The sequence below is a fragment of the Camelus dromedarius genome, chromosome 11 (assembly GCF_036321535.1).
Source record: "Camelus dromedarius isolate mCamDro1 chromosome 11, mCamDro1.pat, whole genome shotgun sequence".
Taxonomy (NCBI): domain Eukaryota; kingdom Metazoa; phylum Chordata; class Mammalia; order Artiodactyla; family Camelidae; genus Camelus; species Camelus dromedarius.
The window spans coordinates 52,214,324-52,355,080 of NC_087446.1; the positions used below are offsets into that span (position 1 = coordinate 52,214,324).

General features: G+C 52.4%; 3 protein-coding genes across 9 annotated transcripts; 1 reads left to right on the forward strand and 2 right to left on the reverse strand.

Moving 5' to 3' along the window:
• Nucleotides 1-1,092: 1,092 nt before the first annotated feature.
• Nucleotides 1,093-8,677, forward strand: SLC48A1 (solute carrier family 48 member 1). Its single transcript, XM_031462701.2, has 3 exons — nucleotides 1,093-1,351; nucleotides 6,685-6,852; nucleotides 7,457-8,677. Exons 1-3 carry the CDS (start codon nucleotides 1,216-1,218, stop codon nucleotides 7,591-7,593), a joined length of 441 nt encoding a protein of 146 aa, XP_031318561.1. The 5' UTR covers nucleotides 1,093-1,215; the 3' UTR covers nucleotides 7,594-8,677.
• An 883-nt stretch (nucleotides 8,678-9,560) lies between these two features.
• Nucleotides 9,561-44,399, reverse strand: HDAC7 (histone deacetylase 7). 7 transcript variants are annotated; one of them, XM_064490913.1, is made up of 27 exons: nucleotides 44,274-44,323; nucleotides 36,170-36,225; nucleotides 28,801-28,851; nucleotides 25,352-25,539; nucleotides 25,126-25,216; nucleotides 24,712-24,823; nucleotides 23,993-24,108; nucleotides 23,620-23,760; nucleotides 23,185-23,276; nucleotides 22,899-22,994; nucleotides 22,580-22,760; nucleotides 22,166-22,362; nucleotides 21,748-21,921; nucleotides 20,367-20,586; nucleotides 19,164-19,297; nucleotides 18,878-18,998; nucleotides 18,619-18,668; nucleotides 17,236-17,343; nucleotides 16,312-16,367; nucleotides 16,084-16,171; nucleotides 15,121-15,240; nucleotides 14,805-14,902; nucleotides 13,484-13,602; nucleotides 12,680-12,813; nucleotides 12,297-12,381; nucleotides 10,937-11,075; nucleotides 9,561-10,765 (listed from the first exon to the last, which is right to left on the reverse strand). In XM_064490913.1, exons 1-27 carry the CDS (start codon nucleotides 44,306-44,308, stop codon nucleotides 10,720-10,722), a joined length of 3,048 nt encoding a protein of 1,015 aa, XP_064346983.1. In that variant the 5' UTR covers nucleotides 44,309-44,323; the 3' UTR covers nucleotides 9,561-10,719. The 7 variants fall into 7 exon arrangements, with proteins under 7 accessions (XP_064346983.1, XP_064346986.1, XP_031318552.2 ...); XM_064490916.1 differs by lacking the exons at nucleotides 36,170-36,225; nucleotides 44,274-44,323 and adding an exon at nucleotides 44,383-44,399; XM_031462692.2 differs by lacking the exons at nucleotides 36,170-36,225; nucleotides 44,274-44,323 and adding an exon at nucleotides 43,793-43,994.
• A 20,276-nt stretch (nucleotides 44,400-64,675) lies between these two features.
• Nucleotides 64,676-119,484, reverse strand: VDR (vitamin D receptor). The gene is made up of 10 exons (XM_031462685.2): nucleotides 119,416-119,484; nucleotides 99,847-99,929; nucleotides 96,806-96,953; nucleotides 85,176-85,306; nucleotides 78,189-78,373; nucleotides 77,808-77,928; nucleotides 75,064-75,235; nucleotides 69,018-69,169; nucleotides 68,711-68,827; nucleotides 64,676-67,412 (listed from the first exon to the last, which is right to left on the reverse strand). The coding sequence occupies exons 3-10, from the start codon at nucleotides 96,949-96,951 to the stop codon at nucleotides 67,153-67,155; spliced, it is 1,284 nt and encodes a 427-aa protein (XP_031318545.1). The 5' UTR covers nucleotides 96,952-96,953; nucleotides 99,847-99,929; nucleotides 119,416-119,484; the 3' UTR covers nucleotides 64,676-67,152.
• Between the last annotated feature and the right edge of the window lie 21,273 nt (nucleotides 119,485-140,757).

Here is a 140,757-nt window from a genome sequence, read left to right on the forward strand (position 1 = left end):
TGTTTAAGGGCTCATTATGTTATGTTTGGATTTTCCCGGCAGGTTCCCAGCAAGATTCCCGGTCCACGGTGGGAGCGCAATGGACACCTGCTGTAGATTCGGGGCTATCAGTCGAGTATCAATATCACAGTCTCTACTCTGTCCAGTTTCTACTCTCTAGTCTACGCTATCAGAATTGTCTCATTCTGATGGGAGTGATGTTTGGTAGCTTTAGGGTGGGAGGATGAGGCTTGTGGAGGTGAAGGGAGAGGGGAGCTGTCCCTAAAGGTGAGGTGTTTGAGGTTAGGAGATGATGGGGCAGGGGTTCTCAAATTCCTGTGAGAAGACTCTTACGAGAATCGCTTAATGCCTGAGAGGGGGAACCTGGTGGATCCTGGCGGAAGGACTCATACTCACCAGCTACTTTCATATTTCATTTTTTAAAATTTATTTTTTATTATTATTTTTAAATTGAGGTACAGTCAGTTACTATGTGTCAATTTCTGATGTACAGCACAATGTTCCAGTCATGCATATACATACATATATATATATTTCTTAATTTTGGGGTGGGGGTTTTGAGGAGGAGGGAAGGTAATTAGGTTTGTATTTATTCATTTGTTTGTTTGGTTGGTTGGTTGGTTGGTCGGTTTTTTATTAATGAAGGTACTGGGGACTGAACCCAGGACCTCGTGCATGCTAAGCATGCGCTCTACCACTGAACTATATCCTCCCCTCCGTATTTCTTAATTTTTATAAACTTATTTTTTAACGAGAAAGTTAAGAGACATTTAAATCTTAAATTTTAAACGAGAACGTGCCTCCTATTTGGAAGTTAAATTTTAAAAGTAATCACCGCAGCTGGCTTGTAGGAATGCGTATTTCCGGGTCCCTCCGAGGTCGAAATACCCTGCTACGGTAGCGCAGAGGACGAGGCCCGGAACCTGCCTAAATTTTAGGCGGCATCCCCAAGTGATCAGAGGCCCAAGGACTCACTCCCCAAAGCCCAGGACGCGCTGGAGTCTGTGGTTCCAGGCGCGGGCGGCCTCCGGCCGGAGAGGGCGCTGTGCGGGCGGCGCGGGGGGCGGGCCGGGGGCGGAGCGCGGGGCTGCCGGCGGCTCCGGCTCGGCTCCCGGCTCCCGGCTCCCGGCTCCCGGCTCCCGGCTCCCGGCTCCCGGCTCCCGGCTCCCGGCCCTGCACCTGTGATTGTCGGCCTCGCCCGGCGTCTGCAGCCCCATGGCCCCGTCCCGCCTGCAGCTCGGCCTCCGCGCCGCCTATTCGGGCCTCAGCTCCGTGGCCGGCTTCTCCATCTTCCTCGTCTGGACGGTGGTCTACCGACAGCCGGGGACCGCGGCCATGGGGGGGCTTGCAGGTACCCCGGGGGCGCGGTGGGGGGCACTGGGTCCCGGCTCCGGCGGCGCGGGCACGGGGCGCGGGCGCGCGGCTTCAGGGAGGTTCCTTGCGGGCGGCGCTTCCCCGGGGAGCAGGTGGGGTGTTTACCCCAAACTGCCCGTGGGCAGCGCAGGCCCCGCGCGGTCCCGGGCTCCTGGGGATCCTCCGGGGGCCTCGGGGACTCCACGCCCGCTCAAGGCCCGGGGCGCCAACGTCCTGTGTCTGCCGTTGGCACCAGTCTGCCTCGCCGGCCCCGCCGCCCCCGGGTGAGCTCGGCCACCCTCCACCCTGTGCCCCGTGACAGCGTCCTCCCTGCGCGCCCGCTGCTCTCGCTACCCGCTTCGCGCGACCAGGTGTGAAGACCCCCCTCAAACACACACACACATTCCGGGGGATTCCCGCCCCAGCAGCGCCCCTCCCCTGGGCAGAGAAGGTGTAAGTGGAAAGGAGGGCTGGGGGTTCCCGGGGAAGCCTATCTGCCTCCTTCCAGTGTGGAAACCACCCGCAGCAGAGTCCTCAGCGGGGGTCTAGACAACCACGCTAGGGATCTAATGGGAACTGGACGGTTTTCTTTCCACCACGTTGGTGTCTCTTTGCCACCCTTCTGCTGTGGCTCCTGGGCCAAGGTCTGCTAAACCCCGCCGACCGCCCTTTCTGTGCCTCCAGGAGGGCAGGGGAGGCCTGTACCAAAGTTGAGAATATCAGTGCACCAGTGGAGGTCCGGTGCTCGCCCGCGCTCTGTGCTCGCTGTGTACCTTTGGGCGTGTTTTTAACGTCTCTGTGTTGCAGAATTGGTGTGAAGACAAAACATATTATTTCTACTTGCTGACATTTTTTTTAATGCTTTCTCTATGTCAGGCACTGTGCCCATTTTACAGGTTAGGCTTTAACTGAGGCTTAGTGTAAATAAGCAGCTTACCTAGGGTTGCATTGCTACATGAAATAATATGTGTGGGCAAAGCACTTCGGAAAAGAATACATGTAAGGCTAATACTTTCACATCGGGAGATCTTATTCCATTACTAAACTCTTCTGCCAAAAGCGCCCTAGATGGACTAACTAAAAATAACTAGATTTGGTCACTGGCCTGGAGCTTACTGAGTGCCTTCCCTGGGTACCCTGGGTAGAGAAGGAACGAGAGGCGGGGTTTCTGCCTTATAAGAGGGGCACAGGTAACCACAACCCAAGCAGTGCCAAGCAGAGCACAGCACTGGGGATCTCCAAGGAGGGGTGGGTGAGTGCCCAGCTGGGCTGCTCTCATGCCTCCCTAGAGGCCCCACCACCTGTGGATTCCTGTCCTCCCTGGCGGAGCCTGCCCACCTCTGCTCAGTTATCTGCAGACCCCTGGCTCCTTTCCCCTCTGCACCCCACTGCCCCCGCTGTTCCTCATGGCTCTCTTCTCCTTGCTGTATTTTCCTGTTTCTTGTCAGCCCTGCTGCTTTCCCTCCCCAGGAACGTGGGGTGACTCTTCAGGTGAGGCCTAGTGATGAGACTGGAGATGAAGGGGCTGGCTGTGGGTGAGGAGGGAGGGCCGTCCCCGGGATCAGAGCTGGGTAGTTTGGAGGTTGGCCTGGTGAGCCCCACAGAGCCCTGTGACAGTGGGCACATTGATGCCTCCTGGGCCTCAGCTTCCTTGTCTGTAAGAAATGGGGGGGAGGTACCACTGACAGGGGTGATGTTTGAGACCCCCATTCAGGTCCTGAATTTTGCAATTGCGTCCTCCCCGAATCATCCATCTTACAGCTGCCTGATGGAGGGCTGTGGCAAAGGCCCTCTGGCTTGTGCTCCAGGGAGTCCCAAGGTTTCCCTCTGACCCGAACCCTGCCCTTTCTTCCTCCCCAAAGACTTCCCTCTGCCTCTGAGGCAGGCGGGCTGTGGAGTTGCCTGCTGGGAGAGGGGCTAGGGAGCAGTCCTGGCACTCCCTGACAACCTTGACAGCCTTTGACAACGATGACAAAGCCAGAGCTGCCCAGTGACCCTGATGGTGACCGTGGTGGTGGTAGCAGTGTGGCAGGTGGGAAGAGGGATGTCCAGGCCAGGGCCACGTGCCCTCTCCACCCCGAGTGGGTCCCTGCAACCAGTCAGCCTCTTCCTCTTTGGTGGGGATGAGGCATTAGCAGTTTACTGACTTGTGAGCACCCTCACTTCTGACTTGGCATTTTCCAGAAACTGCCGAGTCACGAGAGGTCAGCCCCAGCATGCTTCTTCCCCTATGTGCCAGGAGGGAGCTGCTGGGGGTGCTGGTCCCGGGGCAGGGTCCCCCCTGGAGCTCTGAGAAGAATATTCATGGGTGGAGACCCATTCTCTCCCATCCTGGCAGGTGTTTGGGAAGGAGGGGCTTGGAGGAAAGGCAGCAGAAATGGTTTTGTTGCAGGAACCCTGGGGAAACAGACTGGCTTTAGGTCTAGTAGACAAAGGAAAGAGAATAAGAATAGAAAAGTTGCCTCAGGAGTCTCACGGGCTCTGTGTTCTTCCCGGTGAGCAGGGAGCAGAGCAAGAAGAGCAGGGGTGGAGGGCAGGGGTGTGAGAACAGAGTGCGGCCTGGGCCCAATGTCCCGCTCATCTGCATTGTCCTGTGGGCTCCCCTGGGCTCCTCCTGGCTCCTCACCTCCAACCCAGCTGCTGGGGATACGTCCCCTGCTCAGCCGTGCGCCGCCCCTGCCCTGGGCCCATCAGCTCTGAGCCTCGAGTGGAGCCGGGCCCTGCTCCCTGAAGCAGGTGGGGTGGAGCGAGGGGTGAGGTGTGGCGTGGATGTGAGCCGGGTAGGCCTGGGGAACTATCCGTTCGGCCTTGAATTGTGCAGACCAGGCTTCCTGGAGTCCAGACTGTTGTAGGGAAGGGAGCAGGGCTGAGGTGTGGGAGGGGACCAGTGAGGGCTCCTGCTCCTTCACTGAGCACCCGGGTGGAGTCGGGGGAGATCCCTCTTGCAAGGACAGTGGCGGAAGGCAGGGTGGGTGAGAAGGGGCATGCTTCCAGATGCAGCTTGTGTTTATCTGGAGGCAAGGCCTGTGTGCAGAGGAAGTGAGAGGTGGGACACATTGTGCCTGCCTATTAACAAAGAGCTGGGACCTGGCACACCCAAAATGGTCGCTCTCCTTTTCCTCCTGCTAGCCCTTTCTGGTGCGTGGGTGTATGTGAGGGCGGGTGTTTGGAGCGTGGCCAGTGGACTAAGAAAGGGCATCTCCACAGGCCCCTATTTCAGCATTTCTTAACCCCAAAATTGCTGAGTCATGGGGGAATTGCTCTGACCTTATTTGTCTCCTAAGCTGGCTTCCAGAATCTTTGAGGGGTAAAGGATCTGAGAGCCATCTATTTCAGCCCCTCTGTGGTACAGTGAGAAGACACGGCAGGTGGAGCGGTCACAAGGGGCCCACCTGACTGTTCCTTGATGGGCCCGGTGACCATCAGCTTCCTTCCTGGGGCCCTTTAAGAAAACAAACAGCTCCCCTGGTGAACACTTAGGATGCACGTGAGAGGCTTAGGAAAGACTTCTGGGAAGGGTGGCTGGCACACCATCCATCCAGATCACGGAAGACATAAGCTGAAGCCGTGGGATGGTCATTCTGTTCACCTCTGGCCTGCTCCCGCTTCCTGCAGGGGCAGGGATAGAGACATGCTGTCCCGGCTCAGCCTGATCTCAGGGCTGGAGGGACTCACATTCCAGGCCCACAACCCCCGAGGAAGGTTGGGGGTGGGCAGGGCAGAGCAAGGACAGCGTGAGTCAGACAGCCCGGGAGGGGAAGCTGCAGGCATTGGCGGGGCTGAGTCTTCACTGGGGGGAACCCTGGGGTCCCCAACTTTCTAGGCTGGTGGGACTTTGGGCCCCCCTGCTTTCCGATGTGGAAACCCTGAGGCTCTCAGAGTCACGAGAGCAGTGCCCGTCCCCAGGCTTCCTGGCTCGTGGCCTCGTGGTTTTCTGTCCCTGGCCAGGCTGCCTGAATTGTGACAGCCTCTGAGCTGGTAACCAGAGCAGAGCTCTGTGAATATGCTCCCCCCTTTTTTTTTCCCCCCAAACTTAAAAAAATAATGATGAAATATTTCAGGCACGTAAAAAAGGATAGACAATGTAACAGACTCCCTTATGCCTACCACTCAGCCTAAGAAATGAACGATCGTAGATTCAGTCAAAGCACTCTCCCACCCCAACCGCCCTGCCAGCGGCCCTTCCTTCCCTTCCTTGCCAGAGCTGACCACTCTCCCCAACCAGGCGCCCCTCCTTCCTGTGCACGTGGGCCACTCTGCATGCACGTGTGCGGCTCCCTTTTTGAAAGGCCCTCTGACTCCCCGGATCCAGCAGCCTACGCACAGGTGGCGAGCTTGTAGCTGGCTCTACCTCGTTCCTCATTCCTCCCTGGTTGGGACCCTGCAGCCCTGCCCCAGACCCTGGCCAGCAGAACTGATATTTGCTCCTCTCTTTGGGCTGCGGCGGCAGGCACAGCCTGGCACAGAAGACACTCATTGTATTGGCTGGGTGGCAGCTGGCATCATAGGGGGAGTGCCCGGCCAGGCCCAGAGGGCAGGCCCAGGACCAGCTAGGGGCATCTGGCCTGCCCTTTCAGCAAACAAGTAGTGACATGGAGTCTGGCCAAGAGCAAGAAGAACCCTGGGCACTGGTGGCCCTGGTGATTTTACCACTGCACCTCCTCATCCCATAAAACCAATACATGGCGTTTGGGAGGAACCCCACCACCCAAGAACTCAACCACCAGCCTTGCCACGTTGAGGCAGTGGCCTCTGAAGGCCAGGTGGAGTGGGAGCATCAGGTGGGAGGGCTGCTCCCCACATGTGTGGTCCCCAGGGCAGGTAGCAGGGAGTCCCGGGAAACCAGGCTGGGCTATGGTAGTCCTCAAACTTTCTGACTGCAGGACCCCTTTACAGTCTTGAAAAGTAGTGAAACCCCAAGGAGATTTTGTTTCCATGGGTTATATTTATGTCCTGTACTAAAAATTAAAACAGAACGTTTTTAGTTTTAAAGTAATATTAAAAATAACATTGTTAACATAAGTAACATTTTTTGTGTGTGTAAGAAGTACTCAGATTTCCCAAAACAAAAAAATGTAGGGAGGAGAACTGCATAGTTTTCTAGTTTTGCAAATCCCTTTAACGTCTGGCTTAGCGGAAGGCAGCTAGATTCTCTTAGCTGCTTTTCCATTCAGGCCCTCGTGATATCCCAGCCCACGTAGCCTGCGAAGAAGTCCACTCTGCAGGGACACTGAAAAGGCCACCGTGATCTTCGTGTTAGTGCGCGAGCAGTCTGCTCTGGGGAGCTTCAGGGAGGAGGAGGGGCGCTGCCTGAGCCGTCTGTCCCGGCAGGTGTGCTGGCGCTGTGGGTCCTGGTGACGCACGTGATGTACATGCAGGATTACTGGCGGACGTGGCTCAAGGGGCTGCGCGGCTTCTTCTTCGTGGGCGTCCTCTTCTCGGCCGTCTCCGTCGCCACCTTCTGCACCTTCCTGGTGCTGGCCATCACCGGGCACCAGAGTAAGGGCCTGGGCCGGGGGAGGGCGGGGCAGGGCTGGTGGGTGGGGCGCTCAGGGGGAAACCCCAAATTCTGGTCCTGGGTTCCAAGCTTATGTCCAAGGGACTGGACAGATCACTTAACCTCCCTGTGCCCGAGTTTTCTCATGTAAAAGGTGGGGAGAACGGGCCTACACGTCCTTAGGTTGGAAAGGGTCTGTGAAATAACGCACTGCAGTTAGCTCGCAGGTGTGTGGTTAACGCTAGGGCCTTTGGCCCAGCTCTGGGGTGGGCGCGCCCCCTGGTGGCTGCGCCCCCTGGTGGCTGCAACCAGCAAATAGCCAAAGGCCCTTCTGATGCTGAAGCCGATTAGAAGTGGCCCAGAGTAAATGTCACAAAAGCAGACTAGATGTTACAGACCTGTGATTATTCGGACTTTCCCTCATCCACTGCCTCCTGCCTGCAAACTCTGAATGCACTTAAACCTCTATCACACTAAATATCCCCTTTAGATTGGGTCAGCCTCTGTTGGAGGTTGTAGGGAAGGGTGGTCCTGGGCTTGTGGCATGGTGGCTAGGGTCAAGGGCAAGGTCTTCTGGAGTCACAGTTGGATTCCTCTCCCCTGCAGGCCTCACAGACCCCAACAGCTACTACCTCTCCTCTGTCTGGAGCTTCATTTCCTTCAAGTGGGCCTTCCTGCTCAGCCTCTACTCCCACCGCTACCGAGCTGACTTTGCCGACATCAGCATCCTCAGTGATTTCTGACCCAAGGGATGAGGTCTTTGTGCCCTGGCGGTCCCCAGGACCTGGACTCAGTCTCTGAGACATCGGGTGGGCCTGTCCCCCACCTTGGAACCCCAGAACCATGGCAGAAAACACAGCAGGAAGCTGGCGGTCTCCCTGGGAGCTGTCCTGTCCCTATTCTCGGAGCCCTGGGTGCTGTGGAAAGGGGTCCTGCCATGTTGCTCATCAGCCTGGCTGGAGGGGAGCTTTAGACCTTTTCAAATGGATCTATTTTCTTAGCACTCAGTGGGCAGTCTTTGTAAGCAGGGCCAGAGCAACAAAGGGTAGGGCAGTGAGGCTCTGACCTGGGCTTGGGGGCAAGGGGCATGTGGTTTGGTCCGTGCTGCCCCATGCATTCTCCTCACCAGGCTGAGAACCTGGGGAGGTCAGGTCAAGGAAGGGATCTCTGGTAGAGACTTCTCAACCCCCATCCCAGCACCCACCTCCTGTTTTCCCTCGAGGGTCAGGCAGCTGAACTCCTTGGTCCCAGGGATGGTGACATTTGGCTCTTGTTTCCTAAGGCCCGGGGACTTGCAGGGAGACGTCCCTCTTTCCACCCTGTTCCACGCAGAGCTGGTTCCCACGAGTGTGCTAGAACTATCCTCCCCTTCACATGCCCCAGAGTAGGAGGCCCCAAACGAGCCAGATTAAGGATCTTAGGGCAAGTGCTTCTGCCCCTGGAAGGGCTTTGGGGAAGGGGGCAGCATGGGGTGGGCGAACCTGCGCCCGGCGCCTCCAGCCCTACGTTTCCACTGACTTCTCCCGCCCGCCCCTTGCCGTGCCCAGATCACCCCCGCCCGTGAGACGCCTCCCCTGCCCCTGCCCACCACCTAGAGCTTTCATCTTGAAAAATCTCCCTTCCGAAGGACGGAATTCACTTTACTGCCTATACACTGGCCCAAGGGCTTACCTAACTCGGGAGGGAAGGGGCTATGTACGTCTTTTCCTCTTAGGTTGCCATTTTGCACGGTCTACCCCTTTCCCGCCTGATGTGTCCTGCCCCTCAGCTCTTTGCCTTATCTGTGTCACTGTCACTTTAGCAGAAATACAGCAGCCATTTGTATCAGCCAGCCTCTGGTGGTTTCTTGTGGGGTGGACCGTGGGAGCAGTGGGCAGGAAAGGTGGTGATGGTGGGTCTCTGGTCCCGCTTGGCATGGGAGAACCCACAGCTCAGCTCTCCTCCTCCAGCTCCCTCAGCACACCCCCAGCGGGGCGAGGACACCCTCAGGCACAGCCTCGGCAATGGCTGTGGGATGGAGCACCTGTCGCCCAAGGGGCCAGGACAGATGGGCAGGCTGTGAACCAGCTTGCCCCCATATTCTCCAGGCTGTGAGGGCTTGGGGCAGGTGGGAGGTATTGAGGCTCCGGCTCCTGCTGGCTGAAGGAGCCTGGCCACCTCAGAACCATAAAGACAAGTGCTGGCAGCCGGGCACCATCCTCTCTGCTTAGACTGGATGAGCGTGCCCAGGCCCGCTGCCCCACCCAGTCTCTCTTCTAGGCTCAGTAGATGCTTAAGAAGTCATGGTGCACTAGAGCAGGAAGGAACCAGTGTCTATTTCTGGAACCTTTAACTGATACACAGAGGCCCCAGGAGGTGACTGACCTGAACCCAGATGAGTCAGATTCACAACTCTAGGGAAGCCTTGGTGAGCTGGGTCTGCAGGTGACTCCGCCCCCCCACCCCCTCACCTGCCTTCTGCCTACAGACTCAGCCCAGAGCGGCCGCCTCTTTATTACCTGGAGCTGGGGCAGGTGAGGGCAGCTAGGGTGTGTTCAGAATGGATCCTTCCTGTGGGCAGCTGTCACAGAAGGCCAAGGAGCTGGAGGGGTGCTGCCTCCCAGCCCATCCTGGTCCCTGCTCCTCCACACTGAATCAGGCACAGGCTGTGCTGTGTGGCTGTGTGCCCGCTGCCCACCCCTCAGCCCCAGGAGGCCCTTTCACATGCACCTTTAAAGCAAATAAAACATTTATTCTTCAGATTTTTTTCCTTTTTTTTTTCTTTTTCCTTTTTTACAAAAACATGCATACCTACAAAGGGTATGGTGGTCCTGGGGAAGACGTGCACGCGTGCACACACACTCCCTCACACTCGCGCGCGCACACACACACACACACACACACACCAATACTTTCCTTCTTGGCCCCAGGCCTGGACCCCAGAAGCCTTTAAGACTTTGCCAGGGCAGCCTCCCTCCCCCATGTCTTACATCCACTCTCCCGCCCCTTTCCCCCTCAGTCAGGCTAGTCCTATGTAGGGCAGGAGTCAGCTGGGGTGGGGGAGACCCCAGAAACAGAGAAGGCTCATGGAGGGGGCAGTGACTGGGGGGTCCCTGGGGGTCATGCTGTGCTTCTGAGGGGAGATGAAGGGTTTGGCACCATTGGATCGGGAAGCACAGAACTCCAAGAGCACCTGTCTGCTCCACCAGGGCACTGAGATGGTCAACGCAGAGTGGCCTCTGGCAGGGGGCAGGGGACCAGATGGGAGGCCTGCCGATGACCGCTCTCAGAGGGAGCTTTGTCTCACTGCCCAGTGCTGGGGAGGAGGCTTCCAGAGGCATCTGAGGAAGCAGGTGAGAGGGGACCTCCCCCTGCACTCAGAGATATGGGGCCCCTGGGCTCCTCCTACTCTCCCTTACTCCCCCAATTCCAGCCCCCAGAGCCTCAGAAGGGCCACTCTGGCTGAGGCCAAGTTCACATTTCTGTGTGGAGCCTGGGGCTGTGTGCAAAGTCTGGGGTCTACAGAGCCAAGAATAGTGGTTATGGGTGGGCCCGGCTGAGCCAGTCCTCATCTGTGCAGTCCTGAGGAACGGGGGCCCAGCCCGGGGCCTGGACCCCAGGGGATAGACTCTGCTTCCGGTAGAGCCCTACTGGGGCCTGGCTGGCTACCCAGCCTGCATCCTCCCAGGGTCCTCTTTGGTCCCTATCCTAGACCCAGGGGCCTTCTCAGGCTCCTTGGGGTGACTGTTCAGGGGCTGTTCTTTGGCCCCGACTACCTGCCCAAAGGATCTCTGAAGACCCCGGGAACAGGTACTGTTGCCAGAGGTTTGAAGAGAACCAGGTCCGAAGGGCAGGGTGGGCGGGGCGGGCAGCAGATCTGCTCTGAAGCCTTAGAGAGTCATAGGTTCTTCCTCCTCCACCAGCTGCTCTGAGGTCCTGGGGGAGGGACAGGGGTGGGGATGCTGGAGGGCCAGGGGCTGCGGGAAGGGCCTTAGCCCAGCTTCCCAGGAAGCCCGAGGAGGCTGAAGTGGCTGTGCCAGGATCTGGGGTCCTCGGGTTGGGAGGGTCTGGGCGGGGAGGGGCTGTCAGCCAGGGGTCTGGCATTACCGCTCTTCCGCCAGGATGCCCACGGAGAGGGATGCCAGTGCGGTCACCGCCTCTACTTCCTCTGTGTCGGCCCCTGGCACCCTGGGCACCCAGGAGTCCGGACAGGAGGCCAGGCGCTGCATGCAACTCCAGTATTCACCTGGACAAGAAGCTGAGTCAGAGAAGGGTGGGGGACACCAGCCCTATACCTGCCACGCCACGCCTCGCAGACTGACAACGAGGCTGCATGTCTCAGGCCAAGGGCCTGAGAGTAGCAGGCATGTCCTCAGTGCCAGCTCTCACCTGCCTCTACCCTCAACATGGCACCTTCCCCGACTTCATCCCCGCAACCATGATGGGGTGAGTAGAGCAGATCCAACGTGGCTGTGAGGAGTGCTTGCAGGGGCCCAAGGCATTCACCCACCCCTTGGCTGAAAGGCCACCACTGACCCATTCCCATGGGTGTGGGGATCCTGAGGGCACCAGTAGGGTCCCTTGCCCTTAGATGGGGCTGTGTCACAGTGACCTGATAGAGCCCCAGGTCCTGGCCTCCTGGAGCCCAGGGTCCCACTCACCCCCAGCCTCCAGCAAGGCTCAGCCCAGCACACAGGACAGGGTGTGGGCGGTGGGAAGGACACAGTGCCAGCAGAGTGGACCATGGCCGCTCTGTGTGGCCGTTGGCAAGCCACTTACCTGCCCTGGGCTCCCCACCCCATCTAGACCACAGACGTGACCATCCTGCCTACTGCTGTGAGCAGGAATGTCCATGGAGCATGGCCCGCCCAGCCCTGGCCCGGGGTAGGGCTCTGTACGTAGTGCCAGCAGCATCCTCACTGTCACGTGTGCCCCTGCTGAGCCCAGATGTGGGGAAATAAATTTTGTCCATGTCTGTATCCCTAGCATATGTCATGGGTCTTTACATAAAGCACTCCACAGATACTAAGGTGAAGTTGAAAACTTAAAGTGCTTTACAAATGTGGGGTTATTCTAAGACCCACCCCCCAAAGCAGGCAGAGCTCCTGAAAGCCTGTGGCCAGGATTCAGGGTCAAGAGGGAAACCAGCAAACTTCCAGCAAACAAGGCCTGAGTGTTGTTGCGGGTGAGGCCCCAGCCTAGGGCTGTAGCTGGAGATGGGAGGCCAGTCCTGCCTGGAGGAGGCCACTATCTGCCTGTCCCCACTGGGTCCATCTGGAGAGCTCTAGGGGTATCCACTCATGGGTAGGGGGCGGCCCCATCATTCCCCCGGGGCACTTTATTGGAGCAGCAGCAGAGCTCCTGGCCTGGCTGGCACTGGAAGCCCTGAGGCCCTGGTCACTGGGGGCAGCAGACCCGTGAGGTTCTCCCAAGTCTGGGGTCAGCAGTGTCCTCTCCCCCCACTCACTGTGCACCCGGATGACAGCTTCCAGAGAGCGGATGGCGTTGAGGTTGGGTTTCTGTTTCCAGCCTTCTTCTGAGAGGGGATCCACCTACAGAAGACAACAGTACATCAGTCACCCATCTCTCAGGGCCCCACAGGCCCAGATCGCTCCCACCCCAGGGCCCTGGCTTTCCAGGCACCACGGGCATGTGCTCCTGGCTCTGCCTAGGGCAAGAGACACTGGCCCAAGGTCTGACCTGGGGAAGAGGTGCCCACCCTATTCCCCTCATTCCAGGCCTGGCCACCCCACCCCACCTCATCGGTGAGCCCTTGGGGAGGCCCCCCTGTCTATGTGCTCCTCAGGGCGGTCCTGGGAGAGCTAGACTCCCTGCCCACATGCACCTCACCTTGTTGCCTAGAAGAGCAGCCACACAGGCCTCGGAGGCGTCACAGATGGCTGTGAGGTCGTGGCCACCCTCCAGGGCCAGCACCACCGCCCCTCCCGCCAGGCTCATCAGCTGCTGCGTCATGTACCCAAAACCTGGAGGTTGGTGGAGGGGGGTGAGTGGAGGAGAGGTGGACCCTCTCGACCTCTGTTATTTCCCTGCTTGACCCCTCCCTTATAAAGAGTGACTCAGATGTGTAAATCTCTATTTTCCTGAGTGCTTTCATGTGGAATCCCCTGTAAATCTTATTAGTATGCCTCACTGAAGGCTCAGAGAGGTAAAGGGCAGCCAGTAAGTGGAGGGCTAGGACTTGAACCCAGGGCATGGACACCAGCCTGTGTCTTTTTCACTAAGACACACCATACTCGTCTCTGTCCTCCAGGCCCCATGGCCCCGCAGGTGGAGTGGGCTCCCCCCAACCTGAGAACACAGCTCCTTCACACCCTCCCAGAGAAGCTGCCGGCCCAGCCTGGGAAGGACACAGTTGGGATGGGGAGGGGGGGCATCCTGTGGCTGAACTTCCTATCTATGGGACTTCAGTCCCCAGGGTGTGACTTAGGCCTTCCTGGGGCCTAAGTCTGTGCTGGGGCCCTGGGCTGTGCTAGGGCCAGGAGAGCTCAGCGAATTCCCGGCCAGCTGCAAATCCCAATCCTCACACTCCCAGCCCTGGGTGGGCCACTGCCACCTCCCCCGGGACTTGGGCAGTGCTAGCCCTCCCGCCTAGCCTTCATTCCCCGCACCTCCCCTGGGCTGGGTCCTCCTTACATTTGGCGGAGACGCGGTAGCCACCCAGTGGGGGCGGGTGACCCTCGGCAGCATCAAACCCGGCTGACACCAGAACCAGGTCCGGAGAGAACTCTCGGGCGATGGGCATCACGACTCTCCTGAGTGACAGAGGGTGTGAGGAGAAGGGGGCTCACCACAGAGGCCGGGGGCCCTGCCTGGTGCCAGTCCTCTCCCAACTCTCCTGTGGGGCACCCTGCTCTTAGGAGTCCCAGACACCCAGTCTCCCAGCAAGATGAGGGGATCCCTCTGACTTCCTTGACCTTGCCTGCCCACCCATGTCCCTGGCACAGCCTAAGGACTCAGCCTCCCAGGGGTCTTAAGGGCCAAGAGGCTGGAAGGAGCCAAGGATGGGGCACCGAGGGGATGAAAGAGGAGTGTGGGGGGGGGGGTGCAGTGGGCAGGACTATATGGAAGGGACAGGTCATTAAGCCTCAGGGACTGCAGACACTCAGCACTTAGCTGCTACGCTCTCAGGACTGAGTTGGCCACACTTCACCACTTGCCACTTGAGAGTTAACCTGTGGGGAGACCCTCGGAGGTCCTGGGCCACCAGATCCACACTCGTCCTCTTCCCCTGCTGGCCCCTCACAGCTGCCTCCCTCCATCCCTCACCCAACTCTGGGGTCCATTTTGATGTCTTTCAGGTCCCTGGTCTCTGGGCACACAGATGCCAGGGACCCCAGCCCAGGGCTCCTACAGAATTAAGTCTCATGGAGAATACCTCAGAAAGATATTTGAAGGCCTATTTCCAGGGTTCTCTGTTTTCCAACTAGAGTCCAGGGACCCCAGAGGGAAAGATACAAGGGCACCTGAGCCCAAAGCCCCCTTTTCTAGAATGGCTTTTCTTAAGCAACTCCCCCAATAAGGACTCCATCTGTCTGCTTTCCATCTTTCTCTACAATTTAAGTTTCTCATCTCGTGCACAAAGCCCACCTCCTCCAGGCAGCCTTCTTTGACTGAATGTAGTGGCTCTGTTCACTCCACCCTGCCTGTCTCCTCGTGCTCAGTTCACATTGGCTCCTGGTAACATGTGAATTATAAAGCACCCTTTGACCTTTTCATTCTCTTTCCTGTCTTCCCACAGGGACTGGTGGCCCCAAGAGGCCAGTGTAATGGTACCTTTCCCTTTGTTTGTCTCAGTCCATAGGCCCACTCTGAGGTTGGTTTATAATGCCTAGTAACTGGATGAGGACAAGCTGATAAGCCTCCTGGTCACCTCCAACCTGGTGCTATTGGGAAAAGGGGTAGGAGAGGGTGGTCTTCTTGGGTTGGGCATCCTCTGGGCCCCCGGAGCACTTACCTGAAGGCAGCCAGGTACTCAGGATCCCCCATTGGGGGGTCGAGACCTCCAGCCCAGGCCACGTTGACATTGAAGCCCTCACCGCTGCCAGCTCCCACCTGGAAAACAGGAGGCACGAGAGACGTGAGGAGAGCAGAGTCCCATGAGAGAAACCCCAGGGTATCACTGCTACTCCACCAGCTCGTCCAGCCTGTTCACTTCCAGGTGGAGAAACTGAGGATCAGAGAGGCTAAACAGTCTGCCCAGGATCACACAGCTAGTTGTGACAGAGGCAGAGTAAGGGCCACAAGGGAGAGTCGGTGGAAGGTGTGGTTACCTCATCCACAGCCCCACTGCCCGGGAAGAAGTTGCCGTCATCATGGCGATGAAGGGAGATGTAGAGCACACTGGGGTCCTGGTAGAAGGTCTGCTGGGTGCCGTTGCCGTGGTGAACGTCCTGTGCAGGGAGATGGGCAGTGGATTAGGGCAGGTCTGAAAGCAGACAGATGGAGACTGGGGCAGGTTGGAAAGGTTTCGAGATCAGTGACCATCCTCAGAGTCAGGAGTCCAAAATGGTGGTGAGGACATGTTGGGAACCCATGCCACTGCATCTTGTCCAAGGTCACAAGAGTGATGCAGGTGATCAGAAACCATGCTCCATTACAGAGGGGCAGGACCAGGAGAGCCATGGTAGCTCACAGGACCGTGCATGGGTGCAAGTGTGGAAAGTTCCTCCACCCTCCTCCATTCTGTGCAGATGTCTGGGCAGAGTGGTTAGTTAGACGCAGGTCTTCTAGAGGTAACAGGCCTCGGTTCAAATCGTGGTCTCTGGCTTCCGAGGTGTGCGGCTGTGTGCAGGTTACCTAACATCTCTGTGCTCACTCTCCTATCTGTAAACCGGTCATAGACAGGATGAAACAAATGATGCATGAAACCGGCAGTGTCTAGATGTGATTAGTGGTATGCCGATGTTATCTGCTTTTATTCTTACTGTCCCTACCTGTAGGGGAAACGCAGAGATGATCAGATCTGCAGAAAGAAGCCAAGAGGCCAAAAGACAGCATTCAAATGGCTCCTTGTGGGAGCTGGTTATGGCTGAGGCCTTCCCACACAGCCTCCTCCAGGCCCCACAGTGGCCCCGTGAAGTGGGCATTTCCCTCGCCTGCATTTTACACAGGGGGACACTGAGGCTCAGGGAGGCTACGTAGAACTAGGACGTGGAGCCACGTCTTCTGACGCCCGGCACAGCGCTCTTTCCACAGGGCTCTCCGACCCACAGGGGCCAGGAGCCGGGACCTACCCAGTCCACGATGAGGATCTTCCCGGCCTTGCCGTGTTGTTGCAGCTGCCGGCAGGCAATGGCCACTGAGTTGAAGAAGCAGAAGCCCCTGGGAGGAGACGAGAGCGGTGGTGCCAGCCCATTCCCACTCCAGCCTCCTCTCTCCACCTGCCCCTGGCCCGGCCTGATAGGAAGGCCCTGGGGGCCTGCCCCCCACCTCAGCCCACCCCAGCCTCCCTGGGGCCTTACATGGCTGTGGAATGGTCTGCATGGTGTCCTGGGGGCCGAACCACCGCAAAACCGTTCTGGAAACAGAAGGAATGCTTGTCAACCAAACGGCCAGCCCCCAACCCACATCTCCATGAAAGGACCACATGGCAAACAGCTGCTTGCATGACTGACCGGGGACTGAAAGTGCCCTGCCCTCCCCTGTCCTCGGCCCCAGACCGTGAACACATAGCCTCCCACCCCAGTGGGTCCTGGCTGTTAATACTTTGTAATAACCACAGCTTTTTTCTTGGGCAAAATCTCTGTGCCTGGCACTGTGCTCAGCCCTGGATTTCATCCTCACAACGGCTCTGAGGTAAACGTTACCTAATCCTCATAACACCTCGGTAAGATAAACATTATTATTATCTCTAGTTTGCAGACAGAAGAAACCTGGTGCTGAGGCAGGTTAAACAACACATGTGAAGTTGCCTGGTTGTGGTAGAGCCAGGACTCGGCTATGAGCTCCTGAACAGCAGGGGGTGTGGACCTCAGCACAGGCCCCCGTGAGGTGCCCGGCCCAGAGCAAATGAGCACGGAGGCTAACCCAGTCTGTAAAACCCCAGCACCGCAGAGAACTAATCTGCCAACACACGGGGCTCCCGAGAGGCTCTGCAACTCGCCCGCGGTCACACAGTGGGTCTGTGTCAACCGATCCTGGATGCTCATGACCCTGTGTCTCTTAGAGACCACAGGGCCAGGGTCACAGTAGCTTGAGTGTCCATCGAGGAACATGAGCCTAGGGTTCAGATCTCATCGTGGTCCCCTGAGCTCTCAATTTCCCTTCTAAAACCCTACAGTGATGTCCAAGAGGGGTGTGACATCTGGGGTGTTGGGTCCTTCCCGCTGCCCCATCCTGCGCCTCCCTCCTCCGTGGCTGGCCCACCCTCCACTTGAACCTCCCACCTTTAGCTCGCGGGAGGCCACTTTGAAGGCGAGGTCAGTGACACTGCCGGCAGCCCAGCGGGCCGCGTTGGAGGAGTGCAGCTCGTTCCAGATGGTGTCAGTGTCCACCTGCGGGGGCCAGAGTCAGGGCCCGCATCATCCAAGGCTTCCCACAAGAGCCAGGGCCCGTGGGGCAGTGCCCACCCCATGGCCAGGACCCCAGGGCAGGGAGCTGGGCAGACAGCGCTGCCTCCCCAGGGCCCCACCGCCCAAAGGCAAGGCCTCCTGTGTCCCCCAATCCCAGAATGGCTTCTCCTTCCCAGCTTTAGACCATATCACCAGCCCGCATCTGGCCAGCACTCTGCCGGCAACATGGCGCCTGCCTCCCCAGTCAGAGAAGGGGGCATGGCGTTACCTGGGCGGGACTTGGGGTTTGGGCCTGGAGAGGGTTTTAAGCCCCAGCTGACTCTGCTCAGGCCCTCGGGACGGTCGGAGCTCGAGGGGCCGTCTGCACCACTGTCTTCCACTCGGGGCCCCTAGCCCAGGCTGGGAGGCCCCCCAAACCCAGTCCCTGGGCCTCAAGGCTAGGGAGGGGCCGGGGGGCGTGATGGGGAGATGGGGAGGGCGAGGCGGACCGAGAGAGGCGAGGAAGGCAGAGAGAGTCGCAAGAGGCTGGAGAAAGAGAGAGAGACAGAGACAGAGAGGGAGAGGAGGGAGGAGAAAACAGAAGTAACAACAGTTGGAAAAATCAGAAAGTGGCAAGAAATGGGAAGTTGTGAACAGGGCGCTGACTGGCTCCCAAACAGCCCCCCAGCTACAGCTCCCACGTCCCTCCAGAACTGGGCTTCCATCCCCTGCCTCCACGCACCCGGCCGGGGAAACCATCGCAGGGACCATTCTAGGAGAGGAGAGCACTGCCAGAGGGGCCGAAGTCTGCAGGCAGGTAAGAGGGAGTGGGGAAAGCTGGGGCATGGGAGGTATGTGCTTGGGTCGCAAAGGACGCTGAAGGCACCCCCACCCCCCAGGCCAGACACCCCGGACTCTGCCTGGAGGCCCACTCCAGGGAGGCAAATTGGCCAGGAGGCCGGTGCAGAGTGGCCCATCCTGACTACCGGGGTCTCGTGAAGGGAGACAACCCCAAACCCCAGGCTGGGCCCCGCTCTTTGAGCCTCTTTGACATTTACTCGAGGCCTTCTAAGTGCAAGGCATGGGCTCCACGCTCAGGAGGACAGCCCCACCACCAGGAGCTTCCAGCTGGCAGAGGGACAGTGGGGGAAAGCCCCCGGCCCGCTGGGTCAGGCAGAACCACAGGAACAAGCAGGCAGGGGCTGGGCCTGGGAGAACAGAAGGGAGGAGACTGAGAGCCCGTGGCCTTGCGCACGCACGAGAGCCCGGCACACTTACCCCAACCCCGCCACAGGGCAGCATCACGAACATCCTCTGAGCCAGGAGCCCTGCGGGGAGAGGCCCAGGGCAGGGGCTGAGAGGAGGGCAGGCAGGGCTCGCGGTGGGGCGTGCAGGTGGGCAGCAGAGGGACAAGGGGTGGCCTGGGACGTCCAGGATGCTGGAGGGGCAGACTGGGCAGAGCGAGTCCAGAGCACAGGGGAGACGTGGGCTGGGTGAGCCAGGGGAGTCGGGGGCCCCAGCACCGTCAGGCCCCTACCTGCCAGCTTCCCATTGTCCAGTTTGAGGCGGCTGAGCGGGTTGGTGCCATAGAGTAGCACGTGCCGCTCGGAGTGCACCGACTGCAGCTCCTCCAGGGAGGCCTTCCGGCCCCGGAGAGACTGAGGAGGGACCCACAGAGCTCCTGAGTCCCTGCTCAGCCCCTCCCCTGCGGTTCCCACCACCCTGCCGGCCCCTCATTTCACCCCAGCTCCAGGGCCTCCCAGCCCCTTGCCTTCCAGGACCCGCACCTCTTCCTATCCCGCAGCCCCCACCTGCCTCCTCACCTCACACTGGCTGCGGAGCCCCCGCTCCAGCAGCCGGGACCAGATGCTCTGGATCCGGCCCGCGTGCTCTGGGTGCCTGCTGTTGTCCCCACAGGAGCACTGGTGCTTCAGCATGACCGAGTCATAGACCAGCCCTGGGGGGAGCCGGGGTCAGGGCCAGGACCCCAGGGAGTCCCCGCCGCCACCCACACCCCGACCCCGGTGAGGGCAGATGGCACCCACTTGGAGCCAGGCCAGGCACACGCCACACACCCACACAGTCCCTCCTGCACCATCCTGGGAGCTGGGAAGCCCATGGTGACACTGGGCCGTGTGACAAGACAGATGCAGTTCTGGGGAAGTGACCATTCCAGCCTGACTAGCCAGATGCTCAGAGGGCCCTGCACACCGCCAGTGCGAAGTCACTTTCCGCACATCTCAGGACATCAGTGATCGTCAGAATGCTCACACCACTTGACCCAGGGACGCCACTCCTGGAGAGCGACCCTCAGTGACAAGCCCAGGGATGAGGGAAGACTTATGTTCAAGGAAATTCAAGTGAGGAAAAATGAGTAGCCACCTAACTGCCCAACCAATAAAAAACACTTAAACAAAAATAAAATACTGTGATGACATACTATAAAATACTATTTTTAAAGATTATTTCACAGTGTTCATAACGTATAAACTGAATAAAGCGGGGTATAAAACGTAGCCACAATGAACAGTATATATGATATGCATTATACATGTGGCCAAAGACTGGCCTGAAATATGGCCACGTTTATGGGGGGGAGCGGTTGCCCCTGGGTGGTGAGATACTGGTTGGTGATTTTTATTCTACTCTTATGCTTTTTCTGTTTTTCAAAGTCTCTAAAATGCTTTTGAGTTCTTTTCACGGGCAAAGCAACAATAATAAATATAATTTTTGAAAGGCCTGAACTAGTTGTCAGGAGGCCCGAATTCTTAGCCTGGCCAGGTTGCCAGCTTGCTTGTGACCACGAGCCTGTCCCCGTCACTTTCCTGAGCCTGGGTCTCCTCAGTTGTCAAATAAGAACAGCCACCTGATCCATCTGCTCCATGGGACGCTGGGTGGATCTCCCAAGACTAAGAACGTGGCCTCAAAAAATGTCTTGAGTGAACCATGACACAGACGTGGACTCATGCCCCAAACCCCTGTGTGCCCCTAGCCCCTTCCTCCTGCCCCTCTAATCCGGGCCTCACCTGTGGTGAAGGGCAGGGTCCTGGTGGGGGTCTCTGAGCTGGGCAGGACACGGGCCTGGCTGGCGGGCTCCGGGGTAGGCAGTGAGGCGGGCGCGGCTGGGGATGACTGAGCCCTGGACAGGGGCCGGTGACCGCCCTGGGCCAGGGGAAGCAGCATAGAGTCCCCAGTGCCTCCCCGGGGGAGCCGCCCGGCCAGTCGCTGCTGCTCCCAGAGGAACACCTGAGGGACACAGGGGGCCTCAGTCTCCCGGGTCTCAGGGTCCTGCTCCATCTGCCTTTGCCTATGGCCTTGGAAACCTCCAGGCAGGCTTCTTTTTTGGATAATCCTCTGACTCTGCCTCCCACTGGGCTCTGGCCTTTGACTCTCTCAGCTCCCTGCCCCCATTAACCCCCATAAAGATCAGCACCCTATTCCACCAGAGCTCCCTGGGCCCTCAGGACTCCAAAGCCAAAATGGGTGAGAGGCCTTGGGCCCAGCCCTGTCCAGGATCTCCTTGTCTCCAAGGACTGCCAACAACCCAAGGACTCGGGGCCCTGCGTGACCACACACGTGTGTGTACTGTTACCTCGTGTTACGGGCTGAGCGGCGTCCCCCTCCCACCTCATATTTATGAAGGAACTCCTAACCCCCAGTACCTCAGAATGTGACCTGATTTGGAAAAAGGGTCTTTATAGAGGTAATCAAGTTACAATGAAGTCATTAGGGTGAGCTCCAATAGGACTCCTGTCCTTATGCAAGGGGAAGCTGGACACAGACATGGACAGAAGGGAGCCCATATGAAGACACAGGAGAAGACAGCCATCTACAGACCAAGGAGAGAGGCCCGAACACCTTCCCTCACAGCCCTCAGAAGGAACCCGCCCTGTCAACACCTGTATTTCAGATCTCTAGCGTCTGGAATTGTGGGAAAATAAACTTCTGTTGTTTAAGTCACTTGGTTTGTAGTGCTTGTTACAACAGCCCCAGCAAACAAATATCCTGGCTCGACTCGCATGGTGAGAACCCTCTGGATGGAGTGCCCCGGGCCCCGCTGTACCCCACTTCCTGCCCTAGCACCTTCCTGGAAACGGTACTGCAGGTCGCAGGAGAGAAGTCCTAGGGCAGGAATGTGTAGGGCTCTGTGAAAGGCCAGTCTCGCTGCTGGACAAGGGACATGGCTTTACCCGGAGACTGGAAGGCTGCTGGGTGGTGCACGCATGTGTATGTGTACGTGGTTGCACATATGTGTCTGTCTGCCTGTACATCAGTGTGGATTTGGCAGAGCCACTGTGGCTCCCAGAGCTGCTGCCTGCACGGATATCCTATGTCCCTCCCTTCCATCATCACTAGGCCCCAGTCTCCTGACTACACCTTCCAAGGGGCACCTGGGCACTACCATACCTGCTGGTGCTGCTGGAGAGAAACAGGGCCTCTGGCCTCATGCTGCCCATGGCTGGACTCCCTGTGGTCCAGGCCGTCATCCCCCACCGGCCCCACTGCCCCACTGTCCGTCTCGAGGTCCTCAGCTGAGGGTATCTGCCGCAGTCGGGGCTTCTCACTCGGCTTGGCTGGCCTCTGGGGAGGGGAGATGCCTGCTGAGGAACGTGCTGGGGCGCAGAGTGCAGGGCGGGACGTGGTGGGCTGGGCGAGGCAGCCCCTCATCTTGCTGGGACTCCAGTGGCCACACAACTCTGGGCCACCAGGAGCGACATGCCCCCTCTGGCCCTCAGGTCTCTGCCCTCCTAAGTGTCCCTTCTTTCAGCCCCCAGGGGCCCACTTAAGCAACCCCTCACCACTTCCCCTACCCAGTTCCCCTCACCTTGATCAGCTGGACGTGAGGTTTGAGCCGCTCCAGGCGGGGCTGCAGGGGGCCCAGCGGTGGAGGGGCGGTGGCGCTTGGGGGCAGGGGCTCTGAGCGGGTCCGGCTCAGAGGCCGGTGGAGGCCTGACCCAGAGAGCCGCTCGGTGGTCAGTAAGGACTGGGCAAAGTGGAAGGGCAGGGGCCCAAGCCCGGGCACTGGAAAGAACGGGGTAGGGGGCATAAGGAGGGAACCAACTGCAGGGAGGAAGGGAAAGAAGCAAGGGCAGAGGGTTGGGGGGAAGGGACTCCGCAGGGAGATGCACAGGAGGATGGGGGGCTGCCAAGGGGGCAGGAGGATGGGACCCTTCCCATGCTTGGCCCTTAGAAGGGTGCAGGGATCCAGGCCCTCTCCTGGAGAAGCCGTGGGACTCACCAGTCAGTAGAGGGGTGTGAGAGACTGAGGGATCCAGGAGGAGAATGGGCTGCAGGCGAGAGGGCAGGGGGCCCCCAGCATCCGACTCCAAGGCATGGGGCAAGAAGAGGGGAGCATGGGGGCTCCCCAGGACCGGCCCCCGAGGGCCCATAGTAGGATGGGTCCTGCGGTCACCATCAGTCTGGGGGAGAGAGAAGGCGCAGTCACAGGGGAGAAGATTCCCACAGGGAGAACAGTGAAGGCCATCGGGTGAGGAGCAGGAGAAGGGAGTGAGCGACCTCGGGAGCGTGGAATGGGGGAGGGCGCCTCAGCCACTCACCCTGGCAGGGGCGGGCAGCCCCAGCGTGATTGTGGGCAGCAAGGCGAACGGGGCCAGAGAGGTCTCCTGCAGCCGCAGCCGCTGGCCCAAGAGCGCCTGCCATGGGGAGCAGGGCAGGGGTCACTGGTCCCAGACCTCTACCCCGGGGTACGCCTTCCCCGACACCCCGGAGGCTCAGGTCGGGGCTGCCCAGACGCTGCGGCCCCAGCCTGGTCGGGCCGCTTGCTGACAGGACGGCTGAGCCTCAGAACTGCCCCCAAGGGAGCCCAGCCGGGCAAGGCCTTACCTCAGAGCCCAGGACCGGGTTGGGGCCGTGCTCGCTGTCATTGGGGGAGCTGCACCCTGAGGCTGGCGTGCTGCTACTACTGGGGGAGGAGTCTGAGGGTCGGGGAGGGGAAGAAATCGTCAGGGGCGTGGCCAGGGGCGTGGTCAGGAGGGTGGGCCAGGAACAAACCCCTTCCCCAGTGGGCGAGCTCTGCTTCTTGCTTTCTTCCCAAAAGGGCAGGAAGAAGGCAGGTCCCCGCGGGTCTCCAGGGGGACACGTTATTTTTAAGGTGGCCCTTCCAGGCGGACTTCAGCGTAGCCAACAAAGCAAGGGCTGGCGTTCAGCCCCAACTCCCCTCTGGCGAGTGTGGAGGACACACCCTCCAACAACCACCCACCGCAGCCCCGAGGAGGGCACCCCTGCCTGGGCGGGGCCTGACCCCTGCCAGCAGCCTACCCTGCTGGGCCTCACCCCCTAGGGTCTCTGCCGGCCGACGGCGGAGGCTGGGCGGGGCGCTCTCCTTCCGGAGCAGCGGGTTCTTCCTCCGCTCCAGGGACTTCTTGGGCTTGTAGCGCAGCTTCAGGTTGGGCTCAGAGACTGCGAGGGCAGCGGCGTTACTTAGCCCCAAGCCTACCCTCCCCGTCTCTGCCCCTCCTTACCCCTTCCCAGTCATCTCTGAGTCAGGCAAGAGAAGACAGTGCCAGAGAGACCTCCGTGTGCAGAACCCCCCACCCCCCGCCCAGCCAGGTCCCCTCCCCGCCACACTCCTGACCAGCGTCCAAGGTCCACCCCCTTGCTCCCCTGGAGGGTCCCGGCCTGTGCTACACACCTGTCTTGCGCAGAGGGAAGTGTTCTGGGGGGTCACTGGGAAGGCTGGGAACAGGAGGCAGAAAGCTGCTGAGCACAGAACGGGCAGCTCCTTCCGTCTCCAAGGGCTCGAGAGTTCTGTGAAGTGAGCGCCAAGGCTGCCTCAGAGGAGCAGGGATGCCTAGAGGCCTGGCAGCCACCTCATTCCACCATTTGGGACCTGCTAGGGCAGGCAGCGGCCAGCAGGGCTGGGCAATGCGTGGCCGGCAGGAACAAGGGCCACCTCCAGGGGGCAGCACTGGGCCACCCATCCTACCAGCGGTCCCCTGGTAATGCCGACCTCCAATCTAGGCATAGGAGCCAGAGTCGCAGGGCTTGGGTGAGGGCCAAACTCAATGGGAGGAACCTGCTCTAGGAATCCGGATAATTTTGTGCTCAAGGGAAGACATAAAGAGAGAAGAAAGCCAGTATGGTGTGCGTGTGTGTGGCGGTGGCGGTGGTGGTGGAGGGGTACCTTGCAGATAGGCAGGGCCTCAGGTTGGGTAGGGAGAGGTAATTACAGGACACAAGAGGGCAGGTGTCAGTAGGAGAGGGGTTCTGGAGAGGCATGATTAGGGGTGAGGATCAGGTGACAGGCAGCCCAAGGAGGAAGGGGCAAGTATGTGTGTGCTCACAGGCTGACATACGGGGAGGCATGGCCAGGCAGGGACACAGGGAGCAGGTGGGAGAGGGAGGGAGTACCTGTAAGGAATGCTGGGGCTATTGGGGTGGACTGTTCTCTCTAAGGCTGCCTGCTGTTTCTTCAGAATCACCTCTGCCAGCTTCTGCTTGACCACACTGCTGGCTACGGCACCTGCAGGGGCAGAAGTCATGAGTGGGCTGGAGGTGAGTGGACAGGTGGCCTCCCTGGAACATTCTCTGCCCATTGCCCCATCCACACCCCCAGGATGAGGTGCCCCAGGGACTCCTGAGGTAAGAGCCAAGCCTGAGGCCCCACCCCTTCTGTGAAGTCTCCAGACTCTCCCCTCACCCCCACCCATATTCACAGGCAGAGCCAGGCAAGCAAAGGGAGACCAGGGCTGGAGTGGCTCCAGACCCCCCCACGCCCACACAGCGGGGGCATTGACACTGAGCTGGGGCAGCCTCCGTCCTTACTTCGCTTGCTCTTGTCCTTATTGAGGAGCTGCCGCAGCTCTTGCTCCTGCTGCCCCACCTGCAGCTCAGGCATCGGCGTGTCCATTGAGAGCTGTGGGGGCAGGGCGCCCGGGAAGGGGCAAAGATTGAGGACAGAGACAAGGTCTGGGGAGGCGGAAGGGAGGGAGGGGGGCTGGGTCTGAGCTCGAGGACAGGCCGCAGCGGGTATGGGGCACTGTGTCTTTACCCTCATGGGCTCCACTGAGTGCTGGGGCTGCAGGCCTGCCAGGAAGAGGTGGTGGTGCAGGCGCTGGGGGTGCTGCAGGGCCAGCAGCGTGGGCTCCGGCGGGGGCTCCACCGGGGGCCGCTGGCCCACCCGCAGGTCCATGGGCTGGGGCTGGGGGCCTGGTGTGTCTGCACGGGGTCCGGGGCAGCCTGAGGACACAGAGAGAGGGCGGGGTCAGCCGGAAAGGTTGTCTGTAGGTGCACGGTTACCTAATCAGCCTCCTTCAGATTCACTTGACGTTGGCAAAACACCCTCCAGGGGCCTTTGCCTCACCGCATCCTCACCACGGTCCTGCAAGGTAGGTATTTTCAATTCCATTTCACCCATGAGAAAGGAGGTCACATAAACTACACAGTCCACCGCTGGTGGCATTTCAGTGGAGCCTTCTGACTCCAAGCACAGTGCTTTTCCACCAAATAGGTTGCCTCTCCAGGCCAGTGTTGGGGGCTGTGAGGATTTCGAGATCAGCTGAGGGCCCTTTGGTGGTACCTTCTGGGCCCTGCCCTCTTCTTCCCTTCTTCTGCCCTGGAAAGAGGATTTGGCCCAGCTGCCCCCTGATGAGCTGTGCCCAGATACACAGCGATGGGACAGACAATCCCCTTTGTTCAGCCTCCAACCCCAAAGGGCATCATAGGCCCTACAATCGCCACCCTCCCTACTCCATCCCAGGCCACACGGTAAAGAAGTTCCTCAAACCTGCAGCCAGCCCTAGTCCGCACCGTGGGCCCGCACGGCCCCCATGCCCTAGGGGCCTGCTCCTGGGCACCCTCACACCAGCTCTGGGCCTGGCATGCTGAGGACGGCAGGCTCAGCTGCCTCTTCTCCAGTGTCCCCTGCACCCACGCCAGGAGCACCCTGCCAAGCCTGTGGATGCAGGGGCTATTTATAACTAGCTGCCAGACCAGGTTCTCTGCCAGCACTGCCAGCTGGGCCAGGCCGGGCTCAGCAGCCAGAGACATCCCGAGGTGCTCAGAGGTGGAGCTGCTGCAGGAAACGGGGAGCCGGTGGGGCTGGGAGCAAGTGCCCTCGGACAGAGCACACAAGCAGGGAAAGCTTTCTGGAGAGGCTCCCTTCAGCTGGTCCAACACTGCGCGTCCCCCATCGGGGCAGCTACAGGCTGTCCCCTGGGCCTGAGTGGAGGGGGGACTGGAAGGCACTGCGGCAAAGCACCCTCCAGGATGTCAGGAACCAGCCTCCAGACCCAACTCAACCATTATCTCAACAGCCATAGCACACGTGCACACGCGCTGCAAATCCCTTTCACCTCATCACTCCTGTAGGCCCTGGGAGGTAGTTATTACAGTTCCCAAACGAGGAAACTGAGGCTCCAATGAAGGGACCGGGCTAAGGCCATCCAGCTTGGGTGGAGGGAGCTCAGGTTCCGATCCTGCTGAGGCCAGCGCTCCGGCTCCATTTTCCCATTGACTTTCAGGAAGTCGCCTCCCCGTCCTGGGGAGTTTCTCACTGGGCAAAGGAAGAGGGGCTTGCAGTGGGTTGTCACTAAAGCAGTATCTGCTCTAACGTTCTGACCATGAGATGGAGGCAAGAGAGGAGTAGAGCAGGGAGGTACCCGCACAACTCTCTGGATGTCAAGAGACCAGAGGAGGTGCTGGGCACCCAGATGCGCCAACAGCAGGCAATGAGCTGCTTTGATGCCCCCACCCCTTGTTCATGTGTCCACCTAGGGACCCCAAATTCTCGTTCTGGTTGAGTCTGGGCCTCTGATGTCACTGCCCTCCAGCCCCAGGACGGGTCTCATCACTACCACATCAGGTATCCTGGCTTCCTGGGTGACACATCCCCCCAGCCACCGATGATGTGAGAGGGCCCCCAGGGCCCCCAGGGCAAGCTACCTGGACTTGCAGCTTCAGCCACACAAACTGCGGGCGGCCCCATCCCTCTCTCCCAGCACTGCCATGGCCTCCAAACAGAAGGCTGCTGGGAACGTGGGGGGGGCTCTGCCTGCCACCCTGGGAAGCCCTCTCGGGGTGATTTAACATTTGGGGGTCTGCACAATCTGATGCTAACCTACTTTCTCTCAGCTTTGTCTTCTGCATCTGAACCCGGACCTTCCACCTCACCCATCACCATCAGCTCCTGTCCCATCATAGCCCACATACTTTCTCTTCACAACATTCCCCTCCTGGTGCCATCCTCACCCCTCGATTCTACTTTTTCAGATCCAGCCCTTACTTCCAGGCCCAGCTGGAGTCTTGCCTCTTGCCAGACCCAGCGTAGCGCCCTGCATCCCCCCCTCCTCTGGGTCTCCATCATGCTGGTGAGTCTGGGCCCTGTCAGCACCGCTGAGGTAGGTACCACGACTGAGTTAAGCTCCAAGGGCAGGGCCTCGGCTTTACCTATTGCTCGCTATCCAGCACATGAGAGGCAATAAACGCTGAACCGATGCATAAATCTCTATATCCTCTGTGCCCCGGAACACAGATGGGGTTCATTAATGTTTCTTTTCCTTTTTCCAATTTCTGTCTTTAAGTTTTAGAAAATTATACACCCAGGAGGACTCAGTGACAGTAGGTGGTGAACTTGATGTTTCTTGAATGGATGAAGAAACTCCTTCATCGGTTACCTCCTCCTTCGGCACTGGTCACATATTGCCTTCTGTTATTATTTCCCTTTTTACTTGTGTACCCTGTCTCCCCACCTGTCTGTAAGCTTTTGACAGCTAGGACTGAAGCAGAGAGGATACAGGCCTTCCTTTCTCCCTGCCATAGCTAACTGTTACGCATCAGGTGTACTTTGCACCCCATAGGCCCTCAGTGCATCTGATTGAAGTTAAGGAGAGGGCAGCCCTCATCCAGTCCAGCCCCAGCCCTGACCCCACAAGCACGTCCTAAACTGAGGAAGTCCACTCCCTCCTCGCCCAGCACAGCCCAACAGCAGAGGAGATAAGGAAGGATGAGAGAACCACAGAGGGGTCTGCCCCCTCCCACCTGAGCAGCACGAGGCATCTCGCCATCCTGCAAGGGCTGCCGTGCCCACCCCACAGGGCCGGTGTGAGGACCGCAGGACTTATACATGAGAACATGTCACCGTGCCCAGAGCCTGATGTAGGGCCGGGGTCTGAGTGTAAATATCAGCTTCCTACTTGCCTTCCTGTTTCCCTGTGCTGAGCAAGGACAAGAAGAGCATCCTGCCTGTCCTTTTCCTGCTGTGCTTCCCAGCTCTGGGGCCAGCCTGGATCTAGAGTTGCCTCTCTCACCACTCGCTCCCCTCCTCACCCCTTCCCCATAAAACCTCAACTTCACCCCCTTCCCCCGAACCTCAGCCTCTCAACTCTCTGGATGATCAGCCAGCTATCCTGCTGAACCACCCTCTTCAGCTCCTCGTCCCCCTTCTGTCCCATCTAGCCTCATCTTCCACTCCCCCCCTCTTTCCCTCAGACCTGCTCTTACCTGTGCCAGGGGGGCTGAGACAGTGGGCACCCGGGCTCACCTGGGTCCCATCTGTAGAGAGAAGAGAGATGGAGTGAAGGGGCTGCCAGGAGGAGGGAAGGAGAGAGGACCACCCGAGGAGGCCCCACTCCAGCCCGAGCGCTCCAAATCTGGCACCTCTGCTGCAGGCTAACCAAAAAGACAAGACCCCACCCCATTCCTTTCCTCAGACTACGATGCTGGTTGAGAGCAATCCCCAGCTCCGTCTTTCTCATCAGATCTATCAAGCGGCTCAGATATCTCGCTCTGTTGGAGCTCAGTGCACAGCAAGAAACTAAGGAGGCCCAGGTTTACCCAACAGTGCCCTCAACCCTCCCTGATGTGTTCAGATACAATCTTCCCTGGGTGGCCAAGCCAGGCTCCCACAGCCCGAAGGGAAAGAAGAGGGCTGGAGGTGAGGTGGGAGAGCATGGCTGGCGAGACTGTGCTAAGGATGCCAGGAGGGAGATGATGGGGGAGCAGGCCTGGAAGGGGAGTGGGCACCTGCTCAGAGGCTTCCACAGTTGGGGGAGGGACTGGGTCATGGCTTGGAGATCAAGTCAGATCTGGTGGGAGCTTCGAAGTGGCAGGTCTAGAACACATAGGTCAAGGACCCCACTGTAGGAACCCCTTTTCTCCTACTGCCCCATTCAGGTCCTGCAGCTTCTATGCCCCCAAAGAGAACCATGCAGCCTTTTTTATGGATAACCCGAAAAAGAAGTCTTTCCTTCTGGAAATGGCCATGGTTCCCAGGATCCTAGGCTCAGCCAGGGCCCCCTTCATCACTTCAGAAACCATGGAACCCCACAGTAGGGCCTGCGCCGGTCAGCAGGAGAGAGGCCCAGAGGCTGGCAGGTGGAAAGACAGAGGTGAGTCCTGAAGCTACCTTCCTTCCTGCTATCGCAGCTCAGGGCCAAGGGAACAGGAGCCAGGAGACTGGGGGGCCTCCTGGAGGGACATGTGGTGGACACACAGAGGCCCTCTTCAGGCCAGACGTGGGGCAGAAGGGGTCTTTTCTGACGGACAACTGGCAGGTACTGCTCTGTTGGGTCTATGCCTAAGGGACAGCCCCAGTTCCTCTTCCAGAAGCTGGAAAGGGAGAACTGCCTGCAGGCAGGCGCTTCCGTGGGAGGGGGCAACTCTCGGCACAGAGAGACTCCCACCAACTGCCCTCACACCCTAGTGCCCGCGCTTTGGATGACAACATTTGGTAGGGAAATGCTGATCTACCTATTAAAATGCTGCCCATCTGCTGAAGTCCAGCCCAGGCCCATCTCCTCATGAAGCACACCCTGACCTCCCACAGCACCCATTCTGTGTCCACCCCCTCGACAGTCCATCACGGTCTCTGTGGGGTCACTGGTCAGCCAGGAGCATCTGCACCTAACACCTTGCTGGGCACACAGCAAGCTCTGTGAGGAACTGGGGAATCGAACACAGTGATGCTCTCCTGGGCCCTGAGAACACGGCATGAATATTTCTCAAGGTTCGTAAGCCCCAAGAACAGTAGTGTGGGAGGCAGCCTCCCCTCCCCAGGATGTGGTAGCCCCCAACCCGGGCTCTCTTAGGCCCTCCTCTTTCTTCTGCAGCATCTATTCCTCCAGAAGAGGTTTCTGAACTCAGCTTCTAGGTGCGCTCCCAGAGACCATGTCCAGCCTAGAGTCCCAAGCTTCTAGTCCCGGCCTGCTGGGACTGCTCCCTACCTCCCTTGGACCCCGCCTGCGGGCTGGTCAGCAGCATTCAGGCATGGGAGCAGAACTAGGTTCTCTGCACCCTGCTCCCCTGGTAACCACCAGTTCTGGACACCATGCACCCTCCAGAGGGGCTAAAACCTAATGGCCCTGAACTCTGTAGTGCTTATTACAGGGCCCCAAAGGGATGTTCTGTGATGATGATCTATGATATAAACTCTGTTCAGAAAAGCTGTGTGTGTGTGTGTGTGTGTGTGTGTGTGTGTGTGTGTGTGTGTGTATTGCTGACAGGGGCAGCTTCCAAAAGCCATGCCTGGGAAAATGTTCTGCTTCTCCTCCACCCACCTGGGCTCGTGCTGAGAGCCTTTGGGTTCATAAGAACCTAGAGCAACAGAGATAAGACCTGGGGAACAGCTCTCCTGTGTCCCAGAGAGAGGAAGCTACCTAAAGGCACCCAGTCAGTGGCTGAACTGAAGCCAGAAATTGACCATCCGGCATCCCAGACATTGGCATGAATTTGGTGACCTTTCTTCCCATAAGCCCCTCTCCGAGTGCTGTTACCACTCATTTGGGGTCAGACTGAAATAAAATCAGGAGTGAATGGATCCTGGGGACAGAGAACACGGCATAGGGCTGGACCATTTTCCACACAGCTTGCGGCCGGGGTAGAGAGCTCTCCTTTCTGGAATCCTGGCTACCCCCTATTTCTACCTTCTTTGGAAGCAACTGCAGTCAGGCTGAAGAGGCAGTTTACCTGGTGCTGATGTCCCATGGCCTACCAGGTTACCTTCCCTAGCCAGACACCTGATCTTGCCCAGAAAGCCTGCCCCCAGCGGATTCACCCCAGCCCGCAGCAACCTCCAGGGCAGACACAATCGCCACTTTTCTGTCCCCTAAGGACCTGTACAAGCTGCCTGCCTCCATCACCCCACTCCGCCCTTGTTGCCCCAGGCCCTCACCTGCCCAGCAGATGTGACTGGAAACCCGAGCCTGGCCTGACCACCTGCTCTCCGGGCGCTGTGGGCCCTGCGTCGGAGGGTAGGGATTTCCTAGGAGCACCGCCACCAAGCCCCCTCCCAACGCCTCCAACATCTTTGTGGAGGCTGTGTCCCCCTCCCTGGTCTCCTGAGTAGCTGGTAAAAGAGAAGCAGGCAGACGAAAGCAGGCCGGGGTGCGGCCAAGCCCCGGGTCCAGGGCTGACTCCCTCCACGCCCCCGTCCACTCGGGTCTGCTTCCCTTGATGCATGTGGGACAAAGCTGGATTCTGAGTAGGGGCGGGCAGAGAAGACGAAAGCTGGGGGTGAAAGGGCTTCAGGAAGGTCCAAGAACAAACAAGCACAAGAGAGAACAGTGTGGTTGCGTGGCCTCTCTGACACAGAGTGAGGACTGAGCAGTGGAAAGTGCTTCTCAAAGACGTTCGGGTCACAGCACCCGAATTCACTCACTAGGAGCTGATGGGGCTTTAGAGAGACTGTGTGGGCCAACACTGTCACTTCGCAGGGAGGGAAACAGAGAGGGCAAGGGGCTAGGTCACGGTCACCCAGCAGGTCGCTACGGCCAGGCCAGGCCAGGCCAGACCAGTGCAGGGGAACCCCAAGGGCTCAGTCCCGAAAGCAGATACTCCATGCCTCCGTGTGAGGTTACTGGTCCAGGGCTTGAAGAGATGGAAACCTGGTTATCACTTTAGGGAGTTTAAGGTACAGCCTACAGTGTTTTTTTAAAGCTGAAAAGTCTATTACTTGCAGACACTAAAAAAATTCAAAGAGCCCCCAAAAGTATAAAACCAGAAGTTTCTCACTCTTCCAACTCCCTAGAACTTCCCTAGACTCAGTCCCTTTCAACAGTTTCTCGTGTCCCTCTTCCAGAAATTCTCTTGCTATTTGTTAATTCTGTTGCTCATTATGTTGGCACCAAGCTGTTTATTACTCAGATTTATCCGGAACCCAGTGGGCTGCAAGCTGGCTGGAAATCCCCGCCATGAGACATGATAGGAGTGAGGGTCCATGGCATAGAGGACATTGGCTTTGAGGTCAGATGGACCTGGATTCAAACTGTGACTCCCTCAGTGAGTGGCAGGGAGAGCCAGGGACACGCTGCAGCCTGATCAAGAATTGGCTGTGCCACCTGTAATAAGAGGATAAGAAGATCGACTTGGAAGAGGTCATCTGAGATTAGCAGCACTGTGTGTGAGGCACCTATCACCCATTATAGAGATCAGTCAACTGAGGCCCAGCAATATTAAATAACTTGTCTGAAGTCACATAACATGGAAGTGGCTGAGCTGGGACTTGAGCCAGGCAATTGGGCTCCAGAATCCATGCTTTCAAACAGTACTCTTCACTGCACCTCCCTAGCAATTCCACTCCCCACAGGCCAGTGGGTGGAGAGCAAAAGCAGGACCTGGCTGGGCAGAGGGGAAGACTGAAAAAATCACATAGTCCCCCAGAGGCCTGTGCTAGTGGTAAACTCCAACCCTCATGCGAGTTAGAAGGCAGAAGTTGCCTCTTCCGTCTCTGGGCCCCCAGGGCAGACAATCCCCCAAATCACTTGTAGATAGGGACTGTTGGCTTTGCAGTTTCCAAGCAATGATTTTGAAGTATATGTGGGAACAGGGGCTGGAGACTAACAGGATGAGGTCTTAGAGGAGCATCGGCTTCATCATCCAGGCTCTCAGGGGCCCTGCTATATCCTTTCTTCAGACGCTCCCGAGTCCCTCTGAGGCTCTCTCATTAGTGTCCCAAAGCAAGCGCCACTGGATGGGCAGAGGGGCCAGCTGCCCGCAGGGGCAGGGGCTCAGCTCCCAGGTGAGTGGCCCGGGATGCGGGCCGGCCCTGACAAAGGCCTCCGGTCAGTCCAAGGCAGGGGGCTGATGCTCTGCCCGCTCAGCAGCTGTGCACCGAGCAGGAGGCTGGATGTGAGGGCTGCAAGGCCGGCCCTCCCGCCTCCCGCCTCCCGCCTCCCGCCTCCCGCCTCCCGCCTCCCGCCTCCGCAGCAAGCATGCCCCTTTCCCCGCGCCTGGGGCCCTGGGGCAGCTATTTTTAGCTCTTGACACCTGGGTATTTTGCAGCCGCAGGATGTCCGGTTTGGAGTCTCTTTCTGGGAATCCCACACGCGGCTGTTGTAAACAGCCCCACGCAGCGGTGGCCCAAGCTGGGAGCCGGCACCCCCCTTTCGACTGTTTGAGATGAATCAAACAGGAAGCAGACGTAACCATGGCAGTGGCAACTTGAGGTCCCTGGGGGTGGGAAAGCATCGTCCCTGGCTCCTTTCCCCTGGCCCCAGGTCCATCTACTCCATGGCGTCTCCTCCCAGCCTCTCCTCCCAGATGGAGACCCACTGGACCCTGAAGCAGGGGCAGCTGGGCCATTCTGAGTTGTGAGCGGCTGTCGGTTCCTGGGACTGGTGCTTTCTGGAGAGCCTCACTGCAAAGGAAAACAAGTCTGGCCAGCTCCCAGGGCCTCTCAGACCACCCCTCAGCCTTCCCTGGCTGCCCTGTGTGAAGGCAGGAAGGCGAGGGCACATACATTTGTTCAGGGTGGCTGGCTGGCCCACTTAAAGCATCCCTGAGGAGGCAGACCCAGCCCCGGGTCCAGGCTGCTCTAGGGTTTCTCAGGTCCTGAGAGGTATCACAAACCTAAGTTCTCCCTTACCCTCACTCCCCTGCTCCAGGAGCACCAATCCCTGAGATAGGAAGTTCACCATGATGTCCAACCACCGTCTTTCCTACCATAGGCAAAACAGCCTGAGCAGTCAAGATGGGGGCCCCATCGGTAATGTGGTGAGAAGAGCTGCGTTTCTATCAGTTTCTGCCTTTGTCTCTCCCCCTCCCCCACCCCCTGGTGCCCCACTTAGACCAGCTGCTCCCTCTTAGCCGCCAGCCCCAGCCCGTCTTTCTCAAGGGCCAGCACTTGCCCCAACAGGAAGCACGGTCACCGCCCTGGGGCTGTCTCTCAGAGCCACTCCTTTCTCCCCTCTGAGCTCTCACGTTCATTCCCTCGCCCTCCTTGTCGCTCCCTCAGCTTCTGGGCCTGCCTTGGCCAGACTCTGCCTCCCTGTGCGCTCCACTCCCCTGCCCACTGGTCCTGCCTCTCCCAGACGTGCCGCCCACTCAGCCCCCTCCAGAGACTGCCAGGGAAAAGCTTAAGTCATAATATCAGTGACGGTAATGTTCCTATGATAATCATTAATCAGTAATATTAGTAATGACCAACCACCATGTACTGAATGCTTACTGGGTACTGCGCTATCTCATTTGGTCCCCACAACAACCCTATATGGTCCATACTGTTACTATCCTCACTTTACAAAGGGGGAAACTGAGGCTCAGAGAGGTAAAGACACTTGCAGAGGTCACACAGATGGTAAGTGGGGCTTCTGGGACTCCGGAACCTAAGCTCATAATCACTACGCTGATGTGTTCTAGTCCCACCCACCTCTCCTCAGGGGGTGAGGCGAGGTCCCCGAGGGGCCACAGGACACAGTGTGGTCCCAGCATCTGAAGGCCTGGGCGTGACTCCCAGCACCGGCATGTTCCCAGTGTGCCGGTACTCCATCCAGAAAACATCAACAACAAAAATAAAAACAGGATAATCTCTGCCTGTGTCCCTCACTTGCTTCTTGTGTCCAGAAGGCACTCCCCGACCCCATCTTCACTTCCTTCTTCATCTTACATTTTCCCTGCTTTTTAAATGTACATGTTACCATTTTATCATTTCCTGTAAGCGGCTCCCAGCAGCGTATAACTAAACAAGCAACCCCCCGCCCAGGGCTGCGCCGTGTGAAAGCACTCTGGAAGCTGTCAGGCCTTGTCTAAAATGCAGGTTGCATAACCAAAGCAAGACATCCACCGTGTGGCTACTTGGGAGTGAATCCCCCGGGGAAGGGGGGGGGGCTCTCGGGCAAGCGTGCGCACTCTCTCTCTCTCTCTCTCCCTCTCTCTCTCCTGCCCAGGTCTCACACACTCGGGCAGGCTGTGGGCAGGAATGGAGGCCCCACAGGTGCAGGATGGAGCACCCGCCTTCCAGCAGGCTCCCAGAGACGAAGAACACAACCATGGGCCATGGGCACCCTTGGACCTGGGGCAGGGGAAGGCAGAGGCCACAGCGGAGACCCCAGCCTGGGGCATCACGGGTATGAGTCCGTGAATAGCAACAAGCTATGAATGCTGGCACTCACGGGGAATGCCGCATTAATATTCATGACAGTGAACAGCGCATCCCCATCCCAGTTGTACCCTGGTATCCCTCTCACTTTGCCTGTTATTTTTGCAAGATGGCAGAGCCCTGTCGGGTAGATACTCCAGGTGACATGAGCCCCTTTTGCGGCCAGGGCTGCCCTTGAGACTTGCTAGGCTGGGGTTTTTCCAGACCACGGATCCAGCCAGGGTGCATACACAGCTTTCAGGGAACTCAAAAGCCAGATGTATGGTCCTGGGTACTGATTTGGACAAACCAGCTGTGAAGGACAGTTTCTAGCCAACTGAGAATTCGATGAGATGAAAATTTACTGTAGTGGAGGGTGGGAGATCAATGAAAAAATGCCATGCACGGTGTGGTCTCATTTTGGTAGAATAGTATGACATACGAAGGCATTATCAGGAAATGGGGAGGTACACACTGAGGTACTGAGGCAGTGAGCTCCGCTTGCTGGGACTGGGATACCTCTTATTCTTTCATATTTTGCTCGTCTTCTTATCAACGATGCACGCAAACTGCCTCTGCAATAATAGAACAGAATCTATATGTATGTGCACATATACAATATAAAGATGGCCCAGCCAATGGGCAGCAGCCAGGATGTGACCTCTGGTTCCCGTGAGAACTAGGACCCAGGGCCTTCACTGATTCCCTGTATTATATTCTTGGACCCCATATCCTCTGGGGTTCTGCGTTATCTACATCCCTGCATCCTTGGCCTCTTCCGAATCACGCAGAGGGCCCAGCTCGGGGCTGGGCACAAAGTCAGGACTGACTTAATGAATGCCTGTAGGCTGAATAATGATCATTTCCTGAAAGAAATGCCTCCTGCCTCTTCCAGGGCCGCTGTGCTGGGAATACTCACTGCTGACATCATTGACCTTCTCACCCCTCCTCTGCCTCATGCTCCTCTTAAAAGCTGCCAGGGAGGGGCTAAAATAAAGGTCACCCCAGCAGATGCTGGCAAGGTACTTCACAACAGGGCCATCAGGGGCGGTCCCATCCCAGACACCCCCCCCCCCCCATGCCAGCTGGCTGTGAGGCCCTCAGGTCCCCGCATCTTGCCTCACTGGGAGAGGGCGGGGGTGGGAGAGTGAAAGAGAGAAGGGGTCCACCCTGTGACTTCTGGCTACAGACTCCTGCTGTTCCAGGCCCTTATGGGTGGAGGAATCTGGAACAGTGAATTTGGCCTGGTTTTCCCTGTGAACTGGGGCTGAGCCCAGTTTCTGTTCTTCATGTCTTTGACATTCCCTATCCCTGACCTTCAAAAATATGAACAATAACATTAACAATAGTGATAATATTCTGTGTGCACCAGCTTCATACGAGGCATGGTGCTAACCTTACTTACTTTAATCTCTATAGTGACTCCAGGAGCTCGAAACTATTATTCTTTTCATATTGCAGAGACAGGGAAACTGAGTCACAGAGAGCCCTGTGCCCAAGGTTGTACTTGGTTGTTTGCCAGGGAAATAGGGAGGCTGTCAAGGTCATCCTATTCCTCCCTCTGTGTCCTCACTGAAGGCCCTTCTGCCCAGCTTTGCAGCAGGCACAGCAGAGTCAAAGGTGATCATTCACCTCTGCAGGGCGCACTAGAACCCACCAGGTGTTCACACATGCATGAGAAAACCCCCACTTGAACGACTAGGAAACAGGGTCTCAGGGCCCTTGGCAGACTTGCATGAGGTTCCCCCAGCCATTCGACTGGGATTCAAACCCAGGTCTTCTGGTCTCAGAATGGTGCGTTTCTTCCCCTCTATGGCACAATCCCCTTGGCCCAGCTCTCAGGACGGCTCTGCAGGCCTGGAAGGGAGATGCACCCCCTCCAGAACCACAGCGATGAAGCCTGCGCCCAGCTCCTCACCCGGTGGGGGTGGGGGTGCTGTGCCAGCACCTCATCAGCGGCTCTGCCGTGACTCACTCCTGGGACCCAGGGGAAACACAGCCCTGAGCTGCGGGCAAACACGGCCTGCCGCCTGCCCCGCCTCCAGCTCCCCGCCTCCACATTTGCTAACCGAAACCGGGCTGCTGCTATTTTTAACCCTCCAGCTCCCCCTTGCCTGGGGCTCCCCCCTTCACCCCACCCCCACCCCCTGCCCCAACCGGGTGCCACCCGCCTGTCATTCTGAGAGCCGTTCCACAACCTGAGCACCCAGGAGGGCGCAGCGGATGCCCGTGCAGGTTTGTGGGGCAAGCAAAACAAGACGGTTACAGCCCCGGTTGCCGAATTCCCCCACCCCGACTCTTTCCGAACCTGTGGCTCCCAGCCTGCCCTGCTGCTCCCTGTCATCCTAGGGGCGGGGGAGGGAAGAATGGGACTTCAAGTGCTGGGGGTGACTGCAGGAGACAGGCTAGTCTCCTTGGGATGGGAGGGAGCTGAGCCGGACTCCAGAAGGGGAATGGGATCCCCGCCCTTCCCTCCAGGGCACCAGGCTCCCGGAAGGCCCAGGGTCTCTGACCACCAGGGTTTCCAATCCCTGCCGGAGGTGGCGACATGGGAAAAAAAGGAAGTGGCTGGTGACAGGGTGGGGATGGTGAGTGTAGCCCAGTGCCCTCCTCATGAGTAGTCCCCTCCCCATCCTGGGCAGAAGGCCCAGGAGACACAGGAGTCCAGGGATACACAGGAGTCCAGGGGGCGAGTGCACAGAGCAGCCTAAAGAAGGCCAGGGGCGGGGGGTGGAATGACAGCCAGGCAAGGGGTGGAGGAGTGAGGGGCTCGGCCTCTTCTCTTACATGAGGGATCCTGATACTTAGCTCTCTGACGAAAGGGCCCTACCTTCCTGCAGCCCACAGCTCTGGGTCCCGAGGGAAGACCTACCAGAAGTTGGAGGTGAGAGGGTCTGAAGGCTGCTTGCTGATGTTAAAGTTAACCTCCGGAGAAGGGGGTGAAGGGGTGACACTGCAGGGGGATGGGGGGGCACCACCTTCTAGCTATTGTTTGCTGCCCCAGCCCCACCCCCCAGGCTCCCCTTCACGGGCCCAGAGGCTCACCCAGCTTGAGGAGCAGATTCCAAGGGCCCAGGAGAGGCTCTGGAGCGCCCAGCCAAAGGTCTCCTGCTCTCCCTCTCCCTTGCCTGGCTCCCTGCTCAGCCACCCTCTGCCCTCACTTTGCCCTGTCCTCTCTGGTCCCTGCCCCAGACCTTCTTTCTGGTGTGTCCTCTCTTCCAGGGCCCAGGTCCTCTCTAAGCCTTGATCCCCTCTCTCAGTGAGTCCTGAGCCAGGTAAAGAAATCCCAGTGGCCACAGAGGCAGCCAGGCTAGACCAAGAGGGGAGGGACTTGGCATGAGAGTTCCAGGGTGGGGAGATGGCGAGGAAGGGAATGAGGTGGGAGGAAGGTGAGGCGGGAGGGTCAGGAATGGGGTGGCACTTGAGAGAGGTTGCCGCCTTCCCAACACTCACGTCCAGGGCGCTGGACTCAGCCCCATGAAGGCAAAGAGGCTGCTCCTCCAAGCAGTGAAGCAGCCTGGAGTTCAGCCTTGCGCAGCTCCCCCACCTCCTCTCCCCTTCTGCCAGCTTCTGGGGACTACCTGAGGAGCCGAGACCCTGCTGCCTTCCATGCGGGCAAAAGGCTGGCAGCCGGGCTCCAATCCTGGGCCAGCACTCAGCCCAGGTCCCCCACCTGGATCCAGGCAGATGCCAAGCATGGCTCAGAAGCTCTGAGGGCTCACTTCTCGTCTGGCGAGGCAGGAGCAGGCATCGATGTCACTTCTCGGGCAGGCCTCCCCTGGCTGCCTGATCTAAGGAAGTCCCACCTTGTTATTCTCTATTGCTGCACCCGGTTCATTTCCTTCTTAGGGCACATCACAATGTGTAACTAGATATATATACTCATTTCTTTACTTGCTTACTTGTTACTGTCTGTCTCCTTCACTAGAGTGGAAGTTCCCTGTAGCCAGACGCTCTGCCTATGTGTTCACGGGCCTGGCCCAGAGCAAGGCTCAGTAAGCATCCAGTCAGTGGATAAATAGCTGAGTGCCTGGTTCAGTAAAGGGGGCCTTCTGCTTCCCAACATCACCTTTAGGGTTGACCAACAAGAGTTCCAGGATGTCCCCAGGGAGGAAGAAGCAGGATGTAAAGGAAGAGCCAGGTCAGGAACCCCAGGGAAAAGGTCAAGGCCCAGTAAGCGTCCACACCAGCCCCACCTGGTCCACAACATCACACTGAGCGTGGACACGTACACACAAGCACACACAGGGGAATGCATGGGTAAGTCTCGGACTGGTCTTGAAAGGCTTGAATTTTGTCCTGGTTCTTTCCCTTAATATCCCTGTGTTCTTGGACAAACCATGTAACTTCTATGGGTCTCAGTGTCCTCAGAAGAAAAACTAAAGAGGTTGGCCCAGATTATTGGTCCTCAGACATGGCTTTGCACCAAATTACCTGAAGCACGTGTCAAAATACAGACTCCCAGGCCCCACCCTTGCAGATTCTGAGTCTGTCTGGAATGGGGCCGAGGATCTTTATTTTTAACACACTTTCAGGTGACTCTACAGCAAATGGTACAGGAACTGGCATTTGAGGAGGGATGAGGGTGCTTTCTAGCAAATACCTGGACTTCTGTTGAAAAAGCCACTTCTGCACAGGCATACATCTCCCCAGAACGTGTCCATATACCCCACACAGAGCCATTAACTGCAAAGGTGCACAACTCGACAGGCGACACAGGTCTGGACCACACATGTGCATACACCACAGACACCCAACAAAGAGCCATCACATGGGTTACAAACTGCGGGACTACCACCTCTACGTACACAGCCCAGGGGCACACACACAGGCCCCCCACCACACACCCAGTGAGCACACACACCCATCACATGTTGACCCACACTAAACAGACACTATCTTGAATTTATTTTGCCTCTGGGAACTGGTCCAGGACCAAAGGAGCTATGCTCTGCTGATGAAAACATCCCTCCTGCCTCGGCCACCGCCCCCCTTGCCCCAGGCAACATGCTGTCCACCTCCTTCTTGTAGAGGGAGGGCTGCTGGAGGAGGACAGTGGAGAGATGAGATGAGGGGAGGAACAGAGCCCTCCCCAAAGCCCAGCAGGCCCTCTCTTCCCCTCCCCGAACCCAGGAGATGCAAAAGGGCCTCCACCCAGTGCCACCCCCTCCCCAGTGCTTGCTCAGCTGGCTGGCCTAGACTCCCAAGCACTGGTTCCAGGGAGCCAAAATGGTAAGGGAGGTGGCCAGATTTAGGGACTCCTCCTAATACTCAGGCCTCTAAGGAAAGGGCTGTCTGGGGGCACTTTCCTGCAGCCCGAAGGCCTGGGTTCCCCGGGGAAGGTTGCCACAGAAACAGGGGGAAATATCACAGGGAAACACAATACCCGGCAGGGTCACCTGCTGACCAGGCTTCCTGCTGCATTGCCCACCACCACCCCCACCTCCCCATCTCACTGCCCTCTCGGCCTCCTTCTCTGGCCTTAGCCTGGGCCTCCTCACCCATGCTCTCCTTCCTGCCTCCCCTGGGTTAGGGGAAGCAGCCTTATGCAGAAACCCTGCCCCTTTTGGTTCCAAACAACAACATCAGGGATGGCCCAGAGCTGAGCCCCCCACTCCTAATCCTACCAGCGCCCCCACCACAGGAAATCAAAGCTTCCTGCCCCAGAGGAAGTGCCCCATCTAGTGAACAAATCCAACACACAAAAGCAGTCCTGGAGCTGTGGGGAGGACACAGGCCCTCCCTGCCGGCTCCCACGCCTCAACTCTGGCCCTGCTTCCAGCAATACCCCACATCCCACCACAGGTCCCAGCCTCGAATCTGACTGAGGACAGGTCAGGGCCAAGGTGGGATGGGGGTGTGGGCAGGATCTGAGTCAGGCGAGGGGAGGAGGAGGCCAGGAGAATGGGCAGTGGTCTGGTCCAGGCCCCGCTCAGAATGCCATTCCCTGGCTGGGTGACCCTGGGCCTTACATTAGCTCATCTTCTCTCAGGCCCCTGACAACTCTGAAAGTATCACTTCTTTATGAAAGGCCAGGAGAAAGAAGACAAAAAGATGGTGGGGTCCCGCAGGCTTCTGCCTTCTGGGCCCCTGGGCAAGCACCTGCAGCTATGGGAGGGTCCCGCTCCCCACCCCATCACACAGGAGTTTCTCACTTCCAAGGGTTTTATATCCGGATTGAGGAGGGGATGGAGGAAGAGAAAGTTCCAGCTACCATTTTCAGACAAGGATAAATGCTGGAGTCCATTATCCCTGAAGGAAGTCAGGGGGGTAATAACTGCTACACTGGACAGCGATCCATCTCCTTACGGTCAGCCTCTCCTCTGTGGTCATTTTGTTCATAGGGAAACTGAGCTTCAGGGTCAAAGCAAAGTGACCCACTTAGATGCTTGGAACAGTCGGTGCCAAGACCTGATGCAGCCTTCCCAGCCTCAGGATCACAGCTTGAGACTTGGTGGACACCCCTGGGCTCAAGCTCAGGAACAGAGACCTCAGGAGAACACTGCCCTGGGGCCATTCCAGATGGAACACCAAGAGAAGTAACTCTGAGCCTGCTTTTGAGCCTGGCCATGCTGGGGATGAAAAACATCAGGGGACTAAAGGCAGGGAAGGGGTCTCAGACCTGGTTCCAGCCCAGGTTCCCAGGGTACAACAGAGTGAGACTGCTTTGTGCCTTAGTTTCCCCCAGAAATGACTGCAGAGAAGAGGAAGATTACTTATTGATTCAGGTGGGCAGAGGGAACAGAGAGCGGAGAACAGGAAGAATGATATGTTGAGCAATGAGGAGCTAAGAGATGTCTTGCAGAAGCCGTTGAAGTAGCTTCCAAGAGGATTGGTGTGAGCAGTGTGTGTGGCAGCCTAAGCCTTGGAAGACCTGGCCTATGGGGTCCTGTTGGGGAGAAATGGGCCACCAAGGTGGTGCATTAGGGGGTAGGGAACAGAGTCACATTCTCCTTTCTTTCAGCCCAATGTCTAGGCAGGGGTCTTGAGGAAGGTCCCCATGGGTCCAGGTGCAAGTCCAGAAACAGACTGATGAGTCCAGATGTTGAGTCCCCAGCAGGGCCACTGAAACTGGCAGGCAGAGCTGGGCCTCAAGCAGATGTTGAATGGGGATGTGGGGAGGGATGGGCAGCAGGAAGACAGTGTCCAGATGCAGGGGGAGGCCTCTGGGGTATGCAGGACAGCCATCAGGGACAAGGGAATGGCCTGGACTTGGTGGGAGGAGCACTGAAGGCTGGGGAGGTCAGAATGGGCAGCCTGGACAGCCAGAGGGAAGGAAATGGGGGTGAGGGTAGCTGGGTGGCCTGCAAGCCCCAGAGGGCTGTCTCCCAATCCACAGGCCTAGAAACTCTGGGCCCAGTTACAGCCCAGCTGAGCTGCCAGATTTGCCCCCTGCTTGCACTTCCCAGCACCAAGAGACCCCAGGCCTGGGGGGCGCTCATCCTGTCCCCTACCACTCACTACACAGCCCGCGGTCCCTGTCTTCCCGCGCCCCGCCAGCACCTCCGCAGCTCACTCGGGCACAGGTGTCTCTTCACCCTGATGGGTGAGCAAGGGTGGGGGGCGGTGCTCAGAGAAAGCTCGCTGTCAGAGACCCTCCCTCCCAGGGATCACTTTCCTCAGCGCAGGAGTCGGAGGACGGTTCGGCCGGGATCCGCGGGATGGGGGCGCTGATGTCCAGCGCCAAGAGCCCGGCCCCAACTCAGTGGGTCCTGCCCTTTGCCCTCGCGCTTCCAAATCTTCCGCCCCGGAGCACCGCCCCCTCCCGGGGCCACGGCGGCCGTCCCTCCCTCCCGGGTCCCCCGGTTCGTCCTCCCCACGAATGGGGGTGATGCGACCCCGGGCCCGAGCACTGGCGGCCCGGGGCCTCCAACTCCCTCCCTCGGGCCTGTCGCTGCCCCAGGGCGAGCGGATGTGGGCGCCCCGCGGGAGGCCCGAGCCCTCCGGCCCCGGAACCAGCCCCGGCCCGGAGCCTGCCAGAGCCCCGCGGAGCCGGGTGGAGCGGGCACGGTCGGGGGGACGCACGCCGGGCCGGGCCCGCGGGGCCGCCCGGAGCTCGAGCCGGAGCTGGAGCCGGAGCCCGAGCCCGGGCGGGCGGCGCTGGTTGCCGCGCGCAGGGCGGGGCGGGAGCCCAGTACTCACCAGCGCCGGGGCTGTGCATCCAGGGGCCGGGGCCCTCAGAGCGGGGGGCTCATGGCGGGGCGGGGGGCTGGGGCGCCGGCCTCACATCCCCCCGGTCGCCGGAGGCTGCGGAGCGACTGTGAGACGGCGAGAGGAAGGGAGGGGGCCGGGAGGGGGAGGGCCCTGGCAGCCCGGCCGGCCGGGTAGGATGACAATGGAAGGAAATGCTTTATCTGAGTCTGAGAGCGGGCCAAGGGGGAGGGGAGGGAGGAGGCAGGCGCTCGCGGCCCTGGGACACACCACCCCGCAGACACGGCGCGGCGCCCGGGCGGGCGGCGGACACCCAGCGCGGCTGGATCGCGGGGAGGCAGCGCCGAATTCTGAACGCGGGACGCGGCCCCGACCCGCGCGCGGCCGCCGCGCTGCCGCCCAGTCCCGGCCGCCGCGCGGCGCCGCGACCCGCGCACAATTCCCGGAAACCCAGATACCTGAGCGCACGCACCCTCGCAGACACCACGTACGCGAGCACACATCCATGTTTACCACGGGCAGAGTCGTTTACACAGACACGCTTCAGGGAAGGGCCCCCGCGCTCACAAGCACACACGTACGGTCCCCTGGCAAGCAGTTGCACGGTGGGACAGCGGGACACGCGTGGAGTCCCCGGTCCCGGCGAGGAATCCCAGACGGAAACCCCTGCCCCCAGCCCAGAGCGCGACTTGCCTGAGGAAAGTTCCAGGATCTGATTTGAATCACTGCCCAGCCCTCCCCCTCTGCCACTCCCCCCCCCCCACGCCTGCTGAGGGGGAATCGAAGGGTCCAGCCTGTTCCTATTAAAAGAAAAAGGGGTGGGGGTGGTGCGGATTTTGAAAGTTTTCTTTTTTTAAAGAAATTTCTCAAGGGATTTCCTTCCCTCCTCTCCTCTTCCTCTCTTCCTCTCAATCCTCTCCCCCTACCACCCCCCCTACTTTCCCCCTCCCGGTCCCTATGAGTCAAACTTCAGCAATGTGCCCAGTGTCTCCCAGTGCATTACAGCGGATCACAGAAATGTTCCAGTCTGTGAGTCGGAATGCAGCCGCCTCCAGCCCTCCCTCAGCTAATAAACTCAGCTCCGGGCTGGCTTTGCGCAGCGGCCCTCCCTGCCCGCCTCCCTTTAAGCGGACGGGAAGGTCAGAGTCAGGGGTCGGGGCTGAGGACCTCGCCATTGTGCTTCCGGGCCTGGCCTATCAGCCCTGTCGCCTCAGGCAATCTGCTGGGTCAGAGACACAGCGGCTCCCGGGAAGGGGAGAGGTCTGCACCCGGAAACACTAGGCTTTCCTGTAGTGTGAGGCTCACCACCCAAAGGCAGAGCACAGTTTTCCTCTGACCCGATCTTATCCTCCTCAATCCTGGGAACCCCAGAGTCCCAGCATTCTGCAGAAGAAGACATTGAGGCTGCGCCAGAGGCAGAGCCATGTCAGATCTGAAGTAAGCATCCACAGTGGCCTGGAAGGGCTTGGCCATGCGGAGGTCCAGCTCCTGACCGTAGACTCCTTGTTCTTGCAAGCACAGCTCTGGCCTCACCACCTGTTGCTACTGCTTCCTACTTGGGGCCTTTTCCTTGTCCCAGCACTTACTCAGCAGGCAGAGCCAACCCCTCTGGACTTGTTAATTTATCCTCACAAACTCCTTTCCTGGCAATCAAGCCCTCCTCCAACAAGGCACCAGGCTACACACATCTCTCTTCTCCCCTCTGCCTCGTGCCTTTCTGCCTCCTGGTACTTAGTGCTCACTGATGTTAGTTGCTGTTATTATTTTTTTTTTTTTTTTCAGCCAAACTGGGCTGCTGGCTGCTCCTCGCCATGTCTTCATGCTCTCTCCCTTGGCTCATCATGTTCCCTCCAAAAATGAATGTCCTCTCAGCCCCTTCCTCCTCCTGTTGAAATCTTTCCAATCCTGAAGGTCTATGCCACCTTCTCCAGGAGACTTCCCCTGATTCCTATAGCCAGAGAGATTCTTTCCTTCTTTCCAAGGACCCCAGTCCAGCACATTGTCAGTCTTCCTCTGGACTTTGACCTTCATCCACTTGTCTACTTGTCTCAACTCTCTCTTCCTTCCCAAGAATATTCAAGAGTGGACACTCTCTGAGCCCAGCTACTTGTCTTCGTTACGAGTGCATTTCTCTGAGTGTCTGGCTAAGTTCCTTGCATAAAATTCAAGCTCCCTATGGGTTATTTGTTGAATTGCAACAGATGTTCATGGCCTTCAAGGACCATCCCTCAGATGGACACCCCCACATACCCTTTTTCCCTAGGACTCCTCATACTGACTCTGAAAAACACAAAGACACATGCTCTCCCCCCTCAGGTGTGTTTTCCCAGCCCTCCCTTGCCAATCAGACCACCCTCCTTCCAAATCCCTCTCCGTGCCCTAAGCCTCCAGAAAACTTGCTTGGTTGCTTCAAACTCCCAGCCTCTCCCCTGCTGTCTTTCTCCTTGAGCCCCAGGACATCCCCTCCTGATACCCATCCCCCAGGACTCCCGGAGTTATTTCTGGACTGAAATCAGGCCCTTGTTTGCTCATTTCTACCATGTGCATCATTCATGGATTTGTTTGTGAGCTTTCTTTTTTCTTTTTGACCTAATCACTGAGTTCTAAGAGATTGAGCCAAAGGGTATCTCCCCCTACCTTTGCCTGTCCCCACAGCACCCAGCACGTGGCTTTCTACCCACACCAGGACACACGGCCCACCCCAGCCCCCACCCCCGAGGTCTAGGCAGAGAGAAAGAGCAGCCCTCTGCAGGTGAGCCCTGCATCAGGGAAGCTGGACTGGGCCTTTCCCTCTCTTTCCTGCTTTATTTCCCATCAGCCCACCCCCACCCCATGGTTGAGTCTTAAGCCAGTTTCTAAGTCACACGTCCCTTGCTGGGATATGTTAGAGAGCCTCCAGGAACCCTAAGAGACATGAGGCAGAAAAGTGCAGGCTGCCTCTCTGTCCTCCACCCTGTTTACCATGGGAAGTTTTGTTTTGTTTTGTTTTGTTTTGTTTTGTTTTAAGGCTCTTGAGTCCAGGCCTATCGCAGACTGCTCAGCTAAGCACCTTGCAGAAGAGATTAGCCCCATAGGACCTGCCTTGGCAACTTCGAGTTTTTCTGGGGTCTCTGGCTCAAGCCTGAGGGCCCCCACCTTCTGCTTTCTTTGGGATTCTGGGCCTACTTGACCTCTTCTTTCTCTTTCTCCTCTCTTCTCCTTACTCAACTAGCTTTTACTATTTGCCATGTAGCAGCCCTCTGGCATCCCCCTGGTAGACATTAGATCATTTATTATTTTTTTAAATTTATTTTTGTATTATTTAATTGTTTTATTTTGGCGGGATGGGGGAATTAGGTTTATTTATTTTCAGAGGAGGTACTGGGGATTGAACCCAGGACTTTCTGCACACTAAGCATGTGTTCTATGACTTGAACTATACCCTCCTCCCAGATCATTTATTCTTAACAGTGATACCTGCTATGCTTGTGATTAAAGTATGGCTCAAAAAGGTTACACACCTAGTACGTGATGAGGCCATTCAGGCATTCAACACGTGTTACTGGGAGCCCACCTTGTGCCAGGGTTCAAAGCTCCATCCAAAGTCATCTGGTCTAAACCTCAGGCTTCTGAGACCACTCCTGACCCAGCTTTCTAGATGTGGTAGCTGAAGCCACAGTCCCTCCCCTAACCCGCACTTCCCCCACACTCTCCACAAGCTAATCAGAAAGTGCTCATCCCCATCCTGGGTGAGATCTCGGAGGGACAGCTTCATTGGGTGAGCTGGGTCTTGCAGTCCAGCTTCTGAACCTGCAATCAGATGCCAATGCACAGGGTTTGGACTTGGATACAAATAGGGAAGGTAGATCCCAGTCTCTAAATAAAGGGTTTCATGGGGCCAAGTATAACAAGTGGAAGGAATGAAGGAATGAAGGAAGGGAGGGAGGGAGGGAAGGTAATTTGTTTTCATTGAGCATCTCCTTTGTATTATGTGCTGTTCAAGGCCTTTTCACTTGTATCTCGCTATTATCCCCATTGTTTTAATTAGCAAACTGAAGCTCAGAAAGACAGAATGATTTGCCCAAGGCTGTAGAGCCAGTAAGTGACTTCATCTCAAACGTGCCTGATTCAGAGCTGTGCAGACTCTTCTAGCAGGTCAGAACAATGCAGAAGCTGCAACCAGGACTCCCGTCCCAGTGCAGCCTGGTTACTCAAGGTCCTCGCTGATCTTCGCGTGACATTCGACATGCCAAGTTTCCCTCCTTGTTGACCCCAGCTGTGGCCTCTCATCCCTGGGTCCCACCTTTGTCTGTTGCATTGCACAGGTGGGATCAGAGGAGCTATGTAAGTATTCTGGCTAGGGTTGGGGGTGTGGCTTTGGGGTGCATCTGGGCAGACCCCCATCCAGGATTTCAGGATCTGAGAGAAGAGGCGATACATCCTCCTGGGCCACAATTGAATGGATAAATCAAGAAGAAGCTGGGGCATGGCTACCAGTCCAGATGGCCTGGGTTGGGAGGTGAGATGACTGTGGGGACAGAGGCAGGTGGAGAGAACTAAGCAAGTTCCTTCCCCGTCCCCCTACCTCCCTCCAGTGTCAACAAAGGTGATGTGGTTTCCCCTGTGGTCTGTTGCCCTAGACACCTGCAGTTGTGAGTATATGTGTATGTGTCTAGGTGCCAACCATGCCGTGGCAGGACACAAGGAGAAAGCAGTGGGACAGGATGGGGAGGGGCAGGAAGCCAAAGATAAGGTCTCCTCAACCCCAAGATGAAGAAGTCACAAATGAGTGAGAAAAGATGGCAGAGGCCACCCCCTTGACTCTTCCAGGAACCTCAGGAGGATGCTCCAAGAGGGGTGTCGTGGGTGTCAGGGCCCTGGGCTGGGGCTGGGAGTCAGGGATCTTGAGTGCTAGGCCCAGTTCTGCCGTTAACTTCCTGGGCCACACCTTTCTAAGTCTCAGTTTCTTGCTCTGTAAACGAGCAGTGCCTCAGTTACCTGCCTCACAGGGCTGGTCTGAGGTCATATGAATAATATACGCAAAAGTTTGGACCATTGTGAGTTTTTGAACTATTACAGTTGCTCTCTCACACACATATACTCCACAGTGGCGATAAAGAACAAAAACAAAAATAAAAACAAAAACACAGCCTCTACCCTCATATTGATCACAAGGTGTTCAGTAGGAAATAGAACAAATACGTAAAATACTTGAAAGCCTCTTGTGAAGCCAACTATTTAAAAAACCTCCCTGCTGTGTGATCTCGGCCAAGTTGAGACCTCTCTGGGCCTCAGGTGTCTCACCTGTTAAATGAGAGCTGGTTTAGGTCATCTCTCCTTATTTTTCTGAGTCCAGAGCAGTTTTCTGATTCTGTTGTTTCAAGTGCCTGATTCAGGCACTTGAGGACCTGGCAAAGAGGAAAGACCCGGGCAGATCACAGCCTAAATGAAGCCGGCGGGTTTTAAGCTGGGTTTCGGAGAAGCCCAGAAATGTCAGTCAGTTGAGGTGGGGAGAGGGGGTGACATTCCAGGTAGAGAGAATGGCATGTGCAAGGGTGAGGCAAAGAAGCAGAGGGTGGCGAACAGATTAGTGAGGCTTAGGAATGAGGCTGGTGAGCACTGGGGGATCCTGGGGAGGAAGTCGGGACCTGAGGAGAAGAAAGGGGCAGTCCCCAGGGCTGAGGCCGCTGAGACTGAAAGTAGGAGGATGGGAAGACACTCTCTCAGCTCCAGAGGCGGGTGCCAAAGCCCAGCCAGCCAAACTCCACCCAGGAGAGAGAGAAAGATAGGTCCCCTTGCCAAGAGGCCCCACCTATGGGTCTGGCCCATTCCTCCCTTCCTTTCTCCACAGCCCTGCTCCAGCCTCGAGGTAAGCGAGGGCCCCCGAAGCCAGAGCCTTGTTAGTGAGGGAAACAAACGGATGGCACTGCCCTGTCCCTCCGACCCTCCGTGACAATAATGCCAGTGGCGAAATAATAACAGTAATGATGCTGATTGAAATGTTGAAAATTGGGAAAGTTGTGTAACAGGAACTAACAGAGTGTCGTAGGTCAATTATAATTCAAAAGCAAACAGGCAAACAAACTCCTAGAAAAAGAGATCAGATGTGTGGGGGGAGGGGGAATTGGAGGAAGTCAGTCAAAAGGTACAAACTTCCAGTAATGAGATAAGTAAGTACTGAGATGTAATGAGAATGTCCATGATAAATATAATGAGCACTGCTGTATGTTGTAAACGAAATTGTTAAGTGAATGAATCCTGAGTTCTTATCGCAGGAAAAAATTTTTTTTCTATTTCTTTAATTTCCTGTCTATATGGGATGAAGCAAGTTCACTAAACTTGTGACAATCATTTCATGACGTAAATCAAATCATTACGCCACACATCTTCTACAGTGCTGTGTGTCAACTACACCTCAATAAAACTGGGAAAAAATAGTAACTGATGATGATGATGAAATAAACTACGCATCACTTTTGCCCTCTGATCAAAGCCCACAGCACCAAAATCTCTTGTTGTGGCCCTTCCACTTACTAGAATCTTTGCTCCTAAGAGCTGCAAGTGATCTACAAGATTATCTAGTCTGTTGGATCCCCTAAACCTGACATTATATCAAAGTCATGTAGCAGAACCTGTGAAAAACAGACTCCTGGGCCCTCTCACAGTCCCCGTCAGACACTTCGGGGTGTGAGGGGTGGGGATACCCAGCAATCTGCAGCTCCCCAGGTAATTCTAAGGTGTGGTTAGGTTTGGGACGCTCGGCTCTAATCAAACCACTCCTTCTACAGATGAGGAGAGTGAGGACCCAGTCTCCCCGCCGGAGGGAGATGTCATGGTTAATCTGTGACCCGGTGCAGGCAGAGAACTCAGGCGTCCCAGCTTCTAGGTCAGCGCTCCTTCCACAGCCCGCACTGCCCACCCCAGAGATGCCTGTGCCAGCAGAGATTACGGTCAGGGAGGCAGCCACTGGGCCATACTCTAATCATGAGTGAGAAGAAATTCGTCTGAGTTGCAAAAATGCCTTTCTGCAGCCAGCTCGCAATTACTCGCTCCAGTGGCCCCTGCAGGGACTCTGTGGCCTGCCCACTGGTGGGCTCGGGGGAGTTCAGCCTTGATACATGCCCCCAGCAAGACCCCGGTAGCCCCAGCTGCTGTAGTGGCTGGAGGGCAGGATCTCACCTGCTTACCAATCTTAATGGTTCCTCTTTGGAGGCACTTACCTCTCTGGCCCAGGATTCTCCAAGGAAGACCTTGAGGAAGTCGTGGCCTAAGGACACTGACCTCTCTTCCCAGGAGTGTCTTTTAGGATGAGTTCGGACTATGCCCCTCTGTGCAGCAAAGCTGCTACAAGCTGAGGTGAGGGTGAAATGGGGTGAGGGTAGCTTCACAGAGGATGAGTGGGAAGTAGCCACCCACATGCAGGCACCGCTGTACTCTTTTTCATTGAATATAATTTCTTATTTATTGAGCATCTACTCTGTGCTAGGTTCGTGGGCACAGAGGCAAAGGAAGCCACAGTCTCTGTCCTTGAGAGGCTCACCACCTGGAGAGCAGCATACAGCCAAAGAAAAGAGCCTGGAGTGGAGAAAACAGTCAGATGAGGGACTCCAGCACCAGTGCCACAAAACCGACGCTGGGTCCAGAGAGTCACAGAAGCTCCACCCTGGAAGGGACCTGCTGGACCATAGGGTCCTTGTGGGCGAGAGCAGGGGTCCTGCTCTGACCTGCCCCACTTCTGTGCCAGGAACGGCGGTTTTAGAAGTCTCTGCCATGTCCTTGCAACCCTCACTCCAACTTGGCCTGAGTGGGGAGGGGCAGGAGGGCACACAGGCAGGGAGACAGATAGCCGCTCTCCCCTTGGGCAGACCCTGAGGCTGGCTGCAGGCTGCTCTGCACGGAGCTTTCAAGGAACCATGTCAAACCCCTCGAGGACTGGCTGGCGGGAGGCTGTGTTGTCCTATGGCTAAAAGCAAGAATCTGGAGTCAGGCTGCTTGGGCTGGCATTGGTCTCTCTGACTATTTGATCTTAAGCTTGTTATTTGGCCTCTCGGAGGCTCGATTTCCTCATCTGCAAACTGGGATGTGAAATGCCTGCCCCATGAGGGTTGTTGTGAGGACTGACAAGGTCGGAACGTGAAGTGCTTAGCGCAGAGCCTGCTGTCCACTGGGCTGTGCCAGGCGTGGGGCTCAATGCTAGCATTCGTGATGGAAGACAGAGTCCTATCACTTCTGTCCCTCTAAACCAAGTTGTCCCTGACAACTTCAGTCTCAACAAGTACTGACCTAATTTATGCAAAGAAACCCAGTCGGGTCTATAGCTTGAGCTGTCCCCTCCTGGAGCCCAGCAATGGGAGTGGGGAAAACATGTGGGACCTTTTCTGATGCCCCCTGTTCCCCCCAGGTACTCAGGTGTTCTCTCAGAGCTGACTCAGAGTTGAGGGGAGCCTGAACCGGGCTGCAGGGAATGCCCAAGCCAACTAAGAAAAGGCCTTGCCTGCTCTCCGGAATCCTGGCACTGCACATCTGGAGTGATCTGCACATCTGGCGGCATCCCTGGGGCAATGGCCACAGCTGCTGACATTTGAGGGAGGAGAGCTCTAGCTCCTCAGTCAGGGCCTGGGGGGCTATAAATAACTAGCTAAGAGGACCAGGGGGACGAGGTTGACCTTTGAGGGGGCGGGACCGGCTGGCGACTTCCCCCACCCCCTTGGGTCCAGCGCCAAAGTTTTAGCAAAACAGGAAGAGGCAGCAGCAGCTGCTGGGAAAGTAGGAGTGGCTCCCCTTCCCCCATTCGCCTGGGGCCTTCGGATCCCAGCCAGGACCTGGGAGAGGTGGAGGCCTCTAAGCTGGGGGGAAGGGAGGGGCATACCCACACGGACTGGCCCCAAGGCTCCTGGTGCCCTCCTATGGCTCCGCTGGGGCCTAGGCAAGGGGGGATAAGACAGAGGGCAGCCCAGTGGGTTATGCTCCCCGCACCCCCACCTCTTCCCGTTCTGTGCCCCTATCAGAGGGACAACAAGAAGGACAGACCTAGAAATGGAGCATAAAATAGATATGCAGCCCAGCCTGTACACCCAGAGGCCCATCTTCCACTCTCATCCCCCACCAGCCCACAGGTGGGCTGAGCCTAAGCCCCAGTGGATGGATGGGAGAGAGGGCCCTAGACAGGAGGAAGGATGCCTCTGGGCTTCTGCAGAGGGGCCCAGGGCTGGCCCATGGAATGATGGAGAACTTCCCCCATGAACTATTGAGGGAGGAGATCCAAAGCTCTGGGTGGCTCTGGGGGACTCTTTTCCAGGAGTACCTTGTTCACAGGAACAAGCTCCGCAGAGCCACGTGCTAGTTCAGAGGGCCTCATGGAGTCCAGGATGAAAGGGGCTGTCCAGAGAGTGTTGCTTTGCTTTGCCTTGGCTGGGGGATGCTGGCCACTGAGCGTCTGCCCTGTGCTGTCTGGTAGTTGGTGACGTCTGGTTGGAACTTTGGCTGGTGCATATCTACAGTGGGTCTATATCTGTATCTCCATCACTGGAGCCTCTCACCCTGGAGCTGGGAGGGGCTGGACCAGCACCACCCGAGAGAAACAGAATGTGCGCCATGTATGTCACTTTAAATTTCCTAAAAAAAAAGGTAAAACTAAATAGGTGAATTTCACTGTAAGAGTATATTTATTTAACCTAATATATGTAAAACATCCTTCCAGCATGCAATCAAAACAAAAAATTGTTAATGAGACATTTTACATCCTGTTTTCATACTAAGTCTTTGACATCCAGTGTGTCTTTTACACTCGTGGTGCAATTCAGTCCTGACTAGCCACGTTTCAGGTGCTCCACAGCACCTGTGTGAACAGCACAGGTTTAGAGGACTGTAGCTTAACCTCCTCTTCAGCCCATCTAGTGCCAGCTGGAGGAGGAGGCCAGTGAGGTCAATGTCAAGGGCTTATTTGCTCTAGGAGGAAGGCCACCCACTTTGGCTTTCAAGCATCTGTCTCTAGACCTGGAACCAGTCCTAGTATCTAGACAAGCAGGGAAACTGAGTCACATCTCCCTATACAACTGGCCTCCTCCTTCTCTTCCCAGCCCTCATCCCCTGAGCTGAAAGATGGTAGCATCTCATTTCCTTCTCAGGTGTGCTAGCCTCTGCGCTCCTCTCTCTCCTTCCAAACACCACTCCAAACCCAGAGGTCCTCAGGCAGCAGGGTTAGGGACTATGGGAGGAGACGCAAAGTTGGAGGGAAATAGAGTCAAGCTGTGGACACGTGGAGTTGAAGTGCTGGTGGGACATTGGGTTGTTGAGTGGACACTTGCTCTCTGGAGCTCAGAAGAGGAGGAAAGGACAAATAAAGAGCTGGGACCATCGGTGAGACATGGAGTTGCTAGTAGGAGTGCATGAGACCACAAGAGCAGGAGAGAAGAGAGGAGAAAGGGGAAGAGGAGGAAACTAGGACGATGGCTAAATACACTTGAGAGAACAAAGGTTTTGAGTGGGCAGAGGGGTGGCCGCGGTGAAGGGAGCTGAGAGGGAGCAGTCCAGAGGTTTAAATGAAGCAAGAGGAAGTGCCACCTCAGAATCCAAGGTGGGGAGAACGTCATGAAGGAGAGATTTGCACTCGATTGCAACTGATGATGTTTTAAAGCCCGTCTTATAGGTAAGAGCTTACACAAACTGGTAGCAAACACTGAAACAGCAGTGAAATAAAGTTCAAAGCCCAGAAACGACTCTTCAGGGAAAGAGGAAAACAGCCAGCAAGCAAAGGTAGAGGAATGTTCGACCTGATCGTCGTCCAAGTAATACCAGTTAAAACAAGATGAAGGCGGCATAGTTTTCAAACATTAGGGAGAATGTGGTGACGTGTATGTGTTGTTTTTGGTGGTGTCACCTTTTTTGAGGTCAACTTGGCAATATATAGTAAGAGCTAGAAAATGTTTTTACCCTTTGGCTGAATAACCCCACCCAATGTACCCTCAACTAGAATTCGGTAATCAAAATTCAAGGAACGGGAGTGGAATATATGTGTAATAATATTCACCACCACGTTCTTTACCATATGGAAAATTAGAAATAATTTGAACACCTACAATTGGAAAATTGTGAAGCAAATTATCTTTCCACTGAATAGAAAATTATGAAACTGTTAAAAATGTTTATGAATGCATCATAGGAGAATAAAGATTGGTGCATGCTCTTTGATGGCAACTGTATTTTTTAAAAAAAACAAAACAACCTAAGCAGAGAGGAAATACGTGTAACAGGTAATGATTGTGTCCAGTGCTGTGAGTATACACGTTTTTTCAGTCGTTTAATATAACTGTCAACATCGTGAAGAGCGAGTGAGGATGAGGGTTGACCAGAAGTCTAGACAGGGCTGCAGGGAGGGCACTGGCGGAGGTATGGAGTTCATTCCTCCAGCAGGTGTATTTCCTGGGCGCCTTCCATGTGCCAGGCCATAGCAGGTATTAGCTTAGCACTCTCCAGATGGAAAAAGCCCAGATTCCCTGTCTGGGTTCCAGGGGGCTCTGTCCACTGGAGGCTCCTGGAGCTCCATTGGCTCCCGTGCCCTGGGCTGGGCCTGGAGGGCCAGCACCCCCGCCCCGCCCCACCCCCGAGGACCGGAGTCAAGAGCAGGCACCGGGGAAAGGGAGCGGCGTGTGTGGGGAGCGGTGGCCCCCGTGGGGTTAGGGGAGGGCTGAGGGGGTCACAGCAGAGCTTAGAGTGTGTGAGTGCAGCTCTGCCCCAGGGGGAGGGGTTGGCAGGCTGTGGTCGGCCACCTGCTGTTTCACAGAGCCCTGAAGGCGACAAGAGATGTGAGTGGGCCATCACCTCCACTGCCCCCCACAGGAACTCTACCTGGGCCCCCACCTACAAGCACCATCCGGCCTGGGCAGCCTCCTGCTCCTCCCCTCAGCTCTGCCGCAACACCGACACACTAGGGCCTTGAAATAACACATCTTTATTTATGCCATCATTTCCACATAATTTGCCTATGATTCATCTGTTGTTAAGAGGCATTAAAGCCTCCAGCCTCAGTTCCCAGGCGCCCACCAGTCCCTGTCCCACCCCTCCCCTTCCCACAGCCTCTTGCCCAGCTCTCACCCCCACCCTGGCACCCCCCAGTCCCAGGGCCTCTTCCTCCACAAGCCCCCCCACCCCTGGTTCCTCCCTATTTGGCAGTTTCTGAGGGAGACAGGGGCTAAGATGGCCCACCTACATCCCCAGCCCAGACCCTGGCCTGATGCCAGCCCTGCTGAGACCCCAGATGACCTCACACCCCAGGAAGAGGGAAGAAGCTTCCTGTAGAAGCAGGAAGCTATGGAACCCCTCTCTGCGACCCCCACCCCCCACTTCCTCAGGCTGGATTTTCCTCATACGTTGAGGGTCCCTCCCTCCCCCTCATTCTGTTTCCGACAGGGCCTAGGTGTAGAGTTTCCACCATGCTGTGTGTGTGTGTGTGTGTGTGTGTGTGTGCGTGTGTTCTCATACCCTCATTACCCAGTTTTGGGGACCCCTCCCCCAGCCCCCCACCCCAGGAAATCTAGGTAAGTGGGGGAGCTACAAGGCCGGGGAGGAAGAGGGCGAGGGGCTAGGAGGGGGCTGCTGGGCACCGGGCTGGGGTGGGGGAGCTGCTGTGGTCGGGTTATCTGATGTGAGGAGCCAGGTGTGCTCTGGGGGTGGGGGAAGAGCCGCCTGAGTGAGGCAGAAACTGCAGACGCGGCCAGAGATGCAGAGAGGCCGAAACAAGAAAGACACGGTGGCACTGAATCAAGAGGAAGACTGAGGGGGCCTTGGAGAACTCTCCCCGTCAGACACCAGCTTGCTTCTCCAGCTCTGGAGGCAGTCTGGGGTGGGGGACAGTGTCCTCCTGGCCACCCCATCCTTGGTCTCCCAGCTCCCCCGCTCCCAGAGAAGCAGGCAGGCTTCCATCCACCACAGGACAGAAGTGGGGTGGCCAGGGGTGTGTGGAGTGGGTGAGGGTCCAGCCTCATCCGAATCAGGGCAGTTGGAGACAGTTGAGGGTCTGTAATCTCGGTTGGGGATTGACGGGTGGAGGCTGCTTTGCAAGAGGAGATAATGGGGCAGAGCAGAGCCCTGGCCTGGAACAGGGTGCTGCGGGGCCAGCCTTCCCCCTCCAACTCCCCCTGCTTTGGGTGGCTTGAGCAGGCCTGTGAGCACCTTTGGGGCACCAGCCGGGTCCTTCCTATGAGGTATCCACCATGAGTTCCAACGTCCACCTCCTCCCGTCCTGACCTGGGATGTGTGTATGTTGAGGGGAGGGTGACTGGTGAGACGGGAGGATTCCCCCAGAGGGTGATGAGAGTGATAATGATGAGGCTAGTAGTTGTCAAGCACTTGCTGCATGCCCAGCACGAGTCTAAATGCTGCCTGCTAACTTAGTTTTCACAGCATCTGTGACATCAGTACCACTGCGGTCTTTGCCTTACGGAAGAGAGACAGAACCAGGACAGATCGCCAGCAGCCCCGCAGCTGGTTTGGATCCCGCTGCCCCTCCGTGCTGCTTCGGCTGTTCCCTCCTGCCGCCAGAGATGGGGCCCTGCCTGCGCAGTGCTGCAGGCCTGCCTTTGTGCTGTCATCACGAAGACTCTGTGTCCCATTCGTGGGCGGGGAAACCCAGGCCCAGAGGGCTCAAGTCATTCCCTCAAGGTCACAGATTGTGGAGACACCCAGCATCCAGGACAATGTGCTCCCCTTCACTGCCTTGCCTGCTCCCCTCCAGGTTGGGGGCGGCATGGGTTGTGGGGAGCACCTGGGCGGCCCGTGCCTTTGTGGCTCCCACAGCCTAGCCCCTGCTGGCTGGCATCTGAATGAACTGACAACCAAATAGACCAACAACGAACTGAACGGTCATCTTCCCAGGCCACTGATATCCTGCCCACCGACCGTCCTCCCTCCCCACCCACCCACTCCTCCACCACCCCAAGGCCTTCCTGTCAACACAGCAGAGGCAGGAGCCCCTTGGGGCGGGGTCCCTATCAGAGAGGAAGTGGGGCTAGCTTCTCTCCCACCCCTTTATCACTTGTTCCCATCCCCGCTTTATCACCCAGGGCTGTTCCACCACCCTCTGCCTGCCACTCGTTGGGGCTCCGGGGTGGAGAGGGGAAGAAATATAAATCAGTGGGAGCTGAGGTGGGGCTGGGGGAAACTGAGGGGATGGCAGGAAGGGGTTTCCCTGGCACTCCGTACCCCTGCCTTGCTGGCCAAGCTTTTTCTGATGGGCTGCTTGCCCTACCTGCCCGTCCTGGTAGGCAGATGGAGAAACAGGAGCCAGGGGCAGGCATGGCTACGGCCCCTGCCCTTGCCTCGCTTCGCCTCACCCTTGCCCTATACTGGCTGCCAGAGGTGTTCCCAGGGCTTGAAATTAGATGGGGTTGGGTCAGGGTAGCACAGGCCTTTCCAGACGCCCTGCATGATTCTGCGTGCAAGTGAAGAGGGCCGTGGGGAGGCCCCTCAGAGCTGAATAAGTTCTCCCAGGCTGGGCTGCAGGTGACTTCTCCGTCCCTCACCAAAGTGCGGATGCCTAAGGAGAGTTCTGCCCCTGCCTTTCACTCTCAGCAACCAGAATCTAGGAGAGTATGCCTTTCTTCCCTGAGTCCAACGCAGAATTTGCAGAACAGTCCAGCTCGGAATTTGATACTTGAGACACCCCTTCCTACATCCCCTATGTTAGATATCCCTGGATCCCTGAGCCTTGGCTCAGATCTGGTCAAATTCTTTAAGAATCTGTTCAGACTTGGGGTGAGACTGTTGGGTCCCGGGGAGAGCGTAGCTGTGGAAGCATTGACAAGTCCCCCAAATTCCTGTGGATGCCGGGTCTTTCCAACCACTCCCATCCCAGATACTCACTCTCATTACCCACCCCTGCCCTTGCTCCCGGTGAGGTCAGGTCGTGAACAATAGAACCAAAGTACTCTGGTCAGTGCGCTAATGTCAGCCTGCAGGAAGGCATTGTTTTGACTCTGCACATGGTCTGCAGACCTAAATTTTGGGAGCTGCAAGGTCAGGAAGGATGGTCAGAATGTTGGGGAGCAAAACGAGGACTCAAAAGATTTGAGCAGGCTAAGATGTGGGAGAAATCAAATCAGATAAACATGAATAGGGATAAATGTTAAATTCTGCATTTTGGTCCAAAAACCCAACCGTCCACATACAGAATGAGGGAGATGTGGCAGATGCTTTAGGGAGAGGTAGTTAGCATGTGGGTTCTGAAGCCACAGGAACTTAAATTCTCAGTTTCCAAAGTTCAAAGGAAGGTGTTGAAATTTGCATAAGTCTGTTTGCGTTTCACCTTCCAGCCGGGACCGAGCAGAACTTTTTTTAGCTGGACATCTATTGTGAAGATCGGCTCTTTTAGATGCTAACAGAAGTGGGCAGCACATTGCCTGGTACTTGTTCGTTCATTCATGCGTTTATTCAGCTGCATTTGTGGAACCCCTCCTTTGTTCCCATCTACCAGGGAACCCCAAAGGCAAAACAGAAATTTAAAATACACCATAATGTTCACATCGTTCTACAACAGAGTAGGTGCACCGTTCCACCCAGATGGGACAAGGGAGGGTACAGCCTGGTGAAGTTCAGGGGAAGAATTTGTGCATGACGTGAAGCCTGAGCTGGAAACTGAAGGAGCAGTAGGAGTTTGCAGGGTGGGACAGATCAGGCCGAGGAAACAAGGCCTAGAAAGGTGTGTAGTGTGGGTCTTAGAGTGTTGGCTGGGGACCCCTGTGGGTCCCTGAGCCCCAGTTAGGGGCTCTGCAAGGTTGAAACTACTCTCATAATAATACTAAGACACTGGCTGCCTTTTTAACCCTCATTCTCTCACTTGGGCACAGAAGCGTCTTTCCAAGTTTCCAGGGTGTGTGATACCCTCACAGACGGAGCGCAGGACCAGTTGTGAGAATCTAGCTGCCTTCTATGAAGCCAGGCATGAAAGAAATTTGCCAAGCTGCCAGACAATACCCTCTCATCAGGAAATTTGTTTTGTTATTTTTAATAAAAGTTGTTATTTATGTTAACTTACAATAGGTTCATGATTGCTACTTTTTAAATTCAAGGATTTTAAAAATTTCTGAGTTTAAATTGCTAACGGGGGGAGGTGCCAAGATGGCAGAGTAGAGAGACTCCCAGCTCACCCTCTCCCACAAATACCCCAAGAATTACATCTACAAACCCACTGAATCGCACAACACACCTACTGAACTCTGGCAGAGTGCCTCTCACTTCAAAATACAGGAGGATTCTCACAAAATCTGATAGACAACAAGTTCATACTGTATAGCACAGGGAACTATATTCAATATCTTGTAGTAACTTATGGTGAAAAAGAATATAAAAACGAATACATGTATGTTCATGTATGACTGAAGCATCATGCTGTACACCAGAAATGGACACAACATTGTAAACTGACTATACTTCAACTAAAAATGTATATATATACACACATAAAATAAATTTCTAACATAGTAAATATTGATGGATATAACCCACATAAACAAAAGCTCTTTGTAGGAGGGTGTATTTATTTTGAATGGTGTTAACGGGTCCAAAGGCCAGCACATTTGGGAACGGCTGGCGTGGAGGAAGGTGGCCAAGAGCACCATCAGAGCTGCAAGCGGTCGGACACAGCGTGGCTTGAGTCCCACAGTCTGGACAGTGACACGCAATCCCGGAGAGGCCGACAGGCCGCATCGTGGTCGGTTTTGTACCTCGCCAAGGGAGGACGGGTCCAGTAAACGCTGGGGCAAATGAACAGAAACCACAATACAACACATACATGGAGCAAACCTGCTTCTTGCCACTCATGTTGATTTCTGCCTCTCTGGACAGGAGCCACTTCCTTCCAGAGAATACTGACTTTAATTACGGGTCAGTAATCTGTGTGCCATGATGGTGGTGGTGGTGGTCATTGGGGAAGCGAAATTGACAGAGAACGACCATAACTGGAAGAAGCTGAGGACAATTTTAACTAGAGTTCCACGTGTTTCAGATTTCTGTGATTGCCTTCCCATCTCTTTCCCACACTTTTGATTCCAGCGGCCTTTCAACTGGGGCCTTTTTGGCTTATTAAGTTGCACACCTGCCCCCTGGTGGCCGCATGGCACAATGACACCTTGGACCTGCTCCAGCAGCTACTCATGGAGCAGGAGCCTAGCTCCACCGTATGAGATCTGGGCCAGAGAGATCACCCTGGAGCCAGTCCCAAGAGCCCAGCAAGGATCAGCGGTCAGAGGATGAGAGCGGTGTCAAGTTCCAATGAAAATTTACTTGACCATTCCTCCACTCTGTAACCTAATAATGATGCTGGCCAGCATTTATGAGTCATGGCTACGTCCAGGTACTGCAGTAAGGGCTTTGCACGGATTATATCACAACACACCTAGAAGCAGGCACTAGTATTGTTGCCATTGTACAGATGAAGATTCTGAGGCTCAAAAACATTAAATCACTTGCCTAAGGTTATGCAGGTAGCAAGCGGCAGAGCCAGGACAGGGACCCACCTCTTCTACTTTGTGGCTTCCACTTGTGCTGCTTGGTGATGATCTGTCTGCAAGTCTGTCTTCTCCCACTGGTCTGTGTCTTCCTTGGGGTTAGTGACTGTCCTAGTCATCACTGCGTCCTCAGTCCTGAGCCCAGTGTTTGTGCTTGGAGACACTACAAGGACTGTACAATCAGGCTGGACCTCAGAGGGAACCTGGGTCCACATGGAAGATGCTCAGAGGCCCCAGGCACAGTGGCTCAGCCATGGGGACCTTTGGCTAAGGTGTGAGTGTCAGATTCTCCCCTGGCTGTGACTCCAGAGGCAGCGGAAAGCCAGAGGGCAGATTCCTCTCCATCCTTTTGGGTCCCTGGCATCAGGAGAGATCATCACCACCAGGTGCCTGCAGTAGCAGGGACTCAGCCTTGCAGGACCCTGGGCACCTCCAGAGAGACAGGGAAAGGCAGGAGTGGGAGATGGAGGGAGAGGGGGAGAGAGCCGCCAGGCAACTAGCTCAAACCAGTCCCTGTGGGGCAGTAGCACCACCTAGTGGTGAAGCTCAGGATGATTTTGGAAAGAAAACATCAGATAGTCCATAGCTGGGGAGAGGCTGGAATACTGCACCCCGGGTGTTAGGGTATTTCCCCCTCCTTTGAGTCAAAGAGAAGGGCCTGGAAGCCTCTGGTCCCTCCCGAAGGGGTCAAGTTGTACAAGATGTGAAGAAACACCCCTAGTCCTACCTGCCCTTGGCCGTCACACTCTTTTCCTGGTGACAGCCTGCATCCAATGACTAGCTGATGCAGGGATGGAAAAGCTGGCTGCTCCGCCTCAGCTTTGCAGCCCAGATTCTCCCTCTACCCAATCCCACTTTCTTCCCTGCCGCCAAAGCTGGTGATCTCGAGACCTCTCCCCAGTAAACTCCCTGCACTTCAATCTACGTTTCAGATTTGGCTTCCCCCCGAACCGGACTTGCAACACTATCTTCTGTATCATGTGTGCCAGTCTGAGTGCTGAGATTCAGGGCAGCTGTCTGCAGCAGCGCCCACCCCCCCAGCCCCCTGCCCCCGCCCCCAGCCCCCGCTCCACACGCTGCTGTGCTTCCTGGTCAGCTGGAGCACAGACCCGGCCAGGAGCCTCACGGCTTCTTGCCCACAGTGAGGGCTAGCTGGCATGAAGAGGCATCCCCTTGGCCATACTGGGAGTGCCAGATGTCACTCATCACTCTTGTCCCCTGCAGGGCCATGGGGCAGGTGGACAGACCCAAGGTTCCTAGATAACCTCCAGGGATCCCCAGTAGAAGCTGGAGACCCTGACCTGAGGGCTCTGGCCGCTCCAGGCAGGCCCTGTCTGCTTGTCCCAGGGCTGGAGGAGTCAGTTATTTCCCAGCACAGTGCCGACCTGTTTATACCACATAAAGCTCTGGGCCTGTCAACCCCGTGACCCGGGAGATGTTTCTTCTGTATGCCTCTGTTGGGAAGCAGACCTGTTCACAGCAGTTGGCTGCAACATTACTTGATGTAAAAGGGAGGATGTTCCCTGAATATCTTCTATATGATGTCAAACGCTCAGCGGCTGTCTACCCAATACAGCAACAGACGTGCATCGTCCACGATTAGTGCCAGGTGGGAACACATGGTGTAGACCGACACTGTCCAACAACACTTTCTGCAGTGAGGGGAATGTTCCCAAACCGTCCATTACTGTAGCCCCTGGGATGGTGAGCACTGAAAATGTGGCTCGTGCAGCTGAAGAGCGAAATACTTACTTTCGTTTAATTTTAATGAATTGTAATTGAAATCCACATCCAGCTACCTTATTGAACAGCCCAGATGTAGACCCAAGGCTTGGAACGTGAAAACTCAAAATCACTTTCTTCTGACTGTGTGCATTCCTCTCTGTTTACCTGGAAATGTGTATTGTCACACACAGCCTTGGAGATGCGTTGTTCCTCCGGATCATCTGTAAAAATGCTAAGCAAGAGTTTCTAATTCTCCTGCCAGAGACATGCCCGTTGAGTTCCTTTCTCTAAGTCCATTAATTTTCCTTGACAAAATAGCCCTCAAGCCCCATCCCCAATTCTTCTGTTCCCATCCCATCCCCCAGTGACACATTTGGTTTGAAATCTTTTCAGATGCTTCTGGAAATTAAAAGTAAATCCCATCCAGAGGTTCCTGGACCAATTTATCCTAAGTTACTACACTAGATAGGTTTTCCCTGAGTGATTTCCCTTACAGATGACCGTGTTGTGTCTTTAGTTAGTTATTTTTGCTTGTGTGTTTAGCGAAGCTGCTTTTTGCCATAAATCCCATTTCTTTGGGAAATGGAGCAGGTACGTAGACTCCTCTGGGCCATTTGGGAGTCCTGTATATCCACAGAAGTGATTTGTAATTCTCCAAGTCATGGGCACAGCATTTCAAAATACAAGACACATTTCTGTCAGTGGTTACCTGGTCTCTATTCTTGAGCTTCTCTGGAAAGAGCCACCATGAATTGGACCCCACATGTGTGACTGAATGCTTCCTGAGAGAAGAGCACTGTTGAATCTAGCACGTCCAATCTCTCTGTCCCCAAGGCCTCCTTTCAGAATGGAATCTCCCTTGCATCCCCTTTAATAGGGAGCTGGCATGATTATCTGCAGGGAGTGGTGTCGTGTAGCAATTAACTAATGGCTTCTGCAGCCAGCTGCCCAGGGTTCAAACCCCATCTCTCACTTACCAGCAGTGTGGCTTTGGGCAAGCTCTCCCCTCTGTTAAATGGGGGTAATAGTAGTCCATCTCCCCTCGGGTCCTCATAAGGCTAAGGCAGTTGGTTTGCATAAAGCATTTATTTACAGCAGTACGTGCCACAAAGTAAGTGCTGTGTAAGTGGGAGCCATCTTTATTACCATCAGCAAAGCTTTCTTCATTGGTTTATTTGACAAATTTCTGGCAAACGTTTTTTCTCTTTGGAAATCACTCAGGAGGCACTCTTCAAAGCCGTCTTGGCTGTTTTATCCCCAGCTTTCACCAGCTCTGTTGTGTGTTCTAAGCCTCCCCGTTGGCCCCACTTGGATTCTCTTACTGGCTCCAGTTAGCCAGAGAAGGGCTTCCTAGCTCCTGGAATCTTGTTTCTTTGGCCTTTGGGTGCACGCTTTCCTGGGTTTCCAATAATATACTTCAAAAGTTTGGGATTTATAAAAGTCCACTTTCATATTCCCTTATTCTAAAGCAGAATAGATGGTAACATTTTCTCCCAGTTCAGCCCCATGAAACCTCACTTTTTCTCTTTTCTCTTCCTCCCAGCTTCTAGACTTCCTTTTGGGACTGGACTGGGCTGTTGTGGGCCCCAGGGCTGAGGAACTGGTATTCTCAGGGGTTCTCTCGGGTTCCCTGGAGAAGGCGGGGCCAGAGGAGAGCCAGGGAGGAGGAGACGTTACAAAGACAGATGCACTTTATTGGTAAGGCAACAGCATTATACAGGGCTGAGGCAGAGAGCCCGTCCAGCCAGGGCCACATCGGGGTGGGGGTCTAATTCACATTGAGACACGGGCTGAGGTGTCCTTTCTCCTCCTCCTGATGGGTCAGTGGTGTGACAACTCAGGGAAGCAAGGCAGGGGTCTGGGATCTAGACCTGCTCTGTCTAACACCCAGGGTTTCCCCCAAGGGACGAGGTCAGCCCCCAGGGGAACGGGACGTGGGGTCTGAGCTCAAGCATGGTGTAGTGAAAAGAACACTGGACTGTAGGTCCGAAGTCCAGCCCAGTCCTGGTGCTGCTTCTGACTCATTACACGAGCTTGGGGGGGGGTCACACCCTCCTCTCAGCATCAGTTTTCTTTAATGAGGGAGTTGAACTAGGCTAGCAATTTTCAAGCCTTTTCTTCTGCTGACTAGCAGCTGGACCAGCATGTTCTGCAGCCAGTCAAGTCACAAAGGACTCTCCCTCATTTGCAAAACAACTACAATTAATGTGTAGAATTTCACCATGGAAGTTCCCCCTCCCATAAATATCTCTTAATCAGTGGTGCTTATTACCCGCTATGTTAGAATGTGGTACCAAACAGAGTCTGATTCTGAAGACGACTCCTGTGTAAGAGACGTAAGCCGGAGTCTGAGGACGGTGTTCTGCCACAGGGAACGCAGCTGTCAGTGTCTGTCCCCAGAAGAAACACTGGCCAGGCAGACACTGGCTGCAGGGGTAAGTCGGTTTGCTGCCGGGTTTTCAGAGAACAGCAGGTGCAGGTGGAGGGGTGCCTACTGACATCAGCTCCTCCCTGCTGAGACAGCACATGTGGCCGTGCTCCCCTGACTCTAGTCACAATCTGAAGGACCCTCTGTGACTCCTGGAAGAACCAGCTCTCCTCTGCTCCCACATGCCTGCAACTCACCCCTCCAAGGAACCCCAGCTGGGTAAATGGGCCATGAGTCTCCACCTCCTGAGATGCTCTGGATACAGGGAGAATATGGAGTTTGAAGCTCTGTGCTCCCACCCTGCTCTGCCTCCCAGGCCCTTTCTGTCGTCTCGCTGACTAGTCACCAGGCCAACCCACTCCCTCCACTCACTCCCAAGGTGCTGGGGCACTGGCTCCTGCTTCCCTCGGGGGACAGCAGTCTTGGAAGCAGACTGAGGTGAGCAGGGAGGGCGTGGCTTGGGCTGCTGGAGTCTGGAAATTCCTCTCCCCCATCCCACCCTACCCGATGGGAAAGATGAGGCCCCTGCTGGTAAGCAGAGCAACACTGCTTTTCCAGACAGTTGTGGGGGGTGGGGGGTGGGACAGGGGGCTGATCTCTGGGTCACCATCCATGGCCATCCCAGGGTGAGGCCTCTCCAGTGCCCACAGCCTCTGCACAAGGACACGGGCTCTGGAGCCTGCAGCTGGTTCCCTCTTAGGGGTTGGAGGTAAGGCACTGGCAGGGTGAGGATGAGGATGGTGCCTGGGATTCTCTGAAACCTGGGGGCCATTCAATCGTGCTACATGGATGATTGGAGGTCGGTCAACCCCTTTAATCCAGGCTGAGGAGCCACAGGCTTGGTGACAGGTCAGGTGTGGCCTCCATCTGCTACTCTGCTGTGAAGCTCTGGGTTTTCCTGTCCCCCTACTGCCTGGGCCTTGACTTCTTCCCCCCTCAGCTTCTCAATGGCTGGGTTCTGGCCAGTGGCCCCAGCCATGGGGAGAAAGCCCATCTTACCATAGCTACTTCCGGGGAGAATGTTACCATGGTGATGGGATGAAGATGGGCACCAAGTGCCTTTTGGCCAGCAGAGGTGGATGAGGGGGAGTTGTGACCTGAGTCACCTTGGTTTTGGTCACCCTTGGCAGTGACAGTCCTAGACAGGCCAGGGCAGGGAGGCAGAGCGAGAAGGCCCGCCCCATCGTGGCACACTGACCCAGGACAGAGCAGCACGGACCGGCAGCAGAGTCAGATAGGGGTTGCGGGTCAGTATTCAACGTGGGTGGGGTGGAGGAAGGGCGAGCCCACCAGGTTCCAGACATGTGGGCCTGGAGCAGAGGGGAGGTACAGGTATCTCTGTCCCTGAGGAATGGGTATGTTTCTCCTGCCTGCCTGTTCCCTCAGCACCAGCCAGCGGCCACTTCTGGAGTGGTGGGGGCATCCCTGGGCAAGGACCCGCCTTCAGCCTCTGCCCTCTGCTCCCACTTGAGTTTCTTTGTCAAATAAACAGCAACTCATCAGGACTGAGGTCTCAAGGGACTGGGAGCAGCCTGTGGCCTGCAGGTACGGGGGACCTGGTGTTAGGTCGGGCAGGAGAGAGGATGGGCCGGGCGGGGAGGGGAGTCTGGAGAGGAGGGGCTGAGCTCCAGAAGGGGTGGGAGGGGCTGCTGGCCCAGGCCTGGGCACGCAGCACTGGAGAGGCAGCCCCACCCAGGCGTCACTGCGGGCTACCCTAGTCAAGAGATCTCGTTCCCGAACACCTCGAGCACAAGGGGCGTGAGCTTCATGCTGGACTCAGGCTGGAAGGAGAGGCAGCGGTACTGCTTGGAGTGCTCCTCGTTCAGGCTGCGCAGGTCAGCTAGCTTCTGGATCATCTTGGCATAGAGCAGGTGGCTGCCCGGGGGCGGGTGGCGGCAGCGGATGTAGGTCTGCAGCGTATTCGATAGGCGGTCCTGGATGGCCTCGACCAGTGCAGCATCCTGCACCCCGGGACGGTCTGTAGGCAGAGAGGCGGGGGAAGGAGGCACAGGAGCTTGGAGCCAGGTCCCTTCCTGTCCAACCGTCCAATCTCCCCTGACCTCTTGGACCACACACACAGACACCCAGCATTAGCATCCTCCTAGGTCACCCCTGGACAGCTGCTGACCCATGACACCACAGTCCTCCCCAACCCCTCAGCCACTTCCCATTGCATTTAGGAGCTAGTCTCAGTCCACTCTCGGGCCATCTGGCCCTGTTCCCCCTCGTCTCCTTCCATCTCTATGCACCATCTTTCATCAGGGTCCCAGTGACCCATGCCCTCTGGCCTTCACAGTTGTGTTCCCTCTGCCCAGAACTCAGCTCTTCCACTCTTACTTGTCTCTTACTGAGCCTTTGGGTAACAGCTTAAAGGACCTTCCTCAAGACGACCACTCCTGATGCCCGTACCTCCATGCCCCAGACCACATCAGGGTCCTAGTGTCTGTTTCACCCTCTGTAGCCTCACGTGCTTCTTTATTTTTAAAACTCTCATCACACTAGGAGTTGGTTGTTAAATAGCATGTGTTTAATGTCTCCTTCTACACTTGTTGGGGGAGAAGTCTGTCCTGCTTGCTGCTCAGTCTCTATGCCCAGCACAGGGCCTGGGACCTGCCAGGAGCCCAATAAATCACTGACGAGTGAATGAGTGAGTGAATGCCCACTGCGCAGTGGGAGGGGTGCCCATGTGCTTTCGCTGGGCCCCCAGCTCAAGAAAGTATCCCTGGATAGAGGCCACTGGTACCACCCTCTTTGAGACTCATCAGCAATCTCACATCCCCAAGGACTGCAAGAACTTCCTCCTCAGCCTCTCTCCCTCTTCCCACCCCAAATAGACAGCAGAGCTTAAGGGTCACAGCACCCTGGCTCCAGAATCACTCAGCTAAACTGTCTAGCAGGCCAGATGTCAGGCCACAGAACCATGTCAGGCCCCAGGGTTTTGTGCCCTGTCCCCAGGGAATCTCAAATGTCAGGAGAGGTCAGTCCAGCTCACATAAGAGCAGAGCCTGAGTATCAGGATCGGGCCAGGCACGCTGGGAGGAGGGGTAATGCCGGTGGTGGCCACACTTGTGGCCTGGGAAACCCCACTCATCTGCTTTCTCAGAATTCCACCCAGGAATCACCAAGGGTCTCGCCAGGACAAGGCCAAGGGCAGTGAGGGAACCCTCAACATCCACACACCGCACAGGCGGTGCAGACCCAGCAAGGTGGGTGTTTCCCCGCTGGCCCTCTGGGGCTTCACCCTTCCTGGTCCCCAAGCTCCTCACTGCTAGGTACCTGGGGAGACAATGCAGATGGCCATGAGCAGGACGTGCTCCTCCTCGTGCAAGTTCAGCTTCTTCAGCCCCACCTGGAACTTGATGAGGGGCTCGATCAGCTCCAGGCTGTGTCCAGCTGTGGGAAGGAATGGCCAGCTGCTGAGGGCAGGACCGAGGAGCCACCCATCCCACCCCACGTCCAGCCCGACCCTCGCCCGCCTGCCCGTCTGTCCCTGTTGCTGCTTGGCTCCCTCTGATGTGCCCTACGGGGCTGTGACCCCAGGAGGGGTGGAGCTGGGGCGGATAGGGGCAGAGAGCAGACGTACCCCTTGTCACGTCACTGACGTGGTACTTGTAGTCTTGGCTGCCGCAGGTCCAGGTCATGTCGTCCATGGTGAAGGACTGGTTGGAGCGCAGCATGATGACCTCAATGGCACTTGACTTCAGCAGCACGATCTGGTCCTCGGGGGTGAGGTCTCTGTCAGAGAGGGAAGGGGCAGAGGTCAGGTGACTGGTCAAGACCGTCATGCCGTGCAAGTCAGTGCAGTGTTTTGACAGGGATGCACCTGCCAGGGGACCAGCATGTGCCCTGAGTCCTCCTCCTCCGAGGAGCTAGCAGCCTGGTTGGAAAGAACCAGAGTGTTTCTGGAGGGAGAACAACTTGACAACTCAGGACTGACCAAATGCCAACTGGAGTAGCTCAGCTCCTAAGACAGGGAAAACCCAGTGACTTGCCAGGGTCTCCCAGGTCTAAGAAGCCATGGCTCTTCTAGGGTCAGGAAAACAAAGCCTGAGGAAGCTTGCAGGGTCAAGGCATGAGTATGGCTGTCTGCAAAAGGCATGGCCAGGGTCATCCTCAATGGCCCCCCTGCTTTCTTTCCCTCTCCCTCCTCCTGTCCTCCAGTCCTTTCCGGTGGTGGAGCTCAGCCAGCTGTCTCTCCGGGACATCTCTGAACCCCATCTCCCCTCCCACCGGGCTGCTCTGGTTCAGAGCATCCATTTCAGGTGCCTCTCACTAGAACCCCAGAGTCAAGTCTCTCAGGTCTCTCTTTCACCTTTCTTACTGCTGCTGCAGGGAAGTGTCATTCCTGTGATGGGAAATCCTTACTGACTATCCAACATCCCAGGCTCAAGCCCAGCCTCCATAACTTGGCCCCAGCCCGTCCATCCGGCCGCCTCTCCATCGCAGACTCCACCCACCCTCCCTTGTAACACTCTGCAGTCAGATGCTGTGTGTTCTCACGCCTGCCTGCCTTTGAACAGGGGACAGCTCCAACTTAGAGCACCCACCTTCTTCTGCCCCACTTCGTCTTTCTGGTCCTGAATCCAGTGACGTCTCCCTGGGATCCCTCCACCCTCAGATTCTCTTCCTAGACTTGGAGCCAGTCCTTGACGACCTGCGGCACATTGCTTGTGCTCCTATCTGGCCCTGTCCCCTTCACCTCTGTCCTTTATATGCTTGTCTCTGGCCCTTAACTGTAAGCTGCTCAAGGGCCAGCACCACCCCTTAAGTACTTTAGTGTCACCCTCACACTGATCATTGAGCCCTGAGCACGAGAAGAGGGCCACTAATTATGTGCTGATTAGTCAAGAGGCTAATGCCTAGTTCCACTATTCTGAGTCACGAGCTGGGCTTGTCTGAACAATGACAAGGGAAAAGCAGGGCTCACAGAACAAATTGCTCCCAGGTTTTCCTCCCTTTCTCTTTCTGACTGTATGCACATTTCCTCCTGGATATCCTGTCGATGGGCTATCATCCTCTCTGGCTATACTTTGGGGGTTTTTTTGTTTGTTTTCTTTAAAAAAAATTTTTTGGGGGTGGGAGGTTTATTTATTTATTTATTTTAATGGAGGTACTGGGGACTGAACCTAGGACCTTGTGCGTGCTAAGCACGCACTCTCCCGCTGAGCTATACCCTCCCCCCTCTGTGGCTGCACTTTGGAATGTAAAGAGGTAGGAAATGGAATTAACTGATGAGAGTCCTGTATCAACAGGTGATGGATGAGGAGGCGTGAAAAAGCTTGCATGATAAGGATGGCCACCAAAGGACCTGCACCGAAGGAAAAACACAAAGTGCTGGAGTTGGAGGGCCCCTCTTAGAGGTAATGTGGTCCATTTCCTTCCTCAGCATTCCTGACAGATGGCTCTCACACAGCCTCTGCAGGACTCCCCCAGTGCCAGGGAGCTCCCAGCCTCCGGATACAGCCATGAGGTGCTTGGCTCTTGGGTTATTCACCTCTTCTTCCATTGAGCTGTCACCCACATGATGACACACTCATCCAATCCTTGTAGTCTGTGCTCTCAAGGAACACAGAACCAGACTTCTCCATTAGCCACGGGACATCCCTTTAACCATTTAAAGAAAGCTACCATGTCTCCCTTGTGTCTTCTCTGGAATAAATAGCCCTGAGGTCATGGCATCTAGACCATCTTTGTCACCTTTCTCTGGCTGTTCAATCCATATTTAGAAAATAAAAATGAACACCACCTTCATTTGAGTTTTAATTCATTATCTAAGTAAGACATGTTCATTAGTAGATCTTTGGAAAATACAGCAAAAAATATAAAAGCAAATAAAAATGGCTCATAACCACAATGGATATTTTGGTTTACTTCCTCCCTCTTTGTTTTCTATGCAAATATCTCTTTTTTCAACACACACCAGGTCATAGTAATTCTGTGTCCCACTTCCTAGGTCAGTTCATTGGGGTTGCATCATGTTATATCAATGTACTATAAGTTAATTAATCAGTCTCCCACCCACCTATTTTTTGGGTATTTTGGTTGCTTCTAAGTTTACTATTACAAGTAATTCTGTGAGGCATATCTTTGTACATAACCTTGTGCTCAATGGCCCACTCAAAATGATGTCCAGGAGTGAACCAACATCCCATAGGTACCTGGCCAGAGAGATTTCTGCAGGACCACTGCCTATTATGATGCACACATACTACTTCTATGAAAGCAAACCCAGAATGACCTCAAATTACCACCCACAGCTTGGAAATACAGGGACTTTCTAAGTGCAGCTCTCAGCCAGCCAGAACTGGGAGTGGTGGTGGGTGGGGGTAGAGGTGGAGATAAAGGGGAAACCAGTAAGAGACCTCGTTCCTGCTGTGATGGGCACCAGCTTGGGCCCTGGGCCTCCTCCATGGACCTGGGCAATATTTACACCCTGGTCAGATTCCACCCCTGCGGCCACTTCTGGGCACTTGCGATGTGCCCTGGAAATGTGTTGCTGCCTTGCCTGCCACGCCCCTCCCCCACCAACGCAGGGTCCAGCCCCTCCCTGCCTGCATTCCCAAAGTGCCTTTAAAAGGTCTCTCCCAGGGCCCTGCATCTTCACCACAGCTGTTCACACTTCTATCTCTTCCATCAGACACGGAACCTCTGGAGGCCAGGGACTGTGTTCTAGGCATCTTTTATCCCTCATAGTTTATATAAGAAAGCTGATTGCTGGATTGATGAACACGCAAAGATAGAAGGAAGGACATAGGAGGAAGGGGCACTATGACCCCAGGTCTTTGACCAGGAAGGAGCCCCTGGGATGGAAACAGCAGTGAGGTTGAAGGCATGTAGCCCAGAGGGCTGGGCTCCAACTGACTGGGCCTGGTCCCTCATGCACCTCTCTGGGCGGTGAAACCTGTGGTCCTTGGCGCTCAGATCCAACACTGCTCCTGGCCACTTAGTTGCTGCTCCTGACACCGCTTCTCCCATGCACTTCTTTTGCAGGGCTGAGGGCGGGAGATGTGTAGGGTACAGACTGAGAGGCGGAGGGAGGGCAGGCGGGAGGCAGGAGCAGGGCCAGGGCCACACCACAGGGCAGTTCACACCCAGCACAGCCCTCCCAGTCCCGCCCCACTTCGGCCTGGTGCCCGCCCTGGAGTCTCATCCTGTACACTCCCCCCAGCTCACCCACACGGAAGTCTCATCCTGCCCTCCCCACACCCTCCACCCCTCCCTACGGGCCCCGAGTTCAAAGCCACCAGGGACGCAGCCACTGTTCTTTCACTTCTTGGAAAAACAGAACCTCTAAGTGCAGAAACTGGCAGAACCAGGGAGCTGCTGGGCTGGCCCTGCCTGGGTCCTCTGGGAGCCCAGGCTCTGGCACAGGCACGGCGTCAGCTCCATCCGGTCACAGGGAGCATCCGCTCCATTTTTACTGGAAAACATTCCACCTTGGGACTTCTCAAGTCACGCCAAAGAGAGAAGTCCTGATTAAATCGGGATCGATTTTGCCTCAGTAGCTGGGAGGCTCCGGGACCTGCTCATCTACAGCTCATTTTGGCCATGACTACAGGGCTAGACCAGGGGACTCTGGAGAATGAGGTTTGAAAGGGAAGGGATCGGGGAGACTTCAGCTCATCCTTGGGGAGAGGAATCAAAGACAGGTAGTGCTCACTGTGCCCGGGGATGGGGACCAAGAGAAAAGCTGGCGCTCAGGTTGCTTAGCAGAGGGGGCTGCATTGGGGTAGTCTGGTTAAATGACTACCTTTCTTTTTAGGACAGTTTTCCCACATCTGCCATCCCAGCCACCACTTAGAAGCACCAATCCTTAGCCTCTAGACAAGGCTTTGGGTGTCCTCTGGTGCAACTCCTCACTAGGCAAGGAAGCATGGACCCTGTGTAGACGAGGACTGCTCCTCCTGGAATTATGGTGGGAGCCGCCTGCTCCAGTATATCCACCGGCACCTTGAAGTGTTTTTTTCCTCTAGCTGTTTATACACAACAAGACTTTGGAAAGCATGTAATCTGCAAACCATGAAGAGTGGAGGAGGGAGTTGGAACTTGTGCTAAGCGGAATGTGTCATCAGTTCCAAGGAAAGGCTCTGGAGGGTAAATCCCAGGCCCAGTGTGATGCTGCCCTCACAGGTAACACCTGTTCTGCCTGCTGGAGTGGCCTTTACTGCTTTTGCTGCAACCAAAATGTGCGATGCCGTAAGACTGTTTCAGTGCCGTTTGATGTTTTTCTCTTTTCTCTACAATTTTCACATTAATTCCAGGAAAGAGCATTGGCAGACTCCTGAGATTTGAGTTGGTGCAAGGCATGAAATAACACAGAGCAGGTTGTTTCAGGATAGAAACAAACTGGGAAGTCCTAGTGTTAGCTCTGTGAATTACCATTATCTTGCTGGCAATGCAGCAATTTAGACAGTAGCTGTTGGCTTCCCAACACAGGAAAGATTCACAAAACAATAAATGGCACCTTGTATTAGTTTCCATCCAGAGTTGGCCAAAATCTGGTCATTTTCCAGCTCCCAGTATTCTAGCTCTGACTCTGAGCATCAGTATGGAGGAAGCCCCTTCTGCTGCAACTGCAACTATTGCTACTACTTGAAATGATGAGAATATTGCTTGATATTAGTTTCTTTCCATTTCTCAATCACATTGTATATGTATTTTATGACAATGTTCCAAATGCACTTTTAGAAAAAATGAGGATATAAATATACGTAAATATAGGTATAACTGCCTCCCAGCATATCTACTAAAGGTGTCAATGTTTAGGTATTTTTAAGAATATTTAACACTGCATGGCTATTTAATGCCATTATTACCAAAACAGTAAAACATTTGAATAAATGAATGAAGTTTGTATGAATGAATCCGTAAGGGAAGCTCTCTACTCCAGTAGAACTCCTTATACTTATCTACGTTGGCAGAAAGATCTCAGTATGAGTAGGAAATTGCTTTGAGTGAAGGGTAAATTGGGTGAAGGATGCCCATGTTATGGGTGCCAGTGAGTCTGCCTCCTTCTAGAATTCCTAAATTACTGCACAAGTCTTCGTGCCCAACCCTCTCATCTCTCTTATCACTTCATCCTGGTTTCAGAATCGGGTGTGGAGGATTCATGTAGGTTTGACTCACAGGGATAACAGGAGGGTGACAACCAAGCCTGCTGGAGTGGACACAGCAGTGAGTTCTAGACCTGGGTCCAACACACTGGCTCCAACACTAGAAATCCTGGTGTTGGCCACTGAACCCCAATGGGCTTCTGTTCCATCTTCTAGGAAGAGAAAGGGATGGATAGCTCTCCGGTGCTGGCCTGCCAAGTAACACTGGACGGGCTGCCCTTCTTGTTTTTTTTTTTTTAATTAAAAAAGATAATTTTTTTTTGTGGTGGGAGGTAATTAGGTCTATTTATTTATTTATTTTTAGAGGAGGTGCTGGGGATTGAACCCAGGACCTCATGCATGGGCTGCCCTTCTTAAATACAGATTCCTGGACCTAGCCCAGAGACTCTGACTTGGGAGGTGAAGGGTAGGGTTTGAAGCTGTATTTGGGAAGCAGGGATTGGTGATCTCTGACCCGTCTTCCGGCTCAGTCTAGGGTTCTGCCTCTGCCCCGGGGGTGCCCCAGAAGCTCCTTACCTGAACCCTGGGATCATCTTGGCAAAGCCAATGACCTTTTGGATGCTGTAACTGACCAGATCAGCCAAGTGGGGCAGCATGGAGAGCTGGGATAGGTCCAGGGTCATGGAAGGGTCATTGGAGTCATCTTCATTCAGATCCAGGTTGGAGAAGCTGGCTGGCTCCATCATCTCTGGGGAAGGATGAGGGAAGAGAAGGAATGACTTGAGCCAGGTTTGCTCCTGCTGGGTCCTGTGAGGACCCCCTGCACCCTGGCAGCAGGGCCAGCTGGGAATCCCACAGTGACCCCCTCCCTCCAAGGTCACTTCAGCCTTCCCTTGATGGTTCCCCGTGTCTTCCCCCAGCAGAGTAGGGCAGGAAAAGCAAAGCTTAGAGGCACACCGAGATACGAGACTTCTTCAAACTGTGATTTTACATGTTATTCCTCATGATCTCAAATTAAAGATGAATTCGGAACCAATAAACTTGTGGAAAACAATGTTCAACCTCATTGATTATCAAAGAACTGCCAATCAAGTAGAACATCTGCTTTTCACCCACAAACTAGAAACAAGTACATTCAAATGTTGACACCAGTATTTGTAAAGATGCAGAGAATTAGGCAATCATTGTGCAGTGCTGGGGTGCTAAGGGAGGCATACATTTGTGCAAGCAATCTAGAAAGATATTTGACCATGAGGGTCAAAATCCTACAGTTATATACACTCTATGACCAGTGATCCTACCGCCATGAATTCAGCATAAGGAAAAATTCAGAATAAGTGCAAATATTTAACCACAAGCATACTGTTACCTTAATAAAAAGCTGGGGGGAAATCTGGATATCCAGTGACAGGGAATTTGGACATGTTATTGGACATGATACCCCAGAATACTAAGAAGCCTTTAAAAATGATGTTCTAGGTGTGTACTGAATGGCATGAAAATATGATACAACATACTATTAAGGGAAAAAAGCAAGTTACAGACTGCATATGGCACAATTCCACTTCTGAATGTATATATGTGTTTAAAAAAATTGGGGAAAAGATACATCAGAGTGTTGACAGTGATTATCTTTGGATGGTAGGATTAAAGATTATGTATTATATATAATTTTGTTTATATTGTCTGAATGTATACAATGAATATGTATTACTTTTGTATAATAATTTAAAAAAATTAAACATAACTGGTTTGAATTTTTTTTTGGTGGGGGGAGGGAGGTAATTAGGTTTATTCATTTATTTATTTTTTTTGGAGGAGGTACTGGGGATTGAACCCAGGACCTTGTGCATGCCAGGCATGCACTCTACCACTTGAGCTATACTCTCCCCCCAGCTGGTTTGAATTTTTAAATAAATATATGCTATACTGAACATACCATGGGGGGGTGTTGAGCACTCGAAATTAATTAACCCATGAGAGGGAATCAAAACTGCTAAATAATATAAAATTATTATTAAAAGTTGAAGTACAGACCAATGTATAACATGCAGATTGACCCTCACTGATACAAATAAGCATAGCATCAAGAAAAAAGAGGAGGACAGGGAGCAGAGTAAGTTAACCTGGGGGGGCAGGGGTGGTTCCTGAAAGGGTAACTATGAGAGGAGCTCAGAGGATCCATTATCCGTGCAGTGGTCAGTGCTGGTGGGTGGACACAACAACCAGCTCCACTGTTATCTTGGTCTAGTTGGCACAAGGACCCCTCCCATCTACTCTGGATCTGGACACAGATCCCTCAATAAGTCTGGAAGTACCATATCTGAGGGTTCTAGTTCCCTAGAGAGAAGGGGGCTTTTCCATCCCTATTCTACAGGTTCCAAGCAGAGGGCACCAGGTTGGGTGAGAGGTAGAGGGATGAAGGCAAGGCCAGGGGGATGATGAGGCAGGAGGATGAAGAGAAAGATAGAAAAGAACCATAAGAAGAAAGCAAGGATTGGGGGGAGGGTATAGCTCAATTGGTAGAGCTCATGCTTAGCATGCACAAGGTTCTGGGTTCAATCCACAGTACCTCCATCAGGTAAGTAAATAAACAAAACTAATTACTTCCCTCAAAAAAAAAAAAAAAAAGAAGAAGAAGAAGAAGGATGAACTGGACGACACAGGCCCTCTGGGGCCATAGTGTCCCCATCCCCTGGGCTTGAGGGTAAGGTGGGCTGTAGTGGGACCCCCATCTTCTCCTTCTATGCCAAAATTCACCTTCCAAAGACTCAGACCCTGATGACTGTAGCTAACAACACTATATTTGAAAACTGCTAAGAGAGTAGATCTTAAAGACTATCACAGGGGACAAAAATCTTTGTAAACCTGTGAGGTTAACTAAACTTATTGTGGCAATCATTTTGCAAAATATACATATATCAAATCATATTGTGTACTTTAAACTTATACAATGTTATATGTCAATTATATCTCAATAAAACTGAAAAGGAAAAAACCAACCAACCAAACAAACAAAAAACCCCAAGGGCCCAGGCTCAAAATATCATTTCAAGGAACCAGGGAGTGAGCTGGGAGGGAGCCAGGGGCAGAAGCCTGGCTCACAGCGAGGAACAGAGGCTCGGCGGGCTGACCCTGCTCGCCGGAGTCCAGCCTGGCCTCTTCCTCAGCGTCCTCAGCATGGGCCCGCGGGCGAGTGATGCCTCTTCTCTAAAAATGGGGTTGTTCTGCAGGGAAGTACTCTCCTTCCATCTGCAGCAAGGACAGGTGGGCTGCAGAAGCTCTGGGCTCTCGGGGAGGAGGCGTGTAGTCCTGCTTACCTGGAGAGAAAGTGTAGTGATCTGAGCAGGAGGAGGACGAGTTTCCAAAGAAGCTGGGCATGTGTATGCAGGAAGACCTCAAAGGATGGTTCCCTGCACCCTCACCCATACGAACTGGAGGCTGGAAGAGAAAGGTGGAGTATCAGAATCTCGTATTTGGAGGGCATCTTCCTACCCTGGCCTGATCTCTGGCTGGAGTGGTTTCAAGGATGGTCTATGGGAGGGGGAGCTCTCCCCTGTGCCAGAGGGGCAGAGCAGCCTCCATCCCTTCCTGGGTTCTGTGCCCAGATCCCCCTCACCCTCCGTCCCACTCCTGAGCCCAGGCTCTGCTGGTGGTTCTCCATGAGGTGGGCTCATGCCTCAGGCCAGCGGGTGGCGTACCCGGAAGTGGATGAAGTCGGTGTAGGTGGGGTCGTAGGTCTTGTGGTGGGCGTCCAGCAGGACAGTGATGATGCGCTGCTGCTCCTCGGACAGCTTGGGCCGCAGGCTGTCCTTCAAGGCCTCCTCCTCCTTCCGCTTGAGGATCATCTCCCGCTTCCGCTGCACCTCCTCATCCGTCAGGATGACTGTAGAGTGGGAGCGGGTGGTCAGGAGGGCTGGGCCTGCAGCGCCTCCAAGAAACCTTCCTCCAGGTGTAAAGGCACAGGATGGGAGGGGCTGTGCCCTCACACTCGGAGCTCACGGGGCATCCCACCAGAGGGACTCCGAGCCCACACTATACACGTGTTCTATGCTGAGAAGGCAGGTGTGTGTGAGAGAGGAGGAAATGGGATTTGAGAGGTGGGATGTTTGGGCATTATTGCGGGAGGCTAGGATCTCAAGAACAAGGTGTCTGACTCTGGGCAAACTGAACTCTCCTGGCTTTTGTTTGCTTGTTTCTAAAAATGAAAATTTTGGACCATCTGATCTCTTCTAAGTCCCTTTTTTGTTCCTTCCTCCATAAAGTGTGTGTATATGGGGATCCTACCTCAAAGGACCGAGTGTTCTGAGACCTGAATGCTGGCCTAGCACAGAGCAGACGCTCACTAAACTTTTGATCTCGTCCCTCCTCCCTGCTCCCTAGGTTCCCTGGTCCTGAGGGATACACTGGGTGGAGGAAGAGTCACTGTCTGCACAGTCACAGTGCTGGAAGCTGGGAGATGCTGAGAAGACCCCACTACACGGCCATTCCCACATCCAAGTTTCCAGGCCCGTGATCTACTTTGACCAATGTAGAAAGACTACCTCATTGGTTCCCTGCAAGACAACCCATCCTTCCACTGTTCAGTCTTGAAATTTCTGCTCAAGTTTCCAAGTCCTCTGGAAGTCCCGGAGGATAACAGCTCACAGCCTTAATCTGGGGAGCTCTCTCCAGCGGCCACCCAGGGGGTCTGACCACGGGAGCCCCAGCCTCCTGCAGGCTGCGCAGGGTCTTGGGGCCTCGCTGTCCTGGGGCAGCTGCTGGGAGGGTGGGGCTGCGAGCAGGGGTGCCCGGCACACAGCCCTCCCGGCCAGGGCTTGCAGAGTGCTGACGGCAGGAGTGGGCAGAGGGGCTGGCAGCCTGTAGCTGCTTGCTCTGTGCTGGTGTTGCCAGGGCATCTGCCCACAGAACGGAGTTTCACAAGAGCAGGGAAAGGAACCACAACCTCAGAGTGGGTGGGTTCCAGGCTTTGAGAAAGGCCCACTGGCCCAGGTTCCTCTGGTGGGGGGAGGACAAGGGAAGTTGGCAGGGGGAGAGCCTGCGGGGGGTGGGAGTGGGCACAGCAGGAAAAGGAAGCCGGCAGCAAAAGATGGCGCTTTCCCTCCACAGCTGAGGTAAACCATACCTAGAGGAAGACGGGGAGGAGGCCACGCCCAGGTTACTGACTCACCTGCCCAAAGAGCTGCCAGCCCTCCTCCCACAGAGGGTGTCTGCTCAGACCCCAAGAGGTCAAGCTGGATGGGAGAGGAAGGAGCAGGGGGCATCCCATCCAAGGGAGGGTGCAAGGCCCTAGCCTGGGGAAGCCAAGATTCCGTGTCTGCTCTTACCTGCGCACCTGAGGGGCGGGCAGAGCAGGCAATGAGACGAGTGGCGGGGGGGCTGGCTAGGGGGCTGGCCCTGTGTGCCCACAGGCGTGTCTGCAGCCTGTCGGGGCTCTGATAACCCCCTGTGATTCTGTGATGTCACTCTCCTGCTCAGAAACTTTCTCTGGACCCTTCCTGCTAACCATGTCCAAACTAAAATCAAGATTCTCCACGATTTCACTTCCTAACTTTCCAACCTTATTTCTAAGGGCCTCTGGACATGCTGGGACTGCTGACCTGAGAACATGACCTGCTCACTCTTGCCACCGCGTTTCCCCTTGTGCATAGAAAGAGCCTTCATGGAAACTGCAGGCTCCCTAAGGGCAGGGGCCACATCGTATAATGCCTGTGTCTCTCCCACCAAGGCTGGCACAGTGGGGCTTCCTGGCCACCATGGTCCTCGCCCAATAGTCTGGTAGATTGGACACCCAACATGTCAACACCGACTGAACCTACTATGTGCTGGTCATCGTCCGGGCTCAGGAAACGATGGTGGGATGTGCACCAATGCCACACGTACCCTCCAATGTCGGCATAGCATAGGCCAGTCCACCGGATCACTGAGTGAAGCTTACATTTTTAATTTAAATGATTGTGATTGAAGTTTTTTCAAGACAGAACACCTTGTAACGGAACACCTGTGACATCATGTAACCTTTTCTTGATGATTCAGAGACATCCCATTCTGAATAATTATAGGACTTTGCAGGAACAAGGTTATGAACTCAGAACTGCACAGGGCTGTTCCCTGCACTGTGTGACTCAGCCTGCTGTGGTTTTGAGCTCTTGTGCTACTTTTCATACCCATCTGCTGTGCTCTGTTAACCTACGTACTTATCTCTTCTTCTTGGTGTGTGTCTTTATCCCCCTTCAGAGTTCTAATCTGTTGGGAGCTAGAAATCCTGGTGATCAAGTTTTATGTAACAAAAAATACTGTTTTTTTTAGAAATATTTTTTGAAGAGTGATTTATTTAGTTGTTTTTTTTGGGGGGGAGGTAATTAAGTTTATTTCTTTATTTTCAGAGGAGGTACTGGGGATTGAACCCCGGACCTCGTGCATGCTAAGCGTGCACTCTACCACTTGAGCTATATAATCCCCCTCAAAAAATACTGTTAATAAAAATAGAGTTTTTATGAAAAAGGGAAAAAATAGAGTTTTTAATGTACTGGGCACTATTTTAAGTGGTTTTTTTTAAAAATTTGTATTCTTTTTTATTGAAGTACAGTCAGTTTACAATGTTGTGTCAATTTCTGCTGTAGAGCAAAATGTTTCAGTTGTACATATACAGACATATATTCATTTTCATACTCTAAGTGCTTCTTATATATTAACTCACATTATTTAGTCCTTGTAATAACCCCTAAGGCAGATGCTACTATCTTCATTTTGCAGAAAAGGGAACCGAGGCCCAGAGAGGCTATACACCTTGCTCAAAGCCACACAGCTAACAAATTGTAGGCCTGGGAAGTTTGCTTTTTAGTGTCCACTACCCAACACTGCCCATGACTGTAATCAGCTATGAATGCTCAGTACGACCCTGGTCCTCAGCCGTGGAGTTCGGACACACAAGGTGTTCCAATCCACCCAAAAAGTGTGGAAAGTTAAAGTAGCAAAACTTGTATGTGATAAAGTTCAGAGATTTGAGGTTAACCTTATGACATTGCTCCTTTCCATCACATCTGTCAGTAGCAACCACCATCCTGTGTGTGGTACTAGAGGAAGAAACGCTGAAATCTGCTGGTTTCAAATGGAGGCTGCCAATCCACGGTCCTCCCTCCAGGCAACACTGTCTGGGGACTAAGTAAATCATAAGTCTCTCACATATGCAGATGTCTTTGTGATTTATGAAATAAGTCATTTGTTTAAAGGGGTTATTAACTTCACAAAAGATTTAAAAATCATTTTCTCAATGAATTGCTACTTAAAAATACCATAACTATCATGTAGTAGTTTTGAAGTTAAAAGCCACTGAAGTTAGAAGCCCACTGATGGGCTCTCCAATGACTAAAGGCCATGAGCTGTGGACACGGACTTTGTGAAATCCGTGTGGTGGCTTAGGAACTTCTCAATGCCTTGCCGAGTGTGTAAATGGCTTTGCTCAAGTGAATCCCGTGCAAGATGGTCCCTGTTCCATGAAGCCTAGAGTTGGGGAGTCGAGATCTGAAAGCATGAACAACTTAAAAACATTTCAGGTTGCCACTGGTGGCCAAAAGACAACCTCGGGGAAGCAGACATAAAATTTTTCCAAAAGAATGACAGATAATACCAGGTTTGGGAGAGCTTCCTGATCCATAAATCAGCGGGAGATGTAGAGATACAAAGAAACATCACAGGGAGCTAATATTCATTCAACATGTATTTACTGAGCACCTACTACGTGCCAGGGGCTGTGTTCATGCTGCACAGAAAAGATGTACGTGTATACAGACATTGAACAAGTACACATGAAAGGTGGTTCTGGGCAGGCCAGGTCTACAAGAGGCCAGAACTCAACTCTGAAATTTCTTGGGCTCCAAGGGCATCAACCCGGACTTGAAGAGAGAGAAAGAGAGTTTTCAGTGGGAACAAACTCTCTTCAGCCCATCCCTTAGGGCCCCAGGCAGTGCCTGGAAATGCACAGTGGAGGAGCTCTGGCCCCCTGGCGGTGCCTGAGGGCGGTGCTGGGGTGGAGCCCACAGGTCTGGCCTCTGGAAGCACACAGACCTAGGTTATTAGCTTGGAGGCATGATATTTTAATTCCTCTGACTTTGCTTATTTATCACAAAAAAATAAAAATAGAAGTATTTACATATTTAGGGATAGTTGTCAGACTTTAACTAAAGAAAGCCCTAGTGCCTGACACTGGTACAGTCAGTGGTCAGCAAACCCTGGTTCCCACACTCATCCCCTCCCCCTCCCCCTCTTCCTAGGCCTTCTCTAGGGAAGGGCCACCTCCCCGCCTTGACAGAAAGGAGCCTGGGTTTGCAGCTCCCTTCGAAGGGAGACCTGGGGTGTCCTGTGGTTTTACTAATGTTGACAGTTGTCTCCAGGAGGCTAGGCAAGCCCAGGTGGTACATAAGCAGCTCTCCTAGAGATCTGAGCTGGGGAGCTCCAGGCCCAGACATATAGACAGGCCTCCCAGAGCTGGGCTAACCTGAGGCAGGGAACTGTAGTTCTTCCTGGAGGACCTTCCCTTTGGGGCAGTGGAAAGAGTGAACCTAGTGCTGGTCCAACTTTCGGTTTAACTGGAGCTCTGGGGCCCTGACCCCAAGCGCTCAGCTCTGCCAGTCCATTCCTAACTCAGCACAGCTCTCTGCACTAGTGTGGCCAGAGTGCTGAGCACAGGGCTACCCAGGGCAGAGAGCAGGATGGGGGCTCGGGACTCCATCAGAGGGACAGAGGCTTGGGTTGGGGTGGCTGAGGCACAAAGCTGTGGGGGCCAGGGGTGGGCCTCCACTTCTGGATGGCTGACCTCCCACCATGTGGTGCTCCTGGGGCAGGGGCACCCTGAGACCCTCAAGGCCTGGCTCATCACGGGGGATGCAGTGCTCCCTCTGGGGACCAGGAGGGATGTAGGAGAGACAAGGAGTTGGAGTCTAGTCCCAACTTGCCTTCTGACTCCAATCGTGGCATATTTGCCTTTCTGGGTCTCAGATGATTGCTAAGTGTTCTTTCTGTCCTGAGTTGATGGAACATCTCCTTTCTCCTGGGACATAGGAGAGGCACCTTGGGCACATCAGGGAGGCTGGCCCCGACTGGAACGCCTGTGGCAGAGCCTTACTGAATCCTAGCGGTGTAACTCCGGGCCGTTCTTGGTTGGCTGGAGCCTTAGAACCACGACTCCCTGCCCTGTGGAGGCTGCGTGCTCAGCAGGGGCAGGGGCCATGCATGCAGCATCCTATTTATGTTCCGCTTAGCACCTCGCGCAGGGCAAGCTGCACTAAGCCAACGTGTGAGAAGCCCCATGAGGCACCCAGGTCTTGAGCCTCCACTGCTCCAGGATAAACAGGAGCCGGGCGGGGCAGGGGACAGGGCTGGGAGTGATGGCGTGCCCAGGCCTGCACCCTCCTGTGGGGGCGAGGAGGCACGACGGCCTGGAAACTTCTTCCAGAGCTGCCAGTGTTGGCTGGGGAGCCGGGATCAGGAATGAAGAGCTGTGGCCCACCAGAAAGGAGCCTGTCAAGGCCGGAGGAGGCCTCCCTGGGGCCTCCACTCTGCCTCTGCTTCCCAAAAACACAGAATGTCTTTTCCTATCAAGGAAGAAATTTCCCATCCCCTCAGCCCTGTCCTGTGGCTTTTTCTTTGTAGCAGACACATCTTTCCTGTATTGGGCCTCTTTCCATGCCCGCAGAGAACTGGCCCCATAGCCAGGAGGTGCCTGCTTCTGAATATCCCCACTGGCCTCCCCAGGCCCACAGCTTAGCAGGGCACAGGCCTAGTCCCAGGGCCAAGAGGGGTCAGAGTACAGACCAAAGACAGGGACAAGCAAGAGGCAGGGCAGGGGCAGAGTGTGCAGAGGGCACCCATGCCCAGGCGGGCCCTGTGCCTTTGCCTCTAGCCCAGGGAGGGCGTGGCCAGCCCCTCCCAAGGTCTGCTGAATTCAATGGCTACTCTGGTTACCAAGTAACTGGTACCAGAGCTCAGATGCAAAGTCCAGAGGTTGGTTTTAATGGTGGGTCCTCTCCTGCAACCCCAGAGCTGGACAGGAAGTCCTAGAGGATTGCTCTTCTTTCTCCATCTGGATCTGGGGGTCCTCCCAGAGTCCAGTCCTTCCCCTTTCAGGATCCTTCCATCTGGTCTCCCCTGGGAATCAACCCTTGAACCCGCTCACTGAGCCAGAGTGACTGGAAGGCTAGGGTAGGGCAGGAACCCCTCTGACAGCCAGGCTCTGAATATTTCTCTTCCCCATCACTCCTGCCCCTCTTCACCCACAGCAGCCCTCTCTTCCAAAGTCCAAAGAACCCTGGGGTCCTTGAGCCTCATCCTTTCCCTGAAGGTCCTGGGAAGAGGATGCTGTAAGAACAGCAGTGATGTCTTCTAGGAAGACTAACTCGGGGGTTCATGAAGGCGGTGCCCTGCTTGTTCTTACTCACCGGCCTCGCACTGGAGCTGAGAGCCCTTCCCAGGCCTCAGAGACACATACGCAGATCCCAGAAAGGCTGGCAGGACCCCCTGGGGGCCTTTGACCTTGGAGTTCCAGCCTCCCCGCCCACTCACACCCCTGGTTGAACCCCAAATGCAGGCAGCTACGGAGGAAGGGCAAGCAGACCTCTTTAACCAAGCCTGTATAAACAGCAGCCAGCGCCTTCCCCTGACCCCGCCCGGGCCCCGCCCGTGAAACTCACACTCTTTCATCATGCCGATGTCCACACAGCGCTTGAGCCGGCAGGCCTGGCAGTGGCGGCGGTTGTCCTTGGTGATGCGGCAGTCTCCATTGAAGGGACAGGTGAACAGCGCCTTCCGTTTCATGCTCCGCCTGCAGAGAGAGCATAGACCCTCCGCTAGGTCACCCACCTCCCAGTCTCTCAGCCCAGCCTACTGGAGAGCCGCTAGCGGGAGAGGAGGGTGGGGGTGGGGGTGGGGGGCTGTGACCACGAGATCTACCTGCCTCCGCAGCGGTTCCTTCCATGTCTCCCGCTGAGGATGGAGGCCCAGCCCCGCCCTTGGCCCCTCTCAGTGGTCACTGCTGCCCAACCCTCGGACTTGCTGTGTTTGCAAAGGGGCCCTTCTCTTTCATTGCCTACTCTGTCCCCATCATTGCTTTTACTTACTTCACAGTACTCTACCCGCACCCACTTTCTTTTTTATTACACAGGAAATATACGAGTGAATTTATCTAGCAATTTTTTTTTTAAATACTGAAATCTGCCGAGTAGCCCTCACTGCCTTTAGTGTCATCATGAGAGGCAAGGATGCTGGTCTCAGCTTTAAGTTTCCTAGAGTTCAGAGGCTGGTGACTGGAGCATTCCTGTTCCAGGGACAGAGAGTGCACAGGTGCATGGAGAAGGGAGAAAGGCCCAAACCATAGCTTCAGACATCCAGACAACCTGCCCAGAAAGAGAAGCCGCCAGACAAGCAGGTGGGTGCCCTGATGTCTGGCCTTGGCTTTCCAAATGGCAGAGGAAATAAGAGTTCTGTAAGAGCAGAAAACTACCAAAGGGCTCTTAGCTAGGAAACCGGCACCCCTGGTATCCTATCCTATGTAAAACTCTGTGTGTGTGTGTGCACGCACGCATGTGTGTGTGCTCACACACGGGTTCATTTTCCTAATTCTGGCCTTCTCCCCTGCTGCCAGCCACAGCACATGGGACTTTTATGAGACTGCATGAAGGACATCTCCTTAGAAGACTTCTCAGCTTCTGTGTCCTAGAGGTTCCTCTCTCTCTCTCTCCCCAGCCCCTGTAAAGGGAGGCCCCACTTTTTTGCCCCAGGACAGGTGACAGGATTTAGCTGGTGAAGGATGGGGGCAGAATAACTTTCTCTGTGAGCAGCAGAATCTTCCAAGGAGGAGATGCCTAAGCCTCGAAAGCAAAATAGGCTCAACCCTTTCCCTTTCCCGGAGATGAGCTACTGATAACGTCTTCTCCAATGTCCTACACTAGTTATGTTTTTGGTGAAAATGACTTACTGTTCACGTTTCCTAGCACACCTACAGGGTTTAGGACAAACACATTCATCTGCCGACATGGACAGATGGGGACCAAACCAACTTGACCCATGGGAGAGGCGAGAAGAAGCCAAAGGAACAGGTGGTCACAGGTAGATAGATTCAAAGAGCCTTGGGGGACCCAAGAGACATTCATGCACCCCCTCATTTTATGGAGGGGACCCTGGAGGTGAAGAGACCTACCAGTGAGGCAATTCAGCAAAAAGTGAAGTTTCCCAAGTTGGGACCTTAGTGAATGTGAAGCCCAGCTTTTAGCTTCCTGGACTGAACATACTGTTTCATCCCCAGACACTCCAGGAACTCAGTGAAGCTCAGCCCAGGCAGCTGGCCCTTGAGTACAGCTCAAGGCAAAGGACACCTTTGGGAAGTAGCTGCTGTTGGTTTTGGACCTTGGCCGCCTGCACCCTCCCGTCACAACCCTCATTATCCGATGGGGCCACCAGCAGGCTGGGCTCTGCGGGGAGGTGGAGGAGTGCTGGATATGAAGGTGGTTTAGCCGCCGGTGCAGCCCCTGCAGTGACTCCCCAGGGAGAGACTGCACACCTATGGAAACGAGAAGCCTTTCTCCTCGGGGCTCAACACATTTACCGCAGCTTCCCAGAGAAACAGGATATGGAAGCACCTTGGTTGCCCTGAAATGAGATACTGTCATCACCGCAGGGCACGTCTGTGTGTGCCAGGGCATGGGGCGGGCTCCCCCTTTACTCCTGTCTCTTTTTCTCACCTGGTGGTGCTTGAGGCTCCACCTGTTACCGCAAATGCACAGGCCCCAGAATGCCCATAATTCTCTAAACCTATTCAAGCACCACAAGTTTCTAATTAGAGCAAACTAACTGCTTTTTTTTTTCTTCCCCTTTTACAACTAGAATTTTGCTGAGGGCTGAGCTGAGGGCCTGCTCCGTCCTCCTACCCACTGCCTTGTCTGGCTCAGAGGTCTCCTTGTTAATTCTCCAGGGCCACAGTCAACAAGAAAATCATACATCGTGCCCTCCAGACACATGAGCCCAGGCCTCTCACCAGCCCTGTGCTGGGGGTTGAGAGCTTCCTGAGGTCCCCAGAGGGAGGGGGCCCCAGCGTCCTTCAGAGGCCCTCCTCTCCTTCCTCAGGCTCTATGGGGGCTGCCTTGGGCTCTCACCAGGCACCTCCCCCAACTGCAAATTTGCTTGGAAAGAGATTTGGAAACTTCACCATCTTTCTCTGATCTTTCCCGTGTTGTAAATCTGAAGCCAAATCCTTGGCTTCCACACACTGGCGAGTTGGAGATAGCCAATCAGCCCAACCTGGCCGGACAGCAGGAGTGGGCTCTACAGAGGCGGGGGTGGGGGGGAGTCCAAAGGATGTAGAGCTGGGCGAAAGAACATACTGGGGAAGACGGGGACCAGAGTTCTTGCTTTCAGCCTGACACTAGTAGTATGAAGCCCAAGAGTACTGAGAGAGAAAGAGGAGGAGGAAGAGGACCACGATGAGGACAAGGAGGGAGAGACAGAGAGAAAGGAAGAGGGGGAGCAGGAGGAAGGAGGGAGGGAAAGAGGGAGGGGGAGAGAAAGAGTCAGAGACAGAGAGGGAGGGAAGAAAGGAAGGAAAGGAGGAATGAAGGGAGGAAGGAAGAGAAAAAGGGAGGAAGGAAGGGAGAAAGATGTTAAAAATATTTAATGTTTAATAAATATTTAATAGTTAAAAATATTAAAAATCCTACAGGCCAGGCACATGATCTGACAGCAGAGCTCAGACCTGGGGTCAGAATGCAGCCTGTGGTTTTTATCCTTTGCCACACCTTGTCCCGAAGCCCACCAGCCTTGTAGTGTGTCTCCACATTGAGCAAAGCAGAAAGCAGCCTGCACACTTACGGAGCTCTAAGATGATTGTTATTAAAACATACAGTTACCAGCTCTTCCCTGGCTCCTCTCCACAGAGCATCAGAGGACAGGCTGGAACAGTGGCTGGGGAGACGGAGGCTGCACATCACGGAGTGCGTCATCACATTCTGGCTTGTGGGGTCACCGTTCGGGGGTGGGAAGCTCCCTCACTCACCCCCACAGGCACATCCAGGCCCTTCCCAGAGCAGGGATTCTGGAGCTGGCCCTCCAGGTGAGTCCAATTCAGTGCGGCGGCTTCCCTGGGCTCCGAGTCCTTCCCCCTTCTCCCGCCTTCTCAGCGTGCTTCCACATGTGGCTGTCATCTAGCTTCTGCCCCCTGGCTCCATGCTTTGTCCTGAAGATGCACGCCCCACCTGGCCTTCCTCCCAAAGCTAATTGCCTGTGAGCTGGTTTGGTTTTGAGAAACAAGAGCCTTGAGTTTCCATGGGAGCCCATTTCCTCAGCAGCACTCTGAGCCTGGACCCTGTCATCTTCTGGATGGTTGGCAATTATACCCTAGCTCAGGAAGGGGGAGTAGGGGTGGTGCAACTGGGCTAAATATAGATGCAGTTTCTAGAAAGCCAGGGGTAAGAGAGGACATTGACCGGTTCTTGTGCCAGAGACCAATTCCTCAAAGCTTGGGAGACAAGCAGTTCACAAAAGCACCAAGCGCCTGGGGCCAGGGTCTCAGACCTGGGACACGAGGGTCTTTTTCCAGGAGGTGACCACTGCCAGCGGAGACACACCTTGTAAAACGCAAGCCTGAGGCCAAGTACTAGCTCCGGGCTCTGTCTCCACGGCAGCTCTAGGGTCACAGGGTTCCCAGAGCCTGGTCTGGAAACAGGAGCCTGATAGGGCTCCTGATATGAAAGGCCTGTGTGGTCTGACAGTGAGACGTACAGGGCACGTTTATGTGTGGCGACATCAAGGGGTTCTCAGCAGGTGGGTTAAAAAAAATCCACCTTTAAAGGAAAATATGTTAACACTGGTAAAGAGCATGGGCCTCTTGTTTGGAGGAGAATTTGGAAACACAGGCATACGTTGAGATATCGTGAGTCTGGGTCCAGACCACCGCAATAAAGCCAGTATCGCAATAATGTGAGCCACACAGCTTTTGGGTTTCCCAGTGCATATAAAAATTATGTTTACACTACATTGTGATCTATTAAGTATACAATAGCATTACATCTATAAAAACAATGTATGCACCTTAATTTAAAAATACTTTATTGCTTAAAAAAACGCTAATTATCACCTGACAATGCAGGGTTGCCACCAACCTTCCGTTTGTAAAAAAACACAATATCTGCAAAGTGCAATAAAGCAAAGCACAATAAACGGAGGTCTGCCTGTCTCTATCAATATACGAAATGCACAGAGCCTTTATCACAGTAAAGGCATTTCCAGGAATTTATCCTGCCGGTAGACCAGTCCAGGGGCCCAAAGACACATGCACAAGGGTGTTTACTATAGGACTGTGTGGAGAAGCAGAGGACAGAAGCTAGGTGCCCGCCAATAGGGGACTGGCTCACAATGTCACAGGACATCCAGACAAATGGCGTGACTGTGAAAGGGGCAGCGGAAGAATGCTGAAATGGGGATAGGCTTGAAGGAATGTTCTTTGGCAGGAAAAAGTGAGATGTGGAGCGGTGTGAATACTAGACTCCCATGTGTGTGCAGCTGAGCACGTACACACACAAGCACACATCCACACTTCTCTATAAAGAACCTGGAAGTGAACACAACGATTTGGTAACAGCAGATTCTGGGGAGGAGTTAGGGACCTGAGACTCGGTCCTAAGAAGGAGAATTACTTTTTACTTTTATCCCCTTTTGAACTACATCTTTTTTTTTTTTAAACCATACATGGACATTACTAACCCGACAAAACAACAACAACAACAACAACAACAAAATCCATCACCCTCTATAACTAAAAAAAAAAATTAAATGAAAAAAAGACTTAGATTGATCTATTCGGGTTTAAATTCTAATACACCACCTTGGGCAAGTTACTTAATCCCCCCATACCTCAGTTTCCACATCTATAAAATGGAAACCACAATATAGAAGGGGGTGTTATAAGGATTAAATAAAGGAAGCAGGACCCAGTACAAATAAAGGGAAGGGAGAGACACTGGCAGGCAGAGGCAGTGGGAGGGAGTGCTGAAGGGTGGCTGAAGAAAGGGTGTGTACCCATCCCAGTGAGAATGCGAGGCCCTGGAAGCAGACTCCACAGCTTTCACCTACTCTCTGCGTGTCTGGTGCAGGGCTCTGCAGACAGAGAGGCTCGAAACATATTGCTGCTTCATACATTGTTGCTCCTGATGGAAGATCCACCACCCTTGTGTGAGCTGCAGCGACCAATGTCCAATTTCTCTGAGCACCAACCAGGTCCTGCAAAGCCCTTGATAGATCTGAAGTTCTCTGGGGCCCCTGGACCAGCCCTTCCTTTCTCACACCTGATATTTAACCCCTGTTCAGGGACCTTTTATCAGAGCCTCTTGCTGACACATCATAGTTACACACACCCAGGTTCCATGATGGAGGAGAGAAAAGGACTGTCTGTTCTCAGAAACTAAGACACTACAAAGGGACAGTGACAATAAGAGCCTCTTACTGAGACCCTTCTTTGCCAGACTTTACATATTCTCCCTGACGCTCCCAACAATGTTTCAGAAGAGGTATTATCTCTGTTTCACAGGTGGTACAAAAAGGCAATGGAAAGTTAAAGAATTTGCTTTATGTCACACAGCTAAAAAATGTGAAAGCTGAGATTAGAATCAAGATCTGTTTGATTCCAAAGCCTCTGGTCTTCTTACATAATACGGTCCTCATTGTGAATCTACCATATCTCAATCCAAGCCAGAGCAGCAGTCAAAAGTATGTCCCCACAAGTCCAAGAGCATGAAGCAGGGGCAGCTTGAAGGACTCCTGTAGGACAAAGAAGCCACCGGGCTAGAGGCAGGACCTGAGCTGGGCATTTTGGAAGCGTGGGGTTCCCAGGGCGTGCTGAGAGGGAATTCATGCCAGGGAGCCCTGAGGAGAGTGCTGGGTTCTTAAAGAAATAAAACACTGACCAAAAAGAAATGCACCATCTTCTCCGTATCCGTATTCTTGACATCTCTAGTGCCAATATTTGGAGAGGAGGCAGTGGCTCTCCAAATATTCTGGCCTCTACCCAAGCATCTGAACATCACACTTGGCCAATCCGTGGATGACCCCCTCACTCTCTTCCATTCACGTCCTTGAGCAGCTGTGGAGGGAGGCCAGCTGCCAAGCTGACCTGGACAAAGTCCTCTCCAGCAACACCGACTTCTTGATGACTCATTCACTTGTGCCCACAGGATGCCCTGAGTGCCTGCTCCTCCCCTCCTCTCTATTTACTCTATTGCCTTTAAGCACTTTGAGTTACGGGACATCTGCCCCACTTCTCTGCTACCCTTCACATCATAGCCCCTGTAAATATCATTTGGGTGAACTTCCTGAAAGCCAGAAAACATTCCTCATGTTCCTGGATCCTCACCAGCCTGCACTCCGCAAGACCTGTAATTAACAAGATCCCTGAGAACCTCGGGGCTCGCAAACCAGAAAGCATTTCTCCACACTGTCTTTGTTAGTTTGGTGCTTGCTGCACACAGCCTCGTGGTGCCCTGATTAAGGAGGATCAACAGGGAGGAAGGAAACAAGATTCAGAGGCAAAGAGTGATCTCTTTCTCAGTCTTGCCTTCCAGGACCATACTCTATTGAACTTCACCATACTCCTCACTGTCTTCATCAAAAGGGCCCCTCTGATTTTCTTCTCTGTCCTTCACACATTTCCCTTTGTATCAGAGCCTGGGCAAAGCCATCTATGACCAGAGATTCATCCACATCCACAGATCATTACTATACACACACGCACACACACACACATATATATATACACATACACACTATATATATATACACACACACACTATATATATATACACACACACTATATATATATATAGTAACATAGATACTCTATGCGTATTTTCCTCCTATGGCTCTTGCTTATGCTCTGGTTGTTAACATTATTGCCAAAACATGTAACCATCCAGAAGCCTGCCCATGTCCACGTTTTATTCACACCGAGAATGTCATCTTTCTCTGAGGCTGTCCGTGTATTCCAGAGAAGCAGGAAGCAGAAACAGCACGAAATAGCTTGCAGGAGGAACTGGCCAGCAGGTCTCTAATTCCTGACCACAGATCAGTACAACTGACCAACCCTCATAATCACACTTTAGTTTGGCTATGAGTCTTGGACCTGCTGGGATGACCACAACTAGCTTCTAGAGCAGTTGAGTTTGACTATCTTTGGAGTCAATCAAACACTAAATGGTCATACTGGTCCCTAGGGTTGAGAAAATAGCCAGTGACTCCAATGAAGTGATGCTCTTTCCTTGGGAGCTGCTGTTGCAGGATTGCGTGAGCTCCTAGAGCAAGGACTCGGGTGCACCTATCTTTGTGTCCCCGAGGACAAGGTGCCCACCCCAGAGAAGTACCCTCCACTGACAGAGGCCTTCCTTCCCAGGATCAGGATTTCACAGATACAAGTGACAATGAAATTCTCAAACAACTATTTGAACTAGACTGAAGTGGAAGAATACCAAAAAGAATTTGGATGAAGCAAATGAGATGGAGGGGGAGGGGGGAAAAGAAGAGGAGAAATTACATGTAGACAGTCTGTTCCTGTTATTTGCGGTAATTGCGTTCTATAAAGCCATCATGAACACTGAATCAGCGAATACCAAACACTGCTCCTAAGGGAATATGGGCTGGGTTCCTGCAAGCCTCCAGTCGCAGCATTTTCACCAATCCATCAGTACATAACTTTGTTTCATGTGTGTTTTCTGTTTATAAAGACATCTCATTTAATACATATTGTTGACTCATTAAGATTGAACTCACAGCCAGTAGCACTATAGCCCATGTCTAAACAAAGCTTGTCCAACACAGGTCTTTTCTCTGTAAGGCACATTGCAGCTTTCTTGGGCTTAGGAACGCTTGACAGCATTTCAGCACCATGCTTGGGGGCCATTTTAAATAATGAAATCACCAACAAAAAGTACAAATGTGCAAAAAAAGGTGGCACTAAAAAGACCGCAAGAAGGATACATTTATAGTGTGAAAGCTGAGACAGGAAGCAGAACATCTTGCTCAGCCCCAGCGGGGAGCGTGTGCATCGGGAGACTTGAGCATTTCCCCACTCTGCACGTGTCCACAAATGACCACAGAAGCACTGCAGGCATTGATTTTGAGATTACAAGTAAATTTCAGCAGGTGGTCAAATTTGCAGATACGTGGATGGACCTAGAGAGTATCATACTAAGTGAAGTATGTCAGACAGAGAAAGACAAACATCACTTACACGTGGAATCAAAAAAAAAAATGATCCAAATGAACTTATTTACAAAACCCAGAAACAGACTCACAGGCATAGAAAACAAACTTTTAGTTACTAAAGGGGAAGGAGGGAAGGATTATATTAGGAGTTTGGGATTAACACATACACACTATTATAAAAACAGATGAACAACAAGGACCTACTGTATAGCACAGGGAACTATATTCAATATCTTATAATAATCTATAATGGAAAAGAATCTGAAAAAGAATATATACGCGTATATAATCGAATCACTTTGCTGTACACCAGAAACTAACAAAACATCTTAAAACAACTATACTTCAATAAAAAAATTTACAGATACAGAATGTACAAATAATGAGGATCAATTGTGTATATGTGTGTGTGTGTGTGTGTGTGTGTGTGTGTGTGCTTATAAAACAAAATTCAAGCCAAGCAACAGAGATGGTGGCTCTTCAGAAATTACAGCATGGCTCAGTCATCAAGATGGAGACAGTAAAGATACAAGGTAGTTAGAGGACTGGGTAACCAGAGGGGCTGCCCATAGTGCTAGCCCTAGCAGGCAGGGGTTGTGGGCATCAGCCATCAGCGGACTCTAAGGGGTCTTGGAGAGAGGGGCTGAGGATGGGTCACAGCAGCACAACATGCCCACACACAACAAGCCAGACTGTGGGTCCGTGGATGTACAAACCTGCCGTCCCTGTCCATTTTCCCATCTCCTATGCTCGGCCCTGGGCAAGAGGAAACTTGTCTTCCCTCCACCTGGATGCCTAATCCGGGCCTTTCCCAAGGAGTCACAGCCTGGTGGCGTGTCCGAGGGCAGCAAGCCCAGAAGCACAGGGGTTGAAGCCACTCTAATGAGGAACTGACCTCTCACATGTCAAAATTCAACAAGCAGCCACCTAGGAGTTCCATTTCCTAGAGCTGAACCCCAAGAGGTTGTGGTCTCGGAAGTAAGAGGATTTGGGGGTGGGGTCCACAAATTAACCAAACGACCCTGAGAGCTGTTAGAGACTTTCGGGTTGCAGACTAATGAGATATAACTTTTATTTGCATCTCCATGTCGCCAGCTCCTAGCCCAGTGCTCAAATCATAGATGCTCATTAAACTCTGGTGAGGGAGTGCATGAAAGAAAAAACAAAAGGAGGGTGGATGGCTGGAGAGATTTTTTTTTATTAGGGCAGTGTTCCACTAAGGACATCAGTATTGACCCATCAGGCTCAAATATATATTTATTTTTGTTATGCTTTATGTTTTGCAAAGCACTTTTAAATACGTTATCTCATTAATTCTCAGATTAATTCTATATGCTAAAGGAGTCAAGTATTAATACACCAATGTGGCTTGTTTAATTTTTTAATTATTGTTATTTTTTAGTGGAGGTACTGGGAATTGAACCCAGGACCTTGTGCACGTTGAGCACGCACTCTACCACTGAGCTATTACCCTCCTGCTATGTGGTTACTTAAGGTAACTGAAACATAAAGAAGTTAAGAGATTTGAACAAAGACATACAATTAATTAACGGCATGGCCAGCACTACAGTGCACATGTTTCTGCTTGGTCTTATGAAGGGAAGCAGGCCCTGATGTGAGCACCTAGACTCCTCCGTTTTCACTCTGAAGGCAGCTCCCACATCCCTAGGCCCTGGTAGCAAAGGGTCCAGGTGGCACTTGGGACACAAGGCCAGGGCCCAGGAAGGCCCACTCCGCAGAAAGTGCCAGCTTCAGGCCAAGGGAATGAGAGACGTGGCAACAGGACCTGGAGCCAGCAATGCTGCCTGTCTGGTTCCCCTGGCTGGGGAGCAGCCTGTCGGGAAGCAGGGGGAGCAGGCAACTCCCGCCAAGCCAAACAGGCAATTAGCACCCACAGAAACCCTGTGGCACAGCGATTGCTCAAGGCAATGAAACTCCAGGCCTGTCCTTCCTGGGACAGAGGGCAGGTGAGTCGGGAGTCTGTGTTTATAGAGCCCAGGAGCCCTGAGCTGGAGGGGGTACCGCACAGGTCCCGAGGCCTCTGATTCACTCTGCCCTCAGAGCCAAAGGGCCCTTCAGCTCAGGAAGCCAGGCCAACCTCCACGTCCTTGTTCTGAACTTGATTCGCTCTTTCGTCTTTTTGAAGGCTAAAGCCCTGCCCTTAACTTTACTCACCTCCAGTCAAGACTATTTATACGTAAGCTGTTTTGGCTGCCTTCTTCCAGGCTCGCGCTCGCTCACTCGCTCGCTCGCTCGCTCACTCTCTTTGCCTTTCTCTCTCTCTTTGCCTTTCTTTCTCTCTTTGTCTTTCTCTCTCTCTCTCTCCAATATATGCCAAATGCTAACTTTTCATGGTTCCCAGTCCCATCCTGTAATTCATCACTGCCCCATCCCCCCTCCCTGGCCCTGGGTGGGAATAGCCTTTGTCTTGTCTTTCTAGTACTTTCCCCACACTGTTTGCACCGGTAATGCTGGACTCACATGAGAAGAGAAGAGGCTGCTTGTAGAGAAATTGGCCCTGGCCAAACAGGAATGCCTGGGCATTCTGGGGTATTTTGGGCTTGACTTTCCGACCTGGGACAGGTAAGCCGTGGGGGCAGATCTGGGCCCAGATCGAGTGTGGAGGTCTAATCAGGGATGCAGTTTCCCTTGCTGCAAGGAACGGTTTGATTTGGATGGGGTGGGGAAGGAGGGGCAAACTCTGAGGCCAAGTTCTTAGGCCTCTCCCCCCTTAGACAGGTCATGCCTGTCTCTTGAATTAGGAGCTGTGATCATTGACGGGCAGGTTTGCTCCAGAAGGATCAACACCTGGGTCAGTGCAGGAGGCAGCAGGTCAAAGGGTAATGGGAAGATGGGGATCTATATGCCACCTCAGGAAAGCAATTTCTGAGTGGGTCAGAGGACAAGATGGAGCTGAGGGGAGGGGAGGAAGAAGACAAGCTCCCTGAGACCCTGCTGCCCCCAGGAACTGTGAGAGCTAGCACGTTCCTGGGCCTGGTAAGGAAGGAGGCACGGAAAACACAGGGTCTCTTCCTGGCAAATCTGGTTCCTCTCCTTCCCCTTGCCCTTGGGGAGGACTCACCTGAAGAAGCCTTTGCAGCCTTCGCAGGTCATAGCGTTGAAATGGAAGCCGGTGGCTCGGTCTCCGCACACCCCGCAGATGCGGGGCACGTTCCGGTCAAAGTCGCCGGGGTCAGGTAAGGAAGTGCTGGCTGCCATCGCCTCCATCCCTGCAAGGCCATCAGGCAGTGATGGAGGCTGTGCCAGGGTGGCCTGGCATCCTTGTCACCCCCACCCCCTCCTGCCAGGAGCCTCAGTGAAGCCTGGCAGCTCCCCAGGGCCCAGGCCCGAGCACGATTTCCTTGGTGCCCTCCGTACCCCTGGTCACTCTGCTGACACTGTTGGCCACCAGCAGAAGCCAGGATCCCCAAACCAAGTCAGAGCAACCCTGAGGTCGCGAGGCGTTGCGGTGAAACCGCTCACAGCAGGGCCTGGAGTCAAAGTGCCCGAGGGCAGGGCCTGTATTCACCGCTGCCTACCTGCCGGGCTAATAGCCTCTGCACCCCACTGTCCTCCTCTGAAGAATGCATTTGACTTCACCAGGTGGTTTATTGGAATGAACATGCACCCCCCACTGGCCTCTGCTCCACCTCAGCAGCGGACCTGCGCAGGTCAGAGGCCCCTCTTGCCCAGTGCCCTCCTAGAGAAGGGGGCCCTCCGACAGGCTCGCTGGCAGAGGGAAACCCTCAGCTCCTCTTCTCTTGAAGGCGAGGGGAAGAGAAGAGACTGCAGGCTCAAATCAGACCTTGTCAGGCCGGGCCACCTTCTTGCAGCCCTACGGCTTAGGACGGACAAGCCTGTGCCCCTGCTGTCCTGGTACCAAGGTCATGAAAGTCTTTCTCTTTCTCTTTCTCTTTTTTTTCCATGTAAATTCAACACATTGTTCTGAACGTCCTGCTGAGTAATGTGAGTCATACACAATGAACTAATTTTGTCTCCAGAGATGGCTTTTATAAATAGGCATTATCATCTAGAGATGGATTTCATACTTGAAGAAAGAGGGGCAAGAGACGGAGGGAACACAATTGCTTTGAGAAATCCTTCTTGGGAAGCAGCTGAAAAGTCTTCCTTAGGCAAATCAGGACCTCGCTTCACCTGCTGCCTCTGATCCCAACCCCGCTGTCAGCTCCAAGCTGCCTCTGGGATCCCTCAAGCTTCCCTGAAATGGCTTCAGACTCTGCTGCCTCCCAGTTTTATCTGAGTCCTCACAAGGGTCAGTACAGGTATTTAAGTGGCCCCTCGGCCCCAGGGCAGGAGGATCCCTCAGGTCAGAAGAGAAACAAGAGAGAAAGCCAGTGGTAAGGGGACAACACCCTACCCCCATCCCACCCCAGGGTGCCGTGGCCTCCCACTAAGGGAGAAGCAGCTTCTGAGGGCCCAAGGTGGGTGTCGGGCTCCTTTCCAATGACTAGGCCCTGGATCTGAGCCGAGGTTTGGCATATCAAAGCCCAGGAGGGTCTTATTTCATTCCATCTTCACATCACCCCAGTGAGGCAAGAGCCGTGGTTGTCACTCTCTTTACAAACAAGGTCCAGAGAAGCCCAGACACTGCGGTTATCTCTAGCAACTATGATTACAAAATGCACAAAACAAATACTTAATTAAAAAAAAAATCTCATCAAAAGCCTCAAGCCAAACAAAGGAATTGGGGCAGATAAGGACTGATATTTGTCAGGCCCGGAGGGGTAGAGGGACCCCTGATCACAGAGAGATGTAGTAGTAGGTCCCCTAACTTTCTCTGTCAGTTTTTCCTTTTCTGGGGACTTTTAAAGTAATAGTAATGACCCTGTTGTCCACACTGATCACAGCTAGGTTGATACTTGTTAAACTATAATATTTATACACATGCAGAGAGAGAGAGAGAAACACTTAACAAAAAAAGAACAAAGAAACGATGAACAGAAACCTTTGAGGGAGTGAGACTGAGGAGGGCATGCAGAGGCATTATGTAGCAGGCATATTCTATTTCTTTGAGTGGTAGTTATATAGTATCTTATTCTTTTTATTATTATTAAAACACTGTTTTATGTTTTATATGCTTATCTGTATATATAAAACATTGCATAACTGTAAAACAATTAAAAATCAAAGAATGCCTGTGGTTTTTGTCAACATTGTCCCTGTAGCCCATATCAAGTCCAGACTGACTTCCGGAGAGTCACACACATCCAAGAAATGGGCTGGGATCCCGGAGGCCCAGTACAATTGTGAGGCAAGAGGAGAAACTGTCTAGGATGCTTGTGGCTTAACCCCAGGTCATCTGAGATGTTGCAACCCCCAGTCATCGTGATGTTGCTGCAGAGTCTGTGTCATCCAGCGACCAAACATCCGGTAGATTTGGTGGAAAAAAGAGAAATGAAATGTGGGGGTGTAGAGAACTCAGTCAAATCAGTACAAGTGTTCAGCATCATATGGGCTCATTGGAGATGTCATGGTGCAAGAGAGATGCAACAACAACAACACCACAGCATGACAGCTGGGCCTTCCTGCAGCACAGTGATGTCAGGAAGGCTCCTGGCCCTGGGGGTGGGGACTCAGGCACTGGGTTAGGCCAGACAGAAGGCCCACAGTAAAGAGGGCCATTGCAGGTGAGCTGAGGGACAACTCAGCCCTGCTTGGGGTTATGTGCTGCTACCAAGAAGCCAGAGCCCAGGACCAGAGTTCAGAGGCTGAGAAGAGGCCCAGGCATGCATCTGTGGCCTGACAGCTGGCAGTGCCGGGAACAACAAGCAGAGACTGGAGGGCAAGAGAGAGAAAGGAGATGGGAGCTGGATAGGAAATGGTCTGTGGCCAAGCTGGTGGGCCCCCTGGGGTCCTGGCCTGGAGGTCCACAAGCCCCTCTCCCTGAATCCCTCCCTCTGAGCCCCCATCCCCACCCAGTCCTGGATCCAGGCAGCTGCGGGCTGCTGCAGACCCTGCTGACCCAGGACCTACCCACATTTGCCAAGTGCAGGGGAGTATCTCTTCCTCCCTCTGCCCTCGGCTTTCCCAAGCACCACCCGCCACTGCCCTCATCCCTGGGAATCAGAAAGCCAGGAGGTTGGCTGATGAGGAAACACCCACCTGAAGGAGCTGGGGGGGCAGGGAAGTCGAGCCCAGGAGTGCCCTTCTGTGAGGTCTCACAGACACTTCCAGCCAAAAGGACTCTGAAATGAAAAAGGGGAAACATTTTATCTACAGCTCAGCACTGCCCTCACCTGCTAGAGCTCTAGAGAGCCCATCAGGCGGGGATGAGAGGCCCTTCCCAGGGACTTTAGTCCCCAGATGGAGGACTGATAACTTGACAGAAGTGATCTATCTGTTGGGGGCAGACGTGTCATGCATCACCAGCAGGGCGGAGGTGGGCAGGAGCTAACGGCCCTCCCTTGAGGCCGGGGTTAGCAAGAGCAGCAGCAAGGGGTGCGAGGTGGCATCCAGCATGTGGGCAAAAGGAAACAGCCTCCCTGCTGCAAAGGGTGTTGGGAGGGAGAAAGGGCTTCTTCTAAGGAAGCTCAACTGCTCCCATGGCCCCCACCCCAGACTAGGGATGCTTGGAGAAGCAGAGCCAGAGGGTGGCCTGGCAGCTGCTGAGGGCGTGAAAGGGGACTGGCATCTCGGGCCACTGCAGAGGAGCCTCGGGGAGCTGGGAATGGTGTGGGCTAGGATGGCAGCCCAGGGCTTGGCCTCTTGGGGTGGCTTCAAAGACAGGTGTCTGGGATCTCCTGTCTGTGGAGACCTGCTGTAGGCGGAGCAGGTGCTGCAGGGGTTAAATACAGCAACGCACTGCTTTCAAACAGGATGTTTTCTGCCACTTTTAGCTCTTCCCCAGACTACTCAACACCCCCGGCCTCGGTGAAGGCTGAAGGAGGGCTGACTTTAGGGCCCAGACTCTGTGTCTTAGTGGCATGATGGGTCACTAAGGTGGGGCTAGTGAAATTTCACCCTTCCCACTTCCACCCACACCCAGCCCTGCTTGTCCACCCAGACAGATACACACACACACACACACACACACACAAATACGTTTTCTCCCTTCGCTGACACCAATCGGAGGCGGCTGGGGAGATAACAGACATGCAAGTCCCTGCCCCTGAGCCCTGGCAAAGGCCTTTAAGGCAAACCCCAACTGGGGAAGGCTCAGACCCCCAGCTTTTGTTTCTCTGCCTCCTAGTGGCCAGACTAGGCAGGGAAGGACAGAGCCCAAGAGGCAACGAAGACCTGAGCCCTGTCCTAGAACTGTCAGCCCACTGACCCATGTGCCACCCCCTCAGGCCCTGCCAGCCTCCTAGGAACATCTGAGGAAAGTACTGGAGGACTGTCCTGAGGGAACGTCAGCTGGGCTGACCCACTCCCAAGGACTGTGGGTAGAGGAGGTGTAACTGCTGGGGACAGACATGTTGCCACTTGTCCCCAAGCCAGGCTCTCCTTGGCTCCCTCCCCCTGTACTGCTCAAGGTCCCCCAGCCAACCAGGCCCCTCTGAGTTCTACCTCGTGGCCTTAGCAATTCCCCAGACTCCCTGCTGGCTCGTCAGGAAGGCTGAGGTGAGGGGCAAGTGGGCACAGAAGGGATCACTGCTTTACTGCCCTCAACCCCTAAGACATTCAGACATCAGACCTGAGGTCCAGGGAGACCACAAGCCCTGACCTTGAGAAGGAAATATATGAGCATTAACCAAGTGCTAGCCCAGTAACCGGCCCACAGGTGACCCCCCCAACACTGCAGTGAGGGGAGGAGCAGTCCCCTTGTTACAGATGGCAAAACCAAACTCCAGGGCACTTTGAGTGACTTGCCTAAGGTCCCCTGGTGGTGCCAAGAGCCACACGGGGATAGGCTGCCTGCAATACCTCCCCTTGCCGCGGTGATCACCAGTACGGACACTGACACTCCCCCCCGGCCCTGCTCCAGGCTCCTCTGGTACTCACTCATTTCATCCTCACAACAACCTCGAGGGCAGGTACTATTATCTCTATTTTAGGTCTGGGGAAACTGAGGCACAGAGAAGGTGACTGTCTTTGGGGCCCAGATTTGAGCGGAGGCAGCTTAGCCCCGAGTCTCTGCTCTGCCACATTTCTTAAGGTCTCAGTCATTCCCCACCCCAAGCCCCAGACGCCTTTCACTTCCACTAAGTCAGGGAGGGACAAGGAGGGCAATTCCTGGGTCATAATGGAAGAATGTCGTAGCACTTTTCCTCCCAGGGCTCCCCAAATCAGCCTGGATCCCCTCTTCTGCCAGCCAGCCCCTCTTATCTGGGGAAACCCCACTCAGCAGATGGGCCTCTCCACCCCATGCAACTTTGCATTACTGGAGGACCCTTTGAGGAGAGATTGTCCTAGATTTAGCCTATAGGTCCAAGTGCATGGAAAGTGGGGCAAAGACACAGGGTGAAAAAAAGACAAGCGGAAAAAAAACCCAGTTTAAAAGGACCCCCCCCTTTGCCACGTCATACAATCCCCCACCCCCAAGTCATGCTCTGAGTGTAAGAACACCCCGCTGCTTTTGCTGGGGCTGTCCCCCAAGCCACCTGCTCCCGCCCCTGCTTTAGAAATCCGGGAAGCCCTAGCATGGAGGCTCGGAGAAGCAGAGGAGGGGGAGCTCAGCTCTGCAGAAAGCCCCTGGCTTCCATTCCTCCCGGGTCTGCATCCCACACCCGAACCCCCGCCTGAGACTGACCCTGGGCCTGACCTTGCCTTCGCAAGAAATGAGGAGATAATGTGTTTCCTTCCAGTCATCGAAGCCACAACCACTGCCTCTCCCACATGTCTGCCCATCAGCTCACACAACAGGCACCCCATCTCCCAGCAGCTTCTGCGGAATGGGCATCCCCAGTCAGAGTCCCACCTAAGACAGTCTCGTGTGGTGGGGGCTGCAGGGTGTCCCGGGCAGAGCGCTGGCAAGACGAGAATCGAAGGGCTGCTGGGCTCAGTTTAACTCCCCCGCATTCCCTGGACCCTCCTTGGAGTCCGGAGGGCGGTAAGCTGCGACTCTGGGAGGACCAAGTGGACAGAGGTCTGACTTCTCAGGTCTTTTCTAGCTCTGGAGGTATGCAACTCCATGGCCATGATGATAAGGCCTTAAGACCATTCAGGAAGTGAGTTTCCCACACTGCGCTTTGTCCCCGACCCCCCGCAGTAACAGGTGAGGCCCACCCACCCTCAGGCGCTAAGGAGCAGGACAGGCATGAGGGATGTGGCCCCTCTGGGTCCCGTGGGGACTGGGAGCCCAGGAGAGGGGCCTCCCTCGGCAGGGTTGGGGCAGGAGTGATCAAAAAAGGCTTTCTAATTCTTTTTTTTTTTTCCTTTTGTTGTTGTTGTTGCTTTTGGTGGGGGAGGGACGGTGATTAGGTATGTATGTATGTATGTATGTATGTATTATGGAGGGACTGGGGATTGAACCCAGGACCTTGTACATGCTAAGCATGCAATCTACCACTGAGCTATATCCTCCCGCCTAATTCTTGATATTAGCTCAAAGCTTCCCCTCCTCCTAGAAAGAAATGGAAAGCTAGTGGTTCCCAGCAGAGGGGAAGAAAATTCTTCTTCTTACTAAAATTGACGCACACAGAGTCACCCACACGTTGGGCTCTCTCCGGAGCACACCAGCCACAGCTGCATCTGCGCTTACACGTGCACGCCCTTTTCTTGCTGTTTTCATTGCATCATCCTTGCAACCCTGCCCACGGAGTGCTGTACGCAGAGTGACCTACCCTACTTTTTACTTGCTGTGTCTTTGTTCTAGTATAAGGCAGGCACAGCGGTATCACGGCCAGCTGAGGTAGCCCCTTTCTTCCTTCTCCATCGTCTCCAATATAGACCCATATTCTTTTTCCAGAACAGTCTCAGCATTACCTCCCAGAAGAATATGAGGGAGAATAGAGTGAAAATGAGGGCAAGGGGAGAGGGCAAGGGGAGAGGGCAAAGGGAGAGGGAAGTGTACTAAACAATTAGAAATTATTCTCACTCTTTCATTCCCCCTGCCCCCGGCTCCCCAGTTCCTCCACATACATGCATATTTTAAATAGGGGTGAGAATGTTTGGAAAGTGTGTTTTGCAGACAACAATGTCCCATATAAAACCCACTGGAGACCAGTTATCTCAGAATATCTCAGGATTAGAAGGAAACTTAACTCCACTTAGTCCAACCATCTTAAATTCCTTCGATAATATTCTAGCCAGTTTTTTAGCCTGTACATCTCTTCTGATGGAGAACTATCTCCCATGGCAGTCCACCCTCTTTGGATGGCTCTATGCTTAGAAAGTTCTTCATTATGCACAGATGAAATAGCCCCGTGGTTTTTAATCACTGGCCCTAGACTAGCTCCCTGCAGCTGTCTACAGTGAACCTACACTGAACTACTGGGCCCTTCCCACAGGGTCTCTGGAGGAAGGGTTGGCAGGGTCACCACATGGTGCCACCATGCACATTAGTAAAAGAGCCCCATTCCTCATCTGCTGTGAAATTGTTATGAAAAAATAGAAAAATCTACAGTTTATGACATCTGTGAGGTTGCAGGGGAGAAGCAGAGGGAAGCTAGCCTGATTCCATTTAATTTTGATGTAGATGTCATCAACGTCCCAGGTAGGATCCTGAGCCCCACGAGGGCATGAGTAAGGTGGTGAGTGCAGATGGCGTCTGCCTCCTTGGCCTTCACCTGGAAGGAACAGTTTCCAGCCCAAGAAAAGGGCGCTGTGGAAATGTAAGTAGCTGCATCGGCTCTGCCACACCTGTCTGCCATCTCTGTCCTCCACTCAGTTGTTCCCAGGGGAGGCCGGCCCCCAGCACCACAGCTCTAGGAACATGCATGAGGCGGATGAAACTATTTCATGACTAAAGGACAGGAAATTAAGTGGCTGATGACCCAGCAGTTGCAGGAATAAGTTGACCGTTAAAGGAGCTTCATAACTAATGCTTCGGGGAATATACTTCACCTTTGAGAAGCTGGTAGAGGTCATGGCAGTCCACTGACATCTCAAACAGGGTCAAATGTTAGTAGGTCACTCCATAGAAACCACGCTACCAGCTCCCACTTCACCAGCCATTCATCAAGACTCTTTCGTAGTGGGTTGTCCTGTCACTCTTGGGAGCACTGACAGCTTCTTGGAGCTGAGCAGAACCCAGAGGCAGGAGTTCACGGGGCCCCGGCAGTGGGGCAGGAGACACACAGCTTACTTAGATACATTTCCACTTCTTATCAATGACAATTATTCCTGCAAGCTGCTTTTTTTTCCAGTGGAAACTCAGCCCTCAGCTTTGTCAACAAGATTTCTGAGTTGATTACTGCTCTCCAGGTAACAGGCAGGCCATGCCCTGTCACTGCCGGAAAGCGTGGGCAGCGACAGTGGCCGGTGAAGCACAGGGAAGAGGCCCGTTCATCAATTACAGCCCAATCTCTCTGGTTTTACAGCTGAAGAAACTGAGACCACCAGAGGGGAAGTGACTTGCCAAGGCCACACGGCGAAGGAGAGTGCTTCTCTGTATCCACCCTGGCCAGGTCCCAAGACCTCTCATCACCCACCCGAGCAGCTTCCCAGGGGCACAGTGACGTGGGAGAGCAAAGGGTCACAGAAGGGAGCACGGATTTCATTCTTCAGAGGAGGAGAATTGCGGGGGAGCCACGGGGAAGGTCCTGATGTAGACTGCAGTGGGACCACCCAGCAATGACTGCATCCTTACAAGCAATTCAGAAAAACAGAGTGGGGTGAGGGTACCTACTCGCTCCTGCCTGACCAACTCTAGCTCCTGTGTCCTGAAGAAATGGGTGAGGACTCAAGACCATCTAGAAATATTTTAGAGGGAAGCCGGACACCTGGCCTGCTCTCCCCCTCCTCTAGGTGGCTTTCCTGGGACACTAGGGTGGGAGTACTTCCCTTGGGTACCTGGGCCAGGTGGAAGCTGGTGGGACAAGAAGGCTCTTTGTCCAGTGGCTTGGAGACCACGGAATAGACACTGAGGCAGCCCAAAAGGAGAGCACCAAAAATACAGGGAGAGCGGGTCTAGCCCTACTCTGGTGGACACGCAAACCCCTGGTGTTGCTGATGCAACTGATGGCTAAATGCGATTTTCAAAACAAAACAAAACAAAACAAAACAAAACCAATCATGGCCCCACGACAACAGGAGAGAGCTGCTTCTTTCTCCTAAGCCCAGTTTTTGGTACCTCATGGCCTCAGCCCAGCCTAAGCGTCTTTCTTCCTGCTGGCCCCCCAGCCCAAGTTCACGTAGGCCCAAGTTCACCCCTGCTCAGGCAGACGGTTTTGAGGTCCATCCTCCACCCCCCACCTCTCACCCTAGCCAGCCTTCTTTTCCTCGTTTTTCCTCTGGGATTAATGTGATCTTTGTGTCACTCAGACTTTTCCTGCATGTGGGAAAGGCTGTACCCAAGCCCCAGGTCCTGTCAGCCTTGAGCAAGAAATTTGGGGTCCTTGGCATCAGACCCCTTGCTCACTTCCACAACCACCTTGGTCAGCCTGATGCCCTTGGCTACCTGACTACTGTCCAGCTTCCCCCAAAGTTCATCCCCGTGTCCTCATCTACAAGCAGGGACATGATAGTGCCTGGGTCACAGGGCTGTTGTGGGAACCAAGATCTCTACAAAGAACTCAGCATGGCACCTGCCACACCGTAGCTTTATACATTAGCTCTCATTATTAGAACAGCTTCTGCTGTTAGTACAATCACCGGAGAGTTCAGGGCCCAGAGAGGTGCCATGGAGGGCAGGCAGCCTGCTCTCGGTCCCAAAGGCTCCACTCCAAACCAACATTGCCCCAAAAGCCACATCTCTGCTGACCTGGGGAAAACTGACCCCCCTCAACTGGCTGTGGCTCCCCAAAATCTGGCTGCTCGAGGTGGGAAGAAATGAATTGTTCTAATCTCTTCCCAACAAGCAGAGAAGCTGAGCTACACATCTGGACTTTCCCTCCACGATGAAGATGCGGCCGTGGCTCCCAAGGTGTACTGATGACTAACCGCTTCTGCCCACCCCCATCCCCTCTCCTTTCACTCTCTCACCTCGTGCGTCTCTCGCCTATCTCCTCTGTCACCCACGGCTTATCATGCATCTGTTCTCCCCATCGTGGGACCTGAAACTCAGCAGCCCCGTGATGCCCTCTGTCTGTCCACAGAGCAGCGGCACTTCCTCACCCTACGCCCACCCACCACTGCGGGCAGCAGAGGACACAGTGCCGGGAAAGGCCGGCAAAGGCCGCGAGGCTGGTGCCGGGAGGTGGCAGGGAGGGCGGCAGCAGGGCGGCCCCTAACCTAGACACTGGGCTGGCCTGCTCAGTGGGCCTGGAATCCTGGATGCCCCCTGCTCTTGGCAGCCCTGGAAAGCCATTCATTTATCCCAGGATAGATCATGAAGCCCATGTCAGAATCCATGAGGGACCCCAGGGTCCTCTGAGATGGGCGGAGCTGGGATAACGTTCTACCAGGCAGCTCCAGTCCCATAAGGAGCCCATTTACCCAAAGGCATCCTCTCTCTCTTCTGTGTTGTTAGTCTTGAATACCAGGAATTTCAAAATATTACAATGATATTTTGAAACAGAAGACTTTCACACTTTATTCAGATTTCCAGTCCAACCTGAATCAACTTTGAGTGTCGTGAAGGAAGGAGAAATGGGCCTCCTTCCCCATGGCTCCCTGAGCAAGGGCCCCCCAGGTCAGCAAGGCCGCAGGCCTCTTCGGCAGTGCTGGTGCACACCCCTCTCCTCCCGTGGCGGGGGTGCTTCACCCCAGGAATGGTGCCACCAGTAACTGAGCTGGAAGGAAGAGGTAGAGGAGAGAATTCTGGAAAATTCAGCCCAGTGGAACAGGAAAACCTATGTTTGGTGAGAAAAAAGTTCAACAAGGGCAGTTGTGAACAATTCAGCTGCACATCACCAGTCAATCCTCATTTAACACATCCATCTGCCCAGGGTGGCCAGATCTGGTTGCTGGGCACAGGGACGGTTGAGTTAGCACACAGCTGAGTGGTCCCCAAACCTGCCTCCACCAGCTTGCTTGGCTCACTCCCCTCTCCCAGTCAATAAGGTCATTTCCCGGTTGCCAGGAATCCCTCTGAGAGCATCAGACACACACACACACACACACACACACACACACACACACACACACACACACACGATGGTCACAAACAGCTTGCACCATGGACACGTGTGGGAAGTCCCCTGCACGGGTGGGTAACTGCCAGTCCATACTCTGAGTCCAGATGTCCATGCACTCTGTTGGCCAATGTGACCCAAGCTCAGCCTCCCCCGTAGAGCTATCATTGAAGATAACCCTCTTTGTTTCCATACTTTGGGCCAAACCATTGGAGGAGTCTTCCCTGGGGCCACAGAGTGGTAGGAAATAGTGGCCTTTGTCTTCCCCACGAACACCCTCCAAACTAAAACACCCCTCTCCCAGCCCTGCCCGTTAGCCATCTTCCTCTTCCTTGTTTTTCCTTTGGTTCTCAGAGGCAAAGATGGAACAGATTTGGTGCACAGAGCAGCATTCAGTGCTGCCTCAGTGCACCAGAGGAATGAAACCGAAGTCTCCAGACCAACAGCCTCTTTCCCTCCCAGCGGTTAGCTGTTTGCACCCTTGGAGCTGCCCACCTGGGCCTCTGCACCAGGTAACAGAATTTCACTCCCTACACTCAACACACCTTCAGGCAGAGGCAAATGTCCCTGGAGAAGGAATCTGATGGATCAGCTCAGAGCCTGCATTGAATGAAAGGAGCTGTGAGGGAAACTCAGTTCGCTGGGCAGGCTCCTCACGGTCAGCTGGAGTGGCCGCTAGTCAGGCGGCCCAATGAGTGGCATTCTAAGGAAGGAGGCCAGCACTTGTCATCACGGCCCTGGGGAAGAGAAGGCGTCCCTCCACCCACCACTTCCCCTTTGCTCCCATACCCCTCACTCTTCCCAGAACTGCCCCCGGCCTGAAAAATAACTCTGCAGCCAGGCTCTTCATCAGCCAGGATTGAAGTTTAACAGAGACAAAAATAATTCTCCAGAGTGAGCTATTTTCTGCCCAACTTTGGAAACAATAGCTCAGGGAGACAGGCAGCAGGGGTAGGCATGGAGAGGAGGCTGGCGGCGGGCCACCCATTGGTTTAGGGCCTTCCTCATGCCCTCGCCACACTCCCCCTGGGGCACCGTTTCCAGGGAGGTGGAGACCTTAGTCAGGGGTTCGGGACTCACCCACCCCCACCTGTGGACATCAGGTGACGAGTGAGGGAGACAGGTGACGGGAAGCCTGGGGGAGCCAGGGGCTCCTTGCATACCAGGCTTCAATCCCTCATGGCTACCGCTCTCTTACGGAGTGGAAGGAAAAGAATTAAACACCGCTACTTCACCAAGTCTCAAAAAGGGGACGCTACACCCATTTGCCTGTCTCACAGGATTGTTGCATCAGCTAAGATAAGATTTTAAAAGTGTGTTATAAAAATTGTTATGCTCCGTAACAATGTTAGTTATTAGTTTACTATTATTCTTCCAGATATTTCTCAGATATTTAAGAGGGGGAGGAGGACAACATTCAGGTATTAAAGTGAAAAAGTAGAAGGCTGTCATGAGAAAATATTTTGAAGTATTACATGGAGCACGAGCCTCTCTCCAGTGCCATGAGGTCCTCATAGCCTGGGAGAGCCCACAGTGCAAAGAGTTTCATATCTGGCTTGATAAGCATCATTCATTCTGAATGGAGCCCAATCCAAAAATGCCACTTTTTTTTTTTTTGCTTAGAGACCCTTTCTTTGACTATTAATTTCCTTTTGATTTCTCTCCACAGAACTTTCCTTCTAATGTCTATGGAAAAATATCTGACTGGGAAGACAGAGTAGGGGAAGAAGAAGGGCGGAGGAAGGATGGTGGGAGGGAAAGCGGGAGGGAGAGGGTTAAGAGGAAAAGGGAGGATTCATTCTTGGACCATCACCAGATGGAAAGATTTCATTAGAACTCTCCAAAAGAAGCACTCCACATTATAAAGGATTATCACGCTCCGGGAGGGGTACCCTTGAAGAGCGATCATTCATGCCTTTGATGAGGAATTCTGTATAAACTAGGGCTTTCCTGGCCCCACTGGAGGCAACAGTCATCGGTTAAAGAAACTACCAGAGGACACATGGGAGGCCTGCAGGCTAAACTGGACCACAGACGAGTTCTGTTTGTGACTCCCACCCCTCCTCCGCCCCACCATCACCACCAAGGATTATACATTTTTAAATTAGCTGTCACTGCTTTTAAAAAAAAAGAGATTTCACTTTTGAAAAAAAATCTGGATGCCCAGCTCCCTACAAAAAATACTGGATAATCTGGCTACACTGTGCTGTTGTTCCTGTGGCCAGCTTGCTGGCCTGAGGCGGGGATGCCGCTCCCCCCAAGCTTGTGCCCTCCGGTCCAACCCACCAGGGTCTGCACTCACTGTTACCCTCCAGCCCTTGTCCCCCTGACCACTGAGCCCCAGTGACAGTGGAGCTCAGTGGTCAGGGGGACAGTTAAGAGAAGAGACTCTGAGGGGAAGGGTATAGCTCAGTGGTCGAATGCATGCTTAGCATGTGCAAGGTCCTGGGTTCAATCCCCTGTACCTCCAAAAAAGTAATAAAATAAATAAACTTAATTACCCCCCTTCCCCACCAAAAGAGTATCTCATTCATCTGGGAGGATTAAACGAGATAATGCATGTAAAATGCTCAGTACAGCGCCCGACACACAGTCCCCGCTCAGTAAGTGTTAGTGCTTGTTATTTGCACAATTGGTTCAATAACTCGGAGAATTCATCTGAGTTGCAGCCCAGCTTTTAAAGGATGTTTTAGCCACACGAAGCAATTGCCCTTCAACACCTTTCTAGCTTAGGGGACCTGGTCTACCTACCAACATATTTCCAACCAGTAGACATCTCTTGAGTGTATCTGTGATGAGTTAGGTGTTGTGTGGCGTGGTGACACCTCAGAGATGAGAGTCACACCTGTTCTCAAGGGCACACACCACAGCAGGGGAAATGAACAATTGAACAGTCACGGCTCTGTCGGTAGAGCTGAGCATAAAGCTCTCCCCTCCCAGCCCCGCCCAACCACTGGGGAGCTTGGCATTCAAGGAGGAACCAGGGTGCGTCTGACTCTCCTTCTTGTCTCCAAGTATTTCCAGAGCCACACTAAGAGACACTCCAGGGAATTAACATGCACGAGGAATATTTCTCGGGCTGCATACCAGAGTGCTCCCACTGCACCCAGGTTAACATAATTCCATTTCAACAAAGCCATTCAGATCTTAGATGGTGTTCATTATAATGGAATTTAACCTGAGGCAGCCCATCCCCCACGTCTTAACATCATGGCAACCGAGAAGTTGGCAGCGCTTGCCATATAGGCCGGGCAGAAGTAACTTCCCGCCTCTGGCAGAAGTCCGGAAATTCAGAGCCTTTTGGAACAAAGAACTCTGCCCCGAAGGTGTTTTCCAGCATCATCCCGGCCAGCCTGGAACTGTCCCATTCTCTCTCCACTGGCACCACCTGCAGCCTCTTTTCCAGCCCTCCTCAGACAGAACGGGGAGGGGAGAAGACCGGGCTGAGCGACAGGGACACTGTGTGGGAAAGGTAGTGAGTAGGTGCAGAAGGACCATACATTTGGTCTTTGAAAGACCTGAATTTAAGTTCTGGCTCTGACTTGGGAGCTCGATGGCTTTGGGGAAGAAATTTAGCCTTTTAACTTCTTTGAACTTCAGTTTCTTTCCTCTTCTGTAATGAGGGGATAATAATATTTCCTACTTCATAGGATTATTGAGAAGCATATAGGAGAAGACGTATGAATAACATTTAACTCAGTGCCTGGAATGTATTAAGTGACAATAACCAGTTGGTTTATTATGACTGTCAGCTATTATATGATATGTTAGCCCCAGAAGGGTCAAAGGTTGGTATACAGAGACACGGGGGTAGAGTTGGGGGTTGGGGGAAACTGAAGGATAGGTGGGGCCCTGCTGCTGAGCCCAGCATGGGCCTGGTGGCCAAGAGAGGCTCCAGGCAGAGGCGCTCGCCTACCCTCGGAGCTGACAGGCACAGACTAGATGGGTAATTACAGGATTGTGGGCTGGGGTGGCCCATGCAATTGCCCAGCCAGCCACATTCTTTTGTCCCGTGGGTGGCTGGGTGAGTGGGCAGCTGGCTGTTTATGTGGCTGTTTATGTGGCCAGGGCTCTGAGTACATCAAACACCTTTTAAATCAGCACCCCCAGGCAGAATGTTCAACCCTGGGAAGGGGAGGGGACTCTCTGTGGGACATTCTGCTCCTTTCCACCCAGCACCCACTGTTCTCTTCACTTCACCTTCCAACCACCCTCTGCTTCTTCAGTCAAACAAGTCAGAGGGTCAAAGATCAAGGACAGACTTGGAACAGCTGGACAGTGGAGACAATTAACTTCAGTTCAACTCACCTGGAGCCTTTAAACGATCAAGATGCCCCGGACAGAAGTAAATCCCATCACTCTTCCCAGCCCTATGTGCTTCCATTAGCTAGCACACACATGACTCTGATACTTCCACGTCTTGTTCTTGAAATTAATGCTCAGGGAAAATATACCTTCCTCCCAACCCACTTGGAAAAAATGCAATTCCATAAGGTATGAATTGAGTGCCTGTTACATGCTCAGCCCTGACATCAGCCTCTTGGTTGAACTGGACAGAACGCCAAGTGTTGGGGAGGATGGGATTCCCTCACCCACTATTGGTGGAAGCCCAAGGACGAAGGGTTTCAACTGCACCCGAGGACCCTACCCAGGGCTCTCAGAGTCAGGCTGTGGCATTTATGGGGCCATCGGGGCACAACACATCGGACAGGCACACGCAGAGCCAGACACCAGGTTCTTCGGTTCTTACAGTTGAAAGAGACTTTAGAATCTCATCTAGTACAACTTTTTCATTCTAGAAATGAAGTCTACACCAAGTGTTGAAAAGGACGGGGAAGAATGGGAACTTTTACCCAATTGTAGGCGTGTTTTTGGTACAACCACTGTGGAAAACAGTTTGGCATTGTAGGGTAATGCCAAACATGGAATTCCAAGTGACCCAAGACTTCCATTCCTAGGGATGTACCCCAGAGAAATGCCCACACACCCCCCCAGGAGATCAGCACAACATCTTCCTAGCAGTATTATCACAACAGCCCCAAACTGGAGACAGCGCAAATGTTCATCAACACGAGGAAGGATGTACCAACGGTGGCATATTCTTATGGACTACGACACTGCAGTGAAAACGAATCAACTCCAGCTGTGTGCTTCAACACAGATGAAGCTCAGAAACATGATGCTGAGTGAAAAAAGTGCATCAAAGGGAACATGCTTGTATGTAAACTAAGACACATAAAACTAAATCATATATTGTTTTGTAAAACATACAGAGATGATAACTTACCCCCAAAAAGCAAGGAAATTAGTTCTAAAATTCATAATATTCCTTACAGTGTGGTGGAGAGTGAGGAGGGAGATGCAAATAGGAAGAGGAAAGGGGGCTTTTAAGGTTCTGTAAATGTTCCACTCCGAACTTAGGTGGAGGGTACAGGATTTTATATTATTGTATACTCTTCTGTGTATGATCAATTTCACAGTATAAAAAGTAAACAAAAAGGATTTAAGAATCTGAGTCCTAGAGAAGCCAAGCAACTTTTCTGAGCTCATCAGAAAACAAAGGACCGAAAAAGAAACCAACTTACTGAGTCTGAGTTTAGCCGGGCACCAAGAGAGCCATTCCTAGATTCTAAAGGGACCTCTCACAATGATGAGTTTCTGGTCTAAGAGATTTGAAAACAATTGCAAGAGGTTTTGTTTTGTTTTGTTTTGTTTTTTCACCATTAAATTCCCAGTGTCTTGAATAGATCCTGGCACACAGTAGGTCCTCAGCACACATCTACCCAATGACTGTCTGCACGCATTTTCCAGTGCCTACTTCGTGCCTGGCGCTTGACTTGTATCATCCCTAATCCTCACACAACTCTGCAAGGGAGTGATTCTTATCCCAGTTTATGGATTAGGAAACTGAGATTCAAAGAGATTAAGAAACACGTCCAAGGTCACGAACCAGAAAGTGTCAGAGCCAGGATCTGAACCCAAGTGTGTCTCACTCAACCCCCGGTGTTTCTCTCATTCCACCAGGCTGCTTGCCCAGCTTCTAATGGCAGTACCTACAATTTCAGTCGTATACCAAGGCACCTGGGGAACCATAGCCTAGGGGTAGCTGAGCACTTTCTCCTCCTTCTACCTCTGTCTCCAGGCACCCGGCCCAGCACTGGCAAGCTGTGGAGAGCTGTGAACATGGGATAACTTCACGGTCTAGGGCAGGTTGCTGCAGCTCTTGAAACCTTGGTTTCCCACCTCCGTGCTGGAGAGAATGATAGTGACCTACTGCAAAGAGAAGCTGGGAAAATTAAAGGAGACAAGTGGTCCGCACAGTGCCTGGCCGAGGCTGCCAGATGAGGCTGGGACCACTTCTCCTTTCAGGTGGGTGAGTTCAGGAGTGTTTCTTAAGGGGTAGCCAGGAAGGGAAAAGGTAAGCAAGGTGAGAATAGCGCCCAGTCAGCCAATGGGACCCGACCTGTTCTTCCTTGGTGCACGTAGCACATAGAAGGTCATCAATAAAGCGGGTTATTTGAATTGAAAGAGTGATGCCTATTTGCCACCCAGGTCATCCAAGCCTTACTTGATCCCTGACATCTCTCTGCACAGAGCTCCCTCTCTCGAGTTCTTGTCTGATGTCTTTACCTGAGTAAGGTACCCAAAACTGCCGGAGGGGCCCCGAGGCCTCTCCTTCTGAGAGGTCACTGTCCCCAGAGTAACCCTTGGACAAACTGAACTTGCTCCCAGGACAGCTTGTTCAAACTGGTTAGCAAATCTAAGCCTGCTGCTGGGGAACATTTATGCAGACCCTGATTATGTGCGAGGCAGGCCCTGAGTGCCTGTGTCCAGAGGCCAGAGGTGGCACGGTGCCCAGAAGTTCAGACAGACCCAGCGTGGGTCCTGACTCTCCCATTCATCAGCCATGCCACCCTGGCACATCGCTCGACCTCACTGAGCCTCAGTTTCCCATTTGTAAAAGGAACGTGGAGGTGGTTCCTACCTCGCAGGCTGTGGCATGCCTGGGAGGCCGTGCACGCGGTTCATGGGGCACAGTGCCTGGTACCACTGAGCGAGTGCTCAGTGAGTAGCTGTTCCTGGAGCTACAACTCCAGTGCCAACAGGTGGCACACATTGGATGTGTCACCAGCAGAGCCTTGGGCCTCGTGGGTGCCCCACAGTGCCTGGAATGTCACACCTTGCCTAATCCCTGAAAGCTTAAACCTGTTGTCAGAAGGCCAGTGAGAGGCAGCAGCGCCCCAGGAACTGGCTGCTGGGTCCTGCCCAAACTCCAGGTTCTCGCTGGTGCAGCAGCCCACACCCTGCTCAGGACCAGGACTGTCCCCTGCTCAGAATGGGGACTTTGTGTGGCATCTGGTTCTGGGAACACTGCTTGGTCTATTCCTTGGTATGGGACCTGCCAAGCAGGTTTGCAAAAGCATGACACACACTCAGACTCCCCGAATGTCTGCTGTTTCTGCCCCTGGCTCCTGCCGTCTACCTACCTCACTGCCACCTCTGTCACCCCTGCCACCCCGGGCGGTCTCTCCTCGCCCCTCCCTACAAGTCGCTTCAAAGGGTGGGACTTCCCAAGAGGTCTTCACCTGCCCTTTTCATTTGTTGGTGATGAGAGTGATTTCCTTCCTGCCAGAGTAGACAGTCATGACACAGTCATCAAGGAGGCTCCGCCCCCTCGTCTGAGGTCATAGTCACTCTTGTGCTGGACCTCTGGGGACTCTCCAGGGAACCCACCCTGAGCATCTGGACCATAAGGACCAGGGACTCAGAAGGGAAGGGAGTTTCTCTTCCACATGTCACCACAGCAGGATACAGTCACCACCACCAATGCCCAGAGTCTGGGTTGAGCAAGATCAGTCTATCCTTACTCTGGACTATTTCCCCAATCAACAGACAGGCCAAGAGTCAAACTCCAGTGTCCAGGGGAACTGCCTCCCTCTCCTGCGACACAGCTTCTCTCAGCTCTGACCTCCACTTTGCCTACCATTTCTCTGGAACCTGATTACAAGTCACCTGTGCCCTTTATCCACAAGGGTGAGGTTGGACTTCCCCACCCTTCCTGGCTGTTTACCTCCTTTAATGCTGAGCTGTCCTGTAGGATGGTGTGGCCCCCAGAGGTCTGGTAAGCTGGATGGACAGAACGGAGAGGCTGCAGATTTGGGGGAAGAGGAAAGAGGAAGCACAAGGCTGAGCATTGGCTCCAGTATAAATCCCAGTTCCCCCAGGGGCACCTGAAGGGGAGTTGGCAGGCTTCCTGTCCCTGTTTGAGGTAGGGGTGGGGCAGGAGAACCAAAGGTGAGCCAGTCACAAGTCAAGGGTAAAGGGAAGTCACGGGAAAGAGGAAGAGAATGAGCAGGAGGCTGGTACTGGGAGAGGGTGGCAGAGGGCAGGGCTGCCCTCAGGGAGTGACTGGAATTGGCGACAAGACCACAGGGTAGGCTGGGGTGTTGGGACTGCCCTCAGAAGTAAGCCACCTCCACCTTCCCCTCATCATTAAGCACCACCCCCATCTCCTCCTCATTAAACCCACTCCCACCCATCGTCCCCTCATCACTGTGACCTCCGCTGGGTCTGGAGGGGCATGCACCAGAACGCCTCTGTATTCTGGTTTGCCCTGAGCAGTTTTGGTTTATGTTGTTTATGATCGTCCTGACATAACTATTAATCTCACCCCTTTCACTCTCGAAAGTCTCCCAGTTTGGGCAGTAAATGATACAGGTCACTCTCTCTAGCACATCCAAGAGGGAGCTGAGACAAGAGAGGATCAATGGGGAATTGGAGCAAAGCATAACTAGAAGCAAGACTCTCGTGGTCCAGAGTGACAGCCAGGCTGGCCTCTGCCCAGCTGGATCCCCTCCGAAGTGAACAGTGGTGGAGGGAGAGCCCGAGAAACACAACCCTTCCTAGGCTCAGACCGTCTGGTGGTGGTGGTGGGGGTCTGGGCTGGTGGGCTCTGCTCCCTGTCTTCCCTCAGAGGGCCTCCTACCATGCCAAGCACACAAGAGGCTCTTAAGCAAAATCTTATTATTTCCTTACTTCTCTTTACCTGCAACCAAAACAGACTTAAGCAGTGATGAACGGAAAGCTGCAGTCCTAGAACTCATGCTATCCAGCAACACACTGGGACACCATCCCAGCTCAGACTCCAGTGCTCCTGACTCCGGCTCTCTGGCCCCTGGAACCTGCCTGCTGGACATAGGCAACTGCAGGTCTCTCACAGAGGTTCCAGAGGCAGGTCTCAGCCAGGATGGTCTCTGCTGCCTCTCTGGAGGGAGAAGGGTATAGCTCAGTGGTGGAGTGCATGCTTAGCATGCGCGAGGTCCTGGGTTCGATCCCCAGGACCTCTATCAAAGGAAAAAAAAAAGTCTGCTGCCTCCCTGAGAAGTGGGGTGAAGAAATGGACACCTGCAAGTCCTTCTCCTGTCTTGGGTAACCATTTGGTCTGGCCCACCAAGCCATAGCCCTCCCTGCAAAGGTGGAAGACACTGGGTTTGGACACCAGCTACTTGTTCTGGGAATGGAGGGTGGGGGTCCAAGAGGTCCTCTTAGTGCTTCCTCTGGGACTTAGTCCCCAAAGGAGGTCAGGGAAAGAAGACTGAGAAACCATAAACACAAGTAACCAGGGTACCTTAAACAGCAGAAGATCTTTCACAATATTTACACAAATAAAGTGTGATGGCCTTGACTGAAGAGCTGTGAAGGGTCAGGAAAGCTTCCTAGCCCTCTTCTTTCCCTTCTTCCTCATCCCACTCTTCTCTTTTCTTATTCTCTTCCTTCCTTTCTTATCCATTACCCTGGAAAGGGTCCAAGTCAGGGCTAATGAGGGACAGCCAAACTGAAGCCATGGGACCCAGCCAGAGCTCAGACTGTGAATTCCCCAGTTTTCTGCAGTTTGAGTCAGCCCCATAGACTGGTTGTGGATTCTCTAATGTGTCCAGAGAGGCCGCTAAGCAGGGGGCAATGAGCTCTGGGGCCCCTATTTCTGCTCAAGGATCTGAAGACCCCCCCTCCCTCCAAAAAAGCCAGAGAGAAATTTGCAGTCTTATTACCTCCTGGTCTGGCTGTATACAAGCCTGACACTATTCAAGAAGGACTCACACTTCCTTCCAGCACTTGGACAGGGAAGGGATAAGGAAGGTCCCGCAATATACAACAGTCCTGGTTCATAGAATTGAGACTCCAGTGTCCAGGTAATCTACTTCCACCTCAGCAAATCACCCCTACTTCCTAGCCTGACAAAACCTTTGTCAACACCATGGCTTCCCTTGTCCCAGAATCTTTTCTGATTTCTTGTACATATCCACCTCACCAACAGAGATGAGTAGCTGACAAGATCACTAGGCAGAAATGGAATGAGAGGCTGGAAAAGTCTGCTGTGCTGGATATACCTCCTGATCCTAGGAGAACAAGAGATGTGGATTTGCCACAAAGCCACAATCCTTTCACAGGCAATCGTTCTGGAATCATACCATAGCCATGCCATAATCATAGCTGTGTTCAGTGTCCCCTTCAGGAGTGGCTACCACCAGCCATGAGGGAGTCAGCCTTCCAGCAGGGAGTTGGAGCAGAGCTGAACTCTGCCCAGGAGAGCTTTTGCAATGTTCAGAAAATGCCTGCCCAAATGCTTGCCTGGGCCCTGGCCCCTCTGGCTGCAACTGAGCCCAGACAGGAGGCTGACTCACTCACCGCACAGAGAAGGAGGAAGAGGAGGAAGAGAAGGAGGAGGAGATGCGGGAAGGGCCTGGGGTCGGAGACCCAGGACTCCCCCGGCTCAGGCAGCCTGGATCTCAGCGGTCTATGGCGGGAAGTGGGCAGTGTCCACTGCCCCCTGGAGACTATGTGCTGGTCCCTCTTAGGTACTTACCCTGAAATTCTTCTCACCCACCACCCACAGATGTGGGGCTCCTCACTCCCCAAACAGAAACTACTCCCTGAGCTCCCTCCTCAATTAGATACTTGTCCCTGAGTTCCTCTGGACATCTATGGACAGGCTGTCCTGAAAAAATAAGTCCAGTGCACTAGAGTCAACCAGGTCTAAAATAATTGGTGGTTCAAAAAAAAAAATCAGGAAAAGAAAAACTCTACTTAAAAGATCCAACTTCACCATCACAGGTGAACATACGTGGGCCTCACAAGAAAACAAGGCTACACACACTCCACCCCCAGAAGACCTCAGCACCGTCGACAACCAATCTCTTCCTTTCTTATTCCTCCAGTCCATGCCAAGGCGCCCTGACGGAGGAAGGAAACAAATGTTTCTTGTTGGCCAAGTGCTGAGCACTGTGCTGGAAGAGCATTTCTGCGATAGGCTGCCTGAGTACCAAGGAGGCCGGTGCTCCCTTCCCCAGCCTGGCAAGAACTTTGGCTCTTTCTCAGAACTCAGTGTCCCTTCAGTGCCCCAGCCTCACGGCACGGCAGCCCAGATCTCAGTCGCCAAGTTTGCCCAGACGCTAGAGCTTGCACCCGGACACTCAGGTCCGAGACCCCCCGACGCTCCCATCCAGGTCCTAATTCTGATCCTGGGACTCCCCTCTCCCCTCCGCTCCCGAGTCCGCACCTGGTCCGGCGGGTGGGCACGCTGCTCCGCGGTCCCGGCGCCTGGGGCTCCGCGTCTGCCTTTTGACAAGTAGAGACAGCCCAGCACCTGGCCCTGCCCCTGACAAGGCCCCGCCCCGGCCTGGCCCCGCCCACAGGTCCCGTCCTCGCCTGCCAAGAGCTCCAACTGCACAGCAACCATCTTGACTTGGAATCAAACACCGCACCGTTGCCTGGGAGACTCTGCCCGGGGTAGTCCTCCACGACTGGCGTCTGCAGGGCGGGGCAAGCTCTGCCCTCGGTGCGTGAGAGGTTTCGCTGGTTATGTGTGTGTAGATCCACGGTTCTGCCTGCGATAATCCGTGATGCATCCCCTCTCCCCTCGCTGGCGTGGTTCTACCCAGCCCGCTGCGAATGCCTCTTCCAGGTGCGTCACCCCCACCTGGGCTGACCCTGCCAGGACTTCTCCGTGGTCTGCGGGGCTCTGGGGAGCGCCTGCCGCGGGCAGCAACGGTTCTCTCGGCGCTCTGGGGAAATCCTGGGCGCCGACTGCGGTCGTGTTACTCCCGCAGAGTGTCGGGGAGCTCAGTCTTATCCCAGCGCTAAAACAAAACAGCAAACGAAAACGGGGCCGAAGTGGAGCCTGGAGTTGCATCGTCATCTCCACTCGGTGTCCTCTCGGCCGCGACCACGGCTGACCACGTTTTCAGCCAGTCTCGAACCTCATCCAAGCAAGCTTAGTCTCGGCTTCCCTGGGTTCTGGTCCCCAGTCCCACCCACCCACCCCACCCAACATTGGTGTGAAGAGAAGGAAGCTGGGAAAGAGTCCATCCTGGGACCTGGAATTGTAGGGGGACGCGGAAAGTCCGCCATAGAAAATCTTTGCTAGGAATTATTCCGTTTCCTCGGCTTTGTGCTAGGCACGGCTCTTGGTGCGAGAGGAGAGCCGAGAAAGACGTAGTTCCTTCCTTAGAGCTCACCGTCCGGTGGGAGAATGAATAAATGAATAGTACTTACAACGTAATGTTCTGTAATAGAGATACCCGCGAAATCATCCAGCAGGGAAGATACTGCTATTCATCTTCTACAGAGGAGGAAACCATGGCTCAGAGGGACAAGTTGAATAGGTGGGAAATTGAGGTAGAGGAAAGTTAACTGATTCGCCCAACATCACACAGCTATTCAGTGAAGGACAGTACTAGAGCTCAGCAAGTCCACTGCTGCAATAGCGTCTGCCCCATTTCTGAAACAGCCCCTCTTAAACTCTCAATAATTGAATCAAGAGAAATGGACTAAAGCTAAACGGAAAAAAAAGAACCTTTATACAGTGATGTTTGTTAAGCACTGAAACAGTTCATTAAGGGAGTATTATGGACACTTTCTCTCTGGAAAAGTTTAAAAAAGTAGAAGAGACAGGTATTGTTTGATCTTGGGGATGGACTATCTTGAGAAACAATGAAAGGAAATGCCCCCTTAGGAGGTCCTGCCAGTCTGATGGATGAATTCTCTGCTTGTAATGAAAGTAAAAGAATCTCCTTGTCCAAAACATCATGGGAAAGCTAGCAGTGATTCTCACGAGAAAGAAAGTATAAGGGGAAATCTCTAACGAGCAACACCCTGGGACATCCTCAGGAAGTTTCATGAGCCTCTGGAAAAGGTTGCTCACTCAGAAGTTAGCTTTGTAGTGCTTACTTGGCCAGACAGGTGAATCTTGGATCTTAAAAATAGACCTTATCAAATAGTGGAAGAAGATGAGTACTAAGTATTCCATAGTAATTGACAGTATCTTTTCACAGATCTTCCTTTGATCTCCATCATGACCTTCTGAGTCAGGGAGACTAGAAAACACTCTCCATTGTACAACTCATGTGTAGAGTTGCCAAAGCTCTTTGAACTGGGGAGTGACAGAGCCACTGGAACCCACATCTTCTCTCTGCACTTTCCACTGTTCCATGCTGCCTCTTTAAAAAAAAAAAAATATATATATATATATATATTTATATATTTATATATATATATATATATATATATGTAGGCTTTTTACCTGTTGGACCACAACCTAGATAACCCAGTCTTGGAGAACTTTGAGGTTCTGGGTTTGGCAGATTTGCAGGATTATAGATGTGATTGCAGTCCCCAGCACATGCCTTCACCAGCCCCATCACTGTATTCCTAATTTCTTTTCGTCTTTCCCCAATACCTGAACTGCTCTTTCTCTTCTGTCTCTCCAGACCTTGTCCTCTTCCAGGCTGCTCTCCAGGTAAAAATGTGCCCTTTGAGCTCTCTCCAGAGCACTCCCATCTAACTGTTTGCTTTTCCCTTATTTAGGGCCCTTTTTTCTCCTTAAATATTTTATGGTTCTGGGCATGGTGGGAATGAAGGGGAGACTCTCATTCAGCAAACTCCCAAAGAACATCTGAGAGACACAGAGTTATGGGTTCACAGAGACAGAAGCCAACAGGCCATCTCAGTTAGGTCTCTTATTTCAGAGATTAAAAAAAATTAGTCCAGAAAAGTGAATTTATTTATCTTTTCTAAGTCATATTAGGGCCGTTCTCTCTGTTATGTTCTACGGTGAAAACGGAATGAATAAATGGAAGAAGCTGTAAGCAATGATAACAATCCAAACAAAAGGGTCTTCCCAGGACAGTATCAAATTTTTAGCTGCAACCCTTGGTAACAAATAATTTATTTTATCATGATCTAGTATACCCATGCAGCTATATGCTTTATATAACAAGAGCTGCCCTGCAATGTTTTCTATTATTTTCCCCTTCCCTCCTTCCTTCCTTTCATCTTTCTGCCTTTCTTTCTTTCTTGGATCCGCCAAATTGATTTCATAGTCCACAGTGGGTTGTGACCCAAAGTGGAAAAGTCATCTTATCATCTCATCTTATTATGAGATCCCTTCATTCAGAATCTACAACATGAGATTCACAGAAAGGCCTTTGAGAACCCAGCCTGGGCTACACAGAGCCCCCCAAAACCCCATGGGGGCTACAAGGTTTTGGAGGATTCTACCTTCAGGGCCACATTGTCAGGGTTAGGTCACGGAGGCAGCATGAATCCACCCAACATTTGCTTCTGTGGCCTTACCTCAGCTGTTAGCCTGCCATGTTTCTGCATTTTCCAGTTTGGAGGGGTTCTTGTGGGAGGGAGACTTTCAGTCCCAGGAAGCTTTATGGCATCTCAGAAATCGTGACTTCCCCAGAACAAGATAGCTGTGGGGCAGTTGTGTGCAAGGCCATGAGCAGTGAGTATCCAGAGACTCGGCCTGCCCTGGAAAGAGTAGGGCACCGTCGTTTATTCAGTCCAAATCCATCTGGCTCCAGGGCTCCATTCCCAGAAGCCCAGCTCATGTCTCCATCCTTGGGGCTTTTGGCACTTATCTCTCTCATCTGCTCCCACATCCTTGGGTCCTAGCCTGCCAGCCTGCTGGCCCACACACAGTGTCTGCTGGTATGGAAAAGCAGAGCCTAGGGGTTGGACGAAGGAAGGGGTAGACTCCCACCTGCATCTCCAAGTAGAGGCAGCTCAAGAGCTCTCCCAGGCTCCCAGGTATTTGCTGGGCTCCCAGCCAAACCCCGGCAGATGATGATGACTCTTCAGGCCCCAACCCCAACCATAGAGACCAGTGAAATAAACTAGAGGCTTGGGGTCCTTTCCCATCCACAGTGGCCTGTGGCTGTAAGTTTTACAACAACTATGATCTCTCTAGTAGAAGATGGAGTGACCCTATCCTCTAGTCCTTGGAGAATTCTTATTTTGCTCCTCTAGGGAGGAGTGTCTTGTAGGGGAGCCTAGTGAGGGGTAAGGGAGATGCTCTGTGGTATGGGAGTAGGTATCCTGGGAGCAGGCGAGAGCGCCATTAGTTCACATCACTGCTGAAGAGGTCAATAGGGAAAGGCTGACTGTTTTCAAAAGCCCCCCTTTCCCAAAGGAAAGTTTCCATGGAAGGCGATTATGCAATGATCTCCTTTTCTTCATACCAATGAGCAGAAACCTTAACAAGCCTCATCCTGGCCATGCCTGCTTCTTTCTCCATCAGAGGAAGGACATTCCGTAAGCAGCCCAGGAATGCATTAAACAACTCTTCCCTGGGGCCTCAACTCCTGAAAGATGTGCCTGTTGACAGCTCTTCTCCTTTGCCTTTGGCCTCTAGCCTGGGACAAACACTACTGAGCATGGACACCCCTCTCTTTGTGTCTGCCTCATTGGCCTATGTAATTAAAGATGTCGCTATTGTTGAAACAAGTGTTTCTGGTGTCCATCTCCACTTCCAACAGGGTTGACTGTGGACCAAATGATAGCGGTGTTGTGTTGTTTTGTATCCTCCACATGTGCTATAGCCAAGAAGCGGTCTGTAAATATTTCTGATTGTAAAACTTTATTGGCAAAAAAAAAAAAAAAAAATCCCCATATATGAATATGACTTTAAAAGTTCTGTCATTAGCTTGTATTTCAAGTCACGCTACACAGTTAGGGTGAAATTCATCATCAACGTTAATGAATGTAAATTTATATTTCAGATGATGTTCTTGCTACTTTTGAAGCTTTTTGCTGACTTTCCTAACACTCCTTCGCACTCAGATACGTCACCCAACATACCTGACATGGGACCATCTGATTAGAGGACCAAGTGAGGGTGCTGTGTCAGTCTGTATGTTAAACATATTAAAGCTTGATTTTAAAAAATTAAAAAACAAACAAATAAGAAAGGAAGCCTTTGATACTGTCCTCCTGTACCCAGTGGATCAAGTCACATACCATCCCTTGAAGATCTCTGCTCTAGAGAACAGAGAAGCAGGACTTAGACTCGAGTTCAGCAAGTCCAGGTGACCCATTCAAGTGTATAATCAGCAAGTTGCAAAGCAGGGACTAGAGGCCAAACCTACTTCCTTGAAACCCACATCTTGCTCTTTCCACTACCCTGTACCTCCTCTTCCCTCTGCTTTGTGGAGGAATGGAAGCACATTTTGTGTATGTGAGACTCTCTTGAAGGCTGGGAAGCTAAGTTCTTTGATTCATTTGGCTTATTTAAGCAGAACCTGAGGCAAGATCCAGGTGGAATTCAATGTGGTCTGTGTCTGGGACCACAGCTGTCAATAGTCTCATGCCACAAGCTCCCAGTCAGATTCAACTAGAGAGGCAAACAGGACAGCCTCTCCCAACAGCGGCTAACCAGCAGGAAAGGGTGTGTTGGCCACTCCTGGGTGATCGGGAGTGGGAAAGTAGCCCTTACATTCTTAGCTTGGCCACCGTCAAGGACCTTCCTTCATCTCACATCCTCAAGGAGAGGTATTGCTCAGTTGGGGTTTCTGGAACCTGGGAAGGAGTGGTGTTCATCTTGTTTGACCTCTGAATGCCAGCTGCCAAACCCAGAAAGAACATGGTGAAGAGATCTGAACCATGGAGGGTTTCTATCTCTTTACCCTTTAACCCTCTTCTTTTAACCCAGTCATCTTCTCTGTCCAGACAAGTCAGTTACTCCTTTCTAGAGCTTTTCTTCCCTGCCCTCCCTCTGCTCTCTCGCTACCTCATGTACCTCACTTACTTCTGTTCTCTGTTCATCGCCAGGCTCCTCGTCTGTCAGTGATGGGGAGTTTGAGGGCCATCTAGAGCTGATGGCCAGTGAGTCTATGACTTGGCCCAGAAAGCAGAATAATACCCCAGAGGCCAACACTCCTACACATTCTCCCTGCCTTTCCTTCCAGTGCAACCCGGATGCGTCAAGAGAGAACATTTAGGCAAGTAGTAGTCCAGGTGCCCAATCCTGAAAACCCCAGCTACTGGCTCCTCACAGGGTTGGATGGAGGTGTGGGACCCAGAACAGTGAACCACAGCAACTGAGTTCTATGTCCTTGAAGTAATCTTGGTACCCCAGTTCCCTGTACTCTTTTCTCCTTCTAAGAAACTTATGCTTGATCTTGCCAATGGCAAATGTCAAAAATCTCCACTGCAGCTTCCTAGAGATGACTGAAGTAGTGCACCCACTTCCACCATGTTGGGAGCTGGAACTCTAGAGAAGCACACGTCTCGGCATCACTTTCGCTCCCCTATCTTCTCCCCTATTCCATGAGGCTTCAACTTTGGACTGATACTGTATACTGAGTCAGTTATGACAAAGCAATCTAGCATGATAGAGAGGCTGATTTGGTGCCTAGAGCTAGTTTATTTCCTTGTCAAAGCCCTGAATGTGAGGAGATACAACTCCTGCTTTGTGATTAATAATAGTCTCCTTTCTAATCATTTGTTATCTTACTGCTTTAGACTATATGTTGACATTTGATCTGCAGTCATTAAAGATTTATTGCCATGTTTCTTTCTCCCAAAAAGCACACACCCTTTAAGTAGAGGGCATTTGAGGACAAGTGGTGTTGGAACCAGAACAATTGACAAAGAATTGTATGTGTCAAGGTTGCATTACCTTCATCTCAACCTCCATCTAAAAAAGATATTTCATTTCTAGCAGTACAATGGATTAGATACCTTGAATGACCTTCTCAATTGAAGTAACAACTTTAACAACAATTTTAATAAAACAATATTTAATCTTAAAGTATCACCAAGCTGGCACAAAAGAAAGATATCTGCAGAACTCACAATGAAGTGAAAGCAGGAACTCAGGTTGGAAAACAAGGATCAAAACTCGTCTTCGCCTTGAGAGTGTCTTTAGAACCTTGGGTACTTTGAGCTTTCACTTTGATGGTTTCATAGGGCATGGGACAAGAGGTCCAGCCAAGAGCTTACCCTGCATAAAGTTGGGTTCTCATAAGATATACCCCAGAACTCTCTGTATAAGCAGAATAAGAAAGAAGCCTCCACATGGAAGGAAACAGCAAGGAATCTGGCCTGCATCATTCTGTACGGTAGGAAAAATGATAAACATCTCCTCAGAATTCACAACCACAAGTCAGTGCTCAGCTGGGTCTGCAGCCCAAATTCATATGCTGTGTGATCCAAAAAAACTCAAACAGAAAATGTAAAGTGATCCTAGGTTGGTATTACTCAGGTAACTGGCTGAATCGATTGTAATTCTGTCTGCAGGAACTCCAAAGACAGGATATCCTAGTACTCAGGGAAAATTACAGCTTATGGTCAAAGTCACAAAACAAAGTAACAAAGTGGAAATAGAGCATACTGAGTGAGAAGCAGCAGAAAGACACCCACGAAGGCTTTAGATGTTTAAGGTTTTAGACACAGAATAAAGTATTTTGTTTGTTTGTTTTAAAGAACAAAAGAGAAGCTCAAAAAAGTGAGCAGTAAATAAGAGACTATAAATAATTAATTAGACTTGGAAATTAAACAAGAAGAATTTCTGGAAATAAAAACTAATGGGTGTTGAATCTTAAAACTCAGTGGGTAAATGTTTATGGAAACTGGACACATGGTGTGCCATAAAGCTAGTCTCAACAACTTTAAAGGATTGCTTTCCAATAAAGCGTACCCTTGGACCGTAATTCAATTACAATAGAAATACTGTCAAGCAGGATAGGCTAGATTATGGTGCAGGAACAACATCCAGACTTGATTTCAGCCGGACACCATGCTGCTGATTTTTTTGCTCAGGGTGTTGACAGTCTCCCAGGGCAGCTGCCCACTACGTGTGGCTCTGTGTTCCAGGCTGTTCTGACCTGGTGGCATCCGAATCTCTACATGTGTTTTTCCAATCCCTGCAGGAAGGGAAAGAGCATGGAAAATTGCATACTGCTTTCTTAAATACTCTGCTCACACTTCATTGATCAAAGCAAATCACTTGACTACGACTAACTTTAGGGGTGTCTGTGAAGTATAATCCTCTCAGAGGTCCAGGAAGGGAGGAAAACTAGAAATATTGACAACTAGAATTTTGAAAACATATTTCTGAAGAATCAATTATAATGTAAAAGAGAAAATGCTAAGAATTTAATAGTAACAGTACTATGTATCCAAACTTCTGGAAGTAGCAAAATAATACTTAGAGGGAAATACATAATATTAACATTTACTTAGTGTTTACTACGTGGCAGGCATTGGTTTACGAGCTCTGCATATTTTACTCATTAATTCTTATAATAACCCTTGAGGCAGGTGTAAATGAGGAAACTGAAGCACAAGGGAGTGAACTGAAGACACACAGCTTCAGTGGCAGAGCCAGGAGTTGGACTCAGCCAGTCTGGCTTCCAAGTTCAAGTATTATAGTTGCAAATGCTTACATTATAAAAAGGTCAAAGTTTAGAATTAATGTACTAAGAACTTTGTTTAGGAAGTTAGGGAGGAAAAAAGCAAAATGGCCCCAAAAATATAAGAAAAGAAAAAAATAAAGTCCAGATTAACTTGAAAGAGATACATTATAGGGGAAAAAATCAACAAAGTTAAAATTTGGTTCTTTGAAACTAATAATATAGACAAACCTATCACAAGATTAGTCAAGACAAAAAGAAGGAAGGTGGAAAGAAACAATATTAGCAATTGAAGGGGGTGTGGCCTAACTAGAAATGCTGTGGAAATTAAGTAGTTGAAATATATTGTAAACAACTTTATGCCAATAAGTTTGAAGTTTTCAAGGAAGTAGATAAATTCCTAGAAAAATACATTTTGCTAAAACTGACTAAATAAGAAATAGAAACCTGAATAGATATGTATAAGCTTTAGAGAAAAGGAATTGAACTGGCAGTTAAAAATGTTCCGTCAAAGAAAACACCAAACCACACAACTTAATCATAAGTAGTTGTTGTAACCTCGGTTCCTCCAGAAAGCAAAGTCAGAGTCAAGGGCTTGGGTGTAGATGGTTTATTTTGGAAAGTGAAATGTTTTATTTTGGAAATGGAGAACCAGGAAAAATGGAACAGGGAACGAGGAACAGTCAACAAAATGGAGTCACCACTACGGGCAACTAAGCCTCAATCTTGCTACAAGGGATGTACCTTAGGATTGCTTGCCTGAGGGATGGAAGAGGAAAGCATTTATCCACCGGTTTCCATTCTCCACTGGCCAAGGGTCGCGCCATGGGGTATTAACTTTCTTGAACTTCCAGATTTGCAAACCCTCAAGACCTAGGGGTGTCCCCAGGCTCCCCTCACAGAGGCAGTGGAGAAGCCCTTGGACAGCAAGTGAGAGACTGGTAGAGCAGCTGAGGCAAGATGCTGTCAGGTGACACCTGTGTCAAGCTGGTTGTCACTGCCATAGCCAGTGTAAAAGGGATGCCAAAAGGATGTGAGGTGGGCACAAGAGGTGATGCATGTAGGAAGTTCTAGCAAGCATTCAACAAAGAACATTCCTCAACTCATTTTAGGAGACTAGTATAACTGATTCTAAAACCAGACAAGAGCAGTAGAAGAAAGGAAAATTACAAGCTAATCTCACCCATAAACACAGAGAGAAAAATCTTGGACAAAATATTAGCAAACCAAATCCAGCAATGTGTGAAATACTAACAGATTAAAGAGGGGAAGAGCCACATGACTATCTAAATAGATGCTCCCCCCACCAAAAAAGTGTTCGATAAGATGTAACATTAATTCTTGATTTTTTAAAAATTGCAAACTTGGTATAGATGGGAACTTCCTTAACCTGATGAAACATACATGAAACAGTATACTTAACAATGATGATTGGAACTATTTCTACTAAGATCTAGAACAAGATGGGAATGCCCATTATTTCTGGTTCTATTCAACATTACACTGAAAGTCCAATACAGTTGATGTAAGTCAAGAAATAGGAATGAAAGCTATGAGGATTAGAAAGGAAGAAAGTAAACTGTCATTATTTGTAGGTGATATGATTATTTGTTTGGGAAACCTAAGACCATTTACAAATAAATTTTAGAATTAATAACAATTTGGCACAATTGCTGGATACAAAATTTATATGTAAAACAGTTGCATTTCTATATACCATCAACTATCTGATGAGAAAATTAAAAGAGTGAAAAGAAGCGAGTTACAATAATAGCCAAAATATAAATTTCCTAGGAATAAAAACCAACAAAAGTTGTTTGAGTTCTTCAAGGAGAAAAATATAAAATTCTATAGAAATATATGAAAGATCAAATAAATGGAGAGATAGATACACAATGTTCTTGGCTAAGATGACTCAATATAATAAAGATGTCAATTATTTACAAATTGAATTATGAATTCAAAGCATTGCAAAAAAAAAACTGCAACAGAATTTTTCTTGGAACTGGGTAAGCTAGTTCTAAGATTTATTTGGAAAATCAAGTGCCAAATCCAGACAAAATACTCCTGATAAAAAAAGAACAAAGTGGGAAACTTACTGTACCCAATATCATCATAATATCATGGGATAGCAGGGCATTGAAAGACAACTGGATCAGAGACTCAGAACTGAACCACACATGTATGGAGACTTATTTGTAACAGAGTGGGTACTGCATATGAGTGTGGAAAGGATGGACTATGGCATAGGCTGGAACAAATGATTATCCACTTAGAAAAAGGTTAAATTGGATTTCTACCTCAAACAGTTCGCTCAAAGCCATTACAAGTTGATTGAAGCCTTAGATGGGTAAATGCAAACCTAGAAAACTTTGTAGATAATACAGAAGGCTACTAATAGGACTTTGACATTAAAAATGGATTGCTTTCCTACTTTGGGTAATAATCCAATACTCTATCATTTATTTTGTTGTTTGACCCTGGGGAGCTCTGAAGACTTCCATGTCCCTTTGGCATAGCTCCATCATTGTAGGGGGTATTTGAGTACCTGTTTATTTATGGCACTATAGGATGCTCCAGGCTCATCTTGTATATTTCCTGTCCAATCCTAGAATCAGCCATTTCTCTAAAGATCCCTGGTTCTTTTTATTAAAGAATGATGTTAGAAATTAAGATCTGGATGCTGGGTCTGCTCAGAGCTACTGGGGTACTGTAGACCCTCTCAGCAGACAGTTAGGAAATAGAGGCATGTATTCAATACATGTATATACATACATCTATAATTATTTCTATATTAAGCTAAACATGAGTTCATATTAATATCTCCAGAACCACAGGGTTCATTCCAGCCTTGTCCCCTTGCTTATCTGTAACCTCCATCTCCCATAAGAGAAACTAAGCTTTCACCACTCATGTTCCATAGGTAAATATCCATGATAGATAAATAAATATTAATTTGTGATTGAATAAGTAAACAGAGGAGAATAGATAACTCTCCATACAGAAGAATTCCAACTAATTTATAGATACTCCCTCCTCAAGGAAATGGAGCATAACTCCCTACTTACTAAGTGTGGTATGCGCAGTATGACTTCCTTCTAAAGAGTGCAGTATGGAACGGGGTGGGGAATGTAACTTTACAGTGGACAAACCTGACAGACGCTACCTCAGCCAGGAGATCAAGGTTAACATCATCAGCGATAAGTCATGTTAAATAGCATATACCTTTCGTATGATATGATGAAAATGGCACTTTATCTCTGTCGTCTTCTTCCTGAAAACCCATAATCCTGTCTAACCATGAAAGGAAATTAGACAAATCCAAATTGAAGGACATTCTATAAAATGCTTAACCAGTCTCCTCAAAACTGTCAAAGTCATCAAAAACAAGGAAAATTTCAGAAACTGTCTAGACGAGTCTAAATGTGATGTGGGATCCTGCATGGGATCCCAGAACAGAAGAACTAAGGAAATCTGAATAAAATATGGCTTTAGATAACAATGCTGTATCAATTTTTGTTCATTAGTCATGACAAATGTGCTATAGTAATAATGCAAGATGTTAACAATGGGGGAAACTGGTTTGGGATATATGAGATATATAAACTGTCCATAAGATTCTTGCAAATTTTCTATAAATCCAAAACTATTCTAAAATTGAAAGTTTATTTAATGTTTAAAAAGGGAGACTGTATTCAAATAGAGAACTTCCATTTACAAAAAGATACCACCAAAACAGTAAGACTGTAAGTCAAAGAGTGGAACAAGATATTTGTTACACAGATAACCAACAAAGAATCAGTGTCCAGGATATGTAAAGAACAACTGCAAGTCAATAATCAAAATACTAATTATCACGTAAAAAGATGAGCAAAAGATTTAGGTGTTTCACAGTAGGAGGAAATGCAGATGGTCCAGAAACATATGCGGAGAGGAGAGTCCAGCTTCTTTAGTAATTCTGGAAATGCAAGATAAAACCACAATGAAATACCACTTCACGACTCCCAGATTAAAAAGTCAGTCAACTCAAGATGTGGGGCAATCAGAACTCTCAGCCGCTGCAGAAGGCAGGGCAAATTGGACCCACCATAGAGAGCATAGAGAGCTTATAACTCCCTAGTGAGGTTTAATGTGCTCAAATCTCACAACCCAACAAATCCACTCCTAGGTGGGTGCTCGAGGGAAACTCTTGTTCAAGTGTTGCAGGAGATGGGCACAAAATGTTCACTTAAAATTTATTTACAATAGCCCCCCACCAAAATAGTCTGGAGAAAAACAGATATCCATCAACAGTAAAATGAATAGATAAATTGTGGTACATTGAAAAAAAATACCATATGGTGGTGAAAAATGAAGGAACTACAATAACACATATCCACACGTGTGAATCTCAAAAATATATTGAGTAAAAGAGGCAAGTGACAGAAAAGTATATACAGAATGGTTTCATTTATTTAATGTCCTAAATATCCAAAATTAGATGATCTAACAGTTAGGGATACATGCGCTGGTGGCAAACTGTAAAGACAAGGAAATGATTAACACAAAGTTTAGGGTAACGGTAAACTGTGGGGGAGAAGCATGTGGGGGCTAGTGATGTCCTGGTATTATCTAGGTACATGGGCATTTAATTGTAACGTTAGTATTGGTATTTAACTGTGGGTGTAATAGTACATTCTTTTGTGTATTACATGTGTGCCCATTAGTCAACAATAGCTAACTAGCTCAATGAAAGATGTGCTGATGAGCAAACTACATAGACATGTTGCTAATGGTGAGAGTGAGTTGGGAGCATTTCATAGGTAGAACCCTTTCCCACTTCTCCTCACTAAGGCTGACTCTGTTATCCAGTTCATCCAATTTCTCATCTTATTTTTTTAATTAAAAGTTTTTTTAAATTACATTTTGTTTGTTTTGGGGGGGAGTAATTAGGTTTATTTATTTACTATTATTTTTTTGATGGAGGTACTGGGGATTGAACCCAGGACCTTGTGCATGCTAAGCACACATTCTACCACTGAGCTATACTCTTATGCCCTTCAACTTCTCATTTTAAATTTGTGTTTCAAAGTCTTTTCATTTTCCATTTGGTCATTCCAGACGACTGTCATCGCGATCTTCTTCATGAATGCCTTCTGACCCTTCCATCATCCTTGACGCCACACCCTCAGATTTGCTTCTGCTCCATTCCCATTGGGACAAGATTTGCTAATGCCTGGACCTCCCTCCAAGTTCCCCAGCCTCTGGCTCTACTTCCCAAATCCGTCCTGTTATCTGAGGCCAAAGATCGCCCTGTTCCCTGTGATCATCTTGTCGCCTTCTTTTGTGGGAATCTCTCCCACTCACAGCATCCCGGTCAACCTCTCATTGTTTGTGTTCTTTTCATCTCAAGACCAGAAAAAAATTCTGTCTGGGGGTCTGTATCTAGACCTAGGATAAAAAGATTCCTTTTCACTACCTTACATTCAAATCCAACAAGTTAATGATCAATGTTTTGCCTCCAGGATTTGCCGGTATAGAATAGTGATAAAGTATTGTGGTTCTGGACTCAAGCTGACCTACATTTAAATCTCAGGCCTGCCATTTAATACCTGCATGACCTGGAGCTAGTTATTTAACCACTTGACTCCCCACCTTCTTCATTTATATAACAGGGATCTTTTTTTTTTCCTCTGTTCCAGGTACTTTCACGGTAAGCATCCTTGCCATAAACATCTTTGCCACAAGCATTTTGGCTGCAAACATTTTCACAGCATAATTAATTGGCCATAAGGCAATTTTGCCATAAAAGATAAAATAACTGGTTGACAGTTTGGTTTGACTGGTCTCAACTGCTCGACATTAACACAACATTTTTATATTACGTAAATCTCAGACCTCATAATGGTCTATACAGTGATGAGCAGATGTGGCAGTCTTAAAGTCTTGGATGATAACAACTGTATTGACTTGACAGAAAATACGGTGATAAAATTTACCGGAAGCGTGAAATAAGAGAGTGTAAAGCCAGGTTGCACACTATACTAGGAAATGATAACATATCATTTTGCAAATCCTTTGTTGATTTGAAGGCGCAACTCTGAACCACATTTCCCATAGAACTTTGGAACATCTATCAACGGACATGTAACAATATGCCAAGAACAACCAACAGTGTGGAGGTCTCACAAGGCAATACAAAACTTACTTACAAATACGCTTCCGAGTATTTGGAAACTGATATCTGTCTTAATGAAGGAAGAAATTTTATGGAAAAAGAAAAAGTGCAATGCTGAATGAGGAGAGGAATCAACAAGCAAAAAAAATGCATGAAATACTATGAATAAAAGACTTGGAAGACGAGTGCTGAGGTACAACCTACAAAATAAAATCAGTTATGTGTGCAGTATTGCCACGAGTATGCACACGCTTTAAATGTATTTTGTATTTCGTGATAGCATTTTTAATTTTGTTATTCATTTTTCATGTTTCATTATGACCTTTTCCTAATTTTAACGGAGATACCGGAGATTGAACCCAGGACCTCGTGCATACTAAGCATGTGCTCTTCCACTGAGCTATTCCCCCTCCCATTATGTCCTTTTTAATGTCCCTCTTTTATTTTTTTTTATTTTTTCACCTTTTATGGCAAAATTGCCTTACAGCCAATTGGTTATGCAGTGGAAATGTCTGTGGTGAAAATGCTTGTGGCAAAGCTGCTTACTGTGAAAATAATGGACATGATATTTTTGTCTTACTTCACTGGGGTGTCACAAACACTAAACTGAATAAAGCACTCAGCAGGTTGTCAGAGGTGTGGCGAGCACCCGATAAATGTCAGCTATTATTCCTTTGGCTTTTGTCTTAATATTACTGACTTGCTTTGGAAGCTGAGTTCTTCCCCTTGGTGAAACTATTTCTTGTTAACTTTCCTAGACTCTGAAAGAGTCCTTTCCCCAACTTTCTCACTCTCTTATGGTTACTTCCCCCTGCCTTGGCATCAAAATGAGATTTACAAAACAGAGATAGACTCACAGACCTAGAAAACAAACTTATGGTTACTGGGGCAGGGTGGGGGGGAATAGGGGGTGGGGAGGGAAAAATTGGGAGTTCGGGATTTGCAGCTGCTAACTACTATATATAATACAGATAAACAACAAGATCCTACTGCATAGCACAGGGAATTATAGTCTATATCTTGCAATAACCTATAATGAAAAAGAATATGAAAAGAAATATATATGTATAACTGAATCACTATGCTGTACCCCAGAAATGAACAAAACATTGTAAATCAACTATACGTCAATTTAAAAAAAATAAATAAAAATTAAAATAAATTAGAAAAAAAATGATTCCAGGAAGTTAACCTAAAATCTCTCGAGGCAGATGGGATGCCTGTCCACATCCTTGCTCTTGAGTGGCCGGAACACTCGATATTATTTCTCAGTAATTCCTTGCAGTGCCGCCTTCTTCTGCTAGCCTTGAGTTTCTTCCTGATTTCTGATTTCAGTTCCTTTTACTGGGTTCACGCCCATGGGCTCATTCATCCCTCCATGAGGAGAGGAATAACTGGCCTTTATCTTTAACTCTTGGATAATAGCTGAAAACTCTCCATCCCCCTTTTCATCCACACAGAAGAATCTCAATTGATTTATCCCTCCCTTCTCTCTTTCTGTCAGCCATACTCATCTCAGAACTTCTTAGGCTGTAATAAAAAAGTCAACATTCAAGAATCATTGGTATTAACATATTTAAAACTTACAAAAGTGATAATTTACATACATAATCTTTTCATGAACTTTTGAGATAACCTTTGACAACCAGGGCATGTTTTATCATTCAAAACAAAAATCAAAACAAGAGAGAAAAGAAAATACCCTTTAATCTGCTACATGATCCATGAAGCTATAAACAGATAAAAGATGTTCAGATAATGGGGGTGAGGATGGAAAAGATCCCAGCGGTAGTGCATGAAGAACTTGGCCCAAGGTTGACCCCCAACATCTGGATCATTAGATTCCCTCTTAGAATATGTCTTTGAATTAAGGTTTTGCTCGGCCCGGTTGTAACTAGCATTGGCCTCACTTGCTTCTGCTGAAGCTTTATTTATAAACAGAAAGATTGCCAACCTCAATTAAAACAAAGTTACACACACACACACACACACACACACACACACACACACGCATCCCTCATACACAACTTCAATAAATGCACCAAATTACATCCTAACAGGTAAATTAGAATGTAACTAGCAAGGATGTTATTTTGTAACAGACAAGGGTTCCTGTGCCTCCAACATCATGGCTATTCCTTATTTGAATGTCTCAGTAATTGCCTTCTTGCTGCAGCCATGTAGGGCTGAAGTCAGGGCAGCCTGGGAAAGTACCAGGGAGCTGGTTTGGTTCACTTTCTACCTTCTGGAGGGAAAATATTGAAATGTCCTTGAAAACGTCTTTCTGAACTTCTTGCCTGTTTTCGTCTGGGTAGCAGACGGATGAACTGGGAGTTGGGGAGGGCACGGTAGTGGGAAGGAGGAGAGGAAGCTCTATCTGGGGGATGAAAATAACACCTATCTTCATCTTGGATGAACTGTAAACAGGTTCAGTACTTTAATTTGCTTGAAAAATAGTTTTGCTAACTGCTTCTAAATTGGCTTAATAGTTCAGAGAAGAGAAAATGATCTTTTCGGAAATCAGGCCCCAATTAAACTGTGTACTAGCTGCAGAAGTGTTATTATTGAGCTTAAAATGCAGGTACCATAAAATTTTTTCTCTGGAAGGAGTTATAAAAAAACTCTAACAATATATACAGGATCTTGTGGTAGCTCACAGCGAAAAAAAAATGTGACAATGAATATATGAATGTTCATGTAAAACTGAAAAATTGTGCACTACACTGGAATTTGACACAACATTGTAAAATGACTATAACTCAATAAAAAAAATGTTAAAAAAAAAAAAAAAAACACTAACAGTGACAACCTTTGGGGAGAGGTTCTTCTCCAAATTTAGGATTTGGAACTTAGGATGGGTGAGGAATGTGCAGAGGGAGATTTTTACTTTTTCTTTAATCTTCCTGTTCAGCTTGGATAATTACATTTATTAATTTTTTTAAAAGTCAATGCATTAAAAGAATGCATTTCCTTAATTGGGTTGCTTCTCGCCATTCTGGTATCGGGGGCTGGAGTTTGGGGAAGAGGAAACTTGGAAACATGTGAGAAGAATCAGAAGAGGCCAGCTTAGAACTCCCACAGGAGTAGCAGGGACCTGGCTAAGCCATTGGGTTTGGCGCTACTTGCCTGACCTGAGTTGTGTGGCAAGCCGTGCCTGACTGGTAAAGAAAGAGAAGTATTATCTTAATGATCTCATTGCCTCCACCCTCCAAATGGTTGAATACAAGCAAGAAGCCCTATTATTGAAATGTATGATTCTCCAAATAGAAAAGGATTGGATTTTTCTCATTCTCCTTAAAACCTTGGTGCTAAACTCAAAGACCTTGCCTGGTTCATATCTTTCTGAAACTAGAAAAATTCCCGTACGCCCCAGACTTTGTCCTTTGTGGCCTGTCCTCTTGATTGCAGCCCTGTGAGAGAGGGAGTGACCCCTGGGCTTACACAATTTAGGACGAATTTCTTGAATTGGATCTTTTGATAACTAGACTGTGCACTTTGCTGGGAAACAAAGGTACGAAACGTTAGTTCTTGGCCCTTGGGGTAGTAAAAGAGTGCTGAGTCTGAAACTTTTCCAGATCAAGTTTGAGGAAGGATGAGAAGGAAGAGAAAGAAGAGGAGGAGGAGGAACAGGAACGGGAGGAAGAGGGCGATTTTTTTTTTTCTTTTTAATGAAGTGGTCCTAGTATCCTCAATGTCTTCATAGAGATGTAACCCTTCAAGTTAGGTGAACTTTCAGGTGCTTGTCATTATATCCTTATAGCCTCTACCTCTTCCTTCCTTCCTTTCTTCCTTCCATCCTTCCTTCCTTTCTTCCTTCCTTCCTTCCCTCCCTCGCTCCTGTCTTTCAACAACTGTTTACTGAGCACCTACTAAGTGGGAGGCATTGGTGCAACAGAAGATACAAAGATGAATATTGCTCATTAATACAACAGGAGAAGAGGTTGAACGGATCCCAGTGAAGTTCTATGAGAGTGGTTAATTCTGAGTGCAGTGGTGGTAACATTCGAACTAAGGATGGAAGGTGTGATGAGCAGAATTTTAAGACAGATGGTGCTACTCCTATACGGCAAAAGAAAAATTATCCATGTGGGTCTAGTCTAATCACACGAGCTCTTTACAAGCAAAGGATTTTGTCTAGCTGGTGGCAGAAGAGTAATGAAAAGAGATCTGAAGCGTGAGGAGGGCTTGACCTGCCACTGCTGCTTTGCAGTTGGAGAAGCCACAGGAGAAGGGATGAGGATGGATTTAAGGAGCTAAAAGAGACCCCTGGCTGACAGCCAACCAGGGAACAAGGACCTCAGTCCTGCAGCCATGAGGTAGTGAATTCTGCCAAAAACCTGAATGAGCCTGGAAGCAGATTCTTCCCCAGGGCCTCTAGATCAGAGCCCGCCCTGACTTAGGCTTTGTGAGACCCCAAGTGGAGCCCTCAGTGGGGCCCACCTGGACTTCTGACCTAGAGAACAGTGTTGTTTTAAGCTGTTACCTACATGATACTTATTACACAGCAATAAACATCTGAAAGAGAAGCATTTTCTATTTGGAGGGAAAAGCATGAACACGGTGTTGTTACAGTGCTCAGAGACTTTGGGATTAGAGCAAGCGGCTGGGAAACGAGGGGTGCATGAGCGCAGAGGCAGTGGCATGGGGAGTCTACGCAGCTGAGTTTGAGCCAGACCAGGACAGTCACTGAATGTCATCCAGGTCGAGGAGTTTGGGTTTTATCTTGAGCACCATGTTCTACGTCCTCCCACCCCTCCAGCAACTACATCATCTCTGGCCCAACATGGAAGTGCTTCTCTTATTTGACTAATATCTGGGATGTCCATACAGTATTTTTTTCTCTTCTTTTTTTCTGCTTAATATCCACCTGCATCTTCACTCTTGGTCCTGTTCCTGTTCAGGTAGGAAGATGCCCAGGAGTCCTGCCTGATGACAGCAGGAGGAAGAAATAGCTGTATGGCCATAGCCTTGACAATGCCCACCAATGTCCTTATGAAGGGACTGGCTGATGGTGAGAGGGGAGCAGAATCAACTTTTCCAAATGGAAGGAACAGAGTGGATCAGAGCCTGGGTGTCTCATTCAGGAAGTAATGAAAGCAGTATGGGCAGCAAGGCTCTGAGACTGACCCAAGGATCTTATCAGCCAGACAAGTGCTGTCTGTTTGAGAAATGGAAGAGGTGACACGTGTCAATCAGTGCCCTGGTAGGAAATATAATTCACCCCAGAGGGTTCAAATGAAGAGACTTTGAAAAAAATGTCAATAGACAGATGTGTGGGCAAGGTTAAGGGAAGGAAAGTGGGGTGTAGGAGTGACAGGGAATTATTACCTCCTCAATCTCAATGGTCCAAGGGACAAGAGAAAAAATAGTAACCAGGGCCCAATGAGAGCTGAGCCAGGGAGGATGGGCCACCTGGAAGACACTGTAGTCCTGGAGGCATGGAATTATGGCCAAAGAATTCATTTTGAAGTAAGGAGGAGTGGGGAGAAATACGTAACCTCTCTCTCCTCCTTCTTATCCCCTCAGAGTGCCTCCTCTTGCTGGACCCAATCAGAAGCCAATCAGAGGGGAAGGGTATAGCTCAGTGGCAAAGTGCATGCCTAGAATGCACAAGGTCCTGGGTTCAATCCCCAGTACCTCCATTAAAAAAGTAATTAATTAATAAAAACCTAATCCCCCCCCCAAAAAAAAAATAAAAAGGAAGCCAATCAGCAAGGTTGCTGAGGAAGATGTGGTCCAGAGGTGACAGAACAGGGCAGAGATTGGATCTGGAGGAGGGGTGGGAGTGAAGAACAGAGAATGATCAACAGGTAAGGAGGCTCACTGGCCTGACCATGATGTTGACTTTGCCATGACCTGGGTCTCATATGGGTTCAACCATGACCACTCTTAAACCTGGGACCCTCGCTTTGGCTGTACTCTTGCTGGCGGGGCCCAGAGGAGGGGAGCTCTGAAAGCTCACATCTTGGTCCTCCAGTTCAGGGACCCTCTGTGAGTGCAGTCACCTCCCATGATAGGACAGGGTTTGGGGGAATAAACACAGGGGTATCATATGTCATTGTGGGAGCCTCTAGCCCAGGGACATTAGGGGCTTCCCAGATATTGCAGCCTAAACTATTTAGGGTCTACATACTCAGAGTGGTGGGAAAACACGCTCAGAGTTGTGGGCTGGGCTGATCGTTTCTTACAAGGCTGTGTTTTGGAGGGAGAGCGGCAGCAGAGAGATGGCACAGGGGAAGGATGTGGTTACGTCCTTCTTTAAGAGCATAGCTTGTTATCTTTTGGGTCAAGAAAATTATAGAGGATTGATAAATTTACTAGAACAGCAAGAATCACACTGGTTTTTTTCTTTTTTGGCTTTAAATAAGGACATTCTTTTCCCAAAATATCCTCCTTGGGCTTAGAATGATCCTAGGAAAGTTTCTGACCATCCAGGGACCTAAAAATGAGTTCTGGGGAAGAGCCACAGTCGGTGCTATTAGGACAGATGGAGCCCTTGAGTGACCCGAATCCCACCACGCACACACCAGGCTGCCTCGTCCAGTTCGAACAACCCCCTGCTCCCTCTCAACTTTTGGCTCAGAAAGGCTGAGTGTTATTTCTCTTCTGTAGCCTATCCCTCTGCTGACCCAGCCCCCAACAAACTTCAGGACAAGCTTCTCCAGCTTGTGGGACTTTGAGGACCAGGTCAGCAAATGTGAGCAAAGGTGAGGAGGACCGGAGCCCCAGATGAAGGGCCAGGGAAGACATTAGGCTCACGGGAGGACTCACCCTTCGGCAAAGTGCAGTCTCTCCTCCCTGCAGATGATTCTGTGTGGCCCAGCCCCCGGCTCTGGGTCTGGACACCGGGTCCTTTCCCTCAACCTCAAGCAGCTGGTCAGTTCTTCCCAGGAACACAGCCTGTTTATTCTGCCCTGTGGCCCAAATCCCCTCTTAGCCCAGAGAAAGCATGGGTCTGCACAATCTTGCACAATCAGGCTCTCTTTGCTGGGTCCCCAGACGCAGGGAGACCAGGCCCAGATGGGGGTGGGAGGCCCGGGTCAGC

What these genes read in the sequence shown, in the direction of transcription:
- HDAC7 (XM_064490913.1), bottom strand. Translation starts at nt 44,308, where the DNA reads ATGGATGTGTGCTCGCGTACGTGGTGTCTGCGAGG. An exon ending in CTACCGCGTCTCCGCCAAAT is followed by an intron (nt 12,814 to 13,483) that starts GTAAGGAGGACC and finishes ACCAACCTCCAG; the next exon opens with GTTTTGGGTACATGACGCAG. An exon ending in CTGCTCTTCTAGGCAACAAG is followed by an intron (nt 12,382 to 12,679) that starts GTGAGGTGCATG and finishes TGTCTTCTGTAG; the next exon opens with GTGGATCCCCTCTCAGAAGA.
- SLC48A1 (XM_031462701.2), top strand. Translation starts at nt 1,216, where the DNA reads ATGGCCCCGTCCCGCCTGCAGCTCGGCCTCCGCGCCGCCTATTCGGGC. An exon ending in GGCCATGGGGGGGCTTGCAG is followed by an intron (nt 1,352 to 6,684) that starts GTACCCCGGGGG and finishes CTGTCCCGGCAG; the next exon opens with GTGTGCTGGCGCTGTGGGTC. An exon ending in GGCCATCACCGGGCACCAGA is followed by an intron (nt 6,853 to 7,456) that starts GTAAGGGCCTGG and finishes TCTCCCCTGCAG; the next exon opens with GCCTCACAGACCCCAACAGC.
- VDR (XM_031462685.2), bottom strand. Translation starts at nt 96,951, where the DNA reads ATGGAGGCGATGGCAGCCAGCACTTCCTTACCTGACCCCGGCGACTTT. An exon ending in CATCGGCATGATGAAAGAGT is followed by an intron (nt 78,374 to 85,175) that starts GTGAGTTTCACG and finishes CCCACTCTACAG; the next exon opens with TCATCCTGACGGATGAGGAG. An exon ending in CCGACTTCATCCACTTCCGG is followed by an intron (nt 77,929 to 78,188) that starts GTACGCCACCCG and finishes TTTCTCTTCCAG; the next exon opens with CCTCCAGTTCGTATGGGTGA.